Source organism: Schistocerca gregaria, chromosome 4 (assembly GCF_023897955.1).
Source record: "Schistocerca gregaria isolate iqSchGreg1 chromosome 4, iqSchGreg1.2, whole genome shotgun sequence".
In the NCBI taxonomy this organism is placed as follows: domain Eukaryota; kingdom Metazoa; phylum Arthropoda; class Insecta; order Orthoptera; family Acrididae; genus Schistocerca; species Schistocerca gregaria.
The window spans coordinates 694,559,003-694,703,181 of record NC_064923.1 but is presented as its reverse complement, the minus strand read 5'-3'; positions in this window follow the sequence as shown (position 1 = coordinate 694,703,181).

Genomic DNA, 144,179 nt, shown 5'->3' with positions numbered 1-144,179 from the left:
TGTTCAAAATAAGTTTGAAGTGAAAGTGGTCGAACTCTGTGACATCAAGAACATACGTAACTGGTAGCCTCAGTATTACCGAACGTTGTTGTTTCTGCGGAAACGAAAGGAGCCAATGAGCTATCAGACGAGAAAGACAGCTTTATAGTCTTACAAAACAACCAGTTTGCTATACATAAAAATTGTGAGAGAACTAGTGAGAGTAGCAGTACCAACGTAACGCTCAACCTGTCAAAACGAGTTTCACTTGCTTACTCTACATTAAGACCTACAATGAACATATTTCCATCAGTCAAGAGGAAATGGAAAATATCAGGGAGTTTCGACCTTACTTGTCTGAAGAAATTCGAGTGTTGGCCGTCGAATGGCGCTAGCTGCGCAGCATTTGTGCACCGCCGCCGTCAGTGTCAGCCAGTTTTCCGTGGCGTACGGAGCTCCATCGCAGTCTTTAACACTGGTAGCATGCCGCGACAGCGTGGACGTGAACCGTATGTGCAGTTGACGGACTTTGAGCGAGGGCGTATAGTGGGCATGCGGGAGGCCGGGTGGACGTACCGCCGAATTGCTCAACACGTATGGTGTGAGGTCTCCACAGTACATCGATGTTGTCGCCAGTGGTCGGTGGAAGGTGCACGTGCCCGTCGACCTGGGACCGGACCGCAGCGACGCACGGATGCACGCCAAGACCGTAGGATCCTACGCATTGCCGTAGGGGACCGCACCGCCACTTCCCAGCAAATTAGGGACACTGTTGCTCCTGGGGTTTCGGCGAGGACCATTCGCAACCGTCTCCATGAAGCTGGGCTACGATCCCGCACACCGTTAGGCCGTCTTCCGCTCACGCCCCAACATCGTGCAGCCCGCCACCAGTGGTGTCGCGACAGGCGTGAATGGAGGGATGAATGGAGACGTGTCGTCTTCAGCGATGAGAGTCGCTTCTGCCTTGGTGCCAATGATGGTCGTATGCGTGTTCGGCACATTGCAGGTGAGCGCCACAATCAGACTGCATACGACCGAGGCACACAGGGCCAACACCCGGCATCATGGTGTGGGGAGCGATCTCCTACACTGGCCGTACACCTCTGGTGATCGTCGAGGGGACACTGAATAGTGCACGGTACATCCAAACCGTCATCGAACCCATCGTTCTACCTTTCCTAGACCGGCAAGGGAACTTGCTGTTCCAATAGGACAATGCACATCCGCATGTATCCCGTGCCACCCAACGTGCTCTAGAAGGTGTAAGTCAACTACCCTGGCCAGAAAGATCTCCCGATCTGAACCCCCATTGAGCATGTTTGGGACTGGATGAAGCGTCGTCTCGTGCGGTCTGCACGTCCTGCACGAACGCTGGTCCAACTGAGGCTCCAGGTGGAAATGGCATGGCAAGCCGTTCCACAGGACTACATCCAGCATCTCTACGATCGACTCCATGGGAGAATAGCAGCCTGCATTGCTGCGAAAGGTGGATATACACTGTACTGGTGCCGACATTGTGCATGCTCTGTTGCCTGTGTCTATGTGCCTGTGGTTCTGTCAGTGTGATCATGTGATGTATCTGACCCCAGGAATGTGTGAATAAAGTTTCCCCTTCCTGGGACAATGCATTCACGGTGTTCTTATTTTAATTTCCAGGAGTGTATATGCACGATTTTTGGACTTCCCACTCATAGATAAGCGTAACCTTGTAATGATTGTGAATATGTGCATGTTGAACTATATTTCGTTGGTTGACATATCGTACATACATAGGTGCACATATTGCATACTATTTTGTTAGTGATACAATAACAAATAGCAGCAAAACGCCATTTGTTGCAGTTCATTTGATGGCGAAATCCCAATGTCCACACTTTTGAGCAGAAACCGCTCACGTCCAATAGTTATACATATTAATTTTTGATTCCTGTAAAAGGTATGTGCAACTCTTTGGGTCTAGAATAACCTAGTAGAAAATGTGCAATATTTTGCAAACAACATTCAATTACTGGTCCATCGGAAAACCACGTTTTTCTTCTCCTGAAAAATTTTCGGCACTGGACACAAGGGCTTTCTAATTTTGTAGATTCAGCTGTCATACGCTGCCATTGTTAAGTGAAAAACTTAAAAATTAATTTCCACCGCCACATTTTAGTAGTGCAAACCTTGTTTACCTTGTTCATTATCGTTTCACTTGCTCATTTTCAAGAGACCACAGAGTCTAAGTGTTCAGTTTGTTCACTTTTAAGAGGTCAAGGAGCCAGGTTACAGTTATAGTATGATTACTTTCTGTCATTAAAAATTGGTAGCTTGTAAGGGACAAGGAGTTAATGTATTAAATTTCTTTGTTTTAAAAAGAATGGATCAAATGGCGCAGAGCACTAGGGATATTAACATCTGAGGTCATCAGTGCCCTAGAACTTAGAACTACTTAAACCTAACTAACCTAAGGACATCACACACATCCATGCCCGAGGCAGGATTCGAACTAGCGACGGTAGCGTCAGCGCGGTTTCAAACTGCAGCGCCTAGAACCGCTCGGCCACTGCGGCAGGCTTTTCTTTGTTTTCACGTGGCTAAACATCAATAATATACTAGTAATGAAATCATCTTCTGTCATTCCCAATAGGTACATTTTGTGAAGAGTACATTTATTGTCATGGTGATTGTATTAATCTTATGTCTGTATCTCTAATGTATCTGTGGAACGCTGTTTGAGGACAAAACAATCGACACGTCTGATGTAATACTTATGAATATAGGGGAGAGCTGATCGAGGTTGCAGCTGCCGGTAACGAGTGAACCAGTCTTGACTCGCTAGAGCGGGACCCGGGCAGAGTAAATAGATGTCACACTCAGCTGTTACCTACTCGCGGGTGCCACCAACTTCACACCAGTTGGCAGCTCAAGTACATCTACCTGCTTTGGCATGTGGCTCCTATCACACTGGTCCAGTGCGGTCCATCACACCTGCGTAAGGGAGAACCGGTTCCCACAGTCGGCGACCCACCGTCATGCACTGGTACACTGACATCACCACAATGGAAGATTACAATCTGCTAATTCGGCTTGAAACAGGCATGCTGACGGACAATGGTCTTGTCAAGAAACCACATTTCAGAGGTCAACATACTCGCATCCACAACATTAAAGGCAAAGGTGGCTTTAAATCTACCTGATACAACAGCAAACCTATGTATGTCGTCTGGGCGAGAACTGTTATTGGGTTTATTGTATTTCTGCTCAAGGATACACTACGCCAATAGGCAGTATTTACTTGTCACTTTGAACCCTTAACATGTTACAGTCCTAATCGATGAGCCAAATGACACAATTATAGTCACACTCAATTATCAGATGACATCACATGGTTTTCTGTTACCTTTGAGTATGCCACGATGAACATCACTATGCCACTCACTTCAGTAGCGATAATTTTCGAGTCAAGTACCTAACGTAAACTGTTACTCTTCACCACCCCATAAGTATGGCCCTGGTTGTTAGTGAAGACAGTACTTTCAGGAACAGAATAATGTTCAATATTAGTGAACATTAAAAGTAAAGCAAACGTCGTTGATACGTAATAAATGGAAATGGGATGTGAGTCACTATAAAAAGGTGGTTATAAGAAGTTATTAAGGAATTTCGATTCGATGCTGAAGTGGCTCATATGGTTAAGGTTAAGAATCACTTGTGGAAAATGACAAATAGTTATTACCCTACACAATGTTTTCAAGCTGTAGGTGTCTCAGAATTGATTTACACCTCTCATGCAGTTTTTCATTCGGTCGTTTCCACGTTACGTGTTGGTCAGCATGTCGCTAGTGAGCAGCTGAGTCAGTCGCCATATCGCTTAACCGCACGCGCGCTTCTCGCTGGCAAAATTGCCTGACGTTTTTATCATTAAGTGGGGTCGCTTTCTGAGGCCTGAGGTCGGATTTGTCGCGTTATTGATGACGGTCAAAGCAGTGTATCTTTATGTAATCAGACTTGCGTTTCCGGAGTTGGCACACTTCTCTATTCGTCTGCTTTGGTTGTGGATGTCAGTATTGGTTGTGGTGTCAGTTTTACTTACAGCCATAGACGGGCGTAGGAAAGAAACGATGTGCATACAAGAGCTTAAGAATTATTGCTTTTCTCTATATTTGTGGTCGCGGGTATGCGTCTTCATATTCGGAGTAGTCTTCTGACACCTGTGCCAACCTTTTCATCTCAGAGTGGCACTTGGAATCTACGTCTTCAATTTCACCTCGATATATACCAACCTCTGCAGTTTCTACACTCTACAGCTGTCTGTGGTAACATGGAAGTTATATTTTCCATCGATTTCATTCCTCACCGATTCTGCGGAATGTCTCCTCGTTCCTTACCTTATCAATCCACCTAATCAACATTCGTCTGTAGCACCACATCTGAAATGCTTCGACTCTCTTCTGTTCCGGTTTTCCCACAATCCACATTTCACTGCCTTATATGCTGTACTCTAAACGTACATTCTCAGAAATTCCTTCCTCAGATAAAGACCTATTTTTGACACTATTATAATTCCCTTGGTCTTGTCTAGGAACGCATTCTAAGCCAGTGCAAGTCTGCTTTTTATATCTCCTTGCTCCGTCCGTCATGGGTTATTCTGATACCTACGAAGAAGGATTTCTTAACTTCATCTACTTTATCACCACTTATTATGTTAAAACTTTGTCGGTGTTGTCATTTCTGCTACTTCTCATTACGTTCGTCTGTCTTCGATTTACTATCAGACCATATTCTTTACTCATTAGACCGTTTATTCCTTTCAAAAGATTCTGTAATTCTTCTTCACATTGTCTGATGATGGCAATGTCGTCTGAACAATGGTATCTTTCCCCTTTGTATTTTAACTCCACTATAGAACCTTTCTTTTGTTTCCGTCTTTGCTTCCTCGATGTACAAATTGAACACTAGGGGCGAAAGGCTACATCCTTGTCTTACACCCTTTTTATATGATCACTTCGTTTTTGGTCTTCCAATCTTATCGTTTCCTTTTTGTTCTTGAACATATTGTATGTCACTCGCCTCTCCTTATAGCTTAGCAATATTTTGTTCAGGATTTCGAAATTGTTGCAGCATTTTAATTGTGAAACGCTTTCTCCAGGTCGTCAAATCCTACTAACGTGTCTAGATTTTTCTTCAGTCTTGGTTCCATTATCTGCCGATATTTATTTATAAACAACTACAGGAGTACCAACAAGACGTAAACGTAAACTCCGTCCACAGGCCCTGGTGGACCCAGCGGTGCCGGCCAGCCGCCATGTCGTCCTCAACACACCGCCCTTCCGGCCGTACGTCAGTTTCCGAGACCGGTACCGCTACTTCTCAATCAATTAACTCCTCAGTTTGCCTCAGAAGGGCTGAGTGTAGAGATGAGCAAAGTCGTTCATCCTTGGGAACTAGTTCACTGGTGATAGCTCTTTTTTCGTAACAGTTCATTTTTACTCGTTTACCGTTCATTGTGCTTGGTATATGGGTCTTAAGAAAAATTGAAAATTAGTAGCATATGTGACTGAAGATGGAAGGCGCCTCTCCCCGGATTACTGAGTTTTTATTGATAACAGAATTCTCACACACTTGTAATTTTCGTCATGCGGCAAAACATCTAGTTTAGCCAACTGTAGCGTTATGTGGCTGATCGCAGTGAAATAATATAAGGTGACGCACAAAAAACCGGCTCCGAGTACAGACTACTTGCCAGTTACGCACGATTTGCTGAACGCTACGAGCAGAATAGATAAACATGTAATAATTATGCGGAGAATAAATTACAAAGAAACTAATGCAAACAATTTCGAAACAATAGATGACGATTGGTAAGCGACAATGAGCAGTCTACTTCTCGTGGCCAATTTTTCGTGCGCCACCCTTTACCACTGAAATAATATTGTAGGAGTTATCATATGATGTTTACAAAATGTGTCACCATACAATCGATTACGAATCGCGGGCTTCATTCGGTTGTAAATCGGTGTCCTCCCGTAACAATGAACGTGCTCTTTTACCTTGGATCAAAAAAAGACGGAAAACGACCACCCGTGTATGCCGTGCCGACGGCCTTTCCGTGTGTATTAACAAAAAATATTGCCTTTTTACAAGTATTCCTTCTGCTGTTTATCCAAATAATGAAGTAAGCTGATTTGCCACTTTGTTACCTGAAACGAAAATTACATACCATGTAATTTTTATGTAGTTTACGTAATTATAAAACACATTTTAATTATCGGTCGCAGATGCTGAATAGAATACGGAAATAACCAGAAGTCAGAGTTCAAAAATGGTTTGAAGCAGATCTAGAATGGGCGTGCGAAGCGAACGAAACGAACAACAACTCGATACTGAAATAAGTAGGAGCAGTTGGCAGTCAAACTGCGGCGAGTGGCCACGCGAAGAAGGACGAGTCCGGCCGAGTGAGACCGTGACCGAGACAGACGGGAACGGAAGCTAGGCTGGAACGAGACCGGTCGACTTGCCGTTCGGGAACGAGACAGACCATTTCCCGTTCCCGGGAACTATAAGTAGAAAGCCGTGACCGAAGTAAACTATGAAAGACCGTTCCTTAGAATTCGTGCCTCGCTCGTTCCGTTCATCTTGCTGAACCGTTGCTTTGGACCCGTTAGTTCGCGAACAACCCATCTCTATCTGAGTGCACCCCGCTTGCCAACAGCGCTCGGCAGACAGGATGGTCCTTCGGTGATCCGACGGGAACCGGTGTACCAACAAACCATTGATCACTTTTGTTTCATGTAACTGACGGGGCTCAGGGTTTGTTAGATGATCTGCTGGCTTTAGGATGAGTGGACGCGTCAGTTCCGATTTTGCGCTTGATAATGGAAGCAAAACTGTAGAAAAATGAAGATACCCTCATGGGATCTGTCTATTTACAAAAATTGTTTAATTGTACGGAATAACGAAAGGTGTTCAAAATTCTGAGAAAAATAGCACTATGCTACAGGGAACTACAGGTGATGTACAGGAACCATGTCGGATCTACGCTCCTTTAAATGGAAAAAAGAACACATTGACACCGGTGTGTCAGACCCACCATACTTGCTCCGGACACTACGTGAGGGCTGTACAAGCAATGACCACACGCACGACACAGCGGACACACCAGGGACCGCGGTGTTGGCAGTTGAATGGCGCTAGCTGCGCAGCATTTGTGCACCACCGCCATCAGTGTCAGACAGTTTGCCGTGGCATACGGAGCTCCATCGCAGTCTTTAACACTGGTAGCTGCCGCGACAGCGTGGACGTGAACCGTATGTGCAGTTGACGGACTTTGAGCGAGGGTGTATAGTGGGCAAGCGGGAGGCCGGGTGGACGTACCGCCGAATTGCTCAACACGTGGGGCGTGAGGTCTCCACAGTACATCGATGTTGTCGCCAGTGGTCGGTGGAAGGTGCACGTGCCCGTCGACCTGGGACCGGACCACAGCGACGCACGGATGCACGCCAAGACCGTAGGATCCTACGCAGTGCCGTAGGGGACCGCACCGCCACATCCCAGCAAATTAGGGACACTGTTGCTCCTGGGGTATCGGCGAGGACCATTCGCACCCGTCTCCATGAAGCTGGGCTACGGTCCCGCACACCATTAGGCCGTCTTCTGCTCACGCCCCAACATCGTGCAGCCCGCCTCCAGTGGTGTCGCGACAGGCGTGAATGGAGGGACGAATGGAAACATGTCGTCTTCAGCGATGAGAGTCGCTTCTGCCTTGGTGCCAATGATGGTCGTATGCGTGTTTGGCGCCGTACAGGTGAGCGCCACAATCAGGACTGCATACGACCTAGGCACATAGGGCCAACACCTGGCATCATGGTGTGGGGACCGATCTCCTACACTGGCCGTACACCTCTGGTGATCGTCGAGGGTACACTGAATAGTGCACGGTACATCCAAATCGTCATCGATCCCATCGTTCTACCATTCCTAGACCGGCAAGGGAACTTGCTGTTCCAACAGGACAATGCACGTCCGCATGTATCCCGTGCCACCCAACGTGCTCTAGAAGGTGTAAGTCAACTACCCTGGCCAGCAAGATCTCCATATCTGTCCCTCATTGAGCATGTTTGGGACTGGATGAAGCGTCGTCTCACGCGGTCTGCACGTCCAGCATGAACGCTGGTCCAACTGAGGCGCCAGGTGGAAATGGCATGGCAAGCCGTTCCACAGGACTACATCCAGCATCTCTACGATCGTCTCCATGGGAGAATAGCAGCCTGCATTGCTGCGAAAGGCGGATATACACTGTACTAGTGCCGACATTGTGCATGCTCTGTTTCCAGTGTCTATGTGCCAGTGGTTCTGTCAGTGTGATCATGTGATGTATCTGACCCCAGGAATGTGTCAATAAAGTTTCCCGTTCCTGGGACAATGAATTCACGGTGTTCTTATTTCAATTTCCAGGAGTGTATAAGACTTTAAGACGTACACCAAGGGCCGGCTGTAGTGACCGAGCGGTTCTAGGCGCTTCAGTCCAGAACAGCGCTGCTGCTGTGGTCTCAGGTTCGAACCCTGCCTCGGGCATGGATGTGTGTGATGTCCTTAGGTTAGTTAGGTCGGTTCTAAGTCCAAGGGACTGATGACCTCACATGTTAAGTCCCATAGTGCTTAGAGCCATTTGAACCATTTCATACAACAAGGCGCTCGTAGCAAATAGGCCGTAAGGCAGGGATGCAGTCATACTAACCAATCTACACATAGAAGCAGGATTGGCGGAAATGAAAGAAAGATTCAAGACAAGGATTAAAAATCATGGTGAGAATATATCTGATAATATTGGTGGTAACATTGCTATCGTTAGAAAATGTGAAGAAGATTTACAGGACTTGTTGAATGGAATGAACAATCTAGTAAGTACACGTTCTGAATTGGGAGTAAATCGGAAAAAGGTAAAGTAATGAGAAGTAGCATATATGAGGCTTGAGAGAAGCTTACCAATAACACTGGTGGTCAGTAAGTAGACGACGTTAAGGGATTCTGCAACAATGGGAGAAAATAACCCATAATAGACGAAGCATGAGGGATATAAGAAGCAGACTAGTTAAGGTAAGGGCATCATTTCTGGCCTAGAGAATTTTATTGGTATCAAGCGCAGGTCTTAATTCACGGAAGATATTTCTGAGAAGGCATGTTTGGAGCACTGGTAGTTGTTAATCATAGACATTGGGAAAACCGAGATAAAAGGTGCTACAGTAGAACGTAAAAAGTCAGATAGACTGATAAGGAATGAGGAGGAATAGGCGAAAAAGTGGAACATAAGTAAAACACTGAGAAGACAATGGGACAGAATTACAGGACAGGTCTTAAGGCATCAGGATATAACTTCCGTGGTTATAGAGGGAACTGTAAAGAGAAAGAACTGCAGGGCAACACAGAGTTTGAAGTACATCCACCAAAAAACTGAGGACGCAGGAAGCAAGTGGTACTCTGAAATGAAGAGGTTGGCGCTTCAAACCACACAGCCACAAAGAAGACTGAAGACTCAAATAAAAAAATTAAAAAATTAAAGAAACAGTGTGGGTGGCTTAAGGACTGTTGTCATTCTCGAAATCCCCTCTTCGTTGAACGAAACTTATTTTAGTTTCTCACGTATCCTACCACTTCTTAATTTCCAACCGTGATAGTTATATTTGTCTTATACCTTTATGTGCGTCAGCATTCCATTTTAATGGTTTAATTTGACTTATTTAAGGCCTTATTGTTGACACCAAACTGAATTTTATAGTTTAATCTCCTTGAGCATTAGTGCTTTCTTCCTGAAGCTACAATTTTATTAAGTTCTTTGAGGGCTGTACAAGTGACTTTCGTGTGAGGCTTCTAGCAGTATACTGAAGAATTTCTACGATTCCAGTGCAACGCAAAGTTCAATGCAACACCCGGCGCGAATACTGTCTTACGTGCTTGAACAAAATTCCCACACGCGATTATCTTTGTGGTGGACATATTGAGGATATTATTCACAGCGAAAGTAAGTATATCTAAGTTATTGTAATGTAAATTTGAGTGTCTACTACTGCATTTTTGAGAATTACCGAAACGTAACAAGTGGTACAATATGTAGCTGTGATACAAAATTTATTAAATTTTGCAGTCTGTTTCGGTTGTTACTTAAGAGTATAATTTGTTTTAGGCGCTGTAGAAATTTCGAGACTTGCAAATCTGCCTAGTAATAATGTGAATTTGCTTTCACATGTATCACGTGAGATGACAGTTGAAAACTATATGCCAGTCAATAAAATAACTTATTATTTACCTTTCTCCAGTTTCATCTTATATTTGTTGCTTACTATGATAGTAAAGATTAATTTTCTGAAAAAAATTATATTTATATTCCAAAGTGTAATCACCTCCTTAAAACAACTAATTGTTTACTTTTTGCCACATTATTTTTATACGAGTTGCTTGGTACGATAATACCGGTTTTTTACATGAAACATATTAAAATTTTATTTTTCATATTGCTGGGACTCAAAGGGTTGCAGTCTAATTTCTGTATTTATTCAGGTCGAGGAAATTACTTTTTTAAATGTGTCTTTGAACCGGCAATGGTTTTCCATCATATTACTACAGCAACTTCTTCTCAATTCATCGTTACTGTGGAGAGGTATGTAACTTGTAATACTTAGTTAAATTTCTAAGTTTATTCCATTTTGTGATGGGCTGACTGGTACAGAATCCGCTTTCCATAATTATTTAAGGGGACGCTCTCGGTTCTAAACTTAATTTTATTACAAATAACACATTTCGCCTGGTTGAGGTTTCCTCAGATTTTGTAAAAGGAAAGGAAAATCAGGATGTCATCAGACATGACTATCATTTAGTGGTATGATTGAAAGTTGCCCTAAACATTTAAAAATTATGTTAAGAAATTTCAAAGGCAAATTGATGTTCATGAAGGAATGTAAAATCGCTACATATCACTGGTTTGTAGAGTGCTGAGTCAGAACGATGGCAACAATCCAGCTAAAAGAAGAACCGTCGAACAAAATGCACTATAAAGAAAGCCAAGTGTACAAACTCAAAAGGATGAAAACCGGGAATAAATGTATAAGGGCAAATATAGAATGGAGGAAGGGGCACAGACAAATAATGTAATGGAGAAATACCTTAAAATACTCAGAGCTGCCTGGTGAAGCGCAGCGTACAGCAACACGTACATCGAATGTTCTGTATACCAGGTGATTAAAGGACCTAACAGATGGTCACATTGGAGCTAGAGATAGGAGGGAAACCACGTTTCTGGAGCTAGTAGGGCGGTAAGCCAACAGAAGGCGGTAGTGTTGGTAAAGCATAAACTAATATAGAAGTAAGACCATAGGAAGAAACACCATCAGAGAGTTTGTAAAACTAATTTTATAGTACCTCAACTAAAATACATGACAGTGCGTAGAATAAAAATTAAACATGTGTATCCTAGATCCGTTATATTTGTCTCTATACGATTGTTCATTACGAGCATAACGACTATGCAATATGTTAGCCGATGAATGCACAGTATTAAAATCATACACTCCTGGAAATGAAAAAAAGAACACATTGACACCGGTGTGTCAGACCCACAATACTTCCTCCGGACACTGCGAGAGGGCTGTACAAGCAATGATCACACGCACGGCACAGCGGACACACCAGGAACCGCGGTGTTGGCCGTCGAATGGCGCTAGCTGCGCAGCATTTGTGCACCACCGCCGTCAGTGTCAGCCAGTTTGCCGTGGCATACGGAGCTCCATCGCAGCCTTTAACACTGGTAGCATGCCGCGGCAGCGTGGACGTGAACCGTATGTGCAGCTGACGGACTTTGAGCGAGGGCGTATAGTGGGCATGCGGGACGCCGGGTGGACGTACCGCCGAATTGCTCAACACGTGGGGCGTGAGGTCTCCACAGTACATCGATGTTGTCGCCAGTGGTCGGCGGAAGGTGCACGTGCCCGTCGACTTGGGACCGGACCGCAGCGACGCACGGATGCACGCCAAGACCGTAGGATCCTACGCAGTGCCGTAGGGGACCGCACCGCCACTTCCCAGCAAATTATGGACACTGTTGCTCATGGGGTATCGGCGAGGACCATTCGCAACCGCCTCCATGAAGCTGGGCTACGGTCTCGCACACCGTTAAGCCGTCTTCCGCTCACTCCCCAACATCGTGCAGCCCGCCTCCAGTGGTGTCGCGACAGGCGTGAATGGAGGGACGAATGGAGACGTGTCGTCTTCAGCGATGAGAGTCACTTCTGCCTTGGTGCAAATGATGGTCGTATGCAAGTTTGGCGCCGTGCAGGTGAGCGCCACAATGAGGACTGCATACGACCGAGGCACACAGGGCCTACACCCGGCATCATGGTGTGGGGAGCGATCTCCTACACTGGTCGTATACCTCTGGTGATCGTCGAGGGGACACTGAATAGTGCACGGTACATCCAAACTGTCATCAAACCCATCGTTCTACCATTCCTAGACCAGCAAGGGAACTTGCTGTTCCAACAGGACAATGCACGTCCGCATGTATCCTGTGCCACCCAACGTGCTCTAGAAGGTGTAAGTCAACTACCCTGGCCAGCAAGTTCTCCGGATCTGTCCCCCATTGAGCATGTTTGGGACTGGATGAAGCGTCGTCTCACGCGGTCTGCACGTCCAGCACGAACTGAGGCGCCACGTGGAAATGGCATGGCAAGCCGTTCCACAGGACTACATCTAGCATTTCTACGATCGTCTCCATGGGGGAATAGCAGCCTGCATTGCTGTGAAAGGTGGATCTACACTGTACTACTGCCGACATTGTGCATGCTCTGTTGCCTGTGTCTATGTGCCTGTGGTTCTGTCAGTGTGATCATGTGATGTATCTGACCCCAGGAATGTGTCAAAGTTTCCTCTTTCTGGGACCATGAATTCACAGTGTTCTTATTTCAATTTCCAGGAGTGTGTTTTTAAAAGTGTTTGGCTAAGTCTTACGAAATATTCCTGCGATTGATATTCTCATGGATTTGGATATAGCGGGTGGGGAGGGAAGTAGGATGTTCTCATTTGGCGTAGTCTTTTGCCTCTACAAATTGTCAGCTACTTCAGGGCTATAACTCTTACGAAGGGCAAATTGCCTAAGGTTAGACTGCTATTTCTCAACGGAAACCGGAGCTAATGGCAGTTCGCCAATTAAGTGGCTCACAGCTTTAAGCAAAGCAAGTTTGTACAGGAAAGGGTGACCAAAGGAAGCATATATCACCATGTCACTCGCTGTAGTTTTTCGCTAATTATCAAGCGTATACTACCTCCACTAAGTTGTACCTGTAAATGTAAGTAATTATGTACTTTATATTTATCAGTCAATAAGCTTGTGAATTCCGTTTTGGGATGCAGTTCACTAAAGCCTTTTCCTAATACTTTGTGCTCCTCCCTTGGTCCACTGAAAATCATAAAAATGGCATCGACATATCTATAGTAAGAAAGACGTGTATAGAATTGTCTTCATCATATGAAAGTACCTACATTAAAGAGTGTTAACAAAAATCTCGGCTATGAAACCTGCTAAGTAACTACCCATAATCAATCCATCCGTTTGTCTGTAGAATTTGCGGCTAAACGAAAAGTAATAACAGACCATCAGTAGTGAACTGACTACACAAATTTTATTGGTTTCCTCTAATGTACGTCGCATGTATTGCACAAAGTTTTCTCATAAAAGGGCGATAGATTCATTGACTGGAACGTTGGCGTCAAAGTTTTTAGATCCAATAATAGTAGGAGCAATAAGGAGGGAAGACGCTATTGGTGAGTGAATTGACTAACACCTGCCGGTTAGGTAATGTGAAGTTCTCCCTGAACACAAAATTTTCATACAAAAGTCTCAAGATATATTCTGAGATTATTCATCCGTGTTATCGGTGCCACTAAACACGGGGAGTACCGGCTATTCATAAGTATTTTTTCGAGCATGCAACGATGGGGATATACTGCTGCTTATTTTAATTTTTGCAATAGCATCAGGATAGAGTACGTTCGTGGAGTAATCTAAACAATATTTTAGATCTTTTGCAAATTGTTCTGTTGGGTCAGTTCCCATCTCATGAGTGTGGCTCTTGATGAAGAACTGTGGTGTTTAGGCAATGTAATTGATGTTGTAGAAATACTTCCTTTACCAACTCACAATGTAGGCTAATAGCCTCTTCCGATTTTAACTTTTCATTAATAATATTCAATGTAAGGTGGTCAACATCTTCAGATATCCTACGAATGACTTTTCTATGAGTTCGATAACTCTACAAATTATTTTCAACTACTCATCTGTAGCACATGGAAAAGCATCGATGGTTATTCCCAAATCCACTGTAACGGATTTAGTAAGTCTTCTATCTAATCTTGGTTGAATGAAGTGATTCAAACCCCGTTTAACGATTTCTTGCTGATCGGAAGCTATAGCAGTGAGATTCAGCACTAAGTCAGCGAACAGAAAATGACACTCTTAGTTAGCCATCTTTCTTGGGAGTGGGACAGTAAATACTTCTTAATTTATTTAATTTACTAGGATAAGTGCTAGTGATCAGATGGCGAGCGTACCAAATGACATAATTATCTTCATTCATTAAAAAATCCAACTTGTCCTGAGACAGATATTGAACAATCGAAAGTAAGCATGGTACGAAAGAGATTAGAGATTATCTTTTCCATTGCATTGACGCCTAATATTACCTGATAGCAGAAAATATGAAATTTGTGTGTAGGTGGACTGTGGTAAGGCTTTCTTGAAGACACTCTTTATTGAAGCACATGCTCATTGTAGTCTTCATTATCTTAGGCTTATATTTTCTTCATTTAGATTCAGTCCACTTGGATGCCTGATACGGAAATTCTATAAAGGTTATTCCATTTCATGATGGGCTGATGGGTACAGCAACCGCTTTCCATTATTTTATGGAGGAACAGTCTCGACTGCTAAGTTACTTTTATTAGAAAGAGCTCGTTCAGCATGGTTACTGCGTCCTCAGTTTAAGTGTTTTCGTATTGTCAGGCTAGTAGCTTGTGTTAGTACTCCTTACATATATTATGTGAATTTTTAAGTATGGGCTATATTTGGACATATATTGTGTGAGTAGATGTCTCAATGTGAGACGATGAAGGGCAGAGCAATGTCGGAGCTAACCGCAGCTGGTAGCACCTTTTGTAATCAAATACAATTGCTTTCAGCGCTTTTGTGATTTGATGATTTGAAACTTGTTAATCTGTTAATATTGATTCTCTTACTCTTAATTGTATGTGAAAGTCATGCGGACAGACTTTAAAGTTTTTGGAAAATGTGGCGTAATTTTAATTGTTGGAATTATTAATGATTTTTTGGTGGCTGTTATAAGACTTCCTTGCTTTGTCAGTGTTAAAGTGTCGTTGGGGCAATGAAATAATACTGAAAGCTTTGTTGATTCTTAATTTTGGCTCAGTACCTTACCACTTACAGATCTAAAGATCTATCCATGCCGTTTCATTTAAGGCTTTAATAATTTTGAAGGAGATATTTCCAGAATTGCACTAACCAGAGTATGAAATGATGTGTTAAGTATACCTGCGGAATGAAGCTCGTTAAGGATGAGTTTCTTGTCTGATAACGAGCTAGAATTACAAGTGCCTTCATCAAAGATGTTGAATGTAAAACAGCCTTACCCTTAGTCTATTATAGGGAATGAACAGTTAATAAACTGTAAAATATAAACAAGAATATGAGATTGGTGTTAGGAAGACGGGTGCAATACATCGTCTTTCGCTGTTTACCTATATGTGTCTTTTGCACCCACGTCTTATTAGTTTTAAATAATCTTTCATTAGATTTGAGACCCCCTAATGACCATTGATATATGGCGAGGAGTGGTCGAAAGCTTCCTCATCACTTCGTTACGGATTTTTTTGTATACTCTCCTTTTCATCGTCGGTATTGGTCTTAATATTTCTATTTTAATCTGCTTTACGCGGCAGAGCAGTTTATCAGTTTGCACGTGTGCTAAAATTTATGTATCACAGAAAGTTTAGAAAACCGGTTTTATATTCAGTCTGAGAACAAATCCAGGCCCGTTTCCATACATGCGGTACGCCTAGAAGTATTTCTCGGCGCAGTTCGCAGTCCTAACGGGCGACAGTTGCGGCTTTCAAAGGGATTTTAATTTACTGTAGCGATGAGGAGTCCCCCATCCTTCTTGCTCATTAAACCGGGGCGAGCAATTATTTGTGGAGGAGCGATTCAGGCTACCCATTCATTAGATGCCGCTTCGTCGGAGGAAGCACTTGACCCAAGGGAGGCTGGAACGAACCGCCCTCTGACGAGACGAGACCAACAGCCTACCAAGGGCGCGAATACTACCCCTTGACACGTTAGTTCGCCTACAGTCGTTCTACTCCACACCGTATCGAAAACAAATCCTAATGTATCTTTTGTAACTTTTTCCAGTGTACAGATTATACAAAGGCTCTCTGCATAATTTCAAACCCAGAGTCAATCCAAGTAAAACCGTCATATAACTCTCTTACACGCCCTATTATCGATCCCAACAATTGAGATCTGATTCAGGAACTACTGTTCTATAGACGACTGAATTGTTGTCATAAGGATAGAAAGCATCGCTCACTCATTATAAATAAGTTTGATCTAGCTGTCTTGAGACTGGGGTGATATTACGTAATGTCTTTAAGGCTGTAGCTACTAAAAGAGTGCCTTGTGGGGAAAGTTCAAAACGAACAGCTTTTACAAGCGGAAAAATTGTGTAGTCGATTACTTAAGATATTTTTCAGTTAGATGTTTCCTACCAACCATGAATTCTGTTACAACTGATGCGGGCACATTTTATGAATCACAAGATGCGGCAATAGTGAGTATACATTTTACACTGAGCGCCAAAGAAACAGGTATAGGCATGCGTATTCAAATACAGAGTTACGCGAATAGGTAGAACACGGCGCTGCGGTCGGCAACGCCTATGTAAGACAACTGTCTGGCGCAGTTGTTGGATACGTTACTGCTGCTACGATGGCATGTTATCAAGATTTAAGTGAGTCTGAACGTGGTGTTACAATCAGCTCACGAGCAAAGGGACACAGCATCTTCGAGGTAGCGATGAAGTGGGAATTTCCCGGACGACCATTCCACGAGTATACCGTGAACATCAGGAATTCTGTGAAACATCAAATCTCCAACATCGCTGGCGTCAAAGAAAGATCCTGCAAGAGCTGGAACAACGACGACTGAAGAGAATCGTTCAGAGTGACAGAAGTGTAACCTTTCCGCAAAATGCTGCAGGTTTCAGTTCTGGGCCATCAACAAGTGTCAGCGTGCGACCTATTCATCGAAACGCCATTGATGTAGGCTTTCGGAGCTGAAGGTCCACTCGTGTACCCTTCATGACTGCACGAAACAGTTTTACACCTCGACTAGGCGAGTCAACACCGACACTGGACTATTAATGATTGGAAACATGATGCCAGGCCGGACGAGTCTCGTTTCAAATCGTATAGAGAGGATGGACGTGTACGAGTATGGAGACAGCTTCATGAATCCAATAAGTCTACTTGTCAGCAGGGGACTGTTCAAGCTGGTGGAGGCTCAGTAATGATGTGTGGCGTGTGCAGTTGGAGTGATATACAACTCTTGACAGGTGTGACGTACGTAAGCATCCAGTCTGCTGACCTGTATCCATTCATCTCCGTTGTGCATTCCGGCTTGGGCAATTCCAGCAGGACAATGCGTCACCCCACGCGTCAATGATCTCTGCAGAGTGGCTCCAGGAACACTCATCTGAGTTTAAGCATATACACTGACCACCAAATTCCCGAGACGTGAGCATTATTGAGCGTATCTGGGATGCCTTGCAACATGCTGTTCAGAAGATGTTTCCGCCCCTCTTACTCATACGGATTTATGGACTGCCCTCCAGGATTTATGGTGGAGTTCCATCCAGCACTACTTAAGACATTAGTTATGTCCTTGCCATAGAGTGTTGCGGCACTTCTGCATGCTCTTGGGAGCCCTACACGATATTAGACACGTGAACCAATTTGTTTGACTCTTCAGTGTATATAAAGAACTAATTAATATGGTAAGGAATTTTTTACTCTCCATAAATATATGTACACTGCACAATACAATTAAACGGTCACTCTTAGAATTCTCCATTGCGAAACGTAAATTTAACATTTGTCTCAGAGACGTTTACAAGCTTCCTCTGTATTTGGGCGAAAGCGTGGCGACCTGTGACGTCAACCTCGGGCACAGCGATCCTTAAAACAGAAAGGTGTTGACAGAAGCCGAAAAAAGGACACAGTTTAGAAACTCGAGAGAGTTGAGGGGTAGGTTAATGACACCGTATTAACACAAAATGTCGCACAATTCTGTATTACGCCACTGTGAAAGTCTCACACAGTGGCAACGTCGTCACAACCCCTCTTACTCGCATTTCACCCCTCTTCTTGACGCCTCTGTGACGGAGGTCAGAACCACGACTGCCTGAGTGGAAATCACGCCGTGTTCTTTAGGGTACCCGAGGAAAACGTTCAGACACACGGCCGCGCAAAATCGACACGAAAAGGCCTTAATCGGGTGGCAATTAAGGGAGTCAGAGAAACCGCTGCTTTCCTTCGAGTGTTGATTCCCAGACATTTCGCTGCCGATAGACATATTTCGCAGTATGATGAGCTCAAGGATGACGTTCTTGACAAACTTTGATACTGCTGACATCCTCCGCACGATTCGTCGGCTACTACGATACTGAGGGTGATTGCAGCCCTTCGGAGCGAAACGCGAGCGAAATTCCAGCTGTGGTGTGGAACCACAATGAACCGCTCAAAACAATGCGAGGAGTGTGATGTAAAGCAGCAAAAATAGTGTACGCCTTTTCAGGTTTCGTGTCTTGCGTCCTAATACGGCGTGATGACGGGGGGTTTCCTGCATTAACACGTGCATGAATAAAACCGCAAAGAGTCCATCTAAGACCCCAAGTGAATCAACACCATCTGGCCCCCCATAAATCCTTTTTGGGCTCTTCAAATCTGTCTCTTTACAGAGAGCAATTGACTAATTCCCACTCGTCGGCATGATAGGCAGCCTTTCGACAGTCCTTGCATTTAGCAAGCGGCCTGGAGCCGCCACTTGGGAAACTTTGCGTCACTCAGCGAAATGGTTGCCTGTCAGTGAATGGCTGCCTCTGTAATGGGACATTTTAAAGTGCCCAACAAAGGTGTGCGTATGGCACCAAGGGTGATGTGAAACTGTGGAGTCATAGAACAACCGTTCGCCATTTAATCCGTGCATATATCAATATCACTCCTTCCGTAATCCACAAGAGGGCGCGAAATAGGAGGACCGAATAAACATTAATACCCTTAGGTGCTTCGCACCAAGTTCAAATTTAATCGAAAACTGCTTTGGGGCTACATTCCAAAGAGGTACGTTGTCAGTAGGTTGTAAGCCGATAAATCCCATTAGAGAAGGGCTGAACTGTCCGGGGATGTCAGCAATGTCTAAGATTTTCTAGAAGGTCTTTCTGTAGACCATCACACTGCAAACTGTCCATTTTTTGCAGCAAATGTGTGGGAATCAGCTACCCATTGAAAGGTTGGGTCTTACTCACGCTATTTATGTTATCCTCTGACGCCTATTTGCGTATTTTTGCCGATTCTGAGCAGTGGTGTACCTAAAACGTTTTCTTAGTCCACCCATAAGAAAATAACTTGATTTCAACGCTGTGAGTCGTGATTATGATCCCCATCGCTGAGTCATCAAGAGGAGATGTGAAATGTAGAAAGAAGGGGGAGGGGAGGGTATGTCGACGTTCCCATTTTCTGAGATGCGAATGGTGGTGTTACACAGAAATGTTGTGATATTTGATGCCACTGTGACATTATTCACCCACCTTACATGTTACTTGAACCTCTGGGTTAGTGTCTGTTTTTCAAATGTGTCTACACCTAGCGCCTTGGCAGTGCTTCGGAGGAATGTTGTAGACACCTTTGAGCCAAATTTCAAACTTTTGAGTTGTAATGGTTGGCGATCGCGGGGTTTCCGATACGGCTCAAAAATAGGTAATAAAAGTGTTTTAAGTCACTTTTTTCGTAACTGAATTAGGTGTCCTTTAGACTCTCCCAATGATCTAGTCATTACATCTTCTTTTATAACTAGATATTCGTCTTGATTTTATTTTAGATCACTACGTTTGATTACATCTAACTAATTTACTGTTTTTACTGCTTCCATTTACTTGTAAGCAATGGTGTAACCAGACAGAAAAATATCTATTCCACTATTCATACGCTGTACAAACAAATGTCTCTGAGCACTATGGGACTTAACATTTGAGGACATCAGTCCCCTATATATAGTCATGTAGATGTAGATAACTTAGAACTACTTAAACGTGACTAACCTAAGGGCAGCACGCACATCCATGCCCGAGGTAGGATTTGAACCTGCGACTGTAGTGGTCTCATGGTTCCAGACTGAAGCGCCTGGAACCATTCGCTACACTGGCCGACATACGCTGTACTCTACAATTTCTTACGTTCTGGTTTAACTACTAGTCTCTGCACCAGAGATCAATCTCCAGGTTTTCTTGCATTTAGCTAGATTTTTCAGGTGTTGCAGTCTTCTTATTGATTGCAGTATCGTCCTCAAACAGTCTCAGGGTATTATCCATTATCCACTGAATCATCAAAATACGTCTATTGTAAACTGTAAGTATATCATGACACACCCTTGGATTAATACCGAAGTTGCGTTTGTATCAATCTGTTTCGTCCAGTAAACTAGAGAGTGTTTAGTTCTATCTTTTAGAAATGCATTACGCCACCGTTTGTATGAAAAATTTTATTCACTATCATAAAATTTCAAAAAATTAATAAATAGAGCCAATTTAATTTAAATCAACGTTAGAAACGAGAATACAAGTATGACTAGAATTAATTGCCACATCTTATCAGCAGATGTGTCTAAATGTAGCTGAGAACTGTGTTGACCACAAGTTGAGCACAAGCCGGCCGAGCAGGCGAAACAGCCAGCTTTCGTTTGTTAAGGGGGCCCTTAGGCCTTTTCAAAGGTGAAAGGTACAAATGGCTCTGAGCACTATGGCAGTCCCCTAGAACTTAGAACTACTTCAACCTAACTAACCTAAGGACATCACACAACACCCAGTCATCACGAGGCAGAGAAAGAACCTAACTAACCTAAGGACAATCACACAACACCCAGTCATCACGAGGCAGAGAAAGGTGAAAGGCCACCAGGGGAAGGAAGAGTATACGTACAAGGTTCGGAACAGTTTGTGGCGTGCACGATAAACTCTTCCAAGGACGCACCGTCTGTGGTCGGTGTGAATCGACAGAAAGCCATTGTGTGACGTTACAGCGTGGTCAGTCTGCTGGCACCACAGAGACACACCACGAGCAGTCCACTGCAATACCGTAGCGTCCTGCCCTACGCCGGAAACCAGTATTGTAGGAAACACTAGACCCAAGGCAATACAAAGCAAATATCTCAAGCAGAGTGATAAGGGAGACCATTCGGCACTTTTGTGTTTAAGAACACGACACCCACAGCTGTCAGGCAAAGCACTAAAAAAATTATACGTGCCCAGAGACAACTGATAGTGGAGTCCAAGGCGCCTCCAGTCTGGCTACGCTGCTGCTCAAGCCTGTGCTAATGAGCGTGTGGGATTGTCAGCGTGTCATGTGGTTAGCTGCCTGCTGGCGGCTACGAAACCATCTCAAGTTGTCTCCACACAAGTACTCTTTAAAAGTGCTCGACAATGGAGGATAGGCAGCACCGAGGATATTGGCCAAACTTGGCTGTCTTAGAGGGACTCTTTGGCATTATAAATAACTATGTCTCAAATTCATACCTCCAGGTCATCGCGCTAAACGTATATGTGAAAGAGAAGGGTTGAAATAGCATAAAAACTCTTCGTTTCTTCAGATCACGTTGAAATTTCCCAGATGATACTGAACGGTCTCTACAGGTTCCACTCTGTACACAACAGCAAAAATTACGAACGTACTGCAGTCCAAAAAGGTTCGATCGCGTTCAGTGAGGTTGCACGGCCACGATGTCCTCAGAGAAGGATTGAAACGTGCAATAGTTTTCAGCAGTGCCAAAGGCTGTCACGAATTTCGTCCTGTTTCTCATCGCACTGTGAAGTGATGTTTCCTACCAAGCTGGGCGCTGTGGTCGAGCAGTTCTAGGCGCTTCCCTCAGGAACCGCGCTGCAGCTACGGTCGCAGGTTCGAATCCTGCCTGGGGCATGGATGTGTCTGATGTCTATAGGTTTGTTCGGTTTAAGTAGGTCTAAGTCTAGGGGACTGATGACCTCAGAGGTTAAGTCCGATAGTGCTTAGAGCTACTTGAACGTTTGTTTTTGACCAGGAAATGCGTATAAATCAACAACCTAAGGTAACAGGTAGTTTCACTAGCATGCTCTATATCATCTCCTGAAGCCTTTTCGTCCGATTTGGTGTTTCTGAAATGTTTTTCTCGGCCAATCTTAAGAAAACCACGTGAAGTCAACGCTGGGCTTCACGATTCTATCGCACAGGCGCCAAAAGAAGGGCTGAAATGTAGGTTAGAAGGGGCGTGACGACTGCCCATCGGTGGCGTTAGTAATTGTTAGTAGAGTAGTAGTGAATCTTGGTGCCAATGTGACATCATTAACCCAGCTTATATGGTAATCAGATGTCTGCCCTATTTTTCGCGTGTGAAGACATGGTGCTGTATGAAGCAACAGCGAACCCAACGGTGACGCCGCACGAATTTCAAAATTACAGAGGAACGTCGTAGGAACTTTTGAGACAATTTCAACTTTTACGTCACAGTGGAAAATAATTATGAGGTTGTGTTGCGCAGTGTACCCTATACGTTGAGGAAACAAAGCACATATAGAGGTGGCTGTAGTATCGCGTACACAACGTATAAAAGGGCAGTGGATAGGCAGAGCTGTCGTTTGTACTCAGGCGACTTAGTTGAAAATGTGTCAGTTGTGATTACAGCCACTCGATGGGAATTGACAGACTCTGAACGCGGTATGGTAGTTGCAGCCAGACGCATGGGATATTGCATTTCGGAAATCATTAGGGAATTCAATATTCCGAGATCCGCATGTAACGACTGTGTTGAGAATTGCAGGCGCCACTTCTCATCACGAACAATGCACTGGCTGACGGCCAGCGGAATGCATTGAGGCCTGAGCTGCCGGAGTTGGCGGTCATGGGTGCGTGATATGTGCTTACTTGTGTGTATGAATGGTGTGTGTTTCTCTTTCTGTCCTGCCGATGAATGCTGTGGTCGAAATCTTTGTCTAAGCTTTCAGTTGTGCCTTTCTCCAACTTAAAGTGTTTTCTTTACGGTAAGCAGCAGACTCTCTTCTCTCACATTGTAGACAAGTAAAATGGCGTGAAATGTGGGGCGTACAACGTACATATCCGTTACGATAATGCGGCAAAGTTCGTCATTAATGGGTTATAGCAACAGACGACCACCGTCAGTGCTTTTGCCAAAAGCATCTACATCTACATGACTACTCTGCAATTCACATTTAAGTGCTTGGCAGAGGGTTCATCGAACCACAATCATACTATCTCTCTACTATTCCACTCCCGAACAGCGAGCGGGAAAAACGAACACCTAAACCTTTCTGTTCGAGCTCTGATTTCTCTTATTTTATTTTGATGATCATTCCTACCTATGTAGGTTGGGCTCAACAAAATATTTTCGCATTCGGAAGAGAAAGTTGGTGACTGAAATTTCGTAAAAAGGTCTCGCCGCGATGAAAAACGTCTATGCTGTAATGACTTCCATCCCAACTCGTGTATCATATCTGCCACACTCTCTCCCCTATAACGCGATAATACAAAACGAGCTGCCCTTCTTTGCACCCTCTCGATGTCCTCCGTCAATCCCACCTGGTAAGGATCCCACACCGCGCAGCAATATTCTAACAGAGGACGAACGAGTGTAGTGTAAGCTGTCTCTTTAGTGGACTTGTTGCATCTTCTAAGTGTCCTGCCAATGAAACGCAACCTTTGGCTCGCCTTCCCGACAATATTATCTATGTGGTCCTTCCAACTGAAGTTGTTCGTAATTTTAACACCCAGGTACTTAGTTGAATTGACAGCCTTGAGAATTGTACTATTTATCGAGTAATCGAATTCCAACGGATTTCTTTTGGAACTCATGTGGATCATCTCACACTTTTCGTTATTTAGCGTCAACTGCCACCTGACACACCATACAGCAATCTTTTCTAAATCGTTTTGCAACTGATACTGATACTGGTGCACCATGATATCGACTGCAGCGATTCTCCTGGACCCGTAGCTGTATCAGTGGGACCTTAGACGGCTGCAAAATCGTGGCCTGGTCAGGTGAGTCTTCATTTGATTTGGTAAGAGCTGATGGTAGGGTTCGGGTGCTACGGAGCCAAACAAAGCCGTGGACCCAAGTTGTCAACAAAGCACTGTGCAAGCAGGTGGGGGTTCCATAGTAGCGTGGGCTTTGTTTACATCGAATGGACTGACTCCCCTGGTACCACTGAACCAATCGTTGAGTGGAAATGAATGTGTTCTGCTACTTGGATAACTATTTTCCTCCATTTACCAAATGAGCATGGAATTGTTATGGATGACAACGCGCTGTCTCATAAGGCGACAGTTGAAGCACGTTCTTGACAATTCGAATGAATGTCTGAAATGGGCAATAATCGAGAAATCTGTTTATGCACAATATCCTGAATAGGCAACACTTCCCCGATTGTGCAAGGCTAACGTGTTGGTGTGTTACAGGACGATCAGTTCGGCTTTAGGAAAGTCAAAGGTACCAGAGAATCAATTCTGACGTTGCAGTTGATAACAGAAGTAAGATAAAGCAAAATCAACAAACATTCATAAGATTTGCCGAGAGGGGAAAAGCGTGAGACAGTCTAAAATGGTTCAAGATGTTCGAAATTCTGAGAAAAATAGGGATAAGCTATAGAGAGGGAAGGGTAATACACAACATGTACAAGAACTAAGAGTAGATAAAAAAGTGGACGTCTAAGAACAAAGTGCTCGGATTAAAAAAGTGTAAGGCCTATACTGTTCAATGTGTACACGGAAGAAGCAATGATGAAAATAAAAGAAAGTTACAGGAGTGTAATTAAAATTCACAGTGAAAGGATATCAGTGATACAATTCGCTGATGATATTGCTATCCTGAGAGAAAGAGAAGAAGAATTACATGATCTGCTGAATAGAAGGAACAGTGTGACGAAAGTTGTGGGAAGTAACAGAAATGAAAACAGAGAGAAACTTAACATCATTATTAACGGTCATAAAGTAGATGATGTTAAGGAATTCTGAAACTTCCTCAATTTGAGGAAGAAATTTCAGAGAATGTACGTTGGGAGCACAGCATTGTATGATAGTGAAACATGAACTGTAGGAAACTGGAACAGAAGAGAGTCGAAGAATTTGAAATGTGGTGTTACAGACGAATGTTTAAAATTACGTGAACTGAAAAGGTAAGGAATGAAGTGGTTCTGCGCATAATCGGAGAGAGAAGGAACATGTGGAAAACGTTGACAAGCAGAAGGGAACAGGGTGATAGGATATCTGTTAAGACATCGGGGAATGATTTTACATGGCACTAGAGGGAGGTGTTTGAGGAAGAGAGAGATTTCAGTACATTCAACAAATAACATCAAATAATTGAGGACGTAGGTTGCAATTGCTACTCTGAGATGAAGAGTTGGGCACAGGAGAGAAATTCCTGGTGACGGGCTACTGAAAGCCAGTCACAAGCCAATGACAAAAAAAAAAAAAAAGAAAAAGAAGGAAAACAAAACAACAACAACAAATTGTCGAGTAATGCCACGTCGAGGTGGTGTACTGCACCCAAAAAAGGAGGTCCGTCACAATGTTAGGAGGCTGACTTTCGCGACCTCAGTCTATTATTAAAGTGGTAAAATGATCACCCAATCACTAAATGATAGCTGCAAGTTGGGAGTCTAACAGCTTCGAGGGAGAAGTCAACTTTATTTAATATTTGATATAACTGTTGGCCCAATAAAAAATTAAAATGTTATCCTAATCTATGAAAGAAGAAACATAAGGTAAATAAATCAAGTATTAAAGTCAGACACAGTGACTACGTCTTGGTACAGTGTATCTCACGGTGTGCAAGTAATCCTGAATATATTCACCCAGTGTCTCTGAATGAGAGCGCTAAGCTACTTTCATCAAACTTTGCATATAATTTCCTTTTCTCGCCTACAGCCCCACAATGTAAATAAAAGAAAGCAGCTTATTACTTATTAATTTTTGTTGTTCAAGTGACAGACTTCGTCACAGTCCGCCCCTGGTAGTTGAGTGGACAGCGCGACGGAATGTCATACCTAACGGCCCGGGTTCCGTTCCCGGCTGGGTCGGAGATTTTCTCCGATCAGTGACTAGGTGACATGTTGTCGTTATCATCGTCATTTCATCCTCGTCGACACCGAAGTCACTGAAGTGGCGTCAACTCGAAAGACTTTCACCAGGCGAATATTAGTGGTGCATTTCATGAAGTACGTGTTACTCTTTCTTATGTACACTCCAGGAAATGGAAAAAAGAACACATTGACACCGGTGTGTCGGACCCACCATACTTGCTCCGGACACTGCGAGAGGGCTGTACAAGCAATGATCACAAGAACGGCACAGCGGACACACCAGGAACCGCGGTGTTGGCTGCCGAATGGCGCTAGCTGCAAAGCATTTGTGCACCGCCGCCGTCATTGTCAGCCAGTTTGCCGTGGCATACGGAGCTCCATCGCAGTCTTTAACACTGGTAGCATGCCGCGACAGCGTGGACGTGAACGTATGTGCAGTTGACGGACTTTGAGCGAGGGCGTATAGTGGGCATGCGGGAGGCCGGGTGGACGTACCGCCGAATTGCTCAACACGTGGGGCGTGAGGTCTCCACAGTACATCGATGTTATCGCCAGTGGTCGGCGGAAGGTGCACGTGCCCGTCGACCTTGGACCGGACCGCAGCGACGCACGGATGCACGTCAAGACCGTAGGATCCTACGCAGTGCCGTTGGGGACCGCACCGCCACTTCCCAGCAAATTAGGGACACTGTTGCTCCTGGGATATCGGCGAGGACCATTCACAACCGTCTCCATGAAGCTGGGATACGGTCCCGCACACCGTTAGGCCGTCTTCCGCTCACGCCCCATCATCGTGCAGCCCGCCTCCAGTGGTGTCGCGACAGATGTGAATGGAGGGACGAATGGAGACGTGTCGTCTTCAGCGATGAGAGTCGCTTCTACCTTGGTGCCAATGATGGTCGTATGAGTGTTTGGCGCCGTGCAGGTGAGCGCCACAATCAGGACTGCATACGACCGAGGCAGACAGGGCCAACACCCGGCATCATGGTGTGGGGAGCGATCTCCTACACTGGCCGTACACCTTTGGTGATCGTCGAGGGGACACTGAATAGTGCACGGTCAATCCAAACCATCATCGAACCCATCGTTCTACCATTCCTAGACCGGCAAGGCAACTTGCTGTTCCAACAGGACAATGCACGTCCGCATGTATCCCGTGCCACCCAACGTGCTCTAGAAGGTGTAAGTCAACTACCCTGGCCAGCAAGATCTCCGGATCTGTCCCCCATTGAGCATGTTTGGGACTGGATGAAGCGTCGTCTCACGCGGTCTGCACGTCCAGCACGAACGCTGGTCCAACTGAGGCGCCAGGTGGAAATGGCATGGCAAGCCGTTCTACAGGACTACATCCAGCATCTCTACGATCGTCTCCATGGGAGAATAGCAGCCTGCATTGCTGCGAAAGGTGGATCTACACTGTACTACTGCCGACATTGTGCATGCTCTGTTGCCTGTGTCTATGTGCCTGTGGTTCTGTCAGTGTGATCATGTGATGTATCTGACCCCAGGAATGTGTCAATAAAGTTTCCCCTTCCTGGGACAATGAATTCACGGTGTTCCTATTTCAATTTCCAGGAGCGTATATTAGTGAAATAGGTTATTAGGGTGTAGAAGTACAAAAAAATATTTTGACAGGCTGTGTAGCGGCTGTCCGTTGGACGTGTGTGTGTGTGTGTGTGTGTGTGTGTGTGTGTGTCTGCGTGCGCCCGCGCGCGCTCACGGGTGTGGCTGGCTCTATTTAGGTCGTTCTCTTCGTCGGGAACTGCAACGTGGAAACAATTACTCTGTACTAACTGGTGCATAATTTGGGCGATGTTAGCAAAAGACGCTCAACTGTGACGCGTGTTAATCTGCTTCGGTCCTTCCTTTCGACCACCGGCCGACAGCCAGCCGTCAGAGACGGCTGCGGCGTGCCTCTGCGCTCGGTGGCCCTCGTGCGGTAATTCGCCGCTAACGGCTCGGATTTGCACGGCACGCTCGCCGCTTGCGTCGCGACCCAGTGAACTTGTGCGGCGCGGAAAATAACCCGAGCCCGTCAGTGCGCCCCCACCTTTTGTGCGCGGCGCAATATCGCGACTAATTAGTGCCGTGTTGCCCGGCCCGCAGCGCGCGTGAATTTCACCGGCCGAACAAAAGCCGAACGCTGGCGCCAGCGAGCCCCACTGTTGTGGCACGCAACTAGTCAGTGGCGCCGACTTATTAGAGGGCCTCGCCACCTCTCCGCACGTTTATTAACGCGAGCTCCTGCTCCTCATCCTCCTCCGCCTCCTTCCCCTCCCCCACCGCCTCGTCGTCCCCCTCCACCTCTCCCTCTCGCGGTCTTCGATTGTTTTAGACGTCGTCCCGCCATTCCTCTGTTCGTATCATTCCACCAGAAGTGGAATCCCAACTTGCCCTCGCGCAGCCAATACTGACGGCGGAATGCTTTGCCGCCTACTGGCACAAGCACCCACTGCGCATGCGCATCACTGCCGAGCCCATCTATGGAGCCACCGCAGAGGTATTGTCATGCTGCGCCCCAAGACGGACCCTTTGCTCTGATGAAATTCCTTGGTGGGCCTTACTTCATCGTCGCTTGGGGTTTGTGTTACAGGCTACCTCGGTCTGCTGCGTCAAATATGACGTTCGAACGTTACGACTGAGCCGACCACTGCATAAACTCTTGTAACGACCAAGCACGGAACACGTGAACATATCCCAACAAGTGACTGTATTTCCCTCCAATATTAATTTCAGAATTAAAGGGAGGATAGACTGCCACTTACTATATCGTGGATGTCTTGAGTAACAGACAGGCACAACAAAAAGACTGTTAAACAAAGACTGGCCTCGGCAAACAGAGATTGTGGCCATGTGTGTGTGCTTGAATGTGTGTGTGTGTGTGTGTGTGTGTGTGTGTGTGTGTTTGTATGAAAGAGACAGAGAGGGAGGGACAGAGAGGGAGAGAGAGAGAGTGGCGCTTGGGCGAGTGTGTGTGTGTGTGTGTGTGTGTGTATGTTTGATTCGGACGAAGGTCTTTCTGGCAGAAAGCTTAGTTGTTTGCCCATCATTTTGTTGTGCTTGTCTATGACTCAACCAAAAAAAAATGACTTAAATGGCTCTGACCACTATGGGACTTAACATCTATGGTCATCAGTCCCCTATAACTTAAAACTGCTTAAACCTAACTAACCTAAGGACATCACACAACACCCAGTCATCACGAGGCGGAGAAAATCCCTGATCCCGCCAGGAATCGAACCCGGAAGCGAGAACGCTACCGCAAGACCACGAGCTGCGGACTATGACTCAATATCTCCGCTGTATGGTGGGTAGCAAGTTAACGTTTTTCATAATATTGTCATTACTCCATCCTGGATTTTTCAATCTTCAATCTTAATTTTATTTTCATCAGAATCTTAACTATACCTACACTCTGTTTCCTGATATATATCATTGTTGCCCTGAATTTCCTAGTAATCTTCACACTGTGATCTTCAGTTTTTGACTGTACAACTTCTTCAAACAGTCATCGTCAGTTCCTAAAATAACCAGGTTGTTATAATTAAGGTAAAGCTACTCACATAGGTTCAGTGTGGGCTGTAATTATCGTATAACAGCGAAATCTGGTACATATGGTTGTGCATTAATGTGGAACCCATGTACGCTGAAAATGTTAGTTCCATTTTTGACCAACAGGTGAAAATCTGGCGCTATGGAGCGTCTCATTAAGTCTCTGATGCTCATACTCAACGTATTGTGTAAGCAGCAGTTAATAATAAAAATCAGCATAATGCCTTTTTCTCTTGTTTGACCTTTCCTGCTCATGTCGTGTTCCTAATCCATTACGTATGGAAACATTTCTATGCTCCTTTCTTGTATTCACAGAGGCCAGATTTGCAGCTGGTAGCCAAAAGAGGAAATAATTTTTTCCAGTGTAAATAGGTTCCATTTTAATTCATTAGTGTATGTACCAAATTTCGGTGCGACATGCAATTACAGGCGACTCTAGGCTCTGCGTGTAGCTGCACTTTAGTTGTAACGAACTGGTATTTTCCATTAGAAGATGATACCTAGTACTAATAAAATTCGTATACAAAGTAAAATCAATTTTGTAGGTATCTCCAGTTCAGTATCTTCTTAACCTTCCACAGATTGTTCCACTACTTCACTGTTAAGTCTCTTTATATTTCAGGCATTTTCACCTATATAAATTATAGAGTGCCGCCATCAGTTGTCCTTTTTAGATTTTATTAGGCAAATCGAGATTTCGGCTAGAAGCTAGCCATTCTCAATGTGGTGCTTTTTATTCTCAATGCATGTAAGTCCCTGTTGTTTCGGCGTGTCCGAATGGAAGGTAACCTGATGAATTTCAACTATGTATACAAAATTCAAGAAAAATAGAATGAACCAGAATGTATGTAACTTATGTCAATGTATGTATAGTAAAATAATTTTCCAATTGTTTTTATTTAAAAAAATATTGGAATTCTGTTCCTTACGTATTAACCATGATCAGATATTAACCATGACCAGACCTCTCTAAAGGAAGTCACCATCAAGATATATTGAACTTCACGTATGTGTGTCGTTTCTGTTCTTTCAGATATTTTTGATTTAACAACTTGTATCAATTAATGCACAGAGGAATCACAGACCTGGGCTACCAGTGGACATTGTTGAAATCAATGGGGTGAAGGCGAAAATTTCTGTCGGACTGGGCCAAGTTCTATAATTCCTTTGTGTATTAAATCATAACGGTTGCTTGATGTATATGTATAAAGGGATGGATATGTACAGGGATGTACATGGGCCAGAGTGGAATCGCAGACAGGGATGATACTGCATATATTACAGGGAATGAATAGGGACTTGTTTATCTAGACAGCTGTGTATAATTAAGCTGACACGGCCTACGATCTCTTCAGTGCAGAAGCACACAGGCGCGAACTTTTATGGGAACCACCAAAATGGAGCGAATAATGACCAGAAAATATAATAATGCAGTAAATGAAGCAAGTGAAAAGGAATACAAATGTCTCAAAAATGAGATCGGCAGGAAGTTTAAAATGGCTATGGAAGGATGTCTGAAGGACAGGTGTAAGGATGTAAAGGCATATATCACTAGAGATAAGATAGATACTGCCTACAGGATACGTAATGAGACCTTTGGAGGAAAGAGAACCATTTATAAGATTATCAAGAGCTCAGATAGAAAACCAGTTCTAACCAAAGAAGGGAAAGCAGAAAGCTGGAAGGAGTATATAAAGGGTCTATACAAGGGCAATATTATAGAAATGGAAGAGGACGTAAATGAAGATGTGATACTACATGCAAAATTTCACAGAGCACTAAGTCAAAAAAGGTTCCCGGGTTAGACAATATTCCAATAGAACTACTGATAGCCTTGCGAGAGTCAGCCATGACAATACTCTACCATCTGACGAGCAAGACGTATGAGAAAGCCGAAATACCCTCAGACGTCAAGAACAATATAATTATTCCAATCCAACAGAAAGCAGGTGTCAACAGGTGTGAAAATTACCGAGCTATCAGTTTAATATGTCATCGTTGCAAAATAATAACACAAACTCTTTACAGATGAATAGAAAAACAAGTAGAAGCCGACCTTGGGGAAGATAAGTTTGGATTCTGTAGGAACGTTGGAACATGTGAGGCAATTATTACCCTAGGACTTATTTTAGAAGATAGCTTAAGAAAAGGCAAACCTACATTTCTAGCATTTGTAGACTTAGAGAAAGCTTTTGACAATGATGACTGGAATACTCTCAAATTCTGAAGGTGGCAGGCGTAAAATACAGGGAGCGAATGGCTATTTACAATTTATACAGAAACCAGACTGAAGTTATAAGAGTCGAGGGGTATGATAGTGAAGCAGTAGTTGAGAAGCGAGTAAGACAGTGTTGTATCCTATCGGGGTCGTTATGCAATCTGTATATTGAGCAAGCAGTAATTGACACAAAAGAAAAATTTGGAGTCGGAAACAAAATCCATGGAGAAGGAATAAAAACTTGGAGGTCTGTCGATGACATTGTAATTCTGTCAGAGACAGTAAAGGACCTACAAGAGCATTTGAACGGAATGGACAGTGTCTTCCATGGAGAATATATATGATGATGAAAAAAAGCAACATGAGAATAATGGGATGTAGTCGAATTAAAAGAGGTGATGCTGAGGGAATTAGATTAGGTTCAAATGGCTCTGAGCACTATGGGACTCAACTGCTGTGGTCATCAGTCCCTTAGAACTTAGAACTACTTAAACCAAACTAACCTAAGGACATCACACACATCCATGCCCGAAGCAGGACTCGAACCTACGACCGTAGCAATCGCACGGTTCCGGACTGCACGCCTACAACCGCAAGACCACCGCGGCCCGCAATTAGATTAGGAAATGAGACACATAAAGTAGTAGATGAGTTTCGCTATTCAGGAAGCAAAATAACAGACGATGGTCGAAGGAGAGAGAATGCAGAATGTCGACTGGCTTTGGCAAGGACAGCATCTCTGAAGAAGAGAAATATGTTAACATCGAGTATAGATTTAAGTGTCAGTAAATCTTTTCTGAAAGTATTTGTATGGGGTGAAGGTATGTATAGAAGTTTCGGATGTGATGCTACAGAAGTATGCTCAAGATCAGATGGGTAGATCACGTAACAAATGAGAGGGTATTGAATAGAACTGGGGAGAAGAGAAATTTGTGGCACAACCTGACTAAAAGAAAGAATCAGGTGGTAGGACACCTTCTGAGGCATCAAGGGATCACCAATTTAGTATTTTAGGGAAGCGTGGAGGGTAAAAATCTTAGAGGGAGACCAAGAGATGAATACTGTAAGCAGATTCAGAAGGGTGTAGGTTGCAGTAGTTACTCGGAGGTGATGAAGTTAGCACAGGATAGAGTAGCATGGAGAACTCATCAAACCAGTCTCTAGACTGCAGACCACAATAACAACAACGAGGTAAGGGCCGCTACAGCCGTACTGTGTGGATAAGTTGCGAATTTGGATCAGAGAGGAGGCGTGCTAGTGTGGTCTATGCAGTTGCAATGACTACCGTATGCAGATGACGCAGTGGTCACGGCATCTTCCTAGGAAACACGGACCCGAGTTCGAATTCCAGTCCGCCGCAAATTGCCACTCACAATACGTCAACAGAAAGGAAATGATCGTCGTTGTGGTACCCTTTCTTTCCCGAAGCGACTTCGATATGTCTTGTCGCACTAAATCATACGAATGAAATCTTAGCGATTTTTGCCAATCGACTTGATTCTTATGAAGGACCAACGTTGTGACAGCAATGAACTGGTGAAAAATTCCGCTTGCTGTGATTTCGTCTCTTTACGTTTCACCGGGAAGGCTATTCTCAGATTTACGTCACACTCTTCATCTACACAACTCTTGGCGCATTCATCAGAGTGGATCTGCGTCGTAAACAGCTCGCAGCACGCGTCAGAAGCTTGCTGCGCGAAGATTGTGACCTAGTTAGCACTTGCCCTCCTGCAACATTACGAACCTCAGGTGTGAAATCCTTAGTAGATTCCACTTGGTTGACACGACCTCGAACTTCTCGTATCCGTCTCCTGTTCCACGTTCTCTATGCATATGAGGCAATATATGCGTTTAGACCATTTCTTCCATATTTGCAACACAGTTGTCTATATACACAGCTTCCTGTTCATTCCCTGTAGTATCTGGAGTACCATCCGCATCTGCGGTTCCCCTCTGACGCATATACATCTCTGTGTATGAGACCCAGGCCCCACATCTTATAAAAAGCACCCTGTGGGACAGACAATACTGTTGTTAAATATAACATATAGCTATCCAAACACTTTTTTGTTTTGTTACAGACCACATTCACTTGGTTTAGCACAATAGTTATTTCGCACTCCAAAATTCCACAAGATATCAGAGTTGATGCTTGAACAGTACTCTACACATCATTCTGCACATTGATCAAACTCTGAACAATGTCGTTACCCTCTTCATTATTTATCTTAACTCTTCATTAATTACACTCCTGGAAATTGAAATAAGAACACCGTGAATTCATTGTCCCAGGAAGGGGAAACTTTATTGACACATTCCTGGGGTCAGATACATCACATGATCACACTGACAGAACCACAGGAACATAGACACAGGCAACAGAGCATGCAAAATGTCGGCACTAGTACAGTGTATATCAACCCTACTTCGTCGATAAATACACTCCTGGAAATGGAAAAAAAACACATTGACACCGGTGTGTCAGACCCACCATACCTGCTCCGGACACTGCGAGAGGGCTGTACAAGCAATGATCACACGCACGGCACAGCGGACACGCCAGGAACCGCGGTGTTGGCCGTCGAATGGCGCTAGCTGCGCAGCATTTGTGCACCGCCGCCGTCAGTGTCAGCCAGTTTGCCGTGGCATACGGAGCTCCATCGCAGTCTTTAACACTGGTAGCATGCCGCGACAGCGAGGACGTGAACCGTATGTGCAGTTGACGGACTTTGAGCGAGGGCGTATAGTGGGCATGCGGGAAGCCGGGTGGACGTACCGCCGAATTGCTCAACACGTGGGGCGTGAGGTCTCCACAGTTCATCGATGTTGTCGCCAGTGGTCGGCGGAAGGTGCACGTGCCCGTCGATCTGGAACCGGACCGCAGCGACGCACAGATGCACGCCAAGACCGTAGGATCCTACACAGTGCCGTAGGGGACCGCACCGCCACTACCCAGCAAATTAGGGACACTGTTGCTCCTGGGGTATCGGCGAGGACCATTCACAACCGCCTCCATGAAGCTGGGCTACGGTCCCGCACACCGTTAGGCCGTCTTCCGCTCACGCCCCAACATCGTGCAGCCCGCCTCCAGTGGTGTCGCGACAGGCGTGAATGGAGGGACGAATGGAGACGTGTCGTCTTCAGCGATGAGAGTCGCTTCTGCCTTGGTGCCAATGATGGTCGTATGCGTGTTTGGCGCCGTGCAGGTGAGCGCCACAATCAGAACTGCATACAACCCGGCATCATGGTGTGGGGAGCGATCTCCTACACTGGCCGTACCCCTCTGGTGATCGTCGAGGGGACACTGAATAGTGCACGGTCAATCCAAACCATCATCGAACCCATCGTTCTACCATTCCTAGACCGGCAAGGAAACTTGCTGTTCCAACAGGACACTGCACGTCCGAATGTATCCCGTGCACGCAACGTGCTCTAGAAGGTGTAAGTCAACTACCCTGGCCAGCAAGATCTCCGGATCTGTCCCCCTTTGAGCATGTTTGGGATTGGATGAAGCGTCGTCTCACGCGGTCTGCACGTCCAGCACGAACGCTGGTCCAACTGAGGCACCAGGTGGAAATGGCATGGCAAGCCGTTCTACAGGACTACATCTAGCATCTCTACGATCGTCTCCATGGGAGAATAGCAGCCTGCATTGCTGCGAAAGGTGGATATACACTGTACTAGTGCCGACATTTTGCATGTTCTGTTGCCTGTGTCTATGTGCCTGTGGTTCTGTCAGTGTGATCATGTGATGTATCTGACCCCAGGAAAGTGTCAATAAAGTTTCCCCTTTCTGGGACAATGATATCACGGTGTTCTTATTTCAATTTCCAGGAGTGTACAATAATGGATCTGTAGCACCCTTCTGCAACAGCCATTGACAGAACCGCCAATCGTCACGATGATCCTGTGGTCTTAGGGTGTGAACGCGCTGTAAGTGATACGTGTACGGAAATTTTTCATGAAGTACCCCCCACGTAAGAAAGTTATTCACTTCATCTGATGCTGGGAATTGTCGCACTCTTGGTCCTATGGGTTTCTTCCACCGAAAGTAGCACACGCTTCTCCTTGTCAGACATGCGGACTGTTCGAGCCTTCTACCGTCAGTCGTTCGAGGTGCAAGGATCCCTGTGTTCCTCTTGGGCTGGAGAAGTCTGCCGAACAGAGGGCACTCTATGCTGTGAGTTTTTTCTGCGTACAGGGCACGGGTTCGATGGCTACGTTCATTGGCTAAATAATAGCAAACTATCATACTGCTAACAAGTGGTGGAAGAGAGAAAATGTATATGTACTGAACCATTTGCACGTAAAACAAAAACCGCACACACAGGTGAATACGCGTGTGGAAGAAAGTAAAACACCATTAAACCTACCCAGGGTTGACAGTACTCTACAATAAACCACACAAACACGAGTAAAACCAACGAAGCCTACAACACGACGCGAAACACACAACTGACTGCAGACCAACTAATGGGAGGTAGAGTACTTTGAGTACTTTTTTTTATTGTCGACGCATTGATTTCGGATCCTTGTCGAAAAGGTTGGCGCTTAATGAAGTTTTTCATTTGGAAGTAAAAACACATGCATGAACTGTTTCCACACCTCACAATCTAATGCAGCGGCTGTGCTAATATCCGCAACCAATCGTTCAACAGCCCGTCCTATAAACACATGTTTATCTCGAAAAGTATTCGTTTCTAAACCCATATTTATTGGACTTATTTATCACGTTTCGATTAGTACTAACACCTCTCAAAGTATAGGAGACTATTTTAGAACGTTTGTGTATGTGTGTGTATGTATATGTGTGTAATGTGTATGTGTGACACGACCATCACTTACTGCTTTACGTCACTGTTAGTTTTTCAGTCATTGAGTCATTGACATGATATAGTTCTGTACAACCCAGTTTCTCATACACACAAGTCACAAAGTTAACACATGACTGAAATTATCCAGGTGAGTTATTTTTGACTTCCACGTTTTCAATGACTACACGATTTTTTATAATCGCTGTTATTCGTTGTTCACGATCACTGTGTTTGAGCACATTTACTGTCTTCTACTGTATTGTATACAACTGCTTCATAATCACTTGTATGATCAGTTACACGCTATTTCAGCTGTCTAGCGTCGGCGCAACCTTGTGAAACTTTGACACATGTTTTGTTACTGTACACATACGAAGCAAATTTAACAAAGCTCGCTTTCTTTTTGTTAGCAACGCGTGACATGAACTAGTCATTTCAATTATTTTTAGTACGTTTCAAAGTTCAATGATACGTTGTTTTCTGTAACTGCTTTTATTCTGTAGCCCTGATAAATTTATGAACCTAATGACGATACAGCCTTGTGTAAACACCATTTGTTCTATTCCTTTGTAAATAATTGCAGCAACTTTAATACAGCGCGCGTGTAATTTTATTAGTAACATATGGCGAAAACCACCAGTTCGATTCCTGTAAATGCTTTACATCTTCACTTCAATGACAGTGCGTCTCTTCTAGCTACGTTATTGATGGGATCGTAATTACCGTTATTGATATATTTTGCATTTTTACTTTGTAAGTTTATTTCAAAATTATTCGGTTACAGGCGTACGTGTGATGTAATGAAGCATATCTGTGTAAGCACTGTTGCCTGTTCTTTTTTTATTGTTCATAATTGTTTTGTTAACCTTTCATCTCCTCTATTTCCCACTCGCTCTGATAAATTGTGTTACTGTTTTTACCCTTTAATACCACTTCTGTAGCCAGAGTTTTGTCATTGCTGGTAACGATCGTGGTATCACGACAGATAATCGCGCCGGCCGGAGAGGCCGTGCGGTTCTAGGCGCTACAGTCTGGAGACGAGCGACCGCTACGGTCGCAGGTTCGAATCGTGCCTCAGGCATGGATGTTTGTGATGTCCTTAGCTTACTTAGGTTTAATTAGTTCTGAGTTTTAGGCGACTGATGACCTCAGAAATTAAGTCGCGTAGTGCTCAGAGCCATTTGATCCATTTTCAACCAGATTATCGCACTCTACATACGCCACGTGTAATGTCTGCATGTTTATGTCTCTCGTGTAGTGGCGCTGTCTAGTTTACTGTACACAGCACGTCGTGCCTGCTCGTCAGATTTCCGCAAGACTGTCGGCAAAACGAATTTGATCATTGATTCTGGATTTTTTCCTTAACATTTGTTACGAAAAGTTAACGATTTCCGCCTTGCATTTAGCAGAACAAGATGAGGATTTAGTACAGGACTGCTGCCAGATATTTTACGAACAAGGACGGCAGTAGTGCAGTTAATGTTTAATAATATAGCTGTAGTGGTTTTCGTTAGTCGATAAGGTACAGGTAGGTCGTTTCACGTTGCCTTAACTCCACCCCAGAGGACAGCAATGATTGAGGCTGGCCATCAGTTGCATATCAACCTCTCAGCAACACATCCGATGGATGAGACATCTCGTGAATGTGAATGCCAGATCACCCCTCCACAACAGTGGTCGCGGTGCTGACATTCGTCGTAGTCGACGCGTCATCGAACTGTCCATAGGGAAGCCTGTCTTGCTTCGTACCAGCCCTGTTCCTGACTCGAGGTACGTGACGTTGCTGTACTGTTTTGCTCAGCCTAGAGAACAATATGAGAGTGGCAAATTAGGCAGTGGCAACTATTTATTCACAACCGATACAAAGGAGATACATATTTGCACCTGGTACTGTACTTCAAAGTAGTCACCAGCGTTGTGTAGAAATATGTGACAGCGATGTGGAAGGCGTGGTATACCGTTATCAGAGCCTGTTCTGTTGATGATGCGAATGAAGCTGTCTACCACCTGTCGAATCTCTGGGACGGTTCTGAAGCGAACGCCACGAAGTGGTTCCAACATCTTCGAAACCAGATCACACAAGGACTTAAGTCCGGGGAATATGGTGGCTGGTACAGCACTTCCCAGTCCTATCGACCGGACGGAGCAGCCACAGCTTGCGCTGCATGCGCCCGCGCATTGTTGTGGTAAGTGATGGGTGGGTTGCGCCGACAGTGTCGCCGCTTGTTACGCAATGCCAGTCGCAGGTGACGCTCCAAAAATGAACATTAATACTGCGCATTGACGATCTGCGGTGGAGGATTAGGATAACACCATCACAGTCGTACACGAAAATCACCATACCTTTCACCATACTGGGGCTCTGACGCACTTTCCACTTTCTCGGCGACCCACAATGACGCCGTTCGTTGGATTGGCGTTTCAGGTTTGGCTCGTAAAATGTGGCCCATGTCTCATCCACTGTTGCGATACGGCGTAAGAAAGCCCCTTCTTCCCGCTCATAGCGCCCAAAGTGCGTTCGAGCAGCGTCGTCATGGATCCATTTCTGTGTTTCCGTCAAGTCATGCGGAACCGATCGTGATGCAAATTTTCGCATGCCAAGTTGTTCCTTCAGGATGCGAAGCACAGTCGTATGAGCTAATCCGGTTTCGTGGCCGAGCTCACGAATCGTATGGCTTCGATCACTGTCCACTAACGCTACAACAGCATGCACTTCTTCTTCAGAGACTCTAGGACGACCTGTGCGATGCAGTCTGTCAGATTGCCGACTTTAGTTGAAGGCTTTTACCCGACGTGCCTCTGTTCTGTACGGCAATACCGATTCCCCGAGCGTCTCTTGAAGACCTTGGTGACACTGTCGTGTTGTACGACATCTGGCACATTCAGTTTTGATCCAATTCCGTTGTTCCTGTTTCGAAAACATAGTGACACCGTTACGTTACACCGCTCACTCACAAGAGACTGTTTCCTCTATTGTGCGCACGCCGGTGACGTGGGACGGGCGAGTCCATTTGCTCAAATGTAAGTTAGGTATGTCAACAAGTGAGCTATCAGCGAAAATAGTAGATTCCATTGCATAGTTTCCCCACAGCAGTGTCGCCACTATGGAAGTTCCAACCTCTGTATATCCTCCCGTGCGCTAGTCGTGTGGTCCATGCAGTTCCAGCGAAACGTTGAGTATAGTTCTTCTGAACTCATCGACTTCTAGTGAAAGTCGTGGAATCCCAAACAACGCGTGTAACAATACCGAGTGTAGTTAAATTGCTGTCTCCATAAGGCACGAAACTGCGAATGCAGTTCGTGTATGTCCTGGTACTCACTTGTCTTTGTAGACGTGGCGCAGTAGAGATAGAGATAGAGAAGATCCAAAGAAGAGCGGCGCTTTTCGTCACAGGGTTATTTGGTAACCGTGATAGCGTTACGGAGATGTTTAGCAAACTCAAGTGGCAGACTCTGCAAGAGAGGGGCTCTGCATAGCGGTGTAGCTTGCTCGCCAGGTTTCTAGAGGGTGCGTTTCTGGATGAGGTATCGAATATACTGCTTCCCCCTACTTATACCTCCCGTGGAGATCACGAATGTAAAATTAGAGAGATTCGAGCGCGCACGGAGGCTTTCAGACAGTCGTTCTTCCCGCGAACCATAGGCGACTGGAACAGAAAATGGAGGTAATGACAGTGGCACGTAAAAAGGCCTCCGCCACACACCGTTGGGTGGCTTGCGGAGTATGAATGTAGATGTAGATCTAGATGTAGAGTATCTTCTCAAAACTGCACTGGAATGCGATAATTAATAAAAAATTCGGCAAACAATATTGCATTAAACAAGTAATGTATACAGCGTTACTGCTACCTGCTATGTATGGTTGCCCAGAAATACCTGACATTTTTATTTCGAATTGTACAATATACTTCAAGTGAAACTGATGTTTGTACCATGTCGTCTTGACGGTGTTGCGGGTAACTGGATCCACCCGACTGTTCACTAACTTGGTACGTAACATAGAAAGACGCGTTGGGACTTTTTAGTTATGTTCTCTGTCATCTTTTACATACATTAAACTAAAAGGAGCCCACCTAGCAATCGGATGTTGGCTGTACTGAATGTCAGAGCCACGCGAACCTCAAATATCAAATATCAATAACACAAAGAAATTTGATCCACCTTTCAAGATTTCTAGAGAAACTCGACTTCGAAGTTTTCTGATGTAATTTTATTCACCAAGGTTAAGGCGATATTATCTATGGGCTGCCAGCCTCATATAGAGATTTGTAATTGAGTTAGAGATTTGTAATTGGCTACTCAGTGATTCGCATGTTTGGATCACAACTCAGACTCCGATTCTGGTGACTTTTTCTTTCAGTTCGAATACCTGCACAAAGAAATAGGAGATTCATGAAATGTGTGGTAATTGACGTATATGTAATCATCATTTTTATGACAGTCTACTTCTTCTTGTTTATTGTTAACTATCTATATTTTATGATAGAATGAGAAATGAATTTTTACCCTCAAATGAAGAACCTTACTGAGCTCCTACCTGCTCTAACAACGAAATTAATGATGGAGAACACTGCATAAAAATTAGTTCAGTAGCACACCAACCTTAGTTGGATAGAAACGCCCAGAGCAGAAAGTATATTACAGCAGCACCAGTTGCAGTCAGGTGTAAGTTTTATGACTCACAAGGTACAACACAGTTGTTACCCGTTTTAACTTTGCCAGTCGAGCCAGACTTCTGAGGTATGCAGACAGTTCACACAGTAGTACCTGTTGTTGTTGTTGTTGTTGTTGTTGTTGTTGTCGTCAGTCCTGAGACTGGTTTGATGCAGCTCTCCATACTACTCTATCCTGTTCAAGCTTCTTCATCTACCAGTAACCACTGCAACCTACATCCTTCTGAATCTGGTTAGTGTATTCATCTCTTGGTCTCCCTCTACGATGTTTACCATCCACGTTGCCCTCCGATACTAAACTGGTGATCCCTTTATGCCTCAGAACACGTTCTACCAACCGATGCCTTCTTCTAGTCAAGTTGTGCCAGAAAATTTCTCTTCTCCCCAATCCTATTCAATACCTCCACATTAGTTATGTGATCTACCCATCTAATCTTCAGCATTCTTCTGTAGCACCACATTTCAAAAGCTTCTATTCTCTTCTTGTACAAACTATTTATCGTCCGTGTTTCACTTCCATATATGGCTACACTCCATACAAATACTTTCAGAAACGACTTCCTGAGATATACTCGATGATAAGAAATTTCTCTCCTTCAGAAACGCTTTCCTTGCCATTGTCAGTCTACATTTTATATCCTCTCTACTTTGACAATCATCAGTTATTTTGCTCCTCAAATAGCAAAACTCCTTTACTACTTTAAGTGTATCATTTCATAATCTAATTCCCTCAGCGTCACCCGATTTAGTTCGACTACATTCCATTATCCTCGTTTTGCTTTTGTTGATGTTCATCTTATATCCTCCTTTCAAGACACTATCCATTCCATTCAACTGCTCTTGGAAGTCCTTTGCTGTCTCTGAAAGAATTACAATGTCATCGGCATACCTCAAGTAGTACCTAAGCGGTAGAAAGTGAAAACCTTTCCACACTGGCAGTTGCTGAAGAGTGTAACTTCCATTGCGTTAGACACAGCAAGTCCATTGTGCACAGCCGAAAAGTTTATAAATACTTATTCATTTTCTACTATAGTCGCTTACATTGGAATTGCACCTCTACCGTAAGGGGGCTGTGACGCTTGGGGTGACATCTGGATTGCTGTCTGTGAACCACAGTTCGGTTCTGTAAAGGGGCAGACCTACCTGAGACCGTAGGAGGTAGAGGCAATACTACTTATGGCCAGTACCAGCTCTAGGGAGTGGTTTACCACCTATCAACGTGGGATAGTGGGTCACTGCCACTGTGTAAACTGCCTGCTGCATGTCAGACAGCGCTGATGGCCTTAGTCATGCCACTGCACTTGGGGCCGTAATTAGCAGTGGCTGACAGGACTGCAGTTGCTGACAGAGGCGGCTGAGCCATAATCCGTTGTTCGGCCGACCCTGCACCCTATCGGTAGTGCTGGATGACACAAATGGTTGCCACTGGATGTCTCAGCCATGCCGCTGCTTCCTGTATTAAATCACAGCAGGTAACCGTACTAAAGCAATTTGGAAACGTCTGGCCATTTGAATGGTGCTGCGTCCCCTGCATCCCAAATCCACGAGCTGTCTTCATTGGTATCAGTAGGTGGTCAGACCCAACTCAAATGAATAGGCAGTCATGATTATAGACCATTTTTCGAGATACATGAAAATGGTCGTGACGCCCAACCAACAAACAGCAACAGTGGAGAAAGTTCCAGTAAACAACTGGATAGTGACGTTCACGGTATTTTAGAATATAGTGACAGACCAGCAAATCGTTTTATGTCGGATTTGTGCAACGAATGGTATCCTTAGGAGTGAAGAAATTATAGAAGAATTATTTACAGCCTCAAGGTAATGGTAGAGTGAAAGGGGTGCGTAGAACTTCAGGAAAGATGCTAGTATACTATTTGGATGCACGCCATACAACTTGGAAATTTGTGGTAACGTTTCATGGGACCAAACTGCTGAGGTCATCGGTCCCTACGCCTACACACTACTTAATCTAACTTAAACTAGCTTACGCTATGAACAACACATACACACACACACACACACACACACACACACACACCAGTGCGCGAGGGAGGACTGGAACGTTATAATGTTTATTGGTCTTACTGTAAAATTCCAAGCAGTACACGAATACAAGATTGTCACCAGGTGAAGTAGTATGTTGCCATAAAATGCCATCTCTGTTCATTATGATAGAGACCAAGGATGGTAAGACAGCAGAATCGGCTGAAAAGTTGATAAGAGTGATAATGGAAACAGGCAACAAGAGCCATAGGGATAATATCAGAGTACTAGAAAAGTAAGCAGAGGCACTGAGCCATACAGCAAGAATGCCACATTACAAGATTGGCAAATGTTATCGACTTCTTGAACTTAATAGGGAAGACGAAAAAATGTCTTGCAAAGTATCAAGGGCCATATCAAGCTGTGAAAACTATGTCGGCAGTGAATATCAAGATATAGTGGCAGATAAGGTCGACAAACGGACATGTAAGACGTTTGAAAATGTATCGAGTCCGGAAGTTATTCCAGGAGTTGTGGATTTTGATTGGAAGGGAAAAGGGGAAAATAAGATGCAGAAAAGCAAGCCAGATACTTTATGCGAACCAGTGTCAAGTCCATATATCTTAAGAAGATAAGAGTAGGTTCACGTTCTTTGTTTGGTAGGCGTAAGTTCAAATGGCTCTAGGCACTATGGGACTTAACAACTGAGGTCATCAGTCCCCTAACTAACCTAAGGAAATCACACACATCCATGCACGAGGCAGGATTCGAACCTGCAACCATAGCACCAGCGCGGTTCCGCACTGAAGCGCCTAGAACCGCTCGGCCACACGGCCGGCGATAGGCCTAAGTATAATGAAAGAAGTAGTGTAGGCGAGGTTAACTGCTGCGGTACAGCATGCGTCTTTAGGGGGAGGAAAGGGTAATAGGTAATCCTTTTCTCAAACCAGGTACGTCAGGAGACAGGTTGTTGCAGACCATAGCTGTGATACTGATCGTCATCTGAAGGGACGCACTGTAGAACCAACACCTAGAAAGGGGAATGCTGCTTTACAAGCAAGAAGATGTGGTTAACTCTAGTCGCCGTTGGGTTGTACATGTATTATATAAAGCATGGGAAATTCGGAGTAAGGTGAGACCGCTAGAATATGCAGGGTGCTTAAAGAAGCTGCATGGGTAATTATGAGGATACATGAAACTTAGGATTTGTAGGGAAAGGAGGTGGTGGACATTCTCGACTTAATGCTGCTTACAAGGAGAGGTTAGATAGATGCGGGGAGAGGGAGCGGGGGTGACATTGAAAACTGTGTTTGGGACACCTGACGAGGAGGACATCAGGAGCATGAACGACTTGGAGGACGAAGTGAAACAAGGGGAAAGGAAACAAAGCAGCTGGCAAGTGGCGCACCTCACAATTCACAAATTTGGAGAAAGATGTTTTATTCACTACTTTGTGTTACTCTAGGTGACCGGGGAAGTAATGAACTACCCAAAAACCAGAACATAAAAAGGATAGAGGATACATGCCGAAGTGGAAGTATTGGATATAGAAGTACTGATAATGAAGTGGTAACAATCCATGGAGAATAGTGCATGGGAAGCACGCAGGGAGTTGTTGGAATTGCAGAAAGCTGTGCAACATGGTCTAAGAAGACGACTGGGAGTAATTTCACTATCGACAAATGAAGACCTGGAGAGAAAGGAGAACTACGGGAAGTTCAGACAAAACTACCGATTCATTTAAAGCTCATCTTGGAACCTACGCGCAAAAATTTATCTTCCTAATTTAACCCAGCGACGGTAGAAGCAAGGATTCATGGAGCACAGGTGTACATTTTAGTTTCCTTTCCAGTAACAGAGCAGCATGTAACAGTAACGGTGTTATAGATTAACGCATATATTGTTAAGTACGGAACTCTAAGGATGTTCGGCAGGTAAAAGTGCTGCAGTTGTTACGTAGTGCTGAGGACAAGAACAGGCATGAGGAAACAGAAGAAGCGAACTGTGCAGGCGTGTTACAGGAGTGAATTTACGGTTTGTCGGAAATAGGTAGTAAGAGAAAGTCCGAATTCTTGCCCAGGGAAGTTAATGCCTGGCTCCGTAAGCGGAAAAGGATAGCAACAAAGAAGTGAGTAGACCTGTATTGTATTTCTAGCAGGTTGAGGCAAGTTGATTGTACTCTGCCTAACGTGATAGTAGTAGCCAATTGTTTTCAACAGGGAAACCTCACGAAACGAAAACGCTAGAACTAGACAGATGTGGATTATTAAAAACCGAGGCATTACGTGAAACATTGAGGCCTACATTGCGCAACATAATTTAATGGAGCAGTTGTCGGAACCTCGAAATTGTCTCCCACTGAAATGCGTAAGTTTGAAATTTGGGTCAAAGTTATCTTCGACCTTCCTCTGTAGCAACTTCTAACGATGTCCCCAGTGGTGGGAGACGAACAATTAGGCAGAGAAATATGTATGCCTTGGAACATGACGTTATGCCGATAAAACGAATATCACAGGTACCTATACTGTGTAACTCCTCTTGCTTTCCTTTCTCTTCCATAAATTAGTGCGTGCAACATCGATCGCTCTCTACGTATAATGTGGTATTGATTAAATAACGCTGCTGGTGTTTGTTAAATACAACGAAGTGCCAAAGGGCTAGGTATAGGAGTGCGTATTCAATTACAGAGATATATAAACAGGCAGAATATGACGCTGCGGTCAGCCATACCTAAATAACACAGCAAGTGTCTGGCGCGGTTGTTAAATCGGTTACTGCTGCTACAATGGCGTGGTGTTATAGACGGCAACAACGATGGGATACAGAATCCCGTACGACCATTTCACGATTGTATCTGCGACCGGAAAAATACATGCAAGAACGGGACGAACAAAGACTGAAGACAATCGTTTAACGTGACAGGAGTGAAAAATGCTGCAGATTTCAATGGTGCGCCGCCAGTAAGGGTCAGCGTGCGAAACATTCAGTGAAACATCGATATGGGCATTCGGAGCTGAAGGCCCTCTCTGTACCCTTGATGACTGCACGACACAAAGCTTTACGCCTCGTCTGGGCCCGTTAACACCGACATTGGACTGTTGATGAGTGGAAACATGTTGCCTGTTTGGACGAAGCTCGTTTCACATTTTATGGAACGTATGGATGGGTACAGATATGGAAACAACCTCATGAATCCGTGGACTTGCATGTCAACAGGGGACTGTTGACGCTGGTGGAGGGTCTATAACTGTGTGAGGCGTGTGCAGTTGGAGTGATATGGGATCCCTGATACGTCTTGGTACGACTCTAACAGGTGATACGTGCGGAAGAATCTTCTCGCTGTTGGTTCAGGTCCATTGTGCATTCCAACGGACTTGGGAAATTCCAGCAGGGCAAGGCGACATCCCACAAGCCCAGAATTGCTGCAGAGGGGCTCTAGGAACACTCTTCTGAGTTTAAACACTGGCCAGCAAACTCCCCAGACATGAACATTACTGCGAATATCTGGGATACCTTGCAGCGTACGCTTACTGCTTTATGGACGTCCCTGTAGGATTTATGGTGTCAGTTCCGTACAGATTTCAGTCCAGCACACAATAAGTGCCACCGTACGAAACATACAGTGAAACATAATGGATATGGGCATTCGGAGCTAAAGGCCCACTCGGTACCATTGATGACGGCATGACACAAAGCTTTACGCCCCGTCTGGGCCCGTCAACTCCGACATTGGACCGTTGATGAGCGGAAACATGTTGCCTGGTCGGACGAATTTCATTTCAAATTTTGTGGAGCGTATGGATGTGTACGGGTATGGAGACTACCTCATGAATCAGTGGACCTACATGTCTACAGGGGGCAGTTAAAGGTCTATAACGGTGTGGTACATATGCAGTTGGAGTGATATGGGACCCTGGGTACGTCTTGGTACGCCTCTAACGGGTGACAGGTACGAAATCGTCTTTTCCCTGTCTGGTCATCCATTTAGGTCCATTGTGCATTCAGACGGACTTGGGAAATTCCTGCAGGGCAAGGCGACACCCCACACGTCCAGAACTGCTGCAAAGGGACGCCAGGAACCCTCTTGAGTTTAAACACTTCCGCTGCCCAGCAAACTCCCCAGACATTACTGAGCATATCTGGGATGCGTTGCAACATACTCTTACTGATTTATGGACGTCCCGCCAGGTTTCATGGTGTCAGTTCCGTCCAGCACTACTTCAGACATAAGTCGAGTCCATGCTACATCGGTTGCAAGCACTTCTGCGTGCTCGCGAGGGCCCTACACGATGTCAGGCAGGTGTACCAGTTTCTTTGGCTCTTCAGCGTTTACACCAGAAATAGTGCATCAGAAGCGTGCAATTCCATTAGCGTTATAACCGATGGACCAGCAGCGTGCATGGGTCAGGAGGTTGACTTATCGACAAGGCCAATGCGCGAGGGTAGCGCAATTTTCCTCCGCCATTTGGCTGTGGTGGTTTTCTGCCGACCGTAAGGGAAGTCTCAGAGTTTATGGCGTGGAAATAAAAAGAGGCTTAGATTGGGGGAGAAATAGTTGTTATCTCTGATTTATAGAATCGGTGTACACCGCTGACACTGCCCTCCCTCAGGCTGCAACCCCCCTACAGTTATCTTTTTTTTCTTTTTCCTTCCGCCCCTCTGCGCGGAAACACTTACCTGTTTGATCTCGGGCCGGGAGTCTGGAGAGCAACAGATAGGATTTATAGGAGCGGGCCGTGCGCGGGGAGCAGGCTGGGACGCGGCCGGCGGAGCGCCTGCACGCCATCGATCGCGCAGTCGCCGGCGTTATCGGATTAGCGCAGTGCGCTCCAAGGCGGCGGCGGCCGGCCGGCTGGCCCTCCTAGGCAGTGGTGATGGCGTGAGCGAGCGGGCGCCGCCGCCCGCGACTGACAGCTGCCGGGCCATTAGGGCGGCTCTGCTGCATAATTACTGACTCGTTCACCGCGTCGGTGGCGGTGGCGGTGGCGGCAGCGCCGCAAACACCGTAGTAGTCTGCCGCGCACTGTACTCCACCTGCTCTCGAGATCGCCGCGTCACGCGAGGCGCGTAAGCGTCCTCCATGTTTTACAATGTCCGCGAAACGGAGGGACGCAACGTGCCAAAAGGAACTCATTACTTCGATTGCTATCGTTGACTGACACAGCGGGGGGCTTAGTTGTAATATTTCATGGCTACCTCGTGGAGATACATGTCGGTGATGGAGATCTCTTGCGTGGCTTTCTACACGCATGTAGCTTACCTGTTTAGTACTATCCGTTTTAAGGATGTTGAAAGCTTTTAGCTCGTCTTTAATGCTGTAGGTGCGCCGAGTGGAGACACCTCTACGTTGTCAGGATGGTGTTGTAGCGCCTGTAGGGCATCTTCTGGCGCTAGTAAAACATGATTAAATGTTGCTATATGATTCCAGAGACCTCTTCAGATCTTAAACATCTATGACGAACGAGGGTTATTCGACAGACAACGCCCGATCGGAAATGAAATGGAAACCACAATGATAATTATAAATACACTACTGGCCATCAAGATTGTTACACCAAGAAGAAATGCAGTTGATAAACGGGAATTCATTGGACAAATATATTATACTACTTACATATGATTACATTTCACGCAATTTGGGGGCATAGATCCTGAGAAATCAGTACCCAGAACAACCACCTGTGGCCGTAATGACAGCCTTGATACGCCTGGGCAATGAGTCAAACAGAGCTCGGATGGTGTGTACAGGCGCAGCTTCAACACGATACCACAGTTCATCAAGAGTAGTGACTGGCGTATTGTGACGAGCCAGTTGCTCGGCCACCATTGACCAGACGTTTCCAGTTGATGACAGATCTGGAGAATGAGCTGCCAGGGCAGCAGTCGTACATTTCCTGTATCCAGAAAGGCCCGTACAGGACCTACAACATGCGGTCGTGCATTATCTTGCTGAAATGTAGGGTTTCGCAGGGATAGCATGAAGGGTAGAGCCACGGGACGTAAGACATCTGTAATGTAACGTCCACTGTTCAATGTGCCGTCAATGCAAACAAGAGGTGATCGAGACGTGTACCCATACCATCTCGCATCGATGTCACCAAACTCGGATGCGACCATCATGATGCTATAGAGAGAACCTGGATTCATTCGACAAAATGACATTTTGGCATTCGTGCACCCAGGTTCGTCGTTGAGTACACCATCGCAGGCGCTCCTGTCTGTGATGCAGCGTCAAGGGTAACCGCAGCCATGGTCTCCGAGCTGATAGTCTTTGATACTGCAAACGTTGTCGAACTGTTTGTGCAGATGGTTGTTGTGTTGCAAAGGTCCCTATGTGTTGACTCAGGGATGGACACGTGGCTGCACGATCCGTTACAGACACGCGGATAAGATGTCTGTCATCTCGACTGCTAGTGATACGAGGCCATTGGGATCCAGCACGGCGTTCCGTATTACCCTCCTGAACTCACTGATTCCATATTATGCTAACAGGCATTGGGTCTCGACGAACGTTAGCAGAAATGTCGCGATACGATAAACCGCAATCGCGATAGGCTAGAATCCGACCTTTATCAAAGTCGGAGACGTAATGGTATGCATTTCTCCTCCTTATACGAGGCAACACAACAACGTTTCACCAGGCAACGCCGGTCAACTGCTGCTTGTCTATGAGATATGGGATGGAAACTTTCCTCGTGTTAGCACGTTGTCAGGGTCGCCACCGGCGCCGCCAACTTTGTGTGAATGCTCTGGAAGTTAATCATTTGCATATCACAGTAAATTCTTCCTGTCGGTTTCAATTCGCATCTGTAGCACGTCATCTTAATGTTTTAGCAATTTTAATGGCCAGGAGTGTATTTTATTTTCAACAGTTTGCTACACCTTCCAGCTACCTCTGTACAAAGGCACCGATCCTTCTGAGACATTTGTCGTAGCATTGTACGAATCATCAATATGCTCGTCACAATAGGTAGCCGCATGTGCTTTCTGCCAATTCTCTATAGCTGATCTGTAGATGTTGTGTGTGCCAAAATGTTGGCTTCAAGGCTAGCGATTCATGTTAGCAGGAATGAAAGTCAGATGGAGCCAAATCCGGCCAGTGTGGTGGGTGATCAAAGACTTCCCATCGACAACGCAGTAGGTAGGTCCTCACTGCCCCTCGCATTGTGCGATAGAGAATTGTCATGAAGAAGAACGTGCACGACAGTTCCGTCACGTGGGTCCCATTAAGTCAGGCGAAATCACTCACAGGCACTCATACTGAGATCTGAAAAGAGCGACGTGCGCGATAGACGGCCATACTAAGGACACTGCCCAACATCCCTGTGCCAGCCTGCACCAAATTTTCACTGTGTTTTCCATTTCGAGACCAGTTGGACTTTACTTTCCAAATAGACCTCGTATGTATGAGAAGGAAGCGATGAACAAAAATTTGTGCCAAAGTCAGGATTCGAAATTGAGATCCCTCTTTTCACCCTTCAGGAGCCAAGGAAAGCATAGGGAACGTGAAGTAGAGGTACTATGAATATCGCTTATTTATTAATTTTCCTTTTTTGTTATTTTTATTTATTTGCTTATTTTTGTCATTAATACCACCGAGAATATCAGGATACCGGTGTCACGCTAGGAGGAGGGCGCACAAGACGTCGGATTACTTGAGACTAACAACGTATTTTTTTCCGAAAGAACATTCGGATTACCATTGAAAATATCGGTTGTAAATGTGAATGAGGCGGGGATCAACTCTGGGTGGGTTAAGGAATACACTGAAGAGTAAATTCGAGAAAAATTGTCTGTAGCTTGGATTACGGACAACTGTTCAATGGTCTTCATTAAGGAATTGCCAAAAGTCAAGTATACGCTTCTCGCCATTAGCATTTAAGTAGCGTGCTATGTGTCCAGAAATCCACCTCACAGAGTTCGTCTTCGCTTGCGGGAAGTATCCCGCTTCCGGAAAGAGGAGCGATTCAGTAGGTATCTGATGTGGTGTCGTACGTGTAATTAGGGACAACATCTATAGCACCAAGAACCAAACACCTCTTGCTGATCTGCACACCGGGCGGTGCTCGTTTGTGACCTTAACATCACAGTCGATACACAACGGAGTGTCTGCGAGGTGAATCCTCTGAAGTCATGTCCGTCATACTTGCTTCTCATTGACAGTAAGTTACCATTCACACTGGACATCAGTGTCAAGAAAACGAGCGCATACCGATCGTGAAACGGCACGTCGGTCAACGTAGGGATGCTTACCTTCAAACACATTCGTTGACCTGCGCTGCTGAAGGAAACCACAGATCGCCTGAGTGCGCCGGCAGTATCACAGTCCGGACGTAGTTCAGTTCACGGGAAAAGTGGTGGAAGTAAAAGAAGGGCGGCTGGACATTGGATAGGTGCTGAGAGACAGTGTGCTGCAAGAACCTGCAGCAATAGGGTAATAAGGTATGTAGGACTACGGCGCCACAACGTCATATCAGAGCCAATTATAAGGGCTACCGGTCTTTCAGGCAAACGATACAGACCTAAACCGGCCCTGCACCACGGTAGAATGAGGGTTTCGAACTTTACTTTAACATCAAGCCGTGGAAGACAAACGAACCCAATGCCGGTAGTATGCGGCGTCGCATGGATAGCGGAATAGGAAGTGTCTATGCGACGCCAGGTCCACATTTACGTATTGTGTGAGTTGCAGAAGATCGAATGCTCATATACGGTTATCTAAGAGCCCAGCTCGTAGTTGGGAAAGTAGACGTCGGCAGTTGATGACAATTGTCCGCCGCAGATCACTTGCGAAACTGAGTTCTAGGCATCGGAGAGTATCAGGTAGAAACAAACGAGCAGCACTGTCCGCTGGAAGTCCCGCACCTACAGCCATGGCGCTAGATTTGCGGACGTTAAGTCAGCTACAAGGAGCTTCGCCGTAGGTGGTGACCAGAACCAGCGACTCCCTGACCTCAGCACCGCTACGAAAACGAGGACGGCATCGTCCACGCATGCAGTGCAGTCGAATACATAGCCACTGAGGGACATCCCAGACAGGCGTTGAAGGAGGCCGAATACCAACAGTTCCATGGCGAATGGATACAATAGTGCAGAGAGAGGTCAGCCTTGACGCACTGATCGCCGTATCGAAATGGGAGGAGTAAGACGACTATTGTAGAGTACACAAGACCTAGATCGACCTAGGAGACGCATTACGACGTCGACGGTACTATCAGTGTAGTCGATATTAGGGAACATCCTTTCCAGAAAGTCAAAAGCCTGGCTGAAGTAAAGAGCAGCCCAATGTCCAGGAATCGGACGAACGTGAGCAAGAGGGACTATGTCCCGATAGCGGTAGAGGGCAGTGTTGATGTTATTGGTACCTCCCACGGAAGTTTGATCGGGAGAAACCACGTACCGAGTGGCGCAGCCAACAGCCGGCTAAAGATCTCTGTATCGCTGTTGACTAATGTCAAGGGGCGGTAATTGCATATCCGTGAGACACCCCGAGGCTTGTGGATAGGAATGAGAAAACTTGAGAACTTTTACCATTGCAGTGAGTCAGCAATCGAGAATAATTTAATGATTATAGAGAAACCGCCTCGATTGCAAATAGAAACCGTATGTTGACCTAGGTTTCGGCGCTATTTACCACGCCTTCTTCTAAACACACTAAAACAAAAAAAAAAAAAAAATAGCCGGTTCTGGCGCTGCAGTCCGGAACCGCGGGGCTGCTACGGTCGCAGGTTCGAATCCTGCCTCGGGCATGGGTGTGTGTGATGTCCTTAGGTTCATTAGGTTTAAGTAGTTCTAAGTTCTTGGGGACTTATAACCTAAGATGGTGAGTCCCATAGTGCTCAAAGCCATTTGAACCATTTCAACTAAAAAATAGCTTAAATAAGCATGGTCCAACATTAATACAGAACGCCCTTTTTGGGTGTTCCGAAGAAGGTCTGGTTATCGGCGCCGGAACCTAGATCAACATCTCGTTTTTATTTGCAATTGAGGTGGACTCTTTATAATCATTGGTCTTGACAAAGTTCCGTCCATACTGGCTCCCTAATGGGACGAAAACTCCGATAAATCTCCAGTGGAAGGCCATCAGGCGCAGCCGACCTGTTCCTAAAACCCGCGTGAATAGCCTCATGGACTTCGTCCTCCGTGACGTTAGTAATCAAAACCATAGTCGGATCCACGGGAATCCAGCCAAAGGAGATTCTGGAGACCGCTGTAATGTTGAGATAGTGGTGACGTTCTTCAGAGTACAGCATAACATAATGTGCATCGAGGGCACACCCGATATCCCTTTGGATCAAATGCCCATCATCAGTCGTAAGAACATTAATCAAATTCCTGTGACGTCGTTCAGCTGTGACATGATACATACATAGGCCGGTGCCAGGTTCAGGTTCATTGGGAGAGTCCTTAGAAAATGCAGTATATCTACAAAGGAAGTGGCTTACAAAACGTTCGACCTTTCGACCTATACTTGAGTATTGCTCATCAGTGTGGGATCCGTACCAGGTCGGGTTGACAGAGGAGATAGAGAATATCCAAAGAAGAGCTGCGCGCTTTTGTCACAGGGTTATTTTGTAAACGTGATAGCGTTACGGAGATGTTTAGCAAACTCAAGTGGCAGACTCTGCAAAAGAATCGTTCTGCATCGTGGTGTACTTTGCTGTCCAGGTTTCGAGAGGGTCCGTTTCTGGATGAGGTATCGAATATATTTCATCCCCCTACTTATACTTCCCGAGGAGATCACGGATGTAAAATCAGAGAGATTCGAGCACGCGCGGAGGCTTTCCGGCAGTCGTTCTTCCCGCGAACCATACGCGACTGGAACAGGAAAGGGAGGTAATGACAGTGGCTCGTAATGTGCCCTCCGCCACACACCGTTGGGTGGCTTCCGGAATATAAATGTAGATGTAGATGTAGATGGACGCTCTTGCTGTAACCCATCGTGTGGGCGCTCTCTGACCATAGCTCCTTCAAGGTGGTGGCGAGAAATGGACGTGAGCTGTGCGTTGGCACTATTCGGCATCGCCTGGCTATCTGCCGAATACAACATTGAGTGGGCTGGAAGAATGTCTAGTGAAATGCGTAAACCCCGAACGATCGCTATGAATATGCTCCCAGGAACAGACTAGTATGAGATGCTCGAGAACTATCACCAGCGCCGCGCACGGAGAGTGACGTGGTAGTGGGTCTTTGGGTGCCTGGGTTCATTTGAAATCGCTTCCCATTATCAGTGCATCCTGACGACCCAGGAAGAGAGGCGTGACTGTCTCTGAGAAGAAGGTGGAACATTCACGGCGGAGACCCGAACCAGATGGCGCAATGACATTGACGATCCTGAGGCCAATAAACCTGAGAGTCATACCTCTGGCATCAGGGAGATAGGCAACCCCATAGCGACGATACCGTCAAGTCAGAGGATCGCCACCTCAGTGCCAGTCGTGGAAGCATGAGAGACATGAGCTGTAAAAGCATGGGGAGCACAGAAAACTGTAACATGCACCTCCTGAAGGAGAGCTGCATCAACGTTTGTGGCATACAACATGTCGTGGTATAAAGACAGTTTGTGGCGTTCTGGAATAGTCTTGACATTGACCGTGTCTATGCGCTAAGTCTGGAAAGCTGCCATCGCCAGGTGATTCAAACACAAAAACAGGGAACTCCCTGTTAGGCCCCCACGGAAGGGGGTGGAGTCGAGCCCACCAAGAGGGGTCCATCGTTCTATACACCTCCAGAATGTCCATGCTCAGTATCGACGTCATCCACCGGTTCAGATAAACATTATCAAGGGTGAGTCCACAGATAGCTTTAGAAACACAAAGGGAGGCCACCGCAACAAAAGCAGGCGTGGGTAGGTCGGTGTCTGGAGGTGGACATTGACTGGATAGATGGAGGAAGGAAAGGACGTTGCCTCGTCAAGTGTCAGGGCGTCAGAGGACAGCTCACTATCAAAAGCGGTGGGCGCAGTCATCAGAAAGGGTACTGAATTGTCTCTTCCGCTTCCTCAGCGACAGCTGCTTCCTAACATGCTGTTCCGTGTCGGATGGCGGGCGGCTATGGTCCGACATGTGGCCAGATGGCAGAAAGCGGGAGGTAGGTATAGCTCCCCGATCAACAAACCATGGGGTCAGGATAGACAGCCTGTGCCTGCTGCCGGTCGTCGTTCATTTGTCCATCGTGTCGTTGAGAGGAGCCGACACCGGTACCAGTACCGAATCTCTCATTCGTTGTCCCAGGCCCATTTTCTCCTTTAACATTTCCTTCCATTCCTTCCCCTGCAACTGCATTCCAGTTCCCCATGACTATTAGATTGTCATCTTCCTTTGCGTGTTTATTACCCTTTCAATATCCTCATATACTTTCTCTATTTCTTTATTTTCAACCTGCAACGTCTACATGTATACCTGAATTTTGTCGGTGTTGGTTTGCTGTCGATTCCGATAAGAATAACCCTATCGCTGAACTGTTCACATAACACACTCTCTGCCCTACCTTAATATTCATTACGAATCCTACTCTCATTATACCATCTTCTGCTGCTGTTGATATTACCCGATATTCATCTGACCAGAAATCCTTAACTTATTTCCAATTCACTTCTCTGACCCCTACTTTATCTAGACTGAGCATTAGCATTCCCCTTTCCCGACTTTCTAGCTTCCGTGTCACATTCAAGCTTAGGTATTCCACGCCACTACTCGCAGAACGTTAGAATTCCGTTGATTATTCAATCTTTTTCTCATGGTCACCTCCCACTTGGCAGTCCACCCCCCCCCCCCACCTCCCCCCCGCAGATCCGAATGAAGGACTATTCCGGAATCTGCCAATGGAAAGACAAGCATGACACTTTTCAGTTACAGGCCACATGTCGGGTGGATACACACTATGTGTCATTTAATGCAGTGGTTTCCATTGGCTTCTGCATCCTCATGCCGTTCATCATTGTTGATGTGCACGCCTCGTAGCTGAGTGGTCTGCGCGACGGAATGTCATACCCAACGGCCCGGGTTCGTTTCCCGGCTGGGTCGGAGATTTTTTCCGCTCAGGGATTGGGTGTTGTGTTGTCCTAATCATCATTATTTCATCCCATCGACACGCTAGTCGCTGAAGTGGCTTCAACTCCAAAGATTTACACTAGGCGAACGGTCTACCCGACAGGAGGCCCTACCCCCACGACATATACATTTTTATTGCTGATTCTTACGCATGTAGGGGCAGTTTCCAACCCCCAGCCCAGTACAGTGCCCAGAACCTCTGTCCGCTCCTTCACCATCTTTGAAAGGGGCGTTGGGGGAATGAGGGTAACTTCATTTCCATAATTTTATATTAAAAATGAAGAAATTCCTCCAGCTGTATTTTAGGTGTCGATTTTATTTTGGCAAACTAGTTTCAACATTGTAACAACGTCATCTTCAGGCCCATACACTTGTTGACGTCAACTGTGAGCGGCTGATACTAGAAGTTGATCACTGACTTCTAGTAGTATCAGCCGCACCCAGTTGACGTCAACAAGTGATGACATGGTTACATTGTTGAAACTAGTTACCAAAATAAAATCGACACCTTAAATACAGCTAGAGGAATTTCTTCATTTTTAATATACATTCATATCAGTTGACGTCCCACTGTCCTCCATTACAACTATGGATGTACGAAGATTCCCATAATTACAATGAAGCATGTTAGTGGCAACAGCTTGATGCGTTTCGCCAGACAGGATCACACGCAATGGATTGACAAAACAGCGAGGCAGGGTCCATGTAACGCAATAGCCCTGTTATATCTTGTTGGGAAAGAAGTAAGAATACCTTTACAAATAAGAAGGGAAAATTAAAGTTTTGACCACAGCTGCTTTTTAGCAATGGTGAATGTAAATGAACGACCTCAAAAAATCAGCCAACCAGTTTCCGGTGTAAAGATTATTAACAAATGTTGACCATCGTTTCAACAAATGTAAAATTGTGTGCTTCTGAAATACATGGTTCTGTTGAGCAGATTGTTTCCTAGTACAGTTAAAAAAATTGTCAAAGTCCCAAGATATTTCTCCAGGTGGGTATAAAATGAATGTGCGCAACGTAAGCACTGAACGCGAAAATGAAGTTTTGGGCCTGTTTGTCTACGCCTTGAAAAGATTTTAGGATATCTTAATGGTGATTATCTCCTTTTTATTACTCTTTAACATATAAATTACAATATAAACACAAATAAATGATTAAAGGAACTAGTAACAACCAAATGATAAATGCTGTTTCTGCCTATACATTTGTTGTTGACTAAAACCCCTTTATAATTACAATGTTTGTATATCAATTTTCAAAGGATATAAAGATATGGAAATGAATTTCCTAACTAAAACGATTGATCAGTTACCAAAATCTGCCCCTTTTTATGGCTACAACATATAATATAAACAACGCAAGACGACAGATATCACCTACGTAATATTTATTTAGCGTATGTTTCATAACATCACAGTAAAAATTACAGAAACAACACGATTTAAAAAAAATCACATATTTATAAACAGAGCAATAAATAACAGTTTGTATGTAAGGACACCGCCAATTGTAAATTTACACTCACAGAAGAGCAATCACAAGCAGACGTCCAGCTTAGATAATAAATAGTCGATTGCCTCTTCCGCCGCCATTACGAAATCCTGTGGGTCACACTCGTATGCCCTTAGTGGGCATTCCTGCACGATGTGTTTGACCGTCTGTCTCTCAGCGCCACAGTCGCAAGCGGTCGAAGGAAGTTTACCCCATCAGTGTAAGGAGTCGGTGCATCTCCCACACTTGGTTCTGATGCGATTAAGAGTTGACCAAACTTTGCGAGGCCAACCACATCCTTTTGGTTTACTAAAGATTCATGGCATATTGTGGCAGTTTACTGCTGTTCTGCTCGCCCATTCCTCTTTCCATCGGTCATTTATTTTAAAGATGGTTTGGTGCAGAGCCTGTGCGGTCTTTAGTGGATTAGTGGACGATGCCTAGACCAGAGTCGGTTTCCTAGGATGTCGTGAGTATCTTACGTAATAAACACTAGGAGACACTACTTTCAAAGATGATATACAGTGGCGTGCAACCTCAATGGAAATGATATTTACGTGATCACAGCTGTTTAGCTTTATAGCCCTAATAAGCAGAAGCAATAAGCAATATCACTGTATGTACTGCGTCGGAGTGTTGGTTCTCGTAGACGTCTGCGAGGGCGGGAGAACTCCAGCCACAGAATATTAAAAAAACTCAATCAAACACTATGACGGCTTGAGATGGTCCTCTGACTGGTATAATCTAATACTGTCTTCTCCTCTATGTGTTCTACAGACGAGAAACATGAACTCCCAGCCACAAGGACACAGTTCAGGTAACATCTCAACTTGAGTACATGCAGAAGAAATGCTCTCAATCAATGAACGCTGTGTACTCAACGACGTCTCCCAACACGGAGGCGAAGTCCAAAATCGTATAAGTTTGCAATAGTACAGTGCCTAACCGGTTTAACAATAAAATCTCCTGAGAACAAAGACAGCAAGTCCGTCTGTACCAAAAAGGCTGATACTGAGCGATCATCATCAAACATCGGAGCTCAAAATGGGAGGCTTCTCTTCTCCACCGCTGGCTTCCCAGCAATGCTCGGCTTCCCTCCCTCGCAACTCAGAAGGCGAATCATATTCTCGGAACCACGGAATATTCTCCCTCTCTACAGATTCGTCCGAAAGGCGACCACCCATATTTTAGTCTTTTGTCGCCCAGCGCGGAAAATTTGCAAGGAAACCTATACTCATACCATGGTACGCGTATCGGAGTAAAAATCCCTGGAAATAACCCAACCTGCGATTTTCGAGGTAGCGCTTCCTCGTTCCTATCTGCTGCGTCCAAGATTTTCAGAGTTTCTCAAGTACTATTCGGTTATCCTTCCTGTCCCCGCTACAAACCGGTCGGCAGTCGCTGTAGTGTGCTCCCGTGCTCAGGTGCCCAGACCGTCCGTGTTGGCCCTTCATTTGTGGAAAGGGACCAACACACCTGTTCGAGCGTTTCCACAAACGGCTTGAGTTACGCCATCATTCCATTTCCACTGGCGTTTCAACCTGTATTATTACAGGCGCTTTTGATAACAGAGACATTCCTTCCCCTTTTATCAATAAGCGTTAGCAATTGCTTACAAGGTGTACGTGACAGTATCAGTGTTCTTTAAATATTCATATATGCGATGTAAAACCTATCAAATGATACCTAATTCTGGTTGTAAATCGTGGCAAAGTATGTAGATGAGTGCTTGTAAGGTGAGAAATTACAGCCACCTTCCAGGGTCTGAACGGTGTACACAATCATTATATAAAAATATAAGTATCAATAATTACTTAGCGTGAAGTCACATAATGGCGACGAAAAATTTCGCAGTAAAGAAGCTAATGCCAAGTAAATGGTGACCGACAGCAAAACCAATTAAAATCTATAAAAGAACTTTCCTACTCTGTCTGCATTAATCGTTAAGGTCTTCAGATTTACACGTGCATGATGCCAGTACTTCAGATGATTATTGTAATTACTTTTCATTGATGACCTCCACTCGTCTTCATTCTCAACTAATTTCTATCTTTTCTTGTAAAATATTTTCTTTCTATTTATCCTCCTTTTTACTGTTATAATCCATTTCTAAGGCTTCCCCTCCTCCTGCCTGCTTCCCCCCCCCTTCTGATCCTCCCCAAATTTTCTACCATAAAAATTTTTCAATTTCCGATTAATATGTTACACTTCATCAAGTTTGCTAAGCGCATGTTTCCACGCACATACGCCATTCACCGACGTCCCTTGTTTTGTACACTACGACAACTTTGTGAACTGCCGCACGGCATCAACCAAATACTGGCCGTTTCACTCCAATTCTACGTACATTTCAATGCAAAGACTCTTGCGCTTAGTCCAGCCATAACACGATTTTTTAAAATTCTTTTTATTTGGGTTTGCTGATAGTCACCACACCATGTTGATGGACATGAACTTCTTTGCTCTGAAATTTATCGTCGCCAGTGTGTGATTTTATGTGAAAGTTGTGTTTATCAGTATTTTTATCTAGTTATTGTGTACATCTTCTTAACTACAGTGGAAAAGAATTCCCCTGCAAGGGCCATGTACTACCGAAGAAGATGGTTTTACAGTTGCTGAAACCGTGGTCAAGGGCTGTTAATAAACCTTTATACCACCAACTGGCTGGCAGATTTTCTCAAATCATTCCCAGGAAAATTATTGTTCTCTTGCATACCTTCTTGAATCATCTGAGAAACGTACTTCTCCTTAAACTGTCCACAACTATGTCAAACCTAGCGAGGAACTGACTAGTGGTGATACTTTGAATACAAAGCAATTGCCGGCCTCTGGTGGCCGAGCGGTTCTAGGCACTTCAGTCTGGAATCACGCAACCGCTACGGTGGCAGATTCGAATCCTGCCTCGGACATGGATGTGTGTGCTGTCCTTAGGTTACTTAGGTTTACGTAGCTCTAAGTTCTAGGGGACTGATGACCCTTAGATGTTAAGTCCCATAGTGCTCACAGCCATTTAGGTCATTCCGCAGATTCAAGAGTGACGGGAAACAAAATGCATTAAATCTGAAAGTAATCAGTCATAACTTTTTCCTTCTTTGCCTCAATCTATTCCTTACTCTGTTATTTGCTGCCAAAGTCTTTCGCGATTGACAGTGTCAAATGCAAAATGATTGGGCAAAGGGCTCCAGTCTCCCCATTCCCCATGCCTTACGACTCTGTCTCTCATCCTCTCTCACCCCTATGCATCTCCATAGCCTCTAGGGCAGTGCTCGGTCACAGGTAGAGAGGGGAGACGTCTGGTGGATTTGAAACACTGCAGTCATACGCCGTTCAAGGCTAAGCGTTTTTATCTTTCTCCCAGTCTTTCATCTCTCTCGTATGTCCAAAACTGGACCTACCGAGCCGTGTGACAAAGCTTTCGCTAACAATTAAACGAGCCAATGCTAGTTTCCGCTCCGGCGTTTGGCCGTCTCTACGATGGAAGCAGCTGATTGTCATGTACGAAATAACGTTCTGCTTCGTGGTGGAGGAAGTTCTTGTTAATTTTTTAAAAACCAAACCGACATTTCTGCCAGTGCCGGACGTTTCCTTCCCCTGCCATGACGATGCGTTAATTCCCAACTAGCCAAACAATTAGTCGACAGCATCCGCACAAGGAGTAAGAAATAAAATAACTTAAATGAAATAAAAACACTGAACCTGACCTATCTTCCTTCCACCACGCTTTAGTGTAGCCTCAAAAAGGTAAAGTTAGCATGGCAGACGTGGTGCCAGCATTACGCAGAAATGACACGTTTCGTCATTCTATATGACACGGGCCAATAGTCACGTTTCAATGTTTGGTAACAGTTGTTATAGTTTAACAGAACTACTTGATTGTATTCAACCGTTTTCTGTCCTACAAGTGCTCAACAACACGTTTCGAGAGCCAACGCTCTCATTATCGTGTTGTCATAAATAGTTCATAAGGTTTAAACATTAAAAAGTTTATCCACACTTCTGCGGCGTTCATAAAATAAAATCTCGTACAATACAAGAAATAAGAGGAAGACACAGAGGACAGAATAAAACAGTAAGACACCCACTGACAACAATTTGCTGCAAGATTAAACGACGAGGCAGGAGCCATGAATTTAATTGTTTACAGAAAACTGACAACAATTAACGCCCTAATGCCCAATGATTCACTTCATCCACAGTCATATAAAAAAGTTGTTTTTCGTAACTTAGTACAAAGGGCTGCCAGTGTGCCAATGAGCAGGAATGATAAAGAGATGCGACTAAAGATCGTTATGAAAACAGCGGTCAACAACGGTTTCAAGACAGATATTGTTAATAAACTGTTGCGCTAAAGTACTAAGAGTAGAAGCAAGAAACTGAATGAAGAAAATCTGGAAGCAGACACTATGATGCACTATGGAACAGTGTCGCATAAATCTCGAACTTTGTAAGTCTCACAGTGTCAAAATACGTTTCCAGACACAGACCGTAGTAAGCTATAGCCTGAAGCGCGATGTCGGTAAAAAAGATACAGAAGTCTGAAACACAGGACCTTTACAATAGATACGTCCTCTGACGCCACATGTATTGGACAGACGGGAAGAACATTTTCAAACAGGTAAAATGAATATAAATATACATGTAAAGTAACTACGACCGAACGTCTGTTGCATGCCATGTGTACGAAATAGGCCATACCCTCAAGAGAATAGAAATCCTGCTTATAGAAAAATCCAAAATTCTACTTGCTGGAACAGGTTGAGATTTCCGCTCGTGAGGAGAAACATATACTCTTAATGCTCTAGTGAAAGCCAATGGAACGAGATTTCGTAACGGCCTGTTAGAACTAGTTTAAAGCAGATGTATAATTATAGATTTCCTATGCTTCTTAATTTTTGTGTCTCTATTGTAGACAGCGATGAAAGCCACGAGACCCCTGCCTCATCGTTGTGCTGAGCAGCCCAGTTATACTGTCTGTTAATACAACAGAGAATGTAAGGAGACGAAGTGTAAAAACACATTGTCCGTAAATGTGAAGTGGAAGACGTACCTGTTCATTATCAAACTGTTTTTGATAATGTGAGAGATAACTGCTGGTTCGTCTCTTATGATTACCTATTTTGTTCAATAAAGTAACGAAAATACGCTATTTAGTGAACTAATACAAATGAACTACAAATTATTATGACAACACTACGAAAAAACCCTTTTTTAATAAAACAAGGTATCCTTTGTAAAAACACATATCAATTTCCCTACTTGAATACATGTTACTTTTGTAATAATTAACAATATGCAGTTCGAGTGAAGGGCAAGGAAAATCTTTGCCCTAACACAGCATCTTTGAACATAGCAGTAGTCACACTCTTTAGTTTACAGACATTGTGTGAAGCACGTAGGAATTACTATCCGAGGCAAAGTTGGTGTAAATTAATAAGTGTAACATTCCTGTAAAACACTTTATGTTTTCTAGAATAATGTTTGTTCAAATGGTTCAAATGGCTCTGAGCACTGTGGGACTTAACTTCTGAGGTCATCAGTCCCCTAGAACTTAGAACTACTTAAACTTAACTAACCTAAGGACATCACACACATCCATGCCCGAGGCAGGATTCAAACCTGCGACCGTAGCGGCAGCGCGGTTCCAGACTGTAGTGCCTATAACCGCTCGGCCACTCTGGCCGGCTAATGTTTGTTCCAGGAATAAATCACCAGTTACTAATAACCTTAATAATTCTTTTAAGTGGATGTCACGATGCAAGTAATCCTCACTACATTCAGTGCTTATTTGTTTCTTATTTATATCTTCCTACAATTTCACAATCCCCATCATCCTCCAAACATTCAGTAAATGTGTACCATCTGGTAATGATTCGCTAGGGTATTCGAATCTGGTTAAGTTAACTAAAAACTGAAGAATCACAAAAGGCGACTGGTTGATGTTATTCCTGGAAACATTTATTCATAACAATTGCAGTGTTCCACATTCACAGTGGATAGAAGTTATATTGCGTTTCTTAATGTGACCACAATAGAGAATCATTATTGTTTGTTTGTAATTTTCTGGCTATACGTGGCTCCACTAACAAACTAAGCTAATACAACAAACTTTCACACTAAGAAAAAAAGAGAAGTATTTACAACCATCCCATGTCTAGACCCCATCTCACAAAAAAGTGATTCCGCGTCCGGCCATCCTGATTTAAGTTTTCTGTGATTTCGTTAAATCGCTCCACACAAATGCCGGGGTGGTTCCTTTGACAGGGCACGGCCGACTTCCTTCTCCGTCCTCGACTAATCCGTTGAGACCGATGACCTGTCTAGTGTCCTCCCCCAAACAATCCAACAAAGAAGGGGTAGTAAAAATACTGATCCCCACGCCAGCACAGCTCCTCCACCCAAGCCCAATGCCCGCGCCACACAAATCTCATGCTACAAAGGGCGTGCGGTAGCAAATTTTAGTAAGAACATATCTGTGAAAACTTGACTACAGCAGACCCCATAGTAGACTGTGTAGCCGCTTAAGAACAAGAAGATTAAAAAATACATCAAAATGCAATTTCCACAGTTCGGGTGAATGAAATGTAAGCAGACTAGACAAAAGTTAGCCATTCCTCAGTGACATCACGCTAATATTGTAACACCACCTTTAGCTTCGTTATGACAACCAGACGTTCACTGCAGTTCCATATAGTACCAGGGACTTTCTATTGGATTAAGATACCAGACATGGTGCAATGTGTGCCTAGTACTTATCAAACCAGCAACGCGTGCGTGGATTCTTATTACTCCTGCTTGAGTGGTTGTGAAACCAAGAACGTTTGTGAGGATTCATACGATGAGAACAATTGCCACCTTGGAAGACAGGGGTTTCCATAGTGTGAATTACCACGAATATGTAGAAAAAACACTAACACTAGGTCACTGAGAATGTTGAATTAATAATCAGGGTTCCTCTTGGAGTGGCAAAATCTATGCCATTCCATAGTTGAGAATTGCAATTTACTGCTCATTTATGATGCTGAACGGCTGTATACACCGATTTCCTTGTTGGTGTGGCTGCAAGTTCAGTTTTGCTGGTGGTTAATTGCTTGTGCTGTCGCAATTCAATCCCGTCAGATCACTATGGTGGTCTATTGTGCTCGTACTCTGTTCTTTCCTCCTCTTCCTATCTTTCCCTTTAGCGTCTGGTCAAACATGAATGGTTTTCAGTATGGTAGAGCGAAGACCAAAGGTGTAGAGGGAATATTTGCCTAATACTAATTTCACTGTAATCTGGATAAGGCAAAAAGCAGAAACAGGGTAGTCAAGTCAAAGATGAGCTAAAGGGTAGGGGTTTGATCTGCAGGCGTTGATCATGGGCAGTGATAAGGTTCCCCCCCACCACTTATCCTGAGCAGTGAGAGGTTCTCCTGGTCCATCATTTTAGGCACTGGTCCAGTAAGCTATCGAACATTCGCTCAGGACGCCTGCGTCCAATGATCAGAAAGGTCTTAGAAACGTTTATTTAGTTCCCCAGTTTAATTCTTTATTTTCTTTTCACGCATTTTTTATCGCTTACGAAGGACAGGGGTCGAAATTTTACCAGATTTTTTTAATTAGGAACTTTGCAAATAAAGCTATGTTTCTTCCCGTATCGAGACCATGTGGGGCTTAATTGCGCTATATTCTCGTCTTTAAATTCGTCTGGTTGTGCCTTTCTTTCATTATCTTGTGTGTAATTCATTTTAGTTATCGTGTGCCGAATTTAGAAACCGATCTGTGAAGAAGATTCCCGGATTCCATACAACCGACTGACATACATGTCACTTCACTTTCCTGAGTTACGTCTGCCGTGGATGAGGACAGGTGACATAAACGGTTATTCAGTCAGCTGAACACGTACGGTTTTGTAGCGGCACTGTTACTAAATAGAAATACAAGATTGATCGAAAAATCGCTCCGTGTAAAAGTCATTGACAAATCCCTAAATTATAGGTAAAGAGATAACGACCAAAAGAGTCACGCATTCAATTTTACGTAACAGACGGCGTATTGAATTTAGTGGAAGAATCGTTTGGGAGCAGTTGTGGATTGCAATCATCGAGGTTTCAAGCACAACAAGTCAAATAATCTAAAAAGTAAAATGTCCTCTATTTCTCGGATGTAATAAAGTAATTAAGAGCCTTTCTGTACTTTAATTACTATAAAGAACTGCATTCAGCATGTGATTGAATAATTAAAAGTAACATATTCCAGCCATTCACTGACATTCCGTTGCAGATCTAACTTTTCTCCCGGTCTGAAGTCACATTTTCTTCGAAAGACATACAGAAGAGGCTTTTCACGTCTCTTGCACTAATTACTTGGCATACCTAATATTTTGCATCCTGTTTCATTCGTTTCTATTTCGCTAGTTCAGTGCAAAATCTTCCTGTCATTTCCATATCTACGTTTGCAGGGTGGTCAGAAACTGTCTGGAAAAGTTGTAAGGATGCGATGAGAAATAATTCTTAGGAAAAAAAATTAGACACGTTTCTAAGTTTCCAAGTTAATTAGCACTGAAGTTAGCCAATCAGGCCGTTGCACGCTCAAGTTCAAATAACACGTCACATACTACTTCTATCAATTGTTCTCAAAGCCTCGTATTCGACCCTTCTTACAGCCCAATGTCCGATATTTGACTCGCTCTCTTGTTTAATTTTTGGAACATATTTGGTAGCACTGACTCCGGTGGGTCCGTAGAATTAGCTCCCACAACGGCCTGATTTACTAACTTTAACGTTGATTAACTTGAATACGGCTTAACGTTTCTCAGTACAACCTAACTTGCAACACCCTTACAAACTTCTCAGCCTGTTTGTGACCACCGCTTATATAAACTCTCGTGTGCGTCTTTGTAGCATCAGGATTGGTTTGCCGTATCTTTCCGATTGCTTGCCAGATATCATTCAAACTTCAGCAGAAGTTTTGCATCCCACATCGGCGAGTATCTGCTAGGATCTAGACCTGCTCCTGAATTTTGCTTCATCATTTTCCGTACTAGATTCTTCCTCTCGTTGATTACATGAGAGATGTCTTCGTTCCAAACTAGATCAGGTCATCTATTCTTCAGCAATCTTCTGTAAGATTATACTTCAAAGACAAGTAATCATCTCATTTCTAATACAATATGGGTTTCTCCACTGTACACATTTGGCCTTCGAACGATACGTTAACTGTTCACGGCCAGTTGTAAAAAGCCACGAATTTATTAAGCCTTTCTCCTCTACAGAAACCGCAAACAATATGATGCAAACAATACAGAAGAGTATTTGAAAACAGTGGTTCCGGTCAGCTACGATGATGCATCGTTACTGTATGTTAAATAAGCAATTAGATTCTGTTTGTGCGAGAACCGTGCAGTCCTTCCTTTGTGGTCATCATATATAGTTTTCAGGCTGTATATTATTCTTCTATGATTTACATACGCAAAATGTGCATTTTCATCAGTGTTAATTAGCGTTCAAAGCATTCTGCTAATTTCACAGCAATTTGTAAGTTAAGATATTATGAAGCAATTATAGATGTTGTATTTATTTTCATAAGGTGACCAGGAATGACATTAAACGAAACAAATTTTATACCTCTCTCCCCACCTCATGAATTTCAACAATTTCAATATATAAAACCGTGTAGGTAGATTTCTACTCTTTGCTCTCTGGCTTTAAAACGTCCCTGTTGATGCCTGCCTAAATCCTTACGTAAATTTCATATGGTTGTATAGTTTATATAGTTATTTGTTAATGGTTCATTTAAACTTTTATAATTTTTTTTTTTGATTTACAATTTTCTCATATTGGTACTATATTTTCTGTAGATGTAAAGTAAAGTGTGCTATGCTGGAGGTTGAAATTCTTTGAGTTATGTATCTAACATAATATGTAAATTTGATTCTTCAGTTTCTCCCGGCGTATTTGTTGCTCGAACCGTCCACGGGTATACTGCCGGTTCATAGTGTCCAACGGGCACAATATTTCGGTGATCAAACATGTCGCCATCATCAGGTGCGCTGACGAACTGAGCTCCTGAGGGCGGGCGGCCGATTTAAATCCCCTTCCCCGCGAGCCGCTCTCTTCGCCGTCCGCGCCCGCGCGCGGGCAGTCGCGAAGACGTGGGCGTCGGAATCTGTCTTAGCGTCGATGCGCTTGCTACGTCCGCCCTGGCCACCAGTTCGTACTTCTTGCTGAGGGTCTTCTTAATCACATTCAATGCCGGAACCCAAGCCTTGCTGAGATTGTAGCCGCAATCTCATTTGATAATATCTTCCCTGGTGAGAATTTCGATAGCCTCCCTTATAACGCTGTCCCAATATGTAAATCGTTTATTAGGTTAAATAATATTCTGACGAGCTTTTGTACTTAAAAATATTTGTGTGTATAAGTTGTTCACGTTGATGTAAATCTGACAATTTAAGAATTGGTCATGCTTAGAAATAATGTATGAAATAGGTGTTATGTAAAAGCCAGTGTGCTTTTGTTTCAAACGAAAGTGGCTCTGGAGAGTGGCAAAGAACTGCTGCACTGCCTACAGGAAGGCCGGGGAGGAGGCCACACAGTCTGCAGGCAGCAGTGATTGAGGCAACACCTTTGTGTAGCAGGAGAGGCTTTGCTTCCAATCTTGCACAAAATGGTCTCGGAGGAAGGCAGTAAAATGCTTACAGAATACCTGCGAGTTGTTGGGCTACTGTATGTGAAAATGAACAAAGCTAAGAAGAGAAATTGAGACCTTACAGTAAGTTACTGGCAGGCCGTACTGTGGGTACTGCAGCCGTCATAATTGTTCGCCACACCCAAGCCTGCAGCCACCAGATAAGATTTATATTTATTTTACTTTTGCACAGCGTAAACCATTAATTTAAACTGTGTTTTAATAATCATTCTTGAACTTCAAAGAAACTGACTCACTCTGTTATTTCATCCTAATCATACACCTACGTAGGGTTCCTTCCTGGTGTTTGATTAATACGAGTATTCTGTTCTAGGGAATCATGAAGTGCCAAGTTAATATAAATAGGCAGCAATTTGTGTTTTCTTAACTATTGCAAAGTGTTACAGTAAAAGTTTGCTTACGTAAAATTCAGTCAGAGTGTAGCCAAGTTACTAGAATCTGTTAACTGACTATACAGAACTATTTGAAAGAGTAATAGCTTTTGAAAGCAAATTCCATAAATTCCAGTAAGAAAGAGTTTTTATTGAAGTGAAATGTTCAGCATAAAAAGTGTGTGCTTTAGTATCTAACTGTTTTAGTATTTAAGTTTGTTATATGATTTTCTAAAGGTTCCCCCTGGCCAAATATTTTTAGCTTCCTTGAAGTTATCTACTGAGCTTTTTCTGTTTTAAAACGTAATGTATAAGGGTGTAGTCCTACATTGTTTGTGTGGAGTAATATTTGTCTGAAGAACCAAATTAAACAGTACAAAGAAAGTACTTACGCTTTTCCAGTACTTCGCTGTTTCATTGCCTGGATGGGCTGGCGACCATTAGTTCGTGTTTTAAACCAATAAATGAACTTGGGAATTAGTTGTCATAGCTTTATTATAGTATTATTCATACTGCGTTCCTATCTAACCGCTGGGTGAGACCTTAGGAAAAGAAGTAAATAGTCTGATTCCCTTATCCATTAGACACAACACATGGTCAAATCCTGTAAAAAAGGGTAACTCTATTAATATACTATTCCTATTAACAGGACTGCCCTCCCATAGTGCACTTTATTTGGGAACTAAACTAAATTTTTGTAGAGAGGGTTATCTGTGGCAACATGGGACAGGGTTTCTGTTATGTAGGTAAAAGCATACTGAACTACAATAGTAGTGGTAGGGTATAAGTTGAGCGACTACGTGAGATAAATGTAGCCTGGCTGGCAAAGAAAGTTGGTCGGATACCCAGAATGTATTGATTAGGTAAGTGATTTCATTTATTGGTAGGCTTACTCGAACAGTTAACAGTTGTGAAAACACTCTTAGCAATAACTAATCCTGAGCTAATATCGAGCGTCAAAACGGATATAGGGATTAGTGAAAACAGGGTTGTCGTAGCAAGATTGCATGTTGTAATAATAAATCCTCAAAAATTAAACAAAACATATATCTAGTCAAACAAAATCAGATAAAAATTCCTGAGACACAATCTCCACTCCTTCCAAATGAACAATGTAAGTATATACCAGATATACCATACAACAGCAAGATTAACTATCACGGAAGAGACCTAACAGAGATCCCTTTCAACTTCAGTGCTGAATCTACATATAAGGTTCGAACTTTTAAACTTAGGAAGCATTTGTCTTGTCTGTTTATCGCTTCGGGAAAGCTACGACTTCATTTGGACATATACTGTAACAGACATTTATTGACAAATAATCAGTACGCATTCAGAAAATGTCATTTTTATGAAACACTACTATCTCTTTATTCTCTCGAAGTAATTGAGGGTTATCGACAGGGTATGTCAAACTGATTCCATACTTTTACGTATCCAGAAGAATTTTGAGTCCGTTCTTCACAAGATGAAGGGATGAAGCAGTGAAGGCGGCAGAGGATAAAGTAGGTAAAAAGACGAGGGCTGCTACAAATCCTTGGGTAACAGAAGTGTTGTGGTTGGCAGGAGAGCCAACCGTGTTAGTGAAGGAGGCCGAAATGCACGCGTTTTAGCTCTCGCAGGCTGGCGTGAGGTCTGGAACATGACAAGGGAATTAGAATTGAGAAAAACGGACTTAGCTGGAGGAATACTTAACTTTAATCCATTAATGACGAACGTCGCTCTTTACGGTACATGATTCACAAAATCAATCGTACGGATACTGGCGCCTTGCTAGGTCGTAGCAAATAACGTAGCTGAAGGCTATGCTAACTATCGTCTCGGCAAATGAGAGCGTAGAAGTCAGTGAACCATCGCTAGCAAAGTCGGCTGTACAACTGGGGCGAGTGCTAGGAAGTCTCTCTAGACCTGCCGTGTGGCGGCGCTCGGTCTGCAATCACAGATAGTAGCGACACGCGGGTCCGACGTATACTACCGGACTGCGGCCGATTTAAAGGCCACCACCTAGCAAGTGGGGTGTCTGGCGGTGACGCCACAAGAAGAAATATTGAATTTAATTGATGAAAGGAGAAAATATAAAAATGCAGTAAATGAAGCAGGCAAAAAGGAATAAAAACGACTCAAAAATGAGATCGACAGGAAGTGCAAAATGGCTAAGCAGGGATGGCTAGGGGACAAATGTAAGGATGTAGAAGCTTATCTCACTAGGGGTAAGATAGATACTGCCTACAGGAAAATTAAAGAGACCTTTGGAGATAAGAGAACCACTTGTGTGAACATCAAGAGCTCAGATGGAAACCCAGTTCTAAGCAAAGAAGGGAAAGCAGAAAGGTGGAAGGAGTATATAGAGGATCATACTCTTAGCAACCGGCGCATGCACCACTGCCGAAATATGTATTCAGTAAAGTTGAGAAAGTAAAGAAGTAACCATGAACAAAAACATACCGTTATGTATGCTCTACTAGATTAATTTATTCAGTTAGGCTGTTTCCGGTTTATGAGTCCATCATCAGACCTAAACTGTCAGCTTAAGCCTAATGATGGCCTTGCAAAACGAATACCGGTTAAAGGAGTAAAATAAACAAACACAACGTGCACAATAGCGTATTATTTGTTTGAACCTGACGATGGTGACACATCTAATCAGCGAAATATTATGCCGGTTGGACAATATGAACCTGCAGTACAGCGGTGGACTGTTAGATCAACAAATAGGCCGGGTGAAGCAGAAGAATAACAACAACACATAGACTATGGATAGCGAGCAGCTTTGTGTGTTTCATACACAAAAAGCGGGATTTCGTATACAAAACCATGCAAAATTTTTCAGATGTCGTATGTAACGCAAAGTGTGAGTATACACCTTTCATTACAGGCAACTTCCGTAACAGTGTTAGAGAAAACTTATTCAGAAGTTTGTTGTTTGTTTCCCCTGAAACATTTTCTCTTTGGCCGTTATCACCTTTCAATGTCAATGTCTCAATTAAAAATGTATGAGTATGATTTGTATAATACAGCTATATATATATACAGAGAAAGCTTTTGACAATGTTGACTGGAATATTCTCTTTCAAATTCTAAATGTGGCAGGGGTAAGATACATGGAGCGAAATGCTATTTGCAATTTGTACAGAAACCAGATGGCAGTTATATGAGTCGAGGGGTATGAAAGGGAAGCAGTGGTTGGGAATGGAGTGAGACAGGGTTGTAGCCTCTCCCCGATGTTATTCAATCTGTATATTGAGCAAGCAGTAAAGGAAACAAAAGAAAAATTCGGACTAGGTATTAAAATCCATGGAGAAGAAATAAAAACTTTGAGGTTCCCCGATGACATTGTAATTCCTTCAGAGACAGCAAAGGACTTGGAAGAGGAGTTGAATGGAATGGGTAACGTCTTCTAAGGAGGATATAACATGAACATCAACAGAAGCAAAACGAGGATAATGGAATGTAGTCGAATGAAGTGGGGTGATGCTGACGGAATTAGATTAGGAAATGAGACACTTAAAGTAGTAAAGGAGTTTTGCTATTTGGGGAGCAAAGTAACTGATGATGGTCGCAGTAGAGAGGATATAAAATGTGGACTGGCAATGGCAAGGAAAGCGTTTCTGAAGAAGAGAAATTTGTTAACATCAAGTATAGATTTAAGTGCCAGGAAGTCGTTTCTGAAACTATTTGTATGGAGTGTAGCCATGTATGAAGTAAAATGTGGACGATAAATATTTTGGACAAGAAGAGAATAGAAGCTTTTCAAATGTGGTGCTACAGAAGATTGCTGAAGATTAGAGGAGTAGCTCACGTAACTAATGCTGAAGTATTGAATATTACTGGGGAGGAGTATGTGGCACAACTTGACAAAAAGAAGGGACCGGTTAGTAGGACATGTTCTGAGGCATCAAGGGATCACAAATTTAGCATTGGAGGGAAGCGTGGAGGGTAAAAACCGTAGAGGGAGACCAAGAGATGAATACACTAGGCAGATTCAGAAGGATGTAGGTTGAAGTAAGTACTGGGAGATGAAGAAGCTTGCATAGGATAGGGTAGCATGGAGAGCTGCATCAAACCAGTCTCAGGACTGAAGACCACAACAACAACAACATGCAGCTAAGGGTATTCATTTCGTTGTAATTTCATTCTAACGAGCTGCATGGTCACCGATGATACCTGTTCTTTCGGTCATGTAAGCAGGCGATCCAGGGTTCGAGTCCCGATGAGGGCACACATCCTCAACTCTCCCCGTTGACATTTCTACGCCTGGATGCAGCTAAGGGTATTAATTTCATTGTAAACCCTGGCTGAGTTAAAACTGAGAATTCGGATGCCATTCACTGTATCCTAGCTGAGATGTGGCAGGGGTTGATGAGGAAACTCAATAGCAGAGGTCACGAATGCATTAGTACAGGAGGACGCCATCTAAAGGACGTAATTAAAAAAAATGATAAATGGAATCATTGTTTCGTAAATGGGAAAGTGGTAAGGTTTCCATTACTAAGAATGCAACTTCTTTCCTTCATCACTTCCAGTTTTATTGGATTGTGGAAATGTTGCCGTTTTTCTGTGTCACCCTGTACGTTTGTTATTTAAGTTCCAATACCAGTAATTTTTGTTTGGTTTTAAATAAAAATTTTGGAGTTATTTTATATATGACGAGAGCACATTGCTCTTAAATCTGTTTTCTGCTGTTACTACATGTTTTTGTTTTTGTTTGTTTTCTGATGAAGACATCCGTAGTCGCTGCCGAAACCAGGCCAAACTAAATCTTGTTTCAACCGGTAAATAACGAATCTAAGAAGGTCACTGAAATTCTTCCAAGATTGGCGGTGGAGGGGGAGGGGAGGAGGGGGTGGCAAGGTTGTTAACGGCCCCGGACCGAATCCAACTGGCAAATTAACGACTGCGGTCGGTGTGCTAGTAAGCCTGGATGTTGTTTTTAAGTGGTTTCCATAGCTGACGTGGTGAATATCTAGCTGCCCACCGCAGGTACACGATTCGCTTTTTTGTGGAATAAAACTTGATACGGAGAGAAGGGGTACACAAAATACACCCCTAGGGCAGGTGTGGCGGCTAGGAGGACATCCAGCCAGCGTCTCTCAATAAATCCAAATCCAAACTACCATGCCCACCCTATGGAGGCACAGTACACCCTGTGCAGATACTATACACTCCAGAAAAATGAAGAAGAGGAAGATGGTCAATAAAACTTAAAAGATGTTAGTGTATGATAAAATATACTAAATATTTACACCATACTGTCAGTTGTAATAGCGACCACTTTTCATTTCATCAAATGAGTAGTGGTTTTGGTACACTCGTGGACAAAAAGAGCGATACCCCTCGCCTTTTCTTTATGCTGATGCACACAGCTTTAAAGTCTGCCACACAGTATAACAGGCAAGGCGACGAAATGCTACCAACATACTACGCACAGGTGTGAATTTGAAAAACTATCCCAACTTTATCAGACTGTTTTCAGTCATGTGTAAGACTGTATTAATGCTGATTAGTGTGTTAAACACAACACGTAAATATAAGATATAAATGAAGGAAGAAACGCTAATTAGTATGAACTGTACTAACAAAAATGAATTTCAGCTTATGGAGATAACATAAGTGTTTTAGTAAGACAAAATACTCCAGGTAGTTACAAATTAGCAAAATATTATGTGCATTCGGCCACGAAATGGTCTGTGTCAACGTTCAGACCAGTCATATTGGATTACCGTTGCTTACCTACCATGAAAATGTGCAGATTTAGCAATGCGTGAAGATTCATAACGAAATTTAGTTAAAAATCATTGAGTGCAACACTTAAGTCAATTCAGTTATTGACATAAGCGGAAAAAGTAGACAGTAACAAGTATGAAATTCCACAAGAGTTTCATATTGACATCCACAGGGCACCGCTACAGAATAATACAGCTGTATTATTCAAATTATATTCTCATTTGATCCATTGTACCGTTGCTGGATCACAGCCATTTTATTAAAATTGTACTTTGCGACTACGTATCATAAGTGACACAAGTTGATACTTATGACGGAGATGGGACATAACATGGTCAATAACATTAGCAGAACTTGTAACGCAGCTAACATCAGGCCGGAATTCACGGAAGTGCGCGCAGTCACTTTGCGCCGGACGTTTTCAGCAGAACCGGCAGCGCTTCAGAGGGCGCTGGGCAATGGCCGATGGGCGGCCCGTCCAACAGATGCATCCGCTTCCATCGGCCGGCACGTCCGCTGCCGGGTGATGAATTACCGCCAGAAACATTAGCTGTACTTTCCTATCAATTTCGTTTTGACCGGCTGCACGCGTCTGCGACAGCTATCGGCAAACAATCAGCTCGTTTGCATCAGTATTGTACAAAATATGAAACACGTCATAATGAAAGAAGGAAATAAAAAATACGAGAATGGGAGAGAACCCGTGAGTGATATGGCGGACGAAAAAAAAAAAAAAAAAAGAAAAACGGCGACTGCCAACACGAATCCGTCAGATTTCGCTGATTGATTAATTTACTGATTTCGTTTTAATAAAGGGTCCTGACCGACAATGGGTTTCCATACAACCACCGTCGATAAATTCTGCAAAACATTTCGATAATACGTTTTTGTTCTTGTTTCTTCCCAGAGTATGTCTGCTTATTGTCCGAACTGCACCATTCAGTGTTGTGATCACATCCCGGAATAACGTGCAGGCTTGCGTTTTAATTGGCAGATTACCGCTCACAGATACTCGAATCTGTGGCGTCGGGATGGACACCGTCGAAGCCGCATTTTTCTCTCCTCGTCGCTGCGAGAACGAGTTTAATCGGGGAATACGCGGCGAGCTGGGCGGCAGCCGGCGCTGTATCAATTAGCAGTAGCTTAAATTCGCTCGATTGGCTTCGATTCATCGCGTGTTTTATTATGTCCTCGTTTTACATTCACTCTGTTTATTGCCACTGGACGCTCACAACCAAAGAGAGCAATAAGAATTCCACAGGAGCGATAATATATTCATTCGCACCAGAGGTGTCTAGTCTCTGTGTCAAAGTTTATCGAAAAAGTGGATGGCATCAATGACGATCATAAACGGAAAGTTTTCGAAAAACTTGAGTTGGTTAATTACTCTTTACAGAGGGAAATAATGTTTGTAAACTAACAATTTTTCCGGCCGGGGTTGCAGAGCGTTTGTAGGCAGTACAGTCTGGAACCGCGCGACCGCTACAGTCGGAGGTTCGAATGCTGCCTCGGGCATGGGAGTGTGTGATGCCCTTAGGTTAGTTAGGTTTAAGCAGTTCTAAATTCTAGGGGACTGATGACCTCAGAAGTTAAGTCCCATAGTGCTCAGAGCCATTTGAACTAACAACTTCCATAAGGGCACTTTTGATTTACAGAGAGGCAAATGTCACATAGCATTAACCATTATCGGTACTAATATTTAATGACGGATAATATTATCTGTGGTTTGTGTTATAGTGAGCGGTGTGGCGGTACTACTGGACTAAAACTACTCTCAGCTCCCTCGTAGAATAACCATGGACACAAATCAAGAGAAACACACATAAATTGTATACATTCATTTCGCAGTATATTACCAACAAATAAGAATCTGAATAGTTTACAAACATTTTCAAATAATAGTAACGTTCACACGCAATGAACCGGAAACACACTTTGTGTGAAGGGAGAACTTAAACGCCTGCATCTTGTGTAACCTCAATTTAGTCTTAGTACAACAAACTGACAGACGACCACAAAGCTTTACAAGTTAGGCGTAATCTTTCATAACGCTTCAAGCGTCATAGCTATTCTAATTCAAAAGAACTACAGAAACTTTACACCAATAAAACAAGTGTGCCGAAACAGTAAGAGTGTTTTGAAGGTGTTATGACAATAAATATTTTAAAAAAAATTAAACAGTTTAACGTTTATTCTTAAAGCAATAAAAGCCACAAAACTAGTTAAATATAGCGTCTTCAAAGCCCAGACATACGGCCGAAAGGTCAGAGCACTAACTAGGTTCTTGTTCTAATGCCAGTGAAAAAAACAACATGCACCTAGATGTGACGCTCACCGTGCACTGAAATGTTGGCTTTGTTCTCCATCAGCATACACGTCCTAGAAACATCCACCGCAGGCGACTAACATGCGGAGTGTCTGGCAACTCCGACTGGTGTTTCTGATCGCTGATGTGCAGCACCTCTATTAACAGACCGTACCCAGCAACCATCTTCCATGGCTGTCACGGTCAGTGCTAGATGCATGACGTCGGTCAAGGAAGGACACGATGCATCTAACTGCTAGAGGATCATTGCACAACACTCGGCAGGATCTTCCATCAATAAACAATAACAACGGCAACAACAGATTCACCGGTGCAAGTACTATTTGTCGGGTATTGTACGAAGCTCTGCTAGCAGAGGGGAACTATTGAAAGATTTTATTTCGCAGAGTTGGGACTCTATCGCCTCCTAGCGGCGGCAAGATATCGCAACCTCGAGCGCGGCTCAAGATCTTTGACAATCATTGACCGACCGTCGCAGTGTAAATAATGAATCCAACAAGGTCACTGAAACTCCCTCTGGCAGCCACGTGCGTTAACAGGCCATTTCTGGGGTTCGTGGTGGAGCGGGAGTGGGAAGAGGGGGGCAGGGGTTGGGAGGGTTGTCAACGGCCCGTGACCGAATCCAACTGGCAGATTAACGACTGTGGTCAGTGTGCCGTTCAGCCTGGATGTTGTTTTCTTGGCGGTTTCCCACAGCTGACATGGTGAATATGTAGCTGGTAAGTATGGGCCACCAGAGGTACACGATTCGCAGTATTATGTGGAATGAAACTCGACACAGACAGGAGACGTACACAAAATCCGCCCTTGAGGGCACAGGCGGTGACTAGGAGGACATCTGGCCAGCCTCTATCAATAACATAGCCAAATCCAAATTACCATAACGAACCTCTGCAGACACTGTACACCCTGTGGAGATACTATACACGCCAGAAAACTGAAGGAGAAGATGAAGAAGGTTACTGAAACTTAGAAAATATTAGTGTGTGATAATGTATACTAAATGTTGTAACAGCGAGGCCACCTACAACATGCGGTCGTGCATTATCCTGCTGAAATGTAGGGTTTCCTAAGGGTCGAATGATGGGTAGAGCCACGGGTCGAAAAATATCTTAAATGTAACGTCCAATGCGAACAAGAGGTGGCCGCGACGTGTAACCAATGGCACCCCATACCATCACGCCAGGTGATACGCCAGTATGGTGATGATGAATACACGCTTCCAATGTGCGTTCACCGCGATGTCGCCAAACACGGATGCGGCCATCATGATGCTGTAAACAGAACCTGCATTCATCCGAAAAGGTGGCGTTTTGCCATTCGTGGACCCAGGTTCGTTGTTGAGTACATCATCGCAGGCGCTCCTGTCTGTGATGCAGCGTCAAGGGTAACCGCAGCCATGGTCTCCGAGCTGTTAGTCCATGCTGCTGCAAACGTCGTCGAACTGTTCGTGCAGATGGTTTTTGTCTTGCAAACGTCCCCATCTGTTGCCTCAGGGTTAGAGACGTGGCTGCACAATCCATTACAGCCTTGGGGATAAGATGCCTGTCATCTGGACTACTAGTGATAGAGGTCGTTGTGATACAGCACGTCGTTCCGTATTACCCTCCTGAACTCACCGATTCCTTATTCTACTAACAGTCATTCAATCTCTACCAACGCGAGCAGCAATGTCGCGATAGGCTAGAATCCGACATTTATCAAAGTCGGAAACGTGATGGTACGCATTTCTCCTCCTTACACGAGGCATCACAACAACCTTTGACCAGGTAACGCCGGTCAACTGCTGTTTGTGTATGAGGAATCGGTTGGAAACTTTCCTCACGTCAGCACGTTGTAGGTGTCGCCCCTGGCATCAACCTTGTGCGAGTGATCTGAAAAGCTAATCATTTGCATATCACAGCATCGTTCTCCTGTCGGTTAAATTTCGCGTCTGTAGCACGTCATCTTCGTGGTGCAGCAATTTTAATAGCGAGTAACGTATACAAATACGTGTGTCACCCACTGGCTTTGTCGTCCATTATAGGAACGGAATTACGCAGCCGGACTTTGAAACACTGGACTGTTCGGAGTATAGCGAGTAGTTTTTATGATCTCGCCTTAATTTTTCTTTATGCTCCATCTGAATCTCGTAATGCATATAGTAGCTCACGTTTTTATAAGGGAGACGCCATTTGTTTAATTCATTAAATTGGGCAAAAATTTAGATAGGAGGCGATTCCTACTGAGTTTTACGTCCTGTAGGGCAGACCCCCCCCCCCCCCCCCCCCCCGCTATCCCGGAAAGAATGATGTAGTCGACTCGTTAAATCCACAGGATGCCTCGATCTGCAGATACCCCACATTAGTGCAATTTATGTATTTTACGGCTACTTTCAGTAGTAGGGAGGACCAATTTTATTTGTCCCCTTCCCTAAGTAGTCAAATTTTGTCAAGTGATGGTATTCCTGCCAGCTTAACTGACCACTGTGCGGTTTCAGTGACGTAGTCACTCTCCGCAGCGGGTACTTCTTTTTCGCCCTAGGTGGTAGCTGTATGTTTTAAATCTCCTGGACCCATCTCTGGATGTTATCACTGGTGCAGTGTGAGAGCAGGAAAACCGTTCCGAAGTACGTTATTTTGGAATGATGGGTTGTCGTTCCAAATCTCGACTTCGTACTGCAATCAGACGTTTCACCGCTGGTAAAGAGACTGAAATGAGAAATCAGGAATTTTATTAGGCTTTCCGTCGTAATCTATATGATAGCGCTCTACATGCCCGTCTGAGAGTTATTGATCTTCAATATTGCGACTGAAAAGACTGCAGTTAGATAGTCTTCGTTTGCGTTCCCAGCCACGTTCGATCCTCCAAAACAATTTGGCGTCTGTGTGTCATCTAATTCGGCTTCGACTGTGACCTCAAAGGACATGTCTCACTATTATTAATTCTACCTAGATGGACGTAAGTGGTCTACCCAGCCTGAACTTTCCGGGTATTTTTCCGATATTTACGTTGGAGTGGAATCGGACGGCATACAGTCTACTGATTTTACTTCCCTGCGTGATAGGTTTGTTAGCCAGCTCTCCATGTGGAGTTTGGCAGTGTTCCACCGTGTTGAGGTAAATGTCATAATAGTCTGCTCCCCTTTCCTCAAATAAAGGAATTTATATGGTCATCCGAAAGCCTTTTATGATCGGCTTTGGCCTCTGCTGGGAGATACGATAACATTTATGGTGAATGAAGAGGTAAAAGGGATAGAGATCCAGCACTCCTTTAAGGTGGGGAAATAGTTTTAATTCACAAAATGAGATGTCTGTGAACACATCAAGTCCGACCGATAACGCTGCTCACTTTTTATTAAAAAATCGTGGCGTGGACGATAAATACCGGCTCATTGATTTTGTTTTCTGGCATCTTAGTGCATTGTCATAGTTGCTTCCCCGACCTTCCTGACTGTCGTTGCCGAATCCTTCCACTGTTTCCACTGTTTGACAGAGCTAGTCATAATTTTCTGTCGCGAGTGTTGACGGCTGTTGGTTTTAAGGACGCTGCACAACGGATGTTCACCTCTAATTACAGAAATTCAGGCGTCTTCTGACGTGAGTCGTCGTCTTCCCACACAACTGTCCCAAGGGGTGTCCCCAATCTACACTGAAGAGCCAAAGAAACTGTTATACCTGCCTAATATCGTGTAGGTCCCCCGCGAGTACGCAGACGTGCGGCAGCATTGCGTGGCAAGGACTTGACTAACGTCTGAAATAGTGCTGGAGTGAACTGACACCGTGAATCCTGCAGTGCTATCCATAAATTCGTAAGAGTACAAGGGGTGGAGTCTCTTCTGAACAGCACGTTGTGAAACAACCCAGATACGCTCAATAATGACCATATCTGGGGATCTTATTGGCCAGCGGATGTTTAAGTTCAGAAGAATGTTCCCCACTCTGTAGCAATTCTGAACGTATGGGGTGTCGCATTGTCCTACTGGAATTGCCCAAGTCCGTCCGAATGCACAAAGGACATGAATCATGCAGGTGATGAGACAGCATGATTACGTACGAATCACCTGTCAGAGTCCTATCTAGATGTATCTGGCGTCCCACATCACTCAAACATTACGTACCCCACATTGTTACAGAGGATCCACGAGCATCATACAGGGTCCATGGATTCATGACGTCGTCTCCATATCCGTACATGTCCATCCGCTCAACAAAATTTGAAACGAAACTCGTCCGACCATACAACATGTTTCCAGTACTCAATAGTCCAGTCTCGCTGTTTGCGAGCCCAGGCGATGGGTAAAGCTTTCTGTCGTGCAATCATCAAGGGTACACGAGTGGGCCTTCGAATCCGAAAACCCATATCGACGATGTTTCATGGAATGGTTCGCAGGTTGACACTTGGAGATGGCACAGCATTGAAATCTGCAGCAATTTGAGAAGGGTTGCCCTTCTATCACATTCAACGATTCTCTTCACTTGTCGCTGATCCTGTTTTGCAGAATATTTTTCCAGCCGCAGCGATGTCGGAGATCCGATGATTTACCGGTTGCCTGATATTCACAGTATACTCTTGAATTGGTCGCACAGGAAAATCCCCACTTCATTGCTACCTCGCAGATGCTGTGTCCCATCGCTCGTGCACCGACTATAACACCACGTTCAAACTCACCATAAATCTTGATAACCTGCTGGCAGTAACCGATCTAACAACTGCGCCAGAGGCTTGTCATTTATAGGAGTTGCCGACCGTAGAGACGTCTTTTGTCTGTTTACATCCCTTTGTATTTGAATAGGCATGCCTACTTCAGCCTCTTTCATGCTTCAGTGTATGTCGTTAAAACTTTGGAAATTTGTGGTAAGGCCTTATGGGACCAAACGGCTGAGGTTTTCGGTCTCTTAGATTACACACTATTTAATCTAACTTAAACCAAGGATGACACACACACCCATGCCCGAAAGAAGACTCGATCCGCCGACGGGTGGGGAGGGAGCAAGGGGTGGAAGGGGGGGGGGATCACACTGACCATGACAATACGCCTAAGACTGCTCGGCTACTCCGCGCGGAATGTCGTTGTTCGTGCTATTTATGGAACCCTCCTTGCTGTCCGTAGCTGCTTTATTGTTCGGCTGGTGGTTATTGCGAGAAATGGTTATCGTCCGCGCGTATGTCGGTGACGTTGTGGTACTTCTTCGTACACATGACGACATTCTGGTGCTCAACGACGTTTTGGATGCGATTTGTAGTCTTATAGAAGCACAGATTAGCGATCGAAACTGTTCGGCTGGTGGTTATTGCTAGAAATGGTTATCGTCCGCGCGTATGTCGGTGACGTTGTGGTACTTCTTCGTACACATGACGACATTCTGGTGCTCAACGACGTTTTGGATGCGATTTGTAGTCTTATAGAAGCACAGGTTAGCGATCGAAACGTCGGATACTCTATTTGCGCGGATTTGATGCGGCTGAGATTCTATGGGCTGTGGCGGTCGCCCGACGTAGATAGTTGCGTGTTTTTTAATGATCACTGTCCTGCGCTAAATCGTAAGTCCCTCGAGGATAGAACGCAAGGAGCAATCCTTGATGACGAGCGTCGCTCCCTCCCGTTACTTCTTAAGGTTAGGACCTCGGAAACGTAAGTGTTGAGTAAAGCCTACTTTCTTGTACAAATTTTTCCCATTCCTGCGAAGATGATCCGAAAGCAACAACGATTATCGGGAAGTTTTGTTTTTTGAAAGTCCATTGTTCAGTGCGCTACTAGTCTGTGGCGAGACCCTAGGGAGTTTGAGCCTGCACGATGTTCGAATCAAGGCTTCTGCTTCATTTTCTCGACGCATTATTTTAAGGTGTCTTCGCATCTCCCATTCACTTACAGCTCGCCTTCTTGCCTGTTTCCCATCTGCGAGCTTAACCCGTGCTGTAGATGTTGGTAGGACAAATCACAAATCAAGACACATTCGGAAAATCCTAATTGATGCCAGTTATTTTGGGATTGATATTCTTTCCCAGTCGCATATCCCTGTTTTAATGTTGTCATGTCGCTGGACATTACCAAATCCCGTTTCCTCTGTGGAGTCTTTATGGTCAGAAAACGACTGGAAGGTAGTTTGGTCAATGCCAGCCTACCTATTTTTCCAATGGCACTTATGTCCCCATGGTACCAAGTCATTTATAACCTTCTCACCACCAACGTTCGTCTTTTTCACTTTGGCCTTAGTGAAACATACCGATGCCCTCTCTGCTATGAGACGGATACATTACCTCATCCGTTGGTCTCCTACAGACCTGACTTTGGACTTGATGGCGGTTTATTGGTAGAATCCTGAAGCGATGCAGTCCTTCAAACAAGGAAATTGCTTACAAAACGTTAGGTTCGTCCGGTGTTAGAGATTTGTTCGTTTGTATGGGACCTTTACCAATTGGGTCTGATTCAAGCGATTGAGAAGGTCCAAATAAGAGCTGCACGATTCGTGACTGGTACGTTAAGCTATCGCGAGAGAGTTACAAATTTCATAGAAAGTTTGAAGTAGGACACACTTGCAGATAGACGGTGCGTTAAACGGAAGGGTCTGCTCTCTAAATTCCGAAATGCCATCTCCGCCGAGGATAAGGGAAATTGGAGCTCGTACTGAGGCGTTCAGAAAGTCGTCTTCCCATCGCGTGATCCACGAGTGGAACAGAGTGGGGGAAATATAACTTTGGCGCGAATTGTACCCTCCGCCACACAACGCTTGCTGGCTAGTGGAGAATAGATGTACATGTAGATGTAGATGATGGAAGAGGTAATCTCCGGTGAGATTCTCTTGCGTTCCTATTCACCATTCTTTACCATACTAAAGAGCAACACAATTATGTGGGTCGTTGGGAAATGTGTTCATTACGTAGTGGGGAACGGGTATGACCCAGACGCTTGGGTCTTTTATTACGAAATGGTTACGGCCTATTGCTCAAGGCGAAAGGTGCAACGCTGTCGTCCCCTATTTGCGAATATGTTGTATCTCGTATTTACTCGTCAAGATGTTGGATGAAGTGTAGAGTCCGTGTTCTGCTCGATTGTTTCATTCCAGTTACCTTTCCTCTAATGAAATTGACAAAAAAGGAAAAAATGATGAGTTAATGGGTCCTCATGGTATTTTCGTCATGATACCTCTTCAGTATATTGTTACACCATAGTGTATATCATTTTTGCGGCCCTGTTTCCCTAATCATTAAAAAATAAAGAATACTTGCAGGCAACGACTGGATTTTTTTTTCTTTCTTAAATGTTAGAAGCTATGTAGGGTTATTTCCGATTTTGTTACAATCTTTTTTTCAGTAGCAACTCCTCAAAAAATTAAAAAAGAATGAAAGAGGAACGTACCATGTGAGGATCACGACAGTGACAGGCGGGGAAGTCAGGTCTCGGAAATCGACCCCTGTCCACCTTGTCTCCACCCAGACTGAAGTTGACTGCGTTCCTTCTTTTCTGGCGGAACAAGCAAAAAATTTGCTCAGTGAGACGAATCAGTCCGGCTTTCGCAGCCATACATTACGGACGTGCTGTGTGTTTCGTCACGTCACTTATCGTCACCACGTTAGCGTTCAGTCGGACCACAGCAACTCCCTCCCGTTTTCTGAGACAGGGGGTCAAACAAGCAGACAACGTTCACCTAAACGGCGTAACAAGGGGCATCGTACGGTCTCGGAACGAGACATCTCACTGTCCCTGATGCTCTACAGGTGGTCCGGCCCAACGAGGCCTCGGAGAACGTGCACGACGGCAAGAATGACGACAACGCGACGCCCAGATGGACCTGAACCAATGGACTCCACCGCTACGACTGTGGCTGACACGTCATCCGCCTCTACGGACGAGTTGGAACACATGACAGCCTTAACGACAGTGCCCTCGATGACGTGGAGTGACAGCGTCGACGATGACCTGAACCACATGCTGGGGTCGGAGGTATCATAGGCGGAGACGACGCCAACGCCAACGTCATCAGCCTTGTCCATGTTCGACTCCGAGCGGCTTCTTTGTAAATGATCACCATGCACAAGCAATGGAACAGGGACACCATCCTTATGTGCAGCTTGCTGCACATTCTTATGCTCACGACTATATTCCTTCCAGTACCAGAAGGCCACATCACACCCTATCTGTTGCACATTTATGATTTCATTGTTGACCAGTTATGCTCACACTCACTGAGCGTGTGCCTTACTTGAAGAAAAGGCTTCTGCACCCCACTACTTCGTTGCATATTCCCAACAATGTCGAACTCAAACATCAGTCGAGCATAGACCCACGGTTTGGCTCCAAGACCATAAGCCATTCTTTCCCTCCAAAGTGCGGGCAACAAGGTATCTTATCGCAGGTGGAAAATTCGCCATAGACAAACCTCTGCATGGAATCCGATTATCAGAGAATCCAATTTGTACAGTTTCTCACTCCGAGGATGACAATGGCCACCAGCTGACTTATGCAGCCATCAGTGACGTCTGGGAATTGGGCCCACAGTTCATTGCCTGCTACCATTACATTCCACCAGGCTCTATTCACCCTTGGATTTTTATCCATACTGAGGATAATCACTTCCCCGTCACCAAAATTCATGCTACTATAGGGTGAAAGGACAGACAATCACTTACCTGTTTACTGACGACCGTAAATCATGTCTTGAGGTCTGCTGGTACCTACCACGACCCACTGTGAAATCGAGCATCACATTTACATTATCTTTACGTCACCCCCGCCCCGATCAGCTGGTCAGCGCCACATGCGCTCGACATTCACACCGCCCCTCCCTACTCAACCCCCTCAGCTGACATCTGAGACTTTTCGCACTACATTTCTATGTAGCACCCTACAGCGGGGTAGTCGCATTGACAAGTGCCCCTTTCTTTTATTTACTATATCAGAATATGTTGGGGATTTCCCCGATCCTACTGTCTCTTCCTCCTTGGCTTCTACCCTCCTCTACTTTCGTGCGCTTCTGCCCAATAGTCGTGCAGGGGACATTGTGATCAGGCATGTCAACCCCTGCCTACTCCAACCCTAATATCCATCTACAGAGGAGGAAAATGTCTTTTTAGTATTTTTTTTTTTTCATTTCCCCCACAACTTGTTGATAAGACTGAGCCGTGCACAGCTCATGTTCATGCCATTTATTGTTTGTCATCTTCTATTACCGTATTGCCGCCTCGTTTTCCTATTCCATTTACTGGCGTCAATAACTTCCTGCCTCACTTGCACGTGAGCAGCAGCAGCAGCAGCGCATATTGGTAAGTGTACTGTCGTACCATCTCTGGAGCGACCGATAGTGTTTCCGGGTCGTCGTGGGTCTGATAATCAGTTCCTGAAGGGCCAAAGTGCAGTCTGGACACAGAAGCAGTGAAGTCCGGGGGGACGGAGCGCCGGTGAGGCGCCGACAGCCCGTGGTCGACGACTGCTGGCGAAACACAAGAACTGTCCAACGGAGGGAAATTGGATCGGGACGACCTTTGGTTGGTCGTTCGGTTGGTCGTCTCATTAGCATCTACATCTACATCCATACTCCGCAAGCCACCTGACGGTGTGTGGCGGAGCAGACCTATACTTGGTCCGTTCACCGTCTCCGGGCCTGGGCAGTTGGTCAGTGGTCTTGGATCAGCGAGGAAATCTCCGCGGCGCGTTGTTTGGCCGAGGCCGCTGGCGGCGTCCATGCGCGGTCGAAGTGTGGCACCACATTTCCAACTGCTACGGGGTCCGTGGCTCACCGATCCTGGACACGAAAGTTGAGTTTTGACTTAATCTACCAGCAAGTCGCGACTGTTCAAATTGTGTCGTATGTATTTCGTTGTCGGCTCTTGGGACGTTCCCGCGAGCAATAATGTGTGTTTTGAAGTTGGTAAATTTTAGCCACCCTCCGGTGGAGTTTAACTGTACTTGGTTATTTTGAATTGAAGTGCACCAACGGAATCCTCTGCCTTGTGGCCTTTTAAGTTCCGGTTACGTGCCCTGGCCGTTGGCCTAAATTTCAGGCAGTGTAGTTTCCTCATCGCGTGGTTGCTGTCCAGCATGGTGAGTAGTTTGACAGCTTAATGTATAATTGGTTGTGGGCGGCAATAACTTCTACGTTGTTTCATTGAACTCCCTGTTGTGCGCTGGTCGGTTGGAGCGGAAGTTATCTTGTCGGTGGGTCCGTTGACTCTATTTTCGTCACCCTCCTGATGAGTAATTAGCAGGTAATAATTTTCCTGTGAGATTTGTTACCGCAATACTTTCGAATTAACCTTACTAAAAACCGAGTTAGGTGGCGCAGTGGTTACGACACTAGACTCGCATTCGGGAGGACGACGGTTCAATCCCGCTTCCTGCCATCCTGATTTGGGTTTCCCGTGATATTCCTAAATCACTCCAGGCAAATGCCGGAATGGTTCCTTTAAAAGGCCACGGCTGATTTCCTTCCCCGTCCTTCCCTAATCCGATGAGAACGATGACCTCGGTGTTTGGCCTCTTCCACCGAACAGTCCAGTCCAATATTTACTAAAAATTGAATCTGCGACCTCACACTCAAGGGGTTCCTCGCAACATGTGCAGTATTAATTGTTTCGTGTCCCTTTGACAAACACATTTTCCTGTTCTGGTGAGCCGGATGTCTCTCCAATGAGTCGTCATAATGACAGATAGGGCGGCAGTGGTGGCGGCGTGTTTATTGGTTCAAAATGGCTCTGAGCGCTATAGGACTTAACATCTGAGGTAATTAGTCCCCTATAACGTAGAACTACTTAAACCTAACTAACCGAAGGACATCACACACATCAATGTCCGCGGCAGGATTCGAACGTGCGACGATAGCGGTCGCGCGATTCCAGACTGTAGCGCCTAGAACCGCTCGGCGACACCGGCCAACGGCGTGTTTATTATAGCAGAGAATTCGATAAAATCTGGCGAGCTGATGACGTTTCCGATTGTGAATTATCAAAGAGTGGCTAGAAATGGTAATCGGATACTTTTATAGACCTCCTGGGTCAGGAATTCCAGTGGTAGAGCGGTTTAGACAAAACTTGTTGAGTATCGTTAGTAATTTTCCTGATCACGCCGTTGTAGTAGGGGATTACTTCAGCTTGCCTGGTATGGACTGTATTTCGAGTCACGTGCAACCTTTCCGTCTCTTCTATATCTCTTTTGTTATGCAACCTTCCCTTCTACAATAATGTATGAAAGCTTCCCTTAGGATTTCTATCTCTTGCTTAATAATAACAAATGAAATCTCCCTCTTGAAATTAATTCTCTTTCTCAATCTTCGCATACAAATTTAAATGCTGCTTATTAAAGTGATACTCTCTTTATTTAGACGAAACATTGAATTTGTCGTCGTCGTGGCCCTCAGTCGTTACGTGCAATAACCCAAAACTGTTCCTTACCTCTTTTAATTTACTGGATCGCCATCTGGCTGTTACATCGAACTGTGACATGAATATACTTACTCTGTTTTACTATACTCTGTTAGCAGCTGGTGGGCTTTCATAATAAGTGGCTGTATTTATTACCAAAGCTGACGTTCTTTAATTGCAAAGATGATGTTATTCTGTAATTAATTTGACTGAAGTTAAGAAATTCATAGTTAAACTTTTTTTGACAACAACAAAATTTTGCAAAGTTTCACGTTAATGGTTTTTGGGATGGATTGTAATCAGTAATCCAATATTGCTGCCAAAAATTAATTACATTCTGATTGAAATGATTTTAGAAACGTTCAAATAGGACTTAGTTTTTGCAATAATCTTACAACTAGCGTTGCGCAAACATACCTTCAGTAGTCTTGAGTTCCTCAAAAAATAATTCAATAGTATTGGTTCCTCTTATGATAAAAGCTGATTTCTCTGTACATCCGTTTATAATCTCTTGTAAATCACAGCTGGTGGCTGGCAGGCACACCGCTCCTCTCAACCTGTCGCTTCAGACCTGCTTCCGACTCGCTTCACTTCTCGCTAACTACTGACTTCCTACGAACGCTTAAGTGCGGTCTCTCCCGCCAACAATGGATTCTGGTGCCGATAATCTCTGATACCATTACAAAATGTATCAATGCGCGGTCTTTCCCGCTCTTTTCTTAAAATGTATCCACACGCGGTCTCTCCCGCCCTTTTTTAAATTATGTCAATGTCCAGTCTCTCCTGCCAACAATACTTTGGTGCAGACATTCCCTGCTACCACAATTATTTCCAACATGACAAATATTAATTATTCCTACTTAATAAAATATAAACATCTTTCATAAATTGTGGTTTGAAATAGAAATATAAACTTCCTACACACGACAAACTATCGAAAACAGGTGCCAAGGATAGGGATTCGTGGGACATAGTTCTGGATGTCTTGTCCAACAATTACTTTCAGCAGAGCTGAACTTATGGGATCAGTAAACAAAGGAAGGTATCAGTGATCATTAGGCTGGTAGTATCCATGGTAAGGGTCTAACAAAGAATGTTAAGAAAGGTAGGAAGCTATTTTCCTTATCAAAAGTGACAGGGTACAAATTTCAGAGTATCTGAAGAGTCAGCAGCAAATATTCGGTGATGAGTAAGAAGAAGCGTAGAACAAATGGAAAAAATGCAATACGCCATGGCAAGAATGTTCCGATTAAATTCTTAAAGGATGAGAAATATCCAGAATGGTTTAATAACCATGTTACAAAACTGTTACGTAACCAAAGAGAACTTCATCTCAGATTGAAGTGAAGTGAAGACCTATATCACAAATGAACGCTAAACTAAGCGAAAATGAGAGTAAGAAGAGCAATGAGAGAAGCGTTCTATGACTTCGAAAGTAAAACTTTGTCAACCGATCAGCCAAAATACTAAGAACTTTGTTCGTATGTAACGACAGTAATTGGGTCAAAATCATCTATTCATTCACTCAGTGACCATACTGCCACCGAAACAGAAGATAACAAAGGAAAGCCGTAAACACTGAATTCAGTCTTCCGAAATCGTTCCACCGCGAAGATCGTTACACAGTCCCACATTTCTACCGGGGTGGGGCATATCCCCCATGGTGTCAACAGTTCGACAGCTAGAGTGAATAACAGGTGTAAAACGTACTTTAGTGTCAGAGGAGATTATATTCCTATCTGAGAGTCGGATATCGACCTTTATGCTGGGGGTCTATCCCGTATCAAGCATGAATGCATTATGATTTCCTATGTTGTGAAATCTGTACCATCTCTATTAGATATGTACTGTACTTCAATCACTGCCTGTGATTATTAGTGTCCAAAAATGCCTCTTTTGCTTATCAGTTGTCACCCGAAGGCGATATCTATGGAAATCTAGAGCTGTTGTGCTGACCTGCTTTAAAGTAAATGTATCTCAAGCCACGCTAAACTGTTTGAATTCCGCTGTGCGAGAGACGACTTGCTTGGACAGCTGATGCTATGGAGTTTCGAGAGCTTATCGTTTAATGCCGTACTGTTAACGCGTTGCATTGAGCAAAAAAAGTGGTTTAGATGGCTTGGAGCACTATGGGACTTAACATCTGAGGTCATCAGTCCCCTAGAACGTAGAACTACTTAAACCTGGTGGTTGTGATTAGTGATCAAGATTCATTAGTTGTGAAATAATTAATTATTGCGGAGTGATTTTCGTCGACGAGGACAAACTAGGCAAATGATTAATTCACTTGCGTTTGATTATGTTATGGCGGAAGCTGTTAAAGGAGAAAGTTACATAATGACAATAATAATTAAAAATAGTGATTACTATTGCATGTTTAAACTGTAACGATTCCAGTGTGGTAGCATTTGGAATCAGTTTTGAAAATTTTTATTAAAACAGAAACTAGTTTTCTTAAAGCTATACAATTTTCGCAATTTGTGTTTATGAAATTTTAAACGTAAAATCCCTTTAGTGTACTCTTGGCATAAAGTTATCTTACACTCCTGGAAATGGAAAAAAGAACACATTGACGCCGGTGTGTCAGACCCACCATACTTGCTCCGGACACTGCGAGAAGGCTGTACAAGCAATGATCACACCCACGGCACAGCGGACACTCCAGGAACCGCGGTGTTGGCCGTCGAATGGCGCTAGCTGCGCAGCATTTGTGCACCGCCGCCGTCAGTGTCAGCCAGTTTGCCGTGGCATACGGAGCTCCATCGCAGTCTTTAACACTGGTAGCATGCTGCGACAGCGTGGACGTGAACCGTAGGTGCAGTTGACGGACTTTGAGCGAGGGCGTATAGTGGGCATGCGGGAGGCCGGGTGGACGTACCGCCGAATTGCTCAACACGTGGGGCGTGAGGTCTCCACAGTACATCGATGTTGTCGCCAGTGGTCGGCGGAAGGTGCACGTGCCCGTCGACCTGGGACCGGACCGCAGCGACGCACGGATGCACGCCAAGACCGTGGGATCCTACGCAGTGCCGTAGGGGACCGCACCGCCACTTCCCAGCAAATTAGGGACACTGTTGCTCCTGGGGTATCGGCGAGGACCATTCGCAACCGTCTCCATGAAGCTGGGCTACGGTCCCGCACACCGTTAGGCCGTCTTCCGCTCACGCCCCAACATCGTGCAGCCCGCCTCCAGTGGTGTCGCGACAGGCGTGAATGGAGGGACGAATGGAGACGTGTCGTCTTCAGCGATGAGAGTCGCTTCTGCCTTGGTGCCAATGATGGTCGTATGCGTGTTTGGCGCCGTGCAGGCGAGCGCCACAATCAGGACTGCATAGGACCGAGGCACACAGGGCCAACACCCGGCATCATGGTGTGGGGAGCGATCTCCTACACTGGCCGTACACCTCTGGTGATCGTCGAGAGGACACTGAATAGTGCACGGTACGTCCAAACCGTCATCAAACCCATCGTTCTACCATTCCTAGACCGGCAAGGGAACTTGCTGTTCCAACAGGACAATGCACGTCCGCATGTATCCCGTGCCACCCAACGTGCTCTAGAAGGTGTAAGTCAACTACCCTGGCCCCCATTGAGCAATTTTGGGACTGGATGAAGCGTCGTCTCACGTGGTCTGCACGTCCAGCACGAACGCTGGTCCAACTGAGGCGCCAGGTGGAAATGGCATGGCAAGCCGTTCCACAGGACTGCATCCAGCATCTCTACGATCGTCTCCATGGGAGAATAGCAGCCTGCATTGCTGCGAAAGGTAGATATACACTGTACTAGTGCCGACATTGTGCATGCTCTGTTGCCTGTGTCTATGTGCCTGTGGTTCTGTCAGTGTGATCATGTGATGTATCTGACCCCAGGTATGTGTCAATTAAGTTTGCCCTTCCTGGGACAATGAATTCACGGTGTTCTTATTTCAATTTCCAGGAGTGTATAATTCGCTATTCATCTTGTATAATGTGTTGCCTGTCGCTTCAAGAGGTTGGTGACATCGTGGTTCTATACTGATTGCAGTTACAGCGAGGTGTCCGTGGCCATTATTGGGCACTAAAACGCCTCCCAAGCTGGTGGTCCCACAGTCGCTATGACATCTCCACGGTAGCCCTGAAGATTATTAAAGTCTACTGCAAATGAAAGTTTCAGTAGATGATATTCAGTTCACCCTCGTCAGTTAACAAATCCAGTCCCCATTCCCAAACACTAAAACTCTGTTTGCTGGGCGGAGTATGAAGAAAGGAATTTTAGCTGAAATCAACACGATGAAGTATCGGAGCATCACACCGTTGCCTTTTATTTAATTCAAACACTTCTTCACGTTCCTAATTACATTTTCGTATGGTATGCTTCTTTACATGTTCTATAAGTACACGTGAAGACAGACAATATCCAGGAAGAAGACAACAACTGAAATTGAGAAACTGATAAAAGATTTCAGTTGATTTTGGCACACTGGTGCTGAAAAATTTATTTGATCTTCCATTTACGATAAATCTGTTTCGATGCCATGCGAAAGATTATTTGTCCTAGGAAATTAATCTGCAACTTGGCGAATTCTGATTCACGCAAGTTGTCTGCAAAGCGTTCTTCTCATTAGGCAATACTAATCAGAATATCATATATGTAGAGCGTTTTATGTTTCAATAAATCTCTTCCTAAAACATCATCTAATGCTCCCATAGCGGTCGTTGATTGTAATGGCATTCTCTCGAATTGGTAAAAACTTACCTTATATAGAAATCTATCTGCTTCCTACGTCCGCCTGCGTAGCTGAGCGGTGAGCGTAGATAGCTGTCATGTGAAGGACCAAAGTTCGATTCCCGGTACTGACAAAGCTTGCTTCTTGGTAGGGGGACTGGTAAAGGGTGCACTCAACCTCGTGAGGCCAGTTGACAAGCTACTTGACGGACCATACCGGCTCCTTGATCCGGAAAGCGGTCGAGAGAGCGGTGTGCTGACCACATTCCTCCATAACGCACGACGCTGGTAGAGAGGGAATGACCGCAGCTGTTAGACATCCTGTGGGCATTGACGGTCTGGCCTGGAGCTCGTTTCAAAGTACTTACCATCATTTTCTTCTAACAAAAGCAGCCAGTAACTACTTGTCTGTTTGAGGCTACTTAAATGGTTCCATTCAACGTTATAAAGGACTTTCAAAATATTCTGGGGTGACGTGGCGGCCAAATTAGGCAGTTCTTCGCACGAACGTAGAAAACTGTGTATACTGGCCCGTCCTTGACAAATTGATTAAAAAATTCACAGACCGAGCGTCCATTTGTCCCATTGTCCAAAATCCTCTGAATTTCTTCATTACCTGTTTCTCATTCGGTCAAATGTATTGCCTACAATTTACTAAGGAACGGCTCATGATTCTTAATTTTAGTTGTTCAGACACGTCCTTTGTTTAGACCATCTATTTTTGAGAATTATTGACGTAACGGGTTAGTACTTCCACCGATTTTTCTTGTTTACTTTCAGGCAAGTCTGTTAAGGTAGAATCTTATTCTGAGTACCAGTCAGTGCATGTTGCTCATTACTATTCTCTCGCAGCCTGGTATCTTCCTCAGAATAATTTGAGTTACAGTGACTTTTTTTTCTATATTTCTTTACTGTCAAGTATTTCGATCTGAGAATTACACTAACGTTAAGAGATAAACAATTATTACACTCAGCTTCCTGAATTCTGAATTACAAAAGTGCCTGACCTTTAATGAGTTTTCTTCTAATGCCTGCAGCACTGATAATGTGAATGCCATTAATAGCAAATGTTGGAAATGCTACATGATTATACAGTTCTGAAACTAAATTTTGTAAAATAACACTCGTTTTGCTCGCTGAATCTACTTCAGCGTCCATAAAAATTCCTCATACTGCCTTTTCTACGGAAAGCATTTTATTTACCACTCTCCTCTTTTATCTGAACAGATCTTCTTTCACATCTGTGACACGTTCGCGTATAATAGTGTTATTTGTGAGATACGACTTATTTCTAGTGACCCCAATTGAGTGGCGGGTTTATTCCGGAATTCCGTTTAGTGTACCGACCCACGATCTCGCGAATTATGATCACGGGTTGTGGCACGTTCCGTTGATAGATTTTGCACTCTCTCCGCTACATAGGGTGCTCGACTCATTTGATACCTGTGCGGTTGGTCCCGGCGAAGGTTCGAGTCCTCCCTCGGCCATGGCTGTGTGTGTTTGTCCTTAGGATAATTTAGATTAAGTAGTGTGTAAGCTTAGGGACTGATGAAATTAGCAGTAAGTCCCATAAGATTCCACACAGATTTGAACAGTTTTCAGCTCAAAATTATAATTAAATCTATTCTGCGTATCAGATTCGTTCTTTCTTTGAATGCCGTCGTCTTTTCTATCGAATCTGGCTGGTCGTCCATAACTCGGAAATTCCCTTCGTGGTGAGATAGTTTTACGGTTATGACGGTCGTTTTTATTTCTGTTTCATTGTTCTCGTTTATTTTTGAGTATTTCTGTTGGGTCAGTCATCAAACACACCAACTCCACCCTCTCATGCCGAATTAGAACCCCCGAAAATGGTAACTTCTCTAGTTACAATCACCTCTTCAACTGGATCGGCAAGATACGGATTGTCATTTCAGTACCTCTGCATATATTGACGCATCCTACCATGATATCTTGCGTAACTCAGCGGTTTAAGAAATTTTGATTTTACTTTCCGTTTTCTTAATCTAGATGATAATTTACTTATGAATGTCATATCAAATTCTTTATGCTTGGAATAATTTTCAGAATCACTTATTCCGCAAATATCTGCTTCGCATTTCATTTGACTGATGTACATATCTATGTTAGTCCATTCTACATAATATTTCCGAAATGTATGTTTCAATGGTTTGATAAAAGCCGTAGCATGAATTCCTCGTTTGGGTTCATCACCTTGAAAATTTCGTTGAGTCATCTCATCTTCCACAATTACCTGAGGTACGGCCTCCCCGGCTAGCCTCGCGGTTTAAGGCCGTGTCCTACGTGAGCGACAGAAGCGAGCGACAGTGAGCGACTGCTGGACACGTGACACTCCAGTGACAAGCAGAAGCAACATGTGAAAAGCTCGGGTGCCCTACGAGCGCCACGTCGAGCTACAAGATTACTGCTTAGAGCCAACCAGCTGTTTCTATAAAACGGCGTCCCTTAACCTGTAGATGGAAAGTAAGGCTAAAAATTAGATTTACTTATGAAAATAAAGCTGAAAGGAATGCCGTGCACGAAATTTACAAACGGAGGAGTCTCCATGGAGAATTTCATAAATATCATCAGCTACGAAGATCACCAGGCAAATTCTTCGAATACACGTGAATGAGCAGAGGAGCATTGAACTATCTCCTCAATAAATTAAATATTAATTTTTTCACATGATTAAGAACTTTTAACAGCCAATAACTGCGACAGAATGACTGACTACATGACTAACTACTGTAGGTACAGACATAAATAAACAGATTGAAAACTTGAAACAATAGCTGTGGTGTAGTGGCAGCGTTCCACTTCGTGATGGCGTGCGTCAAAACCGTCCTGGGTTTGCCTTACATGTTATTCTTATGTTTTAACTGACTCCGTTGCCATTCTGTATCCAAAGTTTTATGTTTACTGTTTACACTGCATCACTAAGTATATGTTTAAGGTCTTGCCAAAGAACTTGACCTTTAAGTGTACGAACACCTATCCCAGAATATTAGACACATTAAATTCTTAATAAATTACAATGGATCATTTAATTTTACAGATATTTCATGTTGCAAACGTAATTCATCAGCGGTCAGTGTTAAGGGCTAGCGTTTCAGTTAATCTAAATAGTCTGTAAAAGCAAAGAAACCAAATTTTTGAAAAGAAAATCAAACGTTTTGTGTAATGACTTGTCTAAAAGTATGGAATAAATAATATTATGGAAACGTTAGGTGCACCTCATTTTCTGTTCTTGATTTCGAGCATCATTCAGAGGAGCATAGTATATTTCTCTAATGTACTTACTTCTTTTACACAAATCATTTCACAAAATATTTGTTTGATTGCCTTAATTTTTTTTCATTTTCGTGTTTTATTCAGAAAGCGTGATTTTTACTGACTTCTCGTTTGCCTTCCTAACGTACTTGATTCGAAGGAAGCCTTTTAGGCATTTAAATACCGCATCAATGTATCTTTTTATGTGCTTCGCCTTGAACAGATGAAATTTTCGACACTTCATTGACATAGGTTGCCATCAACTTTTTGTGAAATATTTCATTTTTTCCTCAACTCATTAATTAAGTTTTCGTTAATTGCCCTGATTACTTTCAAGCAGTTAAATACTTTCTTGCAAAACTACACTTCACGCTGGTCTCTTTGATACCCCGTTTACCTGTTTCTCTCACTTTGTTTGGCTATGAAAATTCTGACAAAACTTCATGGCGTAATTTATAGAGAGTCTTTTTTCGCCCTGCTCACGCATTTACTAAAAACGTATAGAGTGTTAATCATACTATAAAAGAAGTCTTTCTGCGTGCAGTTATTTCCAAAAATCGTCGTTTCGATATATCGAACCGTTTTTACGACCACTTGATTCACGAAGCGCAGGAAAGGTTGGGTCGTGCCGCAAGCGACCCGTCCGCGGGTATAACAACCAATATCTCAAGAATGAAAAGAGATAGTATTTCGGTCTCAACTTTAAATACAATTTAGATATATTGGTTACATTTCATAGCAATAATGTATGGGCTTAAATGAACTATACGGAAAGTCAGAAAGCATGACGAAAATAAATTCAGACCTTTATCATTTAAAGATATCAATATGAGGAAGAATCAATTTCTTTTTCTCTCTCGCGTATCGTGTCATTTCAGACATCGTGTGAGACCCCAGTCGCTACAGGCTCCCAGGTAGAGGCCATTTTCCTTGGCTTCCGGAAGGCGTTCGATACAGTTCCGCACTGTCGCCTGATAAACAAAGTAAAACCCTACGGAATATCAGACCAGCTGTGTGGCTATATTGAAGAGTTTTTAGCAAGCAGAACAAAGCATGTTGATCTCAATGGAGAGACGTTAAAGTAACCTCTAGTGTGCCACAGGGGAGTGTTATGGGACCATTGCTTTTCAGAATATATCTAAATGACCTAGTAGATAGTGTCATAAGTTCCATGCGGCTTTTCGCGGATGATGCTGTAGTATACAGAGAGGTTGCAGCATTAGAAAATTGCAGCGAAATGCAGGAAGATCTGCAGTGGATAGGCACTTGGTGCAGGGAGTGGCAACTGACCCTTAACATGGACAAATGTAATGTAATGCGACTACATAGAAAGAAGGATCCTTTATTGTATGATTATATGATAGCAGAACAAACACTGGTAGCAGTTACATCTGTAAAATATCTGGGAGTATGCATACGGAACGATTTGAAGTGGAATGATCATATAAAATTAATTGTTTGTAAGGCGGGTGCGTGGTTGAGATTCGTTGGGAGAGTCCTTAGAAAATGTAGTCCATCAACAAAGGAGGTGGCTTCCAAAGCACTCGTTCGACCAATACTTAAGCATTGCTCATCGGTGTGGGACCAATACTAGGTCGGGTTGACGGAGGAGATGGAGAAGATCCAAAGAAGAGCGGCGCGTTTCGTCACAGGGTTATTGGGTAAGCGTGATAGCGTTACGGAGATGTTTAGCAAACTCAAGTGGCAGACTCTGCAGGAGAGGCGCTCTGCATCGCGGTTTAGCTTGCTGTCCAGGTTTCGAGAGGGTGTGTTTCTGGATGAGGTATCGAATATATTGCTTCTCCCTTCTTATACCGCCCAAGGATATCACGAATGTAAAATGAGAGAGATTCGAGCGCGCATATAGGCTTTCGACAGTCTTTCGTCCCGCGATTCATACACGACTGGTACAGGAAAGGAAGGTAATGAAAGTGGCACATAAAGTGCCCTCCACTACACACCGTTAGTGGCTTGCAGAGTATAAATGTAGATGCAGATGTAGATGAACAGTTTTCTTAAAATCGGATGAAAAGTATTTCATAGCTGCCATCGTGTCCGCTTCACTGCTATGCCGAGAAGACAGGGGGCTGTCGCTCTCTGTCGTGCGTGCTGCAGCGACAAGATTCAAACACGTTTGAATTCAGTGGGAGACCGGCAGCGACACAGTTGTCGTTCACGTAGGACACGTCTGTAGCTATACCTGCGGTTGTGTTGTGTCGCCTGAAGCTGTCACGCGCTATCAGTCGCTTCTGTCGCTTAGTAGGACACGGCCTAGAGTGCTGCTTCCCGAGTGGGAAGGCGTGCTGGTCCCCTCATTAATCTGCCCGGTGGATTAGTGTCGAGGTCCGACGTGCCAGCCAGCCTGTAGATGGTTTTTAAGGCGGTTTTCCATCTGCCTTGGCGAATGTGGACAGGTTCCCCTTATTCCGCCCCTGTTACACTATGTCGGCATTTGCTGCGAAAACCCTATCTCCACGTACGCGTATAGCAAAGTTATTCTACCATGCATACATTGGGGGTTATACTTGTCTCGTATGAGACGTTCGCGTGGGACAGGGAGGGGGGTGGGGGTGGGGGGTTCACAATAACACTGAATTCGGCATGGGGCGTCGGTGGGTTGGTTGGACTGCTGCGGTCTGTTATGGGGCTGTGAAACAGTGAGGGCTACAGTAGGACAAAGGCTTTCCATCGTCTCTAGGTCCTTGGTTTAAATACACACAATTCACAATACGCACTTGAGGTTCGTGAATAACACTACCATCTACTTGCGGTAATGCTGCCTTAATCACTTCCCCTAAAGTTCATTATTCAGTCTGTTTGACCTGTTGCCTTACTCTACTACTTTATGGCGAATTTCATTTACTTCATCAGCGTTGCATCTGAACGTCGCCAATTAATTTAATAACTGAATATTGACTTTGACAGTTCCGCCGGTATTTACACGAATTTTGGCACGAGTTTTGCTACCTAAAACTTTCGTTTGTTTTCATTCGTAGTTGATCTGTGATTTAAGTTAATGAATCACTTTAGAGTTCCTGACATTAAATTGACCACACTGTGGAATTCATCTATTTTGTTATTAAATGTACTAGTACGCTCTGTCGACAGATTACCAACTCCACCGATTAGGTTATTGTAAACGCTCTCATATCTTGACGTAGGTTTTAGTTTCCTGAGACGAATTTACAAATTTTTATACAAAATTTTCCAATATTTGGTTAGTTTCCTTAATTTACATATCCTAACTTTTCAATGATTAGTCAGATTCTTTCGGTATATGTAATATGAGGTCATAACTAACAATACTCACTGACTAACGGTCGGTGTTAAACTATGCATTGTCGAATCTAATCTCGCAGCACCCTTGCCTTTTGTTGAATTAAATGTTGTATTGTCAGATCCAAAAAGTGTTCTCATTAACTGAGTCGTCAAATTGTTCTTGTTTAATAGTATCATTAACGTTCGCTCTGTGCCCACCATTGTAACAATATCCACAATATCTTGAGTAATAACCGCTTGGCATCTCTTGTAAATAACTTTTGAGTGACCAGTTTTGTAACTCAGAAGCCACAGTTTCGGGTTAGACATGCATTTAGGAGACACTCGTGCTTTTCAGTAAATGTCCGAGTCAGATCTCTCCGCAGACTCTAAGTTACAGAAGATTGTGGATATTCACGACAGTCATGTGTCGTTATAAGTGATGCCTACACGTAATTTAAAAATGCTTTCGCGAAGTTTATTAAAACTGTTGACAATTTCTATTCTAATGATTTGTATACAACGTCGAATCCAGTATTATATAAAGCGCCGCTGTCACAAATAGCTGGTGCACTCGCCGTATTGTAATGTAGTCTTCTGCTACGTTTTCGAAGACTGCGATAAAACCGTGATCCAGCACACATTTCACCATGCATGATCTACTTCTGGTCATCAGTATCAATAATTCCTCGCTTACAGTATGGAGAGTGTATATCTAAGATGATCTGATATTAATGCTGCCAACTGTGATGCTTTGTTTTGTTGAGCAATTGTCTTAATAGCAATGAATCAAGTTCTTCTATCTGTGACTTCATAATGGTGAAACACGGTTTACCATGTAAATTTACTTAAAAACAACTTAAAATCAAACATTACACTTCAGGTAGCGATACTGTGCGTTCCATAAACGAGAACCGCCTTACTACACCGCTGCTAGCTCAAAACTTCTCTTACTCCCGCCACAGCTAACTCACTACTCTGTTCATTGTTAGCGTCGAATGGTATAAATAGCTATGAAGTGAGCATTCGGAATTGTAGAATCTCCTGCACCTCAAGTCATTTGAATTTCGGTCAGTGCATTTTAGTCCGTGCAGCGCTTTGAGGAGTGTTACTATGCAGCTACAGACAGATCATCATGAGAAGTACGGTGAACCTTTGTGTATGCATTTCGCAAACGTCTCAACAGTTCCATACCAGCAACTGAAGTTCGTTTAAGGATTTGAAGAGCACTGGTATTATGTTTTCTCGTCATAATATCATAGATCAAAATCTACTCCACTTAAGTTCCTTTTCGGTAATGGGATACGAAGTGACAGCCAACAATATGACACTTTCTGCAGTGCCATTAATTCCAAGTTTATTCTCCAAGCATATTATGTGTTTGTAAGGTGTCAGGCAAATCCAAGACCTTCCATGAAAACCCTGACATGATAAGCAAATCCAGTAGTATGTCACATAGCTCCGAATAAATCGTGACATTAAATTAACCAAAGTAATACGAGTAACAAGTGAGCTAATGGAATACCACAGACTAACACAAGAATGCCTAAATGCATGTCGAACCTTCCCACCGTGAGACCGACATAGTTCCGAGGGGAGAAACGAGAACACAAGCCGAGAGCAGAACCGTGTTAAGCTAGAAGGCCCTATGATAAGGGACGGACTGGACACCCACGTCGCCAGCTAACCATTAGGACGACACCACCCACAAGTTTTAGCGTGAGACTTTTCCGTGTCTTTGTTACGTCAAGGACCACCCGCCAGCCCATGTTAAAAGCTAGAGCCCTCCAGAAAAAACAGTATAGATCTTACGATAACACAAAAAAGGCCACTACCACCCGCAAGTTTTATCGTGAGACCTTTTCGCATCTCTGTTAAAAGCTAGGGCCCTCCAGAAGAACAGTATAGATCTTACGATAACGCTAAAAGAACCACACCAGCTGCAGGTCTTAGCGTGAGACTTTCTCGCGTCTCTGTTACGTTGCAAACTTGAAAAACGTTGCCTCACCACGAAAAGTATAACGTTTCTCATTGGATAGACATAATTTTTGTAGGCGGAGCTTAAGGTTAATATTGAGACCCTGATTGGTCAGATGAAAACACAGTCAGATAGATTTTTTTTTAAACCAACTTCGGTAAATGGTGGTAAGGAGAAGTTAGGCGAGGTGAGCAGAGCGGGGCTGCGCGCCGCCCCCTGGCGAACACCAACAAGGTAATGAACGCACTCGATGCAGTATTTTTGAGCGCATAAGGCTTCACTAAGAACTGCAGAAGTCTCATCTGTTACACCCCCATTTTGCGTAATACTAGTGTCGATCGTTAATTACAACTCATGGTGTTCACATTTGCCACTTCAAGTAAAAATCTGAAACGCGATGATTTCTCTGATATATAATTATTGAGAAGCCACATCAGCCAATGTAATTTACAACAAGTAAGATAAGTAATTAAAGATAATTGAGGGTCACTGTAGACCATTTTGATAGTTTTCTCTTTTGTGAAACTTAATTTAAACCTAGATTATACATGTGATATGGCATAGTTCATCCTTCGATCCATTGTAGAACTTGGAAACCCATTCAGGGAATATTCGTTCACATTTTTGTTGAACGCAGTTGGTTTTTAGCATCCTGTATTAAAACATTTCCTTTTATCAATCGTGCAATTTATAAACGATGTTTTGTGAGTAGAATAAAATTTCCAATGGTAAACGTAATTGCTTTTTCGACGTCATTTTACCAGTTAACTAAAAATAGGAAAGCCTTGAACCCCTTCCACTAAATTTAGTTAGTATTAAGATTCTTTTACAGGTAGTGCAGTGGAGCTGACGCTGAGATCATTAAATATTTGTTTATATCATCGCTAGTCTCACTGAACTCTTCTGAATTCTATATGTCATGTGTGGTCTGGCGTCTCTTAACCACCAACAGGTCGCAGGTTCAAACTAGTCAATTCCCTAAAAAAACACGCTCATAGCGTCGTTGCGCGAAAGATATAGAACAAACAGGCACCACCATGAATGTTTAGATGTTTGTAGACTAGCATGCGATGGCAACGTTGACGATACACACGTCGGCGAGGCATAGTGCTTCAGTTCTGTTGCAGACAGAGCTCACAGCGGAATGATTCGGCTGGCGTGCACTGCCCGCTTATATAGGGACTGAACGACCTTGGTTACGTAACGCAGCTGATAACGGACTTGGACTCTGCAGGCACCAGCTGGCGGGCGTTATCAAGGACGCGCGCACTGTATAGGGAAATGTCTCGAGCAGAAATTCTTAGATGCACACAAGGGTCTGACAACCTGCATAACTCTGAGGACATTCATCAGGCTGTCGCGTATAAATTTTATTTGCATGTGAGCATGCGCCAGTATGTAGATACCGACTAGCAGTTTACTCAAACCTACTTGCAAGTTTATGTACCATTGGTCTCGTAAACACATAGCCATAAAATCGCAGAAGCAAATTTTGTATTGCAGGCATCTAAAGTCGTAAAAATTAATCTTCACGAGTAAGACCACTCCAACTGCATGATAAATCTTTATTTCTGATACAGCTAGTTTCGCAGCGTTACAGCCACATCTAAGGGATACCTGTTTATTTCATAAGCATCTAGTGCTTATCGTTTGCAGTAAATAGTGAAATAAACATTTATTTTGAAAAATGTGCCTATAACGCCTCGAAAGTAGCTGATTTAGAATTGAAGTTGTATCCTACAGCTGAGGGGATCTTATTGTTTATGGTAAAATCGTAGAAATTACCTATAGAACACAAGACTTTATAATACCGAGTCTCGGTATTTTTAATCGTATAAAGCGCCACACATTTACATTTATACATTTGTGATACGTACGTATTAAAAGTAATTGGTACTCCTTTCACATAACCTCTTTACATCCGTAACTGCGCCGTGACTGTTATTAAAACTCAAACGTGCGTAAACGTAACAGGAATAGTAAGAGTAATAGTAAACCTTAGCTATTACTACAAGTGGTAGACAATCAGCATCGTCCCAAAATCACGTAACTATCCCCAGTTTGATGTTGAGAACATAACCAGTAGATTCTGCAGATTTACATACTCCATGGTGAGCGTCAGCGATAATGTACACCCACACTGTGAGCGTACTTTTCCCTTACACGGCACTTGCTCAGTGGTTAGCACACTGGATTCGTATTCGGGAGGACGACGGTTCACTCCCGCGTCTGGCCATCCTGATTTAGGTTTTCCGTGATTTCCCCAAATCGTTTGAGGCGAATGCCGGGATGGTTCCCTTGAAAGGGCACGGCCGACTTCGTTTCCCATGCTTCCTTAAGCCGATGAGACCGATGAACTCGCTGTTTGGTCTCCTACCTCCATATCAACCACCAACCCCAAACCCAACCCAACACACTATACTGTACTCCTTCGATGGTCGGTCTTTTCGGGGTGAATTCGGCTCTGAATTCATGTTAGTGGATGAAAATGCGTGACCGCATCCAACTGCGCAGGTAGAGATGCTTTTCAAGCGATGATTTTCGGTGAATGGACTAGTTAGTTAGTTTCCCCGACTTCGATCCCACAGAGAAGGTGGGATGCGTTGTGCACTCTACATACACTGATGATCATCCAGTAGTTGACAATTGTGCTAGTGGAGGGATGAAATTTTTTACTATAAGGATTTCTTACCATTCTCGTGGCTTGCATGCTAGCACGTTGCAGAGCATGCATTAGCGTCCTTGGTGACCACACGCTATTAAAAACTACGTTCCGCCTTTCGGACATAATCGTAATTTAAAGAGTGTCATTTCGGTTGGTCTCAATTCGTATATACTTCAGTTGTCATCTGTACTATACTGTAGCAGTGCTTTCTAGGTATGGTCAAAGTTTCATCGAGCTATGTTACTTGGCAGTGACACATTATTCGAAAGTTACTTTCGTTCTCAGGTTTTTCACGCCAGCGTACGTTACCCTGTAATTGCTGCACTTCACGTTGAATATCACGGTCGTTTTCCCGTTAAAAAATATGACCGCTACTAATACTACCACAGGGCTGACTTAAGTTTTGTTTATTTTCGCGAAGCACATAGGCTCAGCATTGTATGAAATCCTCTCCGTATTTTATGCGAGAGGCTGTTATTTAGTCCAGCCGCCGTGAAAGAACCCGAGGACACAGGCGGCTTTACGCTGTTAATTTCGCTCTCATGGCCGCAGCTCAGTCATATTGTAGGCTTTTTTAGCGCGCCCGTCACTGCACAATTTTTCAGTACCTGAAGCGAGACGTGAATAACAACGAGAATTTAATAATGGGCTGATAATGTGGCGCATGTTTTAAACGTTATTGTCTCACTTGCTTGATGAAAAATATGAAATATGTGAAAGGAAGCGCTATTGATGTGGTAAATAAAAATTTATACTGATACGAAAGAAGCGTTAGAAATATTTCTACTCCACAATGCTGAGAGTAATCATTTACAGTTGTGAGGCAGAGAGGTTGAAGGTACCAAGTTAATCGAGAGGTTATTTCTTTGTAGATGATATGGTAGTAACAGAAACAAAGAAACAGTGCGATTGATGTACGAAACTGGAATGTGGTAAAGTGTTTGTCCAATTCGTCACAAATTTTCCTTCTGCGTATTCTTATAAGCGAATCATATGTTTTTACTAACTTCAACGCAATATATCGCAGGGAAATAGCCTGCATACCAAAGACAACGTTCGTTGCGGTTCACAGCTTTTACAAGACTATTTAAAAACCAGTATTGTCACGTCGAAGCCACAATCAAGATCGGATCCAAAGGCAGAGTCGTCAGCGAAGTGCCACTCTTAGAACTGAAATCATGTCTATTACTAATGGTGTAAAGACAGGACTGAACCTATCTCCTGGACAGAGGGTGCTGTTATTTATACGAACGTTAGATGTTCCAGAATGGTAGCATTTACGCAGCCACCGAACACTGCAGATTTACAAATATTATAAACATAAAATATATCAAGAACCTTCCAGAAACAATAAAGCAAGAAATAACGATTGCAGATGATGGGACATGGGATTGATCTGGAGCCCCAGAAGATACCATGATACATGTATGTCACAAATATGATTGACATTTCGTATCTGGCAGTACTCTGAAACACAACTGCTAATACGGGGATGGCATGTGAACGTGTGTTTCATATAGTTGCTTATGCGCTTTGCCATGTACTGAACTTTTCTGACTGCGAGAACGTAAATTAATTAGCAGCGACAACGTATACCGTCAATAACATTAAACCTAACCCAAATGTACGTGACACAAAAACTGAATCTGATGCAACACTATTGATATGGCATTGGCCCTCGTGATAAAACAAAACGTTATCAATTTGAAGATAGTGGTCCCTGTGCTTAACGAATGGTATCCCTCAAAGAATACAATTCTTGGCCTTTATCTGCGCAATGGCAACGCTCTTCACAGTGGTCTCTCTTAGTACATAAAATTTTATAGTTGGCAAGCAGCTATTGTGGAAGGCGGTTGATTAGCATAAGTTTTAATTAAATCGAATATGGCTGAGACAATAACTTTTTGAGAGAAATAGTTAACCAAAATGACATGGACCTGGGAACTAGTATTGACTTGGCGTAACTAACAACATAGCATTACGTTCAGAACTTGTACTTAACTCTTTGAAAATTAATAATGCTCACAATTAACGCACACTCATTAAAATAATTTTACATTAATAGCTAGACTAACAAAATAATTGGATGTGAATGCTATACATTGTCTCAATCATCACTTACGCATATTGCATTTGTAAGAAAACAACTTTCTTTACCTTAATTATTTGCATCTGCTGCTGAGATCCTTTTACAGTTAGCAAACTTCATGGTATCTTCCAAATAAAAAATGATTACTGCCAGTAGCGAGTAACTATACAACCTGCACACATTAAATACATGTCTTTTCACTTGAGAGGACTCTATACATCTTTCTAACTAAAGTCACTCTAGCCGGCCGAGGTGGTCGAGCGGTTCTAGGAGCTTCAGTCCACCACCGCACCACTGCTACGGTCGCAGGTTCGAATCCTGCCTCGGGCATGGATGTGTGTTATGTCCTTAGGTTAGTTAGGTTGAAGTAGTTCCAAGTTCTAGGGGACTGATGACCTCAGGTCCCATAGTGCTCAGAGCCATTTCAACCAGTCACTCTAACACATTACCCAGAACACCTTGAATCAGCGATCGCTGCTGAGCAGCGACGCTATTACACAATGGATACTACATTTGACGTGATTTCGTGTGTCCTGTGTATATACCTTTCAACCAACCACTGACCCCTACCCCACACCACTTGCGACAGAAAGCACCTATTTATCTCGTTCTTGGAGAAACAGCGAGTCTAGTACCGCACAGATCTTATGAGTGGACCTCTGTACAGCGGCGCTGGTACAGCCTCACGTCCTGATCCAGCTGCTATTCTCTGCACTAAGAAGAACATCGAAAGTACCCTCTACCAACGAAGCTTTACGACCGTCGAGTCATTCTTCAGTTTACAGAAAACTTCCCACATCGACCTCTGCCTCTGGTCTATAGTAGGTTTTCACAAGGAGTACATGGACGACAGCTCTTCGCTTTTGTCTTGCTTAAGAAAGATCATAGTCTTTGAAATCATACATGACGTCCGACAAGCGAAGAAGGGTACCATACACTCCAGAGCAGCGCTTTGGTAACCCTTACAGTTGCTCAATCTCCACACATACGTGAACATCAATACCAAGATTCCTAGGGTGTGCTTGGCGTTATAGGGCTCCATATGCTACCCAGGTGCCTATAATTCTGCCCATCATCCACTTGAAACGTGAACAGCGTATCCATTGCCGTTAGGACTTCATGACCGTAGTTTAGTAACATTCATGAATGGCAGTATTGTGTACGAGTCTTCCTGTTTGAAATCAAGGCACATTGACGCAGTATTTGCCTTTTGTCTAATTAAAGCATTCTGTTAGGTCATTGCCGGGGGCGGTGGCCGTGCGCTTCTGGCGCTGCAGTCTGGAACCGCGGGACTGCTACGGTCGCAGGTTCGAATCCTGCCTCGGGCACGGGTTTGTGTGATGTCCTTAGGTTAGTTAGGTTTAAGTAGTTCTAAGTTCTAGGGGACTTATGACCTAAGATGTTGAGTCCCATAGTGTTCGGAGCCATTTGAACCATTTTGTTAGGTCATTCGTCTGTTGATGGGAGGGCTAGTCGGAGTGGCTGAGCGGTTCTAGGCGCTTTAGTCCGGAACAGCACTGCTGCTACGGTCGCAGGTTCGAATTCTGCCTCGGGCATGGATTTGTGTGATGTCCTTAGGTTAGTTAGGTTTAAGTAGTTCAAGTCTAGGGGACTGATGACCTCATATGTTAATTCCCACAGTGCTTAGAGCCATTGGAACCCTTTTCTTTTTTTGATGGGAGGCAGTTGTAGTCATGTGAGTGTTGTCGCAACCTAAAACTTCCGCTCACGCTCGTCTCGATCGGAAATATTTCTACTATCGCGCAGGATGCTCGATGTCTCAGAATGATGTCTTTTACAATGAAATTTGGAATTTCTGGAGTTTCAGAAGTCGTCACCACTGGTACTTTTGTGACAGCATACCGTAGTGATGAGGTACTCACTCTTTCTGAATGAGAGATATGTGTCTGATAGTTGTCATATCTTTTCTCTTTTTGAAACTGTTCACTGGCTTGTGCCACTTGCTATAGATGTTCTTGTATAACGAAACGCTCAGAAAAAGGTGTGCCTTTGTATTACTTACATTATCATATTTGATAAATGAAATTTTACGGATTGCAAGGAAGTAAATCAATTCTGGCGTGCATCACAATATTTGCACTTTGAACGAGAAATCCGCCTGCTGTGGTTAGAAGTCGTTTAATATGTTTCCACAAGTGATTTCTGTGTGAGCACAAACAGAACAGAAGTAATTGCGACTAGACTACCTAATTTTTAGCTCCTTTTAGTATAATGTAGACAGATAATCCAATACTCAACAGGGCAACGAACAAGCAAGTTATAATATATAGTGTGGGGTCCTGCGCACTCGTCACGTATAAGGCGTCCAAAGAACTCTGCGTCCTCGGAATGCTATACAAGAACTCAAGTAAATAACCTTATTAGTATTAATTACAAATAAGAAGATTGACAATACTCAGAATTTACAATGGTGTCACAAGCGATGGGCTATATGCAACATACTCGGAGTTTACAATGGTGTCGCAAGCGATGGGCTATATGCAACATAAATCCGAATCGTTTGCTATATACGATGTTCATGCGAGTTTGACACTCAGTTTGTCGATCACTAATAACTGCTATTGCAGCGTTATCTGCTACACCAGCCCGTATACCGTCGGAATTCTGAGCGGCCGAGGCTGGCAGAAGCGATTCTTATATTCTCCTCCTGTAGGGGCAGGTCCTGTTGTGATGCGTTCCCAATCAGCGCACCATTGGCCAATGTTATTTCACTGCCTTGCCTTCTGTTGCGTTCTGCACCTTCGTTCCGGCACTTGTGGTTCGACCAGAACATATAGAAACAGTAGCATCTTTTTCATTGGTTATAAGGTTTACAACTTGTGAGTGTGTGGGTTTTATTTAGTCAACTTGCACAATGGATTGGTCCAACAAGTACCCTTTGGCTCCTGCAAGAATTAATAATTTCCACTTCATACTACTACAGAAGTCAGACAGACGCTCCTAATGTGCCAACAAGAAATGCTTGAAAAACATTCAGCAACAAATATCTTCTGGAGTCGTCCACTGTAAGGAAAAGACACAAAAATATTCTATATTCTTATGTAACTAGTTGATTACTTGGGTACTGGAGTATTGATAGTTAGTGTAAGAAAAAAATTAAACGAACGAAAAACACTATTTATTGCAAAAAAATTCTGAGAAATCAAGTGAAACTTTTTCTTATAAATTAATAAATTTCCGGCTTATTTTCAGAACAGTAGTTTGCGTCTTATGGATAGGAATGCTATTCATGCTATTGTTTTACGAACTATGGAAAGGTTCTTTTCTCCCTTTTCTTAATGAATGTTATTTACTCGACAGAATGACTGAGGGCTGCACCTACATAACTTGGATAACTTTTCTAGGTACGGTCAAGACTGTTGCTTGAGAAACATAATGGAGCGTATTGTTATGGAGGACAGATGGCGCTCGTATATACTGTAGCGCACAATACCCTGAGCTGACACGACCCCGGTCGCTCACTACTGACAAATTACAAAGAACTGCTTCATCTGCAAAAGTCTGTGGTTACGGTTAATATCGGGAAGGTCATAAACATACAATACGAACAGAAAGTATAAAGGTTGAAAGGCACCCACATGCCTTGCTCATACTGTGGTATCAAACAGTCAGGCCTGCAAGATGAGTGATGTGCCAAGCTAGTGGATTTATTCTTATTTATCACAAAATACAATTACGCTTGCTGTCCCTTCAGAAATAAAACATATAAAAATGTACACAGTTACAAATACAAATACATTATTCCCTGTCTTGCGAGTCACACGGAATCATTTCATTCTGTGATTTTGTTGTGGTCAAAAGGTTGCTGATAGTTTTCCTGGAAACACTGTCTAGGTGTCAAAGGTCTCCCATGGTTTCCCGGACGAAAGTCTTTAGGTCACTCAAATCGGCATTTTGAACAAGCAGTGAACAGTAAAGTGTATCTCACATTAAACACAAATGCCATACTCACACTCAGAGTACCATCCACACGAAACTTGTCGTCCAGAAATGACCATGCAACTAGTATTATCCACGGTCCTGCCCTTTCGATTCATTGTGTAATTAAGTCTTAAGTTCCAACAAACAGCACTTATTCCCGCACCAATTAAAGATATGTGTCCAACTATAAATCCAGATGTAAATGTCCCACTTTAGTTTCTAGCGTTCATACAATAATTAGTCACCAAACGACAACTGTCCTCTTTAAGTATAGCAAGCGTCTCACATGCAATTTACAAAGCAACCTTAACAAGTCACTGCCGAAAGGTTTATGGATCCCACCGTTCAGTGGTCAAGACAAAACAATCGTTCTGTCTGCTAAAGACAAAATCTTTTCCACCACTCACAATGTGGAAACACCAGTCCTTCACTTTGCACCTTATTGTGACATACGAGCAGTCATCTTGTTTCACGGCTCCACAGCCCAGTACTAGTTAACAGTTGCTGTTAAAAAATGCCCGCTGGACTCTTCCACACATCGTTCATTATGCCATCGCGCCGCCGCCGCGCGAGCCGTTGAGCATAAAAACCACCATCTGTTGCCTCCGCGACATACTGTCTCCATTCGTAAGGATGGCGCAACTTATGAATGGTCAGTGGTAGGTGCGTGTCACCCCAGGCCGTTGACCTGCTGCAGCGGATGCGTGGAGTGTACCTCCACCGACACTGGAGTGGGGAGCGCTGCGGCTCTGTCGCCTCTCCCATGCCGACGTCAGCTTGGTCTCCGGCATTTTTTTTATGTAGGTACGGGCGCGTTCTGCGTCGGCACCTCAGCACTACAGAACCCAATCAGTCAGACCCTTCCGTGCATCTCGCTACACTACAGACAAAAGGATATTCTTACAGTATTTAAATAATCATTGATTACATGTATGATCTATTAGATATATTAGTAACAAAAGAATCTTTATTCTACAAAACATAAAATCATACACCGTAATTTTCTACACATACAACATCAACATTTATCCCTTTTATATATGTAGTCCACACTTGTGCTATTGATTGTACCTGTCGTCCCTCATACAAAACATGAAAGTGTTTCAAAAAGAAAAGGAATAAGAAACAACTTATACAGCTCATAATTACAATATCAAATAGTAGACTACTTTAACATCCTATCACAGTGAACATATTAGAAACTGTTGATTCTAAAACTACAATATACAACACATCTTTGTGCTTGTGACAGACTGAAATTAACAACCCTTGAAAGTGTTCTAAGAAAAAAATAAGAAACAAGTTTTACAGCTTACCATTATCTATTACGTAATGTCAACTAGTAAACTACTTTAACATCCTAACACAATAAACATTTCAGTAACTGATGACTCTACATCTACAACATACAATGCACCTTTGTGCTTGCGACAGACAGAAATTAGTATCTCTCTACATATTTTACCTTTTATTATAAATAACAACATTTCTAGGACATGTATGTACCATCCATATGACGTCATATTCTGACCTGTCATCGAGGTTCATCCAAATCAAACAATAAAGCACAATAATGGTTTAGTTATGGATCGGTAGCATCGCCTTTACAGGAGTGTGCGCAGTGATCACACTACACTACGACTCTCACTCAACAGACACCACATATTCCTTCTCATTCAATCCATTAATACACTAACAGAATAGGTCTAGAAGTCAGCTAACCTTAACACCACCACACTCACGTCAACATACCATACCTTTGCTCCCTTATACTCAACCACATAACACATGGAGTTGTTTTGGAGATAGCAAGCATTCCAGTCTCCGATTTAGTCATTTCACTCCGGTACTTCTCTCCATCGGCTTACCTCTGCATTCACTTTCCGATTATTCACCCTGCTAAATATCAACTAGAATTGCAACATTCCATCTAAGAACAAAAAATACACAAAGTATTCATCCTGCAAAATAACTGTACACATTCTCGATACCGTTTTGATTAGCTAGGCTTCAACAACAACAAAAAATATTATTTTTGTCATATTGCAAATGTTATGGTAGGAATTAGATTTACACTTATATTACGTCTTACATCAGTATTCCACAAAGTTCACCATCTGGGTCTCATAATCCATGTCCCTTCACGTTGTGCAGTTGTCCTCATCTCTTCATTCACATTTCGGCTCTCCGTCCATCCATTACTCCATCATTTCCTGGTTTTCCTTCGCCATTCGCATCAATATCGATTGCAGTATACACAGGCCTCTCTGTAACATACATCTAAGACATCCCAACATTATTCCATTCTACGCACCTTTATTCACCACTGTTTCATCACATCGAATCTCTTTATTAATCACAATGCTTCACGTCGCTTCTCTCCTTATGTATCACCTTTGTCCACTACTATTTGTCACGTCGCTTCTCTCACTATCTACCATCTTTATCCACTCATTACTCATCACGCCGTTTCTGCTTGATCCTTATTCATATGACAAAAAATACTTACATACACCACTCTGTCTACTCCTGTTCATGACTCATTCGACCAGTTTATTCCGTCATACTTCCTGACACCCTCCTGAAAATTCTAATGTTCTATATGACCCTGCACAACGTTACACACCACAAATAAATACACTGACCATCTAACATAACTTGCCTACTTTCGATCTATCCTTAACTTTTCCATAATTTGATGTTAGAAATGTGATGAAGCCCACGCGATCGTTTTCCCTTGATCGTCTCAACCAGTACAGCATTTTCACGGACTATCAGCCTCACTCTCAATGGTCCACTGTACACAATAAAGAATTTGCTAGTTAGGAATCTGTGCTTACATGAAAATTAAATGTGTGCAGAGAATGTACAAGCTGGGAGAAAGGTACAGCACAAGTGTTAGAAACTTTGGTGCCAGTGGCCTCTTTCACTAAGACCAGAGTCCGAACAACCATACGCAGCACTTCATTATAACTGTCACCACGACAATGACATACTACAGATCAGATGACAGCTAATCTAAAAACTTCGATCACATTGCTGATGTTACCTGTAGCAGCAGTATAAAGGTACCCCATGCCATTTAGATCACAATGTTGACTTTTTACATTACTTGTTAAGTACCTGCAATAGTCAAATTGCACTAATTAAACTGGACTCATTGGCATTATTATATAACATTTTTAGCCAACTGGTTTTAGAGGAAACAGTCCTTTCACATTAGCGTTCCAAATCAAAATTTGCAAATTGTTCGTAAGCCTTAATGTCTTTTTGCTCTGAGAGACCAGCCTAACGGATGCCATTACAGGTGTTTTATTGTATTGTCAGAAGTATGGTATTTGCATTCCTACATATCAGTAGAGTATGTCTGCTACACAGACAATTTTCAGTGCCAGCGGCATGTGTTTTAAAGCAAGATGCTAAGGGCTGATATGTTAGATTAGTTTCTCCTATCCATCAATCCACAATGACAAGAATGAAATGCCAGGATTCCATGCTCCCCTGTCATTCTGATAGTTTCTGCTGTCTTCATGAGTCTTCCAGTTTAGTTCCTTCAGTATCTCTGTGACACTGTCCCACAGATTAAACAAACCGTGCTGCCCTTCTCTGTATACGTTCTATATCCCTTTTTAGTAGTGTTTGGTAATGGTGCAACACACTTTAACAATATTATAGAATGTATTGCACGAGTGATTTTAAGCCGTCTCCTTTGTAGACATACTGCACTTCCCCAGTATTCTACCAATAAACAGGTATCTACTACCTGCTCTACCTAAAACATAGCCTATGTCATCATTTCATTTCTTTTCAAATCCTTACAAACTGTTACACACTCGTATTTGTGTGAGTTGACCGATTCCAACTGTGACTTATTGATATCATAGTCTTAGAACACAATTTTTTTTTCTTTTTGTGAATTGCACCGTTTTACGTTTCTGAGGATTTAAATCAAGTTTCCAAACTTCGCATCAGTTTTAATTCTTATCAAGTTCTTACTGTATATTTGTGTAGGTTTGTTTTTTAGACAATATTTCATTACAGAGAACTACGTCATCTGCAGAAGTCTGTGGTTACGGTTAATATCGGGAAGGTCATAAACATACAATATGAACAGAAAGTATAAAGGTTGAAAGGCAACCACATGCCTTTCTCATACTGTGGCATCAAGCAGTCAGGCCTGCAAGATGAGTGATGTGCCAAGCGAGTGGATTCATTCTTATTTATCAAGTAACATGAGATCTAGCACTCACAATTAAGTTACAAATTATTCTCCCGTTTTAACATTACGGAACGGAAACGGATAACGCACATCTGACTATTAGTAATTTACACCACCCTGATTGTTCACTACGCTCTGGCAATATCTCATTTTCTTTCTTACCCAACGCACATCTCACTATTAGTAATTTACACAAGTCTGTTCACTACGCACTGGCAATACCACATTTTCTTTCTTAGCCAACGGCTTTGATCAACACGTGGCCATCGAACTGAATATGAATGGCTCACGCATTATCAATTCTAGATATCATGACAACATACTATTTGAGGGAAAAGGCCACCGTCTTTTTCTTTTCACTATCTATTTTATTTCGATAAATTCTATAACCTAAACAGAAAGTTAGATTACACATGAGAAACTCCGCCCAGTGGGCATGGCTTTACATTGGTGATTCCTTATCTTATGGTCTCGTAATTATCTAATACTACTGTACCGTTTCAAGGTCACAGTGACCGAAATGGCAGCATTTTTACACATATTCAGTGCATTCACAAACCCAGAAAAATTTTATTGACAATGAACAGCCAGTGACCCACCTTGTTTTCAGGGGGCAGATTCGCAGTTACTTTCGCATCTGGCAATAACTCTACATCCAAGACTACATGCCATGTTTTCTCTACCAAAAACTCGTCAATCCAGCCAGGAAGTTCACTTGATACCCCAATAAGCGCAAGTGTGGTACTGAGTAAAATGCTTTTAGTAAATCAAGAAATAATGCATCTATCTGATTGCTTTGATCCAAAACCTTCAATATGTCGTGCGAGAAAGACGTAAGATTATGACTGGTTCCTGGTATCGACGTACGCCTCTGCTAGCGCCACTGTGGCGAAAGTAGGTCGGGAATACGTCCTTCAGCGTCAGACGTCGGCAACTAGTCCGGCCTTCCTTGGACACCACAAGGGAGAGACGCCCTGACACAGTGGCGACACCGGTCATGATGTTGCGTGGAGGAGGCTGCTATGTGGCGGCCTCCCTATCTATTAGGCCCTTCGCGTCACCCAAACCATCACTTTGTGGCGGCTATTATGGGCTGGGGTAGCTAAGCACCAGACTTCGTGAAATCGTGTCGGCGTTAAGCGCCACTGCATACGCCACCGACAAAGTGTTCGAATTTGGGAGGGGGGCGGGGGGAGGGAGAGGGGCGGCATCACGTCCCAAGGCGATAATTGTGCGATTCGCTGCTGTATACCTACAAGCTAAAGACGTGCTTCCGTTCCGCATGCTGAGCACATGCTTGGTGGGTGGTCATACATGATAATGGCTCTGCGGCCCCCGGCGGGGAGGTAGGAGAGCATATGGCTAGGGAGATAGATATACACGTGTCGGACACCATGTCTTTAACTGTGCCAATTTCTTATCCACGTGGTCGAGAACCATGTCACAGTTGCGGAGGTCGGTTATCACGGCTTCAGCGGGCAGTTCCGAAGACTGCTCGAAAATGTCAGTTGTTCGGACGCCCAAAACTCGCGTGACTAACGGTCCAGGAATGTTCTCCCGCGAAACATCCTGGACTAGCACTCCTAGAAAAAAGGATTCTGCGAAAACACGACTTAGCCAAGTCTGGGGGATGATTACCCAATGAATTTTGGTCTCTGCGATGCAGCGTAAGCTGATTTCATATCAGCGCACACTCCTCCGCAAAGCAATACTTTATTCTGAAAATCCGTCCTCTTACCAAAAAAAAAAAAAAAAGTCTAAGCCAAATCTGCATAAGTGAAACTTAGACCTATTGGAACTGATCTTCTGAGCGATCTGTTCTGATCCTGTAGTACTTCATCAGAACCTACTCAAATGAGGTACAATATTCAAGAACCATTTAATTGAGAAAAGCTCCAAAAATTTTTGTAGGTCCTTCTTGTGGTACGAATATAATTAGATCTAAAAGTTGTAACAGTAAGAAACACTCAACAGCAAAGCAACAAGAGTTCAGAAAAACAGAACCATAGGTGTTAATATTAATTTCAATAATTAACAGCCTCAGTTGCACCGTTTACCTAGAATTTACTTAGGTTTCAGTCGCGATAACCCAACCTTTTTCAGAATAACAGTCCATAGTTCCAGTGCAACACTCGTGGCTGCCTCATCGCGGTCGCGAAGTGGGGCGCGAGGCAGTTCCAGATAAGCTTTATAGTCTGCCGGTAATTTATGGATTTGCAGTTTTAGTTTGACGATGTCCACTATGTACAAACGGTGGTTACTGTTATTCTGAAGATGGTTGGGTTATCCCGACTGAAATCTAGGTAAACACTGCAACTGAGGTTTTTAATTATTAAAATTTAAATTAATATTTACACAGTTGCTGACACGGAAGCGAAATGTTGAAGATACGACCATAGGTACAAATATCAGGTGTAACTGTGTCTGCCAGTTTGATTCAAGCATCGAGCAGCAGTGTGACAGCATAGCCGTTCACTCGTATTCCATTGTGAGGTACTTAATGCAATAACAGTTAAATGTCGTGAACGTGGTAATGGGAATCGCAGACGAATATTGCCTATAGCAAAAAAGAGCGAATGTGTGGCGCATGGAAATACCATGTGGCAAAGTGTCATTCTACCAACAAGATATGAACTTTTATCAACAGACCACATCTGTGAATGGTTTCTGACATTGTCACTTGCCATTATGTGATATTGATGCATTTTTTGCACTGTTTTATTTTATTTAGCGTGTATTTGGCGTATTTCGTAGGAGGAAAGCTTTTCATTGTTATCACTGGGAATGTGTTCTCCTCAAGTGTTTTCTGGGTCCTCTTCATCAGCAGGAGGCAGTCACTGAATATAATTACGAAGGGCGAAGATTCTATACTGCCTGGCAGTTTTTGACGAGGTTATGCTGCGATATGCTTCATGCTTTTCGTCAGTAGGGCCGTAATCTCTCCATAGCCCTGAGCGGAAAGTGCCGTGCCGGCACTAGCATCTTCCGAAAATAACTGAGCACGACATTTTTATCTATACTTCCGGACACTAAAGGTCAGCACATGGAGATGCCACCCAAGTGGATTGGGGAAGTCCGTTTCTTTGGACACCGAGAGACGGCCCCACTTCTGTGGGAAAGTCCATACTTCGGTGCTCCCAGTCAAATGGAGTCCCCGTAGCACCGTACTTGGCACAAAAAAGCCGAAAAATAGGTATGACACTCGTCCATTCCAGTGCGCCAGGACTGAGAAGTTTCTGCAGCATTGCCCAGATTTTCATTAAATAAGCGATAATCTCGAATGTCACATTGACAACAGATCGATTCCACACTAGTACAGAGATTTTTCAAAGAGAGAGATGTGGAGGGTAATTCATTCTGTGTAGTCACCTGATCACTGCTTGCCTAGAGGGCTACTCGTCTCCCAGCCACTATTTGGTGCTGATGGGCGCTGAGATTGCCAATTTTGTGGAAAATGAAGTGTCGCCACTGTAGTTGTGCCATCGATAGATCGAGCACTTTGCTACTGGCCTAGTTTGCCAAGCACCTTGTAGTTTGATTTGGTTAGAATGTGTGGCATCTTGTTGTATTATTAACAATGAGACGGCGGGGGTAACCGATCGGTTCTAGGGGCTACAGTCAGGAACCGCGTGACCGCTACGGTCGCAGGTTCGAATCCTGCTCGGGCATGGATGTTGTGATGTCCTTAGGTTAGGTTTAAGTAGTTCTACGTTCTAGGGGACTTATGTCCTCAAACGTTAAGTCACATAGTGCTCAGGGCCATTTGAACCATTAACAATGAGAATGTCAAATCAAAACAACTGTCAGCCTCTAAGCCACCAAATAGGTATTTTATTGATCAACCAGTTTCTGCGGTATATTGCGCCATCTTCAGTTCCCTGAGCGATGTGTTGGAAGATTCCCACTTTTCGACCATGATTCCTATTTCTTGACCAGTCAGAATAAGGGTCATCATTCAGTGGCTGATACTCGTAGATTTTTGATACAGCTATCACTTCAAACATTTTGATCGAAGGGTGATTTTTGAAGTGGTCACTGTCTCAAAAGTCTGTTGGTACCAGTCACTGAATGCTGTCCCCTATTTTGACTGGACCAGAAGTTAGAATGTTCCCAAACATCAGACAGGAGGCCTGAAAGTTACGTAGTATTTGCCGAAACTGGTTACTGAATAAAATAACAATCTGGAAATTTAGACGTCTGAAATTTGTGTTGATTTGACATTTTGCACTGAACAGCAGAGGTCCCTCAACCATCTGAGAAAAGATGAACATAGAGAGCATTAACACCGATTTCGTGAGCTGCCCAGATTAGCGGTTATTTGGCTCTTTTCCCGATCAGTCTAGCACGCTTTGTGATACCTTCCCATTTTGTGACATTTTGTGGTTTTATTTGAGTTTTAGACATTTTTTCTATGTAAATGTCTATTGTGCTGCCTGTGTTTAGAGGAAATACTCGTATATATCTGTTAACCTCAGTCTTGATTAAGTTCCGAAGTACTTTGAACTAAGTTTCTTGGTTAGGCTACCCACAAATAATAAATATTACCTTGCCCACAACTCAGCTTGTTGTTCTCACTATGGCGGCGTTAACGTTGGAATAGTGGCCTAACTCAGCTACCATTACATTAATAACTAGCTGCCTAGGCTCGTATGTATTCCATTTTTCTATTAATCCATCTCCTCCTAACTGTACCTTTGCCCTTCTCCTTCTCCTCATGTCTCCAATTGCTCTTTTCCCTTATTTCCATCCCCTCCTTCTTACTATAAATCTATCTCCATCTCTCACAATCTCCCTCCGAACCCCTCTAACTCCTCCTCCCTCTCTTTTTGGGCCATCCCCTTTCCTCCCTCCCTATCCATTTCGTTCTCCCCCTCAATTAGTTCAACTCATCCTCCACCTTCCCCACTGTACATTTCTCACTCTTCCCTCTGTCTGTGCATCTCCTCTTCTTCACTTCTCCTCCACATATCTTACTCCCTTCCTCTGTCCATCACCTCCTTCTCTGTCACTCTATCCATCTGTTCCCTCCTCTGTATCTGACCATCTCCTCTCCATTCTTTCTATCCCTTCCGTCGTCTGTCTTCCTCTCCTCTTCACTTTGTCAGTCTCCTCCTCCCACCCCACTCTCTACCTCAACTCCTCCACCCACCATCTGTGTCCTTTCCCTTTTCTTTCCCTCCACTATTCACTTCTCCGCTCTATGGTCCTCATCCCTTTCTCTCAATTTTTCCCTCCTCTGTTCTATATTCTTCTCCCGATATCTTTCTCCCCTTTTTTCCCCCTCGCCGTTACTCAATCTCCCCATCCCTCGTCCTGTCACCTAACTATCACCTCTCGCCCTATAGGATGTCGCTGGTTTTTACCCCAACAGTGTTCCTTCCCGGACAGCCACTTGTATGAGTACTAATTTCTGCTGAAATCAAGGCAGGTGTTTAGGAGAAGCTTTATACACTGTCTTTTCCCGTGTACCTATATTTCATATGTATTTAACATGTTTAACGTACAATTCGTATGTAGCTCTAGTGCGTTTCGCCCTGCTGTTCCGTTTTCATGTAGCTCAATAGGTATAACGTTATCTCCAATGAACTATGAGTCGTAGAATGACATAATTTTGTAGGTACATTCAGCGAAATATGTGGTTATTGTCAGATAAATATGTTGTTAATAGAGTAAATATCAAAGAAGTATTAAACTTAAACGTCACCCCTGACCAAACAGTTTAACTGCATGAACAGCGAAGATGTAGAAAGCGGTAATCTTTTTTTCCTTTTACATTTTGGTGAGGAGGGGGAGGAGAATTGTCAGCGATGAAAATTTTTAGTGAAGGCTTTTGTGGTGTCACCGCCAGACACCACACTTGCTAGGTGGTAGCCTTTAAATCGGCCGCGGTCCGGTAGTATACGTCGGACCCGCGTGTCGCCACTGTCAGTGATTGCAGACCGAGCGCCGCCACACGGCAGGTCTAGAGAGACTTCCCAACACTCGCCCCAGTTGTACAGCCGACTTTTCTTGCGATGGTTCACTGCCTACTTACGTTCTCATTTGCCGAGAAGATAGTTTAGCATAGCCTTCAGCTACGTCATTTGCTACGACCTAGCAAGGCGCCATTATCATTTACTATTGATATTGTGAACTATGTACCGTCAAGAGCGACGTTCATCCTTAATGGATTAAAGTTAAGTATTCCACCAGCTACATCCGTTGTTTCTAAATTCTAATTTCCTTGTCCTGTTCCAGACCTCACGCCCGCCTGCGTGAGCTAAATCGTGTGCCTTTCGGCCTCCTCTAGTAACACGGTGTTAGCTCTCCTCCCAACCACAACAGTTTTGATATTTGGTATAGAGTTTGTTGGAAGTTCAGAAGTGCTGTCATTCTCAAAAACTGGAGTGCAATAACTTCTTGGTTTCGCGTGTCTTAGGCTAAACTCCTTTTCCACCTACACCCCAATCACATTCATAGGTAGGTGGTTGTTATTCCCCATAGCGACCCTTCACAGACAGTACATGATACATGAATCCGATTAGGCTGAAATCGGCCCTGTGGTTTAGGAGGAAATGTGGAACATACATACCTAAGCACATCCATTTCTATAATTGGATTAAGAGAAAAGTAGGAGGAGTGCACTCGCACGTCTCATATCAGTGAAGATTTGTTTTATGACGAGGATTGCACCTTCCTCGACTCTGCTGTATAACAGGAACCCAATTGTAGTACTTATTAATATCCTTCTACAGTTTGAGTATATTTTAAACAACCTCACGGAGGGACAATCGCAACTGAGCATTATAGCACAGGTTTAAAATATCTCTTCAGTTGTAAAGTTCTTTTTATTTGAAACACGACCGGTTTCACAGCAAAAATTTATAACACCTGATGATGGGTTTGTGAGTTTCAAGTAAAAAGAACTTTACAACCGAAGAGATATTTTCAACTTCTGACTGAATAGATTTAGCAACGTTCCCATTTCCACTTTAATAGGACCATATATTGAGAGGTATATCTATAGTTCTGTTACAAAGTCACACTTTAATGCCATGTTGAATGCACGAGTTTCCTGGAGTTGGTTCGACAGAAACTTCAAACTGATGCACCATCGGAGAGTAGTAACTAACTCAATGCCAGTAATCTCTCTCTGATTCTCTGCTACAAATAATTTTATTGTACCCAGTATGTCCAAAGTGACTTACGTTAGTTTCATTCTTAGCTTTTGCCGACTAATAACCACCACAATCCCGACTAATAGCCACGATAATGTGTATAGAAGTCTCTATTAGTGGAGGTACATGCAAGACAGATATACCCAACGAAATTAAGTGTGGTGGAATTAACAACCGAAGGACCTGAATTCGGAAATCCTTAAGTACTGTTCGATGGATTGACACGTTTGCCAAGAATGATTATTGGAAGAGAAAGGCATGATTCAAGGGAGAGCTGCGCTCTACGTGGAGTTCGTTTAAATAGCGTGAAACTTTCACAGAAATGCTAGATAAACTCCATTAGCAAACGCAAGAAAGACAGCTTCCGAGAACACACGAGGGAGAACGTATAGTCAAACATATTATTCCCTGCAACAAACAATAAGTAATTTAAAGCACTCTGTGCTCTCCGTTACGAACTGTAAAGACATTGCGGAGTACAGAAGCAAACATAAATGTGACTGCTGCTGCAGGATTCTTGGATGTCTGCCGCATGTTTTGCTAAAAAAAAAAGAATAAAACCCAAAGGAAGTGGAAGGGCCTTTTCTCCATGTTAGCCGACCGCTGTGGCCCAGCGGTTCTAGGCACTTCGGTCGGAACCGCGCTGCTGCTACGGTCGCAGATTCGAGTCCTGCCTCGTGTATGGATGTCTGTGATGTCCTTCGGTTAGTTAGGTTTAACGAGTCCTACGTCTAGTGGACTGGTGACCTCAGATGTTAAGTCCCATAGTGCTGAGAGCCATTTGAACCATTTGAATAACAATGTTACATAGTATCAATACGAATGTATATTCTTTTACTTCTCAGATCAGAGAAGCATAAATATGTTATTTAATGCTGTAATTTGTTTTGGGAATGCAATTTCCGTGACTGCTGTTGAAAACGACATTATAAAAAGACCAAATATGTGCTGCACAGTTTACGCAATTGCAATAGAGGTAAACTGAGGCTGCAGCTTTCACCTGAGTCACGCGAGTGTAGACGTCATCACAGAATCAGCTAAGTAAAAAATTGTGCAAATCGCATGTTTAATTTCGTATGAAATCTGACTTCTTTGTTTAACATTGTGTGAGACCGCGTATGACATATTCGTGTGACGATTCAGATTCTAGATTACAGTATTTTACTGCTCACATCACTTTTGCATCGTCTTTTACTATGACAATATTTTTTCATCGTTACATATTACGAAATTTCGAAAATTTGCGAGTACCGCGATAATTACATGATATTGGGTTGGCGCTAAAGTGCACATCATTTTTCCCTAAATGTAAGAAACTTAACAGATACAAATAACAGAGACGTTAGTCATCAGTGATGTATGCTCCTTAACTTTTTACGACACACTACGAAAGCTGGGGTAACGCTTCGATTCCGCGACAGTATAAATCACGTGATTTTGAGGCGAAGGACTACTCTAGCGATGTTCGGAGCGAATTTTTAACGTGAAAGAACGTGAGTTGGAGATTGTTCGAAAGAGAGCGGAAAAGGTGAAAAACTGTGGTCGTGAGATCAGATAAATATGGTAGATGCGAAATGACACCCCAAAGGAATTCCTGTTCAGTGTCTTTTATCAGTCAAGCAGAATGCGTAGTCTTCCTGATCGTTGATCGTGGATTGTATCAGTAAAAGAGGTGAAAATCTGATGGTGAGGGGGGATTTGAATGCAGTTTTAGGGGAAGGAGCAGAAGAAAAGGTTACAGGAGAATATGGGCTTGGGACAATGATGAGAGATGAGAAAGGCTAATCGAGTTCTGTTATAAAATTCAGCTACTAATAGTGAATACTAAGTTCAATAATCACAAGACGAGAAAATATACTTGGAAAAGGGAAGCTGATACTGGAAGATTTTAGTTAGATTTCATATTGGCCAGACCGAGATTTCGAAATCAGATACTGGATCGTAAGGTGCAACTAGAAGCAGATATGAATTCAGATCACAATTTACTAATGATGAAAGGTAGCCTGAATTTTAAGACACTAGTCAGACAGAATTAATATACAAAGAAGTGCAATACAGTAGTAATAAGGAATGAGGAGGCGCGGTTGAAGTTCTCTAAGGCTATACGCGCAACAGTAAGGAATAGCTTAGCAGGCAGTACAGTTGATAAGGAATGGACATCTGTAAAAAGAAGCTGGAAACAAAAATGTATGTACAAAGAAGGTAACTGCGAAGAAACCGTGGGTAACAGAGAAAATACTTCAGCTGATTGATGAAAGAAGGAAATATAAAAATAGTCTGGGAATTCATGAATACAGAAATCCAAGTCGCTGAGGAATGAAATAAATGGGAAGTGCAGGGAAGCTAAGACGAAACTGCTGCATGATAAATGTAAATAAATTGGAAAAACTGACTCAGCATATGTTTTTGTTGTGGTCTTGAGTCTAGAGACTGGTTTGATGCAGCTCTCCATGTGCAAGCTTCTTCATCTCCGAGTAACTACTGCAACCAACATCCTTTTGAGCCTGCTTAGTGTATTCATCTCTTGGTCTAATTCTACGATTTTTACCCTACACACTTCCCTCCATCTCTAAATTGGTGATCCCTTGATGCAGCAGACTGTGTCCTACTAAACTATTCCTTCTTTCAGTCAAGTTGTACCACAAATTCCTCTTCTCCACGATTCGATTCATTACCATCTCATTAGTTACATGCCGTACCCATCTAATCTTCAACATTCTTCTGTAGCACCACATTTCGAAGGCCACTTTTCTCTTTTTGTCTTTTATCGTCCACGTTTCACATCTATACAAGGCTACACTCAATACAACTACATTTACAAAAGACTTCCTGTACTTAAATCAATACTAGATGTTAACAAGTTTCTCTTTTTCAGAAACTCTTTTCTTGCCATTGCTAGTCTAAGTTTTATGTCCTCTCTACTTCGATAATCATAAGTTATTTTGCTCCCCAAATAGCAGAACTCATCAACTACTTAAAGTGTCTCATTTCGTAATCTAATTCCCTTAGCATCACCTGATGTGATTAGCCTCCATTCCATTATCCTCGTTTTGCTTTTGTTGATGTTCATCTTATATCCTCCATACAAGACACTGTCCATTCCGTTCAACTGCTGTTCCAGGTCCTTCGCTCTCTCTGACAGAACTACAATGTCGTCGGCTAATCTCAAAGTTTTTATTTCTTCTCCATGGATTTTAATTCCTAATCCAGATTTTTCTTTTGTTCCATTTACTGCTTGCTTAATATACATATCGAATAACATCGGCGTTAGGCTACAAACCTGTCTCACTCTCTTCCCAACCGCTTTTTCCCTTTCATGCCCCTCGATTCTTATAACTGCCATCTGGTTCCTGTACAAATTGTAAATAGCCTTTTGCTCCCTGTATTTGACCCCTGTCACCTTCAGAGTTTGAAAGAGAGTGTTCCAGTCAAACTTGTCAAAAGCTTTCTCTAAGCCAACAAATGCTAGAAACGTAGGTTTCCCTTCCCTTCACCTGTCTTGTAAGTTAAGTAGTAGGCTCACTATTGCCCCACGTGTTCCAATATTTCTACGGAATCCAAACTGATCTTCCCCGAGGTCGACTCCTACTTTTCCATTCGTCTGTAAAGAATTCGTGTAAGTTTTCTACAGCCGAGACGTATTAAATTGATAGTCAGATAATTTTTATACCTACCAACGCCTGCTTTCGTTGGGTTCGGAATTATTATATTCTTCTTGAAGTCTGCGGGTATTTCGCCTGTCTCATACATCTTGCTCACCAGATGGCAGAGTTTTGTCATTGCTGGCTCTCCCAAGGCTAGCAGTAGTTCTAATGGATTGTTGGCAACTCCCGGAGCTTTGTTCCAAATTAGGTCTTTCAGTGTTCTGTCAAATTCTTCACGCAGTATCACATCTCCCATTTCATCTTCGCTTACGTCCTCTTCCAATTCGTAACATTGCCCTCATGTACATCGCCCTTATATAGACCCTCTATATACCCCTTCCACCTCTCTGTTTTCCCTTCTTTGCTTAGAACTGGTTTTCCATCTGAGCTCTTGGTATTCATACAAGTGGTTCTCTTTTCTCCAACGGTCTCTTTAATTTTTCTATTGGCAGTGTCTGTCTTACTACTAGTGATATATGCCTATAAATCCTCAAATTTGTCCTCTAACTATCACCATACATTCTACAAACGTTTCGGGCTTCCCCCGCCGCTGTCAAATCTCTCTCGAATTCAGAGCATTACGTCGGATATGTTCCTATTTCTCCGCTTATCAGTCAATTTATAAAGTCCACAGTAACACTCACAGTGTCCAGATGACAGAAAGACAATATGTAAATTCAAATAGCAACTCTGCACTACAAACAAAATGACAAGCTATAAATAAGCCCATAGGAAGCAAGAGACCAACAGTCAAAACAAAAACTCTACCAACTTATGCACCAACGTAATATTATCCTCAATTGTAGGCTTAAACCAATTTTTGAAAACGTTTCTCTTGGAGAACTGAGACATTTGTTATATTACTTAAAATGCACATGAACAATCACAGCTGCAAGACTTCTTTTTTAATGAGGTTATCGGTTTCGATCTGTATTAGGCCAACTTCAGACCTACCATTATGATGCTAGACGCCACTAAAACCGGTAACTTCGTTAAAAAAAGACGTTTCTTGTGGTTATGACTTCATTCGCATATTAAGTAATATTAAACTTAAATTATGCTCCTTTAAAAATTTTTGTCAACAGTAGGCCTGTCCTCGTTCATTAACGTTCGTTCCGTTTCCATTGGACAATTACGTGACCAATAGATTTACTTTTGGGAGTGTTAAGACGGTTACGAAAGTATAATTTTGAAAAGGTTTTGAAGTCACTAGTGTTATGGATACTTTACCGTAGAAAATTAGCGTTTGTTATTTACGATTTCTGTCAATGTGAGTAAACGTACTGGTACATTTTTGAGAATTTTCGGAAGGTACCATAATCTTAGGAATAAGATATTTTGTAGTAAATAATTATTGTGCCACGTATTATAAATAACGTAACGTGTTGCATCTAGCCCGCTCTTTCAAGAAGGATGTACATAATTTACATTTCACGTAAGCTATCACTGTTTTCGAGTTTGTTAGTGTCTATTATCGCAGAAAGTTGGGAAACTAGTAATGCTTGTCACAGCTATTTCTTTTTCCTTAATAGACTTACTGATTTGTGTACTAATGGATCCTGTTCTTAAAGGGAATTACTAATAATTTTAGCCAGCAGCTTAAAGGACAATCAGCAGGCTTAGTTTAAAGGTATTTGTGTACTGTCCTATAAAACATTGCACCAACCACAATGCGGCGCCGCTGTTAATGCTGTTGTCGATCGTAGAATGAGTTATCTGACGTTATTAAGCAACTGGAAATTGCCCTGACTACTGTGAAATGATTGCCAGTTGCCGGCCGCTGTGGCAGAGCGGTTCTAGGCGCTTCAGTCTGGAACCGCGCGAACGCTATGGTCGCAAGTTCGAATCCTGCTCGGGCATGGATATGTGTGATGTCCTTATGTTAGTTAGGTTTAAGTAGTTCTAAGTTCTAGGGGATTGATGACCTCAGATGTTAAGTCCTATAGTGCTCAGAGCGATTTGAACTGAGATCCATTTGATAGCCAGTTGTTGTGAGTCGCTGTGTTGGGAGAGCTCCCTCAAGATGTGTTCCGAAGTTCCTAAGGTATAATGTGAAGTACTGTCCTCTCCTATGAATCCCGAGGTACGAGATCCGTCACCAATCGTATACTTGGCTACGAATGGTGGTGTGACAATGGTAGATCTAAGGGTCTTGTAAAGGGCAGGCGGAGACTAAGGAGGACTCATCGGGTCTCCCTAAACAACAGGTTCCAGGTGCTGTCTTCCTCTGAAACTGAGACAGCCAGTGGGAGTCACAAACGGCGAAACCAGCTTTGTGCTGTGTCAGAAGGAGGCAAACAGAACAGGGAAGGTCCTGTTAATCGTCGGGAATTCGAACATACGACGAATAATGGTATCCATTAGTAAAATACCATCAAGGTACAGCAGGTGACTAAGTTCGTATGCCTGGGAGCCTCATTCAACATGCTGAAAAGGCTATTCCAGCAATCATTGAGTGAAAACTCCTGACTGCGCCTCACGTTGGGGCGAACGATGCCTGTCGCCTGAGCTCCGAGATCACATTTGGATCATACGAGTTAAAGAGAAGGTTAAGAAGACCAACCATGCGTACGGGGCACCAATGAAGCTCGCAAGTTGCAGCTCTGTCCCCAGAAATTATCATTATCCCCGGGTTACAGTTTGCCGCATTGTCCCAAGAACTGATCGTGGTTCCCTGGCTAAGAGCTTACAGTTTGCAGTATTTCCGCGGAAATGATCGTGGCCTCCTGGATTTGAATGGAGCGGAAGGACTGCAGCACAGACTTCGAAGGTTCTCTTACAAGCTAGGCTGCGACTTCCTAGCTGATTATTGTAGCGCCGCGCAAACGTTTCATAAATGCGCTACAAAATCAGAGGATTCCACCTAGGTGGCTTATTGTGTTTATGGCGCATACATGGGATTTTTAGACTACGTGACCGTCCATCTTGTCTAGATAACGACAGTTGTAGGAGATCCGGAAGTGTAGAAGAGCCGGAAATATTAGTCTACCGAAGGAATGCCTCCCCCCTCCCCTCACACACACACGCTCTCTCACGAAAGAACTCTTGCAAAAGTATTAAAATCCTAGTAGTTAACAGTCGAGGCATCCGCAAGAAAGTACCAGAGTTTGAAGCGCTCCTGAACAGCCCCAAGGGAAAAAGTAAAGACAAAACAGGAAGGAATTCAAAATTTTTTAAGGCTTTTGTGGCTACTTGTTGACACACTGCCTAGTGCCTTCTGTCTCGGGTTCTTCGGTCGACGTTCATCTAATAATTTTACTGACGTTTCGTCAGCAGGAGTGGCTGGCATTGTCAAAGCTTCACCCTCCATTGCCGGTGGTGTACTGGAGCCGAGATCGCGGCCGCAGACTATATGTGCCTGGCGCGCCAACGTCCGAGGGCTTCTCCGTGGTCATTTCCGATGCAGTTCTCCTCTTGCAACGTGCAACGCTCATTCGCTGCAGTGCGGGAAGCCAGGATCCGCTTACCTTAAGGCTTTCCTCTTTCTTGTTGAAGCTGTTCGGGTGTTTTTGTATTTCTACAGCTTGTCTGTACAAGCGTAAGTGATAGTATTTCTCTATAGCCTGAACTTCCGTGTGGGTGAATTTAATTACGTGGTCGGTCTCACTCAGTGTTTGCTCTGCTACGCCTGGTTTCTCCACCGGTCCCAGCCTGCAGTGTCTCTTATTATCTTCGATCCTGGTGTTCATTGATCGTCCAGTCATTCGGACATGAACTTTTCCGCATGTGCATGGTATAAGGTATATTCCCGACAATGCATGTGGGTCCTTTTTCTCCGTCTGGAACTGCGTGACTACTACTGTCGCAGGTTCGAATCCTGCCTTGGGCATGGATGTGTGTGATGTCATTAGGTTAGTTAGCTTTAAGTAGTTCTAAGTTCTAGGAAACTGATGACCTCAGATGTTAAGTCCCATAGTGGTCAGAGCAATTGGAACCAATCGAACCTTTCTTCCAGGAGTGCTTGTTATGCAAGGTTCGAAAGAGAGCTTCTGTGAAGTTTGGAAAGTAGGAGACGAGATACTGGCAGAATTGAAGCTCTGAAGAGCAGGCGTGAGTCATGCTTGGGTGGTTCAGATGGTAGAGCACTTGCCCGCGAAAGGCAAAGGTCCCGGGTTCGAGCGTCGGTCCGGCGCACAATTTTAATCTGCCAGAATGTTTCATAATAGCTTACAATCCGCTGCAGAGCGAAAATCTCACTATTGTAATCATTTGCTTCTCTGTAAATGTACATCAATTCTACCTACTTTCGTCACATGCTGGAAATTCCTTCGATGTGCGTCGTTTTTTGTGTCTTAGAGACTATGAATAATAGGAAAGAAACGAATGTTGACGTGAATGAGTGTCGATGGTTTCTATGTTAGCTGGCCCACTACTCTACGACCAGAGCATAGGACTGACTGATGAACAACTGTGAGTAACAATTTATTAATGTGAAAATGAAAGCGTGAATGGTTTCCTTATCTGTAACTACCAGGTACAAAAACAAAATTGTATTACTCCAGATTAAATTCACTGCAGATTCCACAACGTGAATAGTATGGTGCGAAAAGTAACAATTGACCTTGATAAAGGAAAAATGTGAAGTTATTCACATGAGTACCAAAATAAATCAGCTAAATTTCGATTACGCGATAAGTTACACAAATCTGAAGGCTGTCAATTCAACTAAATACTTAGGGATTACAATTACAAAGATGATTCAAATGGCTCTGAGCTCTATGGGACTTAACTTCTGAGGTCATCAGTCCCCTAGAACTTACAAGTGCTTAAACCTAACTAACAAAAGGACATCACATATATCCATGCCCGAGGCAGGATTCGAACCTGCGACAGTAGCAGTCACGCGGTTCCAGACTGTAGCGCCTAGAACCGCTCAGTCACTCCGGCTGGCTTACAATTACAAATAACCTAAATTGGAACGATTACATAGATATTATTGTGGATAGAGCAAACCAAAGACTGCGATTCATTGGCAGAACACTTAGAAGGTGCAACAGGTCTACTAAAGAGGCTGCTTACACCTCGCTTGTCCGACTTATCTGGAGCATTGCTGTGCGGTGTGGGATTCGCATCAGGTGGGACTGACGGATGACATCGAAAAAGTACAAAGAAGGGCAGCTCGTTTCGTATTAGAGGGGAGATAGTGTCACAGACATGATACGTGAATTGGAGTGGCAATCATTAAAACAAAGGCGTTTTTCCTTGCGAGGGGGACTTCTCACGAAATTTCAATCACCTCCGATTGCGAAAACATTCAGTTGGCACCCACCTACATAGGGAGAAATGATCATCACGATAAAATAAGCGAAATTAGGGCTCGCACAGAAAAATTTTACTTCTCGATTTTCCCGCGTGCCGTTAGAGAGTAGAACGGTAGAGAGACAGCTTGAAGGTGGTTCATTGAACCCTCTGCCAGGCACTTTATTGTGAATAGAAGAATAATCACGTACATTTAGATGTAGATGTAAGCAGCGAAAAGTCTCTGGAACAAAAATTGATGTATATTGTTGCAAGAAAAAAGCGTTTGGAGTTGTAAAGCGAAAAGTCATTGCGTCTATAAAAGTGCACATTCTCAGTAATAATAATTTCGCAGTGTATAGCATGTTTCATCTTAATCTTGTGAACCCTAAAAATCTGCAGAGTTTGACAAACAGCGGATGAGCTTGTTATCTCGGCTTCCAGCAGCCGCGTATCGTAGCGGAAGCCCCGGTCGCCAGAGGGCACGATGTGAGGACGACTAATTTGCATCTGTCTCGTCTAGTGCTATTTTTAAATGTTGACTCGAGCGCGGGAGGGCAAACTGCTATTTCGCGTGCCGATACTTGTGTGTATAATAACAGGCAGCGGGGGCCGCAGCGTGGAGTACGTGCTCGAGCTGACGGCAATATTGAGTCATTAAACATGCGCTAATTGCACGAGTAATTGGGCACTTTGTGCAACCTCGGCCGCTGTCGCCGCAATTTTGGGAGCGGCCACTTCAGCCGCCGTGCCCCGCCGACCTCTACCACTGCCACCGCCAGAAACTGCCGACGAGGAGGAAGCTCTGCCCCCTTTAAAGCTAAGCGGTTCAAACGGGCTGCAAAGCGTGTCTCAGACACAGATCTAAAGAAACGCCGATATCAATCACAAGTGGTCATATCAGTAACGGAAGAGAGGGAAGACTTCTAGATCAGAGATGTGGTTTCACCCACGGCTGCCCATAGACCGTCCCGTGGATATTTTGAGCATATCATCCGGTAAATGTGAGGTTTCACTGAAATCTGACAGATAGGTAGTTTGTTCTTTGAAGGGACAAACTTTTGCAGTATAACATTGACGCAAGTCCTCTCATTACGACCATGTGTCAGTAACCGTGATGTATTTTCAGAAGGAAAAACAGTCAAGGTTGCAATGACTGCAGAATCTTTATTGTAGTGTTTCGCCTTTTTGAGGAATCTTGATAATTAGTATAGGGTCAGCCGGTAAAGCATTAGTCGAACATGGAAACCTTTGTTATGCGACGAAGATACGGACCTATGTTAGTTCTAATCTTCAAACACAAATTACATTACATATATCGTTTTCCATGGATCCCTTGGAGAGGAGTCTCTTGAATGTGGAAAAAGTCAAAGCATTTTTTTTGCTTAGATGCATGGATATTGTACATTTCTAATGCAGACAGATTTATGAGCTATAATCCTTGTAAAGATATTCCTCGATGGAGTAGAAGGAGTTGGCCAATAGGAAGTTCTTTAATTCACTCTGAAACCGATCTTTATCACTTACAAGACCTTTGATATGCCCTGGTAAGTTACTGAATATATGGAATGTATACAGATATATATGGATTATATACAAATATTTGAATATGAATGGTAGTGGGCGTGGATACATGACAATATACATGCATGCTGCTTAAGACTATGTAACTCCACGCAAGATGCTATATCAGGGACTTCACACAACCATGAGCTTCTGACTCAGCAATTACACTGTTTAATAGTGTCTACCTGCTCCTGAGTGCCGAATCGTCTGAAGTTCCATAAAAGTTATGTGAAATTTTAGGCGTAGTTTCTCTTTTACCAGCCGGCCTCTGTGCCCGAGCGGTTCTAGGTGCTTCAGTCTGGGACCGCGATACCGCTACGTTCGCAGATTCGAATCCTGCCTTGGGCATGAATGTGTGTGATCTCCTTATGTTAGTTAGGTTTACGTAGTTCTAAGTTCTAGGGGAGTGATGACAGATGTTTAAGTTTCATAGTGCTCAGACCTTTTTGAAACATTCCTATCTTACCGAAGAATTGTTCAAATGTTCAGATATGTGTGAAATCTTACGGGACTTAACTTCTAAGGTCATCAGTCCCCTAGCTTACACACTACTTAACCTAAATTATCCTAAGATCCAACATACACACCCATGCCCGAGGGAGGACCGAAGAATTGCTCAAAGCAAACCTAACTGCTGAATTTTAAATATATCGATCAGGCGTTATACTTTACTAAATACATCTTAGCATTTCTCTTTTACAGGACAGGTGAGAATGCACAGAACAGAGGCAGAGAGAAGAATGTGACAAAGTTTATCGAACTGGATATATATATGAAAGAACAAAACATGTATTCGCAATGAAGGAGCGTTCTCCAGAGGTAAAAACCTACCCTATGGAGCCGTACAGACAAACTTAAATCATTAACACCCTATCATTATTCAATAGGGGCTGAGTTGTGTATTGAATTTTACATAGCACAGTTTACACACACATAAAAATTCGCACTAGTCAAACGATAGGCCTAACTTTTTCGGTCACAGTTGATACGTTCACAGTGAAAGGAAACATGATTGTAAACTGTAACTCGATGCATGAAGTGAATCGTGTTCTCCACAGGGCAAGATGTGAATCATCTAGATTCATTGAAATGATGGCAAGGTTAACACTCACAAGATATCCAGAACACTCTTAACCATTGAATTGAATGTTACATAGAGTTCCTAACTCGAAAACGCTTGGCTAGTTTCCTTTCAAAGTCGACATCCAAGTGGGCACAGATACCGTGGAGCATACTTACAAAGCAATGGCTGCTAACTGGGACTGCACTGGGCTGCATCTTGGAAACCTCTGATCAAAACACAGTGACCTTTCTCCACACTGACAACGAAAACCTTGGCGGGGCGAGACTGTCAATTGCCAGCCTGAATCCTTTTGTGGCGAAAGACTTCTCTTCCACAGAAAAGATGGTAGAACCGACACCGGTTACGCGTTCTCAAAATTTTCCACTCGTTCCGGTAATGGAACCAATACCCTCCGACAGGCAGTTGCAAGAGCTTCCAGTACGAAAGTCCGCGAAGATAAACATCTCCCAACTCCACCTGGTGGACTGATGCCTCTAAGTATGAAATTTCAATTGCCGTTCGCAGCCTTCTACTTCTAAGAATTCAACTGAATTTACTAATTGCTTGCTGTTGTCATCACACTCATCATTCAACCCACTTACTTCCATGTTTCGGGACAGGTGGTAACACGTACATGGTGTCAAATGTAATTGGAATGAAAGTAAAACACACTTGAATACGCTGCAAAAGTTTTGCTCACAACCCTTACACATCCTCCATACAGTCCCAAAATATTTCCCTAGTCTCTTTTTTAGTTCTGAAGAAAGACATTCCTGATCCTCTATTTACTTTAGACATAGAGATGCACGCTTCAGTGTAATTGCAATCAAGGCTCCGCAGGAAGTCGCAAACATTTTTCCATGAAGCCGCTGACCCTCTCGTTTCACAAAGCGACAAATCTGTTGGCACTTGTGGTGATTGTTATGACCACACGAAAGTACAGTTGTCCGGCTATAATCGCTCTGGGAGATTGATTATTCGAAGTATAAAATGTGAAATACTAGTTTACTTTATTACATGAATGATTAAAAGATGTATTTCACTTGATATAATCCTTTCCCAGAGTAGTGCTTGATAAGTTACAACTGTTACTGGCCATTAAAGCTTCACTTGATGCAATATTTAACAAACTGGTCTCTTTAAGTATAAGTTTCATCATTTACAAAAGTACATTTTCATTTGAGGCTTAAATAAAACCTTAGTTCTACTCGATGATGTTACTGCTTCAGCTGACTGCACGATCTGGGGAGACTCCTTCCATGCCCTGCTCTGCATTGACCTCCGTGCGATTGAGCTGCTATTCTGAGAGAGAGAGAGAGAGAGAGAGAGAGAGAGAGAGAGAGAGAGATGGCGTAACTTCCTCAAACTCTCTCACTCGTCGTTGCGGATTGCAGCGAGATCCCGCTAATGTCTGTGGCGTCAGTGTCCTTTGCCGAACTTGGTGAACAATACCACAGTGATTACTTTTAAAATAATAAACAGTTTATTTCTATTCATCTCGTCTTTATTTGACTGACCCTTCTCTACTACGAGAAATACAGCCATCAATTACTCTTTATACATACCGTTTCTCCCAAGATGTTTTTTACCGTCTCATCTAACACCAGTTTCCACATCTTTGTAAATTTGACGGTTTTATCGACTGTAGTCTGAGCTACAACTACATCTACATCTACATCGATACTCTGCAAATCACATTTAAGTGGCTGGAAGAGGATTCATGGAACCATCTTCATCGAACCACGTTCACAATTCTCAGTTATTCCAATCTCACATATATCTTTCCGTACGAGCTCCGATTTTTCTTGTTTTATCGTGACGATCGTGTCTTTCTATGTAGGTCGGTGTCAACAAAATATTTTCGCATTCGGAGAACAATGTTGGTGAATCAAATTTCGTGAGAAGACCTTTCTTTTAATGATCAGCCCAAATCCTGTATCTTTTCAGTGACACCCTCTCCCGTATTTCGTGATAATACAAAACATGCTGCCCTTCTTTGAATTTTTTCGATGTAATCCGTCAGTCCTACCTGTTAAGGATTCCACACCGTGCAGCAGTATTCTAAAAGAGGACGGACAAGCGTAGTGTAGGCAGTCTCCTTAGTAGATCTGTTACATTTTCTAAGTTTCCTGCCAATAAAATACAGTCTTTGGTTAGCCTTCATCACAACATTTTCTATGTGTTCCTTCCAATTTAAGTTGTTCGTAACTGTAATTCCTAGGTACTTAGTTGAATTTACGACCTTTAGATTTGACTTACTTATCGTGCAACCGAAGTTTAACGAATTCCTTTTAGCTCTCATGTGGATGACCTCAAACTTTTCATTATTAAGGATGAACTGCAAATTTTCGCGCCATTCTGATATCTTTTCTAAATCTTTTTGCAATTAGTTTTGATCTTCTGATGACTTTATTAGCCGATAAATGACAGTGTCAGCTGCAAACAACCTTAGACGGCTGCTCAGATTGTCTCTCAAATCGTTTATATAGATAAGGAACAGCAAAGGGACTGTAACACTACCTTGCGGAATCCCAGAAATTACTTCTGTTTTACTCGATGTCTTTCTTTCAATTACTACGGACTGTGACCTCTCTGACAGGAAGTCACAAAACCATTCACATACCTGAAACGATATTCCATAATGATGCAATTTCACTACAAGCCTCTTGTGTGGTACAGTGTCAAAACCCTTCCTGAAATCCATAAATATGGAATCGATCTGAAATCCCTTGTCAATAGCACTCAGCACTTCATGCGAATGAAGAGTTAGTTGTGTTTCACAAGAACGATGTTTCCCAAACCCATTCTGACCGTGTGTCAATAAACCGTTTCCTTCGAGGAAATTCATAACGTTCGAACCCAATATATGTTCCAAAACCCTGATGCATATCGAAGTTAGTGACATGGGCCTGTAATTACGTGGATTACTTCTACCACATTTCTTTAATATAGGTGGGACCTGTGCAACTTTCCGGTCTTTTGCCACGGATCTTTCGTAGAGCGAACGGTTGTATATGATTGTTAATTATGGATCTAATGCATCAGCATACTCTGAAATAAATCTAATTGGTATACAGTATGGTCAGCAAGACTTGCCTTTATTAAGTGATTTAAGTAGCTTCGCTGCTCTAAGATATCTACTTCTAAATTACCCATGGTGACAGTTGATCATGATTCGAATTCTGTAATATTCACTTCGCCTTCTTTTGTGAAGGCTTTTCGGAAGGCTGTGTTTAATAACTCTACTTTGGCAGCACTGTCTTCGATAGTATCTCCATTGTTATCACAGAGAGAGGGCGTTGGTTATTTCTGGCCGCTAAGGTACTTCACATTCGACCAGGGTCTCTTTGGATTTTCTGCCAGGTTTCGAGACAATGTTTCTTTGTAGAAACTGTTATAAGCATCTAGCATTGAAGTCCGCTCTAAATTTCAAGCTTCGGTAAAAGATCGCCAAACATGGGAGTTCGCGTCTCTTTAAATTTGGCATGTTTGTTTCGTTGTTTCTGCAACTGTGTTCTGAGTGTGCCATCGAGGACCATGTCAGTCGTTTGTTAATTTATTTGGTATAAATCTCTCAATTCCTGCCGATACTATTTCATTAAATTCAAGCTACATCTGGTCTACACTTACATTATTAATTCAGAGGGAATGGAGCTTGTTCCTCAGGAAGGCGTCCAGTGAATTTTTATCTGCTTTTTTGTATAGGTATACTTTTTGTTTATTTTTGGAGGTTTTGGGAGCTGCAATATTCACTCTCGCTACGACAACCCTGTGTTCAGTAATCCCTGTAACCCTTTTGATGCTTGTTATTAACTCGAGATTACTTGTTGCTGTGAGGTCAATTGTGTTTTCACAACCATTTAATAATCGCGGGGGCTCATGAACTAACTACTCAAAATAATTGTCACAGAATGCGTTTAGCATAATTTCGGATGATGTTTTATGACTACCTCCGGAATTAAAAAAGTATTTTCGCCAGCATATTGAGGGTAAATAAAAGTCACCACCAACTATAACTGTATGAGTCGGGCGCGTGTTTGAAATCAAATTCAAGTTTTCAGCAACTGTATCATCTGAATTGGCAGGTCGGTAAAAGGATCCAAATATTATTTTATTCCGTTTGCCAAGAATGATCTCTGCTCATACTAGCCCACAGGAACTATGTACTTCAATATCGCGACAAGATAAAATACTTCTAACAGCAACATACACGCCACAGCTTACCGGGTGTAGTCTATCCTCTCGGAACAGCGTTAATTTCTTCGCAAAAATTTCGGCTGGGCTTATCAACTATGCAGCTGCGTTCATTTTGTAGCTCGTGTTTCCTTTTTCCACCTTAACATGCACAGCACAAACACTTCTGCCTTCAACTAGTGGTCTAACGAGGCATGTCTTTCGTGAAAAGGTGACCTTAATGATTTTTTATTTATCTTTAATATATAAAAATGAATGTGTATGTTAGTGAATTAGGCTTTCCTATACCATTCACCTGATCGCTGTGAATCTTTGGGCTGATGTTTTGCACACACCGGCAGGTTTCCTGAGGTGGTAGCAACCACCAATCTTCCATAGTGATGAGAGTGGAGGTGAAAAGTGAGTCTCATATAAGCATAGCTCAGGAATGCCTGGAGCGATTTCAGTCAAGTTGGGTATATATGCGTGACTCATAATTTGCATGAAACTACTGTGTAAATAAGAAAGCCCTACTACCCCCCCCTCCCCCCCCCCCACCCAAGGGGGTCGGTGAGGATAAGAATGGTCGAAAGATATAAATGTTTTTGTTTCGGTCCTGTACTTCGTGGACACTGAATATTTTAAAAAGGTGAAGTGGATTCTCCCTCTTATTTTTGGTGTTCATTGCTTCAACCAGGTCGCGGGAATGGGATATTCAGCGATCCAATAATTTTGTCGGTATACACAGGGTGGTTATAAGAAAAGTTCCACCTCCAAAACTCTGTAAAAATAGAACTGATGCTGAGAATGACGTAAAAATTGCAACTGAACTTCGCGGAAGAAGGAGAAAACGTTACGGGAAAAGAATTAGGTTGAAAATTTTCCTACTAAATGGCTCTGTAAGCGTCATAACGTAAATGGGTTGGGCTACAAATGGCGGAAGAGTCCCAATACGGGTACTATTCTGTGACGTCCACTTTAAATCAACCCTACATCGCAAAGTGTATCATAGCAGAAGTTTGCCATTCAACAGTAGTGGCACTCTTAGTTAGGTAAGATCATCGACCACGGCAATGTCGCATCACATCGTGTGAAAAAAACCGGTTTTAACTCACATGAGGTCAAAACCGCATAAAAAGCAAAAATGACATAGGCTTTTAAGACTCATTATATTGGCGCAAGACGTGATCAGTATGCTGTCCACCGTTTTCTGCCACAAGTTGAGATCGAGAAACAACATGTTCCTAAACACAACAGACTTCCCAGAGGTCGCAAGGCGTTCCTCAATACGTGCATTCAGTTTAGCTATGTTTGTAATCCGAGCTCAGAACACAAAATCTTTCACACAACACCGCAGCCAGAAGCTTCATGAATTAAGACAAGGCGACCTGAATGGTCAGGTTGCAGGGAAACGACGGGTGATAATTTTAGCGTTTCCAGAATGCCTCCGAACAGCTGCTTCACTGGCTGTGATATGTGCTGACGAGCGCCATCCTGCATGAAAATGATCCCAGCCATACACTCACACCGTTGAAAGGCTGTAATGACCTTGGTGCGCCAAAAACTCTAGTAGTCTTTACGAGGGACGGTACAAGAAATCCGATAAATTTTGGGTATACAATAAATCACTCAAATCTAAGGGCTGTCAATTCGACTAAGTACGTAGGAATTACAATTACGAGCAACTTAAATTGGGATGACCACATAGATGATATTGCTGGGAAGGCGAAGCAAAGACTGCGCTTTGTTGGCAGAACACTTAGAAGATGCGACAAACCTTCTAAAGGGACAGCCTACATTACGCTTGTCCGTCCTCTGCTGGAATATTGCTGCACAGTGTGGGATCCTTAGAAGGTAGGATTGACGGAGTAAATCAAAAAACTTCAAAGAAGGGCACACCGTTTCATGTTATCACGCAATAGGGTTGAGAGTGTCAGTGACATGATACGCAAGTTGGGGTGGCAGTGACTGAAACAAAGGCAGTTTTCTTTGCGGCGAGATCTATTTACAAAATTTCAGTCACCAACTTTCTCTTCCGAATACAAAAATATTTTGTTGACACCCATCTACGCAGGGAGAAATAATCATCATAATAAAATAAGAGAAATCAGATATCGAACGGAAAGATTTAGGTGTTCCTTTTTCCCACGCGCCATTCGAGAGGGGAATGGTAGAGAAGTAGTACGAAAATGGCTCGATGAACCCCCTGCCAGGCACTTAAGTGTGGATTGCAAAGTAACCACGTAGATGTAGATGTAGACGAAAGGCAAGAGGGCCCACAGGACGCATATACTCGAAAAAATATGACCGAACGGTAAACGATGCCGTCAATCCGCACCCCGTGTAAAATGAAGCAGTACCGGTTGACGAGCGAGAACATAGTCCTTTGCCCCTATTATGCAATCATATATATTTAGATGCCCTTGCAAATGGGCTTCGTCTATCAATAGAATATTCAATGGCCTTCCATGGTCCTTCCCATATAGCAACAAAATGAGGAGCGAATGTCTGAATTACTGAGAAGTCATATTGAAGCAAATTCTGTTCATAGTTAATATCTTGTGGATATCAATGCAGATTGTTTTGTAGAATTTAATGCATCGTGCTCACAGGTATATCGAAACGCCGGGCAGCTCCCCACGCACGTTTGCACATCACAGCTCGGCACTCCATGCAATACTGTGGTCACATCTTCTGCATTCGTCGGATCAATTCTCTTCCTGCCTTTACCAAATTGCAGTTAAGTCTAACTTGTCTTTTCGAATTTCATAATCATTTTCTCCAGACCCTTGGCAGGCAGTGGATCAATGCTTTTCTTTCGCATTCTCTTGTATCTCCGGAACTTCAGCAGAGCGACTGGTGTGCAGTCACTGCGCTCGTAAAAAAGTTTTAACAGCCGCTCGCGATCCTGCATTGAGACATTTATGCTGGGCGTCTCGTACGCGAAGTGACGAACAGCAGTGTACTCTGCATCATTTATTTAGCATCTTCTGTCGCTTGCAGGGCCATCTAGTCGCAAAATTGTAATTAATGTTCTTTTTATTTCCGTAACGTTTCTCTCTTCTTCGGCAATACTGAGCTGAAATTTCATATCATACCAACTAGTGGTTCGTATCTTGTAGCGCCTGGAGATTGAAACTTTAACTATTATCGCCGTATATCCAATGTGAATCACTTAAAAGTTGCACAGAAAACGTCGCGCAAATGAAAAGCACAACTGATGTTCGGCTTTTACAAAATGGATTGCCAGTCAGGTGCCCGTATTTTTAGCTCAACAGCAGATTGGAGGAATACTTAGAAAATGGATTTTTGTGATTAGTGTAACGTTCTTTATTTAAAAAATTTTTGTGTTTCTTAATGGATATACAATGCGTAATGACTGTCTTACGGAAATTTACTGTGCAATGTGTTTTTGAGCAAACGGTGTACTTAATCAATTTTACTGTAACCCAAAGAAAATTGAAATCACGTAATCTGGAAAACCAGTATGTAGTGCCCATAGCGAAAGTAATTCCTCCGAAGTTTACTCAGTATCGTGAACACCAAGTCCTATAGCCCTGTGCAATAAACTAATAAAATTCTCTATCCTAATAAACAATGAAATAAGTTTTCGTCAGCTATTGAGTCACAACGGATGTAATATTGGTATTCTGTTCTCTCCACAGTAGGTCATACAAAGTATTCAATCTTGGCTCAACGAAGTGCAATTTCGGCCATAAAATAGCTTCATACGATGTCAATAGATCAGTTGATAAATGAATAACCCTGCAAATGTTCAGTGATAATTTTGGATATTGGCTCAGCACTGTGCAACGCTGCTGCATTGAAACTGTTACGAACATTAATACATTTCTCATTCTGGCACATTAATATTTTTTGACTCTGACTGAAAAATAGCTCTCTGGAATAGGGCATTTTCCCTGATAGGCTGAAATATACTATTGTTATACATTTGCATAAAAACGGGGATAGATCTGGTGTCAACAATGTCCCTTCCAACAGCTGTATCCAAAATTTTTAAGAAAGCAATGTATTCAAGAGTAGCTTCACATATATGTAAAAATGAATTACTAACAAAATGACAGTTTGGTTTACAGAAAGGTTTTTCAACAGAAAATGCCATATATGCTCTCACCAATCAAATTTTGAATGATCTGAATAACCGAACACCACCCATTGGGATTTTTTGTGATCTCTCAAAGGCTTTTGATTGTGTAAATCATGAAATTCTGCTAGACAAGCTCAAGTATTGTGGCATGAGTGGGACAGTGCACAAATGGTTTAATTCATACCTAACTGGAAGAGTGCAGAAAGTTGAAATAAGCAGTTCTCATAATATCCATAGATTAGCACATTCCTCAAACTGGGGAACTATGAAGAATGGGATTCCACTAGGGTCAGTCTTGGGCCCTTTGTTGTTCTTATTATATATATTAATGACTTGCCATTCTATATTCATGAAGAGGCAAAGTTAGTTCTCTTTGCTGAAGATACAAGTATAGTAATCACACCTGACAAACAGGAATTAACTGATGAAATTGTCAATGTCTTTCAGAAAATTACTAAGTGGTTCCTTGTAAACAGACTCTCACTGAATTTTGATGAGACTCAGTACATACAGTTCCGTACAGTAAATGGTATGACGCCATAATAAATATAGACCTTAATCAGAAGCATATAGTTAAAGTAGGATATTCAAAACTTTTAGGTGTGTCCACTGATGAGAGATTAAATTGGAAAGAAACACATTGATGATATGCTGAAACGTTTGAGTTCAGCTACTTATGCAATAAGGGTCATTGCAAATTTTGGTGATAAACATCTTAGTAAATTAGCTTACTACGCCTATTTTCACTCATTGCTTGCATGTGGCATGATATTTTGGAGTAATTCATCACTAAGGAATAATGTATTTATTGCACAAATGCGTGTAATCAGAATAATAGCTGGAGTGCACCCAAGATCTTTCTGCAGACATTTATTTAAGGTTCTAGGGATATTCACAGTAGCTTCTCTGTATATATACTCTCTTATGAAATTTGTTATTAACTACCAAACCCAATTCAAAATTAATAGCAATGTGCATAACTACTATACTAGGAGAAAGGATGATCTTCACTATTCGAGACTAAATCTAACTTTGGCACGGAAAGTGGTGAATTATACTGCCACTAAAGTCTTTGGTCAGTTACCAAATAGTATCAAAAATCTTACAGATAACCAACAAGTATTTAAGAAGAAATTAAAAGAATTTCTGAATGACAAGTCCTTCTACTCCATAGAGGAATTTTTAGATATAAATTAAGAAAAAAAAGATAAAAACCAAACAAAAAATAATAAAAATTAAAAAAACAAAAATAAGAAAGTTGATATCTTAACTTAATTATGTTGTTAAATTAACTTAATTGTGTCATGTATTGGAAAATTTGACTTTTTCCACATCATTAGGAAATACCGTATTCATGATCCATGGAACTAGTATGAATCTAATCTAATCTTTTTTTTAAAATGGTTATTGAATTTAAACAAACACGACATGGAAGAGGATGAGGTAACGATAACGGGATACGCTAAGAGCGAATGCTTCAGTTCAAAAATTCTTCTGAAAATAAAGTTTCTCTTTCACGAAATCTAATAAGAACATTTTACATTATCTTCAGAATCACTGAAAGAGTTCTACAATTCATACTTACTGACATCTTTAAAGACACTTGGATTGTTACATGAGTAAAAATCTAATATCGTCTAACAAAATAGATTAAAAATTTAACTTGTCTGTATCAGGATTACAAAACACTCAAAATATCACAAATCGAGCATCCCTAATCAACCCATACATTAAATCTAATGACAGATACGTAGTTCCTACATTCAAGGAACAGTATTGTAAAATTAGCATAAGGCACATTGCATTGCTCCATACTTAAAACTAAATAAATAAAATTTCATTACCTGATTGTATTATGCTGTGTCCATTGGCCAATAGCTAAATTCCCACAGCTAGCCACTAGTTTTAACTCCTACATCCTAGCGTTAACAGAGCGCAAAGGTAACTACTATCGCGCTCCGCGCCCCCTACATCTTTGGGTCTGTCTCCTCTACATGTGGTAAGAATTTCATGTCATTTTTCATGAAATATGTTAGAAAATCGGGCTCCTGGTACAAGTGGATCCCTCACAACACGATTACTCTGAAATGGATCAATGCCTGTTGACATTAACAGATGAAAGTAGAGTCAATTAGAATGTCCGCAGGGTTCCTTGCTGGATACCAGACCAAATCTTTCACACGAAAGCGCATTTTGAATAGTTCCCACACCTACTCTTGTACAATATCTGTGATAGCACACAGAATGGAACAAACCAAGTGCATACACTTGTTATGTGGATTCTGACCAGTAACGTGGCAGTAGATCATTACAAGTTGAGGTTCAAAATGACCACCGGCTGTGGCAATACATGCTTCCAGTCTGGGATAGAGCGACTTCTGCACACATGCTAACATTTCAGCGCAGGTGTTCCAGCAGTCTGCAGTAATACGTCGTTTGATACAGGGTG